The sequence below is a fragment of the Gouania willdenowi genome, chromosome 20 (genome assembly GCF_900634775.1).
Source record: "Gouania willdenowi chromosome 20, fGouWil2.1, whole genome shotgun sequence".
In the NCBI taxonomy this organism is placed as follows: domain Eukaryota; kingdom Metazoa; phylum Chordata; class Actinopteri; order Blenniiformes; family Gobiesocidae; genus Gouania; species Gouania willdenowi.
In genome coordinates, this window is record NC_041063.1 from 3,920,817 (window position 1) to 4,060,925 (window position 140,109).

The window sequence follows — 140,109 nt, forward strand, 5'->3', positions numbered from 1 at the left end:
TGGGCCCACGACACCTTAGAGAAACCTATGCTAGCCTAACTGCCCTAGATGACATTACTCTGGCACGAAGCACAACTGTTAGAAACCTTGGGGTTCTATTTGATCAGGACTTATCCTTCAACTCTCACATAAAACAAACTTCAAGAACTGCCTTCTTTCATCTCTGTAACATTGCTAAAATCAGATCTATCCTGTCTCAGAGCGACGCCGAAAAACGAGTCCATGCTTTTGTTACCTCTAGACTGGATTATTGTAATTCTCTTTTAGCAGGCTGCCCGAGCAAGTCGCTTAAGACACTTCAGCTGGTTCAAAATGCTGCACCACGTGTACTGACTAAAACTAGGAGAAGAGATCACATTACTCCTGTATTAGCCTCTCTGCATTGGCTTCCCATAAAATATGGAATAGAATTCAAGATTCTTCTTCTCACTTATAAAGCCCTAAATGGACAGGCACCAGTCTATCTCAAGGAGCTTGTAGTGCCATACAATCCCCCCAGAACACTACGCTCTCAAAATGCTGGCCTACTCATTGTTCCATTTGTTTTTAAAAGTAGTATAGGAGGAAGAGCTTTCAGTTATCAGGCCCCACTTCTCTGGAACCATCTACCAACCACGGTTCGGGGGGCCGACACCCTCTCTACCTTTAAGGTTAGGCTCAAAACATTCCTCTTTGGTAAAGCTTTCAGTTAGGAACCAGCTCATAGCTCATAGTTAAGATGCAATAGGCATAGACTGCCGGTGGGGGGGGTCTGGCATGCTCGGTTAGAGAGAGGTTGGAGAGGGCGTTAAGAGAGAGGTCATTTAGGTTAGAGAGGGACCAGAGAGGGTCCCATTCCTCTCTCTAACACTCCCTCTATGTCTGCTTCTTCCCTTGTGTGTTTGCTCCTGTACTCCTTCTGGCTTTTGTCTTGCAGGTCCGTGGGATCCTTAGTGTGGAGTTACAGAGTCTCAACAACTCTGTCTCCACCCTTTCCTCTGCACACACCCAACACAGCATAACGTGGATGGCTGTTCATCATAGGAATGGGATCCACACAAGGTTCCTGCTGCTTAACAGAAGGTTTTCCTTGCCGCCATGATGAATTCATGTTGGGTGTGGGATACATATGTATGTGTATATACGTATATATGCATATGTGTGTATCCATAAAATGAAGAGTCCGTCCTTAAGACTGCTCTACTGTAAAGTGCCTTGAGATACCATTGGTTATGATTTGGTGCTATACAAATAAAGATTGATTGATTGATTGACTGTGCACTTCCTTCAAATTTGTAAAATTATATCTTAATAAAAATAATCATGGACCTGGTTAGAGAATGGTGTACCTCGTAAATTTACCTTTTCAAAGTGAGAACTCATACTGTGCTTTTCACACTCAAAAATCTAGCTTTACTATTAATAATAACAATACATTTTATTTATAAGCACATTTCAAAAACACTTTACAAGTAAATAAAATTAAAAAAAATTAACAATAAAAGTGAATAGAGAAAATACAAGAGTAGGAAGCAGAGGAGCTAGCTATAATACTGCTTCTCACATCGGATATGAGTATCATGAACTGTAATTCAGATTTCACTTGTTTGTTGCTCAATTGGCTGACAAAAAGAACACAAAGCACAAAAAGAGGCGTACAAACAGGGGAGTTTTGAGAGGATCGTTCATGTATAACAAGCAGAGGACTCGATTGACCATTTCTAACATTGTCATGTAGGGTCACTGGCCAGATGTGAAATGGTCTGAATTTGCATATTTATAGAAATAGCTTATAGCTTTCTCTCAAATGAGAGTTAATTTCAGCTGGTCAGCAAACCTGGGAAAACCCACGGATCATTGCAACTATGTCCCAAAACTGCTTCCAAGACATCATGCGACACCTATGCTTTGATGACATGTTCACGCACAGTGAGCGAGTGGAGACCGATAAGTTTGCTGCAATTTCCGATGTGTGGGGATTGCTTGTCACCAACTGCATCATATCCTACAACCCTGGTTGACCCATCACTATTGATGAACAGCTTTTCCCGTCAAAGACTTGCTGCTGTTTCCTGCAGTACATTGCAACAAAACCTTGACAAGTTTGGGATCAAATTTTAGGTGGCTTGCGACTTGAAATTCAAGTACATCTGCAATGTCCTCCCATCTCTTGGCGACCCCAGTCGTCCTAGTGGGGAGAGACTGTTAGATAGTGTAGTGATGAGGCTGATGGAACCATTCATGAACAAGGGCCGAACTGTCGCCACCGACAATTTCTTCACATCGCTGTCACTTGCACAGCAACTGCTTAGCCTGAAAACCACCATCCTTTGTACAGTCAACAAGATTCGCAGGGAAAGTCCTCTGTCAACTAGACAAACGGACCGCATTGAATTCATCACTCAGGTATGTTGCAGGTCTTTTTTTCACCAACACCTGTGTGTCATTGTGTCTGCTGTGAAAATGACAATTTATCTTATTTATTAGGTGTTTTCAACCACTGGTGCCACGCTGACAGTGTATGCGCCTAAACGGAAGAAGACCGTCTACGTTCTCAGCAGCATGCACAGCGTGGTTGAGACTGAGGATACCAAAAGGAAGCCAAACACCATCACCCAATACAACACCACAAAGTGTGTTGTAGATGTGATGGACCAGATGGTGCGGGAGTACAGTGTGCGCACAGGAACATGGCGATGGCCAGTCGCAGTGTTCTACAACATGATTGACATGGCAGCACTGAATGCATATGTGCTTTATCAAACATGCACCGGGAGGCAGCTTCTTGTTGGAGCTTGCAACAGAGTTGGCTAACTCTCATGTGGGTGCGAAGTAGGAATGCAAGGAGCAACTTCTTCTTCAACAACCTCACACACTTGGTCCTGGGAAAAGGGCTAAGTGTCAGGTCAACCATCGATGCAAGAAAAATTGTGCCTCTGTACGATGTGTTGACTGCTACAAATACACGTGGCAAATGTAGAAAGAACATACCATGGCAGTGCCAGGTATGTTCAGACCAATGCTGAGTGAGGGAGTGAGAGCTGAAATGACATACACACACACACACACACACACACACACACCACAGACACACCTAATAATGCATACTTTTTTAAAATTGTAAATATTTGTTTCATTACTTGTATTTTGTACTATTTTCCTGTTTTCCTAAACTATGATAAAAGCAAACAAAAAACAAATCTCAGTTGTTCTTTTGTATATTTCTCATGTCACACACTCCTCATCAATAAACCTCAGCAAGAACTGAAAAAAAGCGTCTGTTTGCAGCTTAGTTGAAAGTGTTAGGTAAAAACCTCCAGGTCAAATGACCCTTCTGGAGTCTTTATAGGTATAAAGATCAAATGACCCCTCAATGGGACTTCTAGTGTTAGAGCAGTGCTGAGTCAGCAATAAATCCATGTGAGTTACTGCAGCTCAGTGGTGGGGCAGAGGCAGTGCATGGAGTTTAATAAGCAAAACGAGCTCCAAAAATAATAAAAGGTTTCTCGTAGATTCCTGAGTCTACTCAGCCAAACTGAACAGAGGCACAATGTAGAGCAGAGACGGGCCACAAAAATGTGATTGTGATTATCAACATGTAGCAACATCAGCATTTAGAAAAATGACCATTGACCATCTGAACAATAATACAGGAAAGAACAAAGAATGATGTGCATTTCAGAGTCACTTTGTGTGTTTTCTGTGGGTTTTTTGGTCATTTTTTTAATACATTTTACATGTTTTATTAATAGTTTCTTGTGTTTTTGCTGTGGTTTTTGTGTGTTTGGAGTTATTTCTGTGTATCTTTCTGCTATTTTGTGTGTTTTTGTAGTCACAAACCCAAAGGCCTGCACAAAAAAACCAAAGGGCCACACGTTGCCCCCTGGCCACCAGTTACCAATAATAAATGCATGAATTCTACCTACTTTGTTATTAATATTATGACTTGTAAAACCTCTGAATCTACGTCAAAAACCCACCTGAGGGGAAAGGTATGACGATAAATAATAACCCATAAAGTGAAATAGGACACTTAACCACATGGCACTCCCTGGCAAAATGTTTTGTTAATATTAATAACAATTAATATTATAATTTTAAAACCCTTTGATCCCCGATACGATAAAATAGGAACTTAAATATTTGGTCAGTTATTTTACTACAATTTCAGCCCTTGAACCCGTAGAAAGGAAGGGTAAAGAAAGTTGTACGTAAACATGCAGCCACACCCAGAGAAAGCAAAATGTCTGTTGAATATCAGCTCTCCTATTATTCTTGGGGTCAATTTGACACCCACTCAATGTTTATCTTTCGAAAAATAATAGTTTTTGCTTCATATTTCATGACTTTTCATAATTTGATGGGTACACTTGATTAAGCATAAAAATGTATATGATGATATTTTTTCAATGTGCTGAATGCATATTCCATGTATTGATACATACATTTATAGTGAACAACCCTAAATGTGTTACAAAAAAAGAAGATGAAAAAGTAAATAAATATGTTTATAGGGGGGGGGGGGGGGGGTGTCACCATAATCAATCAATATGGTTCATTCTGTGAGAGTCATAGAAAATATTTTTATAGCGCTGCCGAAAAGGTCATATCATTACTACAACCAATAGGATTCATACTCTTGAGGTCAATTATGTTGTCAGTAACTTTGAGACGATTTAGATGCAAAGTTTTCAAGATAATTTAATTCAACAGATTGACCACAAGAGTAAAATAAGTTAGTAATATTTGAGCAGAAAACAGTACATTGTATATAATAGGTCATACACTCTTATCTCTGACCCTTTAATTCCAAAGAGCTTTACATTATCAGCCAGATTCACACACATCAACATCCCCAGAGCTGATGGACATGTAATGGATCATCAAACACACAAACTCCTGACTGCTGCACCTGATGAGGGGGTGAGGTGAAAGTGGGATGCAGGTTAACATGTGAGGAGGAACCCCAGGAGAGATGTGTGGGTGCTCTATCCCTGTCCCTGCACTCATCCAATGTGGAGAAAGAACCAGAGCCAGAGCTGAAAACTCAGCCCCGGGGAGAGATTAGCGCTGACAGCACAACAAAGAAGAATTATACCACAGGGCCCCAGGCTCTTCCACAAATTTAAATGTAATGTATGGCTTAAAGTGTGCCAGCGGAGGATCAGCATAATATATGATCGACCCACTTTGCAGGGTGCTCCACTGGCAGTGATGTAAAAGCGATTTATGCTCTTAAAAATGTGCAAGCTAATTAAGTAAGACGTTGGCACAGGAGCAAATCCAATGAGCTTAGGAGAGAGCTGCCAACCTGCTGCACCCCCACCCCTAAAGGCCTACCTGCACCCACAGGATCACTCCAGAACTCCAATGGAGATGTCCGTGCATGACCGTGTCGATCCTTTAATTAAATTCTTGTTTGTGATTTGTTTAGCTTGCTCCCTGCAGCACTGAGAGCTGAGGCCTGGTATGTTGTTGTTTTTTTGTCAATCAGAGAGCGTCTGTGATGAGTCCTAATTACAGCTCCACCAGGGAATACATGCACTGTGAGCTAACACACCCCACAGCTAGCCATGTTAATGAGAGATACCCCTCGGCCTCAGCAACAACACACTCCTTCATTGGTCTGACTGCTAGCGCTCATCATGACCAACATCTATGCATGTATCCGTGCACGTGCACAGCTTTTAGTTGTGCTGCTGCCTCCATTCACGGTTGTGCCAACGACTCCAAGAAACAATGAGAGTGTAATCAATACTTGATGGCCCCAAAAAGCCCAAACACGCCTCTAACTAGAAATGTGTCTGCAGGGACTGTGTGTGTGTGTGTGTGTGTGTGTGTGTGTGTGTGTGTGTGTGTGTGTGTGTGTGTGTGTGTGTGTGTCACACACTGATAGTGGCTAACAACCTCCCAATGAAGATGTATTAAATGGATATTTGACCTTAACCTAAAGGACAGGCAGCAGTTTTCAGAGCCAGAACAAGATACAAGCAATGATGCACAATATTATTGGCATGTTATCGGTTTCGGATGATATTGGCTTTAATATCCAGTATCGGACATCAACCTGATATTAATAACTGATTAAATAACAGGCTTTACTATTGATCAACCCATATACATCATATACTGTACGTAGCCGCATCATCACCCATAGAAAGGTCCCTTCACAGCAAACGAGACTCTGGCAACTAGATTACATTTGAAATCAATGTAAATGACAAGCGACTTCCCTTCAAGCGATGTGACTCGCTTGAGTCCAGCGACTCAATCACACAATCTGAGTCTCTGGGAGTCACTCAAAGTTGAAAATATTTAACTTTTCAACGACTTCAAATGACGCTGTGTTTTACGAAATCTAATCAGCAGTGAGTTTTTCTCACTTCCCTGGTCATCGCAGTCTGAGAGGGCTGCACAGAGAGGGCTGTGCACTTCTTCAACTTACAGGGGCCAAAATGAAAGTGGGATACTCCTTGAATAAGCATAGAATTGCGTATGGACCGTATAGATGTGTCCATACCAATCTCAAACGATGTCTGAAATGGTGATTAATTTGTTACTTTGCCAATAGACAGAATAAGCAACATGCACAGCATCCCCATTATGAGATAGTGGTGGAGTGGCAGGGTCACAGCCTCCACCATATCTATATTATACAGGTGCTGGTCATGAAAAGTTGATTTATATCAGTAATTCCATTCAAAAGGTGAAACTTGTGTATTATATTCATTCATTACACACAGACTGATATATTTCAAATGTTTATTTTTTTTAATTTTGAACATTATAACTGACAACTAATAAAAATTGAGTATCTCAGAAAATTAGAATATGACTTAAGACCGATAAAAAAAAAATTCTAGAAATGTTGGCCAACTGAAACATATGAACATGAAAAGTATGAGCATATACAGCACTCAATACTTAGTTAAGGCTCCTTTTGACTGAATTACTGCAGCAATGCGGTGTGGCATGGAGTGGATCAGTCTGTGGTACTGCTCAGGTGTTATGAGAGCCCAGGTTGCTCTGATAGTGGCCTTCAGCTCTTCTGCATTGTTGGGACAACTGTCAGGTCAGCAGTTTTCCCCATGATTGTGTAGCCTACAGAACTAGACTGGAGACCATTTAAAGGCCTTTGCAGGTGCACCAGGTGTCTTCAATCTTGAACCTCTCCACAATATTCTAATTTTCTGAGACACTCAATTTGGGGTTTTCATTAGTTGCCAGTTTTAATCATCAACAATAAAAGAAATAAACACTTGAAATATGTCAGTCTGTGTGAAATGAATTAATATACATTATACAAGTTTCACTTTTTGAATGGAATTACTGAAATAAATCAACTTTTTCATGATATTCTAATTTCATGACCAGCACCTGTATCGTCCATCCCCAGATACAGGACCTTTTGTCTTGAGTTGCATACACATAACATGTTCTGGTCGTTCATTTCCATTGGTCTTCATAAGAGCTGCACTCAGTCAACCAAAGATCTGCTGTGGTAACATGAGAGGTTTGTCAGATGTTCTCCACAACAACAGTTTGTCCACTGGTCCAAGAGAAAAAAGCAATAGAGAGGATTATCTGTCACAGAGCACTGATACTGCCTCAGCTTGTTTTTATTGTCCACTTAATGGACTTGAAAATATTCCTGAAGGTAAGGAGACGGGAAAAGATTCATTGGCAGCAGGAAGGTGCTTTCAGCATCCTGCAATTACCTTATGTAAATCCTGGTGGTGAGTGTTGATCCACTGCTGTTTAAAATGCATTGAATTTCCATGGAAAATGATTCACTCTTTCTGCCTGAAGCTCATTAATAACAACCACTAGATGAAACTGACATTTGGAATACTTACACACTTACACACATCGCAATGTCTACAAGAACATGCACAGACCTAACTGCCCCATGACTCGACACCAAACAGACAAACATCAAGCATGTATTAGTTTTATCATGATGTGCTTCTCCTTTTTCAGCACTAATAGAGCTAAAGGTGTTTGACACATAAAAAAAGCAGACCTGGAAGACCTGGAAGACCTGGAAGAAGACGAAGACGAAGACGAAGACGAAGAAGAAGAAGAAGAAGAAGACGAAGAAGAAGATTACTCAAGGAAGTGCTACATTCAATAACTACGACTCATTTTTTTTTTTATTATCCAATGGTTCCAATGGTAGCGTAGGGTGACCATATTTTGATTTAAAAAAAAAAAAACTCACATATAACTTCTTAAAATCTCAAAAACATTGAAACAATGTGATAAAAATGGGGTCCTAGAAATTATAACAATCACATAAAACTCAAGGTTTACAGAACATTAAATAATCATTATATACTGTATACACTTCAATAAATAAAAAGTGAAAGTTTGCAGTGACTTCATCCCATGCTGACTGAATGCTAAGTTAATGCTAATGCTAAGCTAATGCTTAGTTAATGTTATGCTAGGGTAATGCTAATGCTAGGTTAATGCTAAGACAATGTTAATGCTACCTTAATGCTTGGCAAATGCTAAGTCAATGTTAGGCTAATGCTAAATTAATGTTAATGCTAGGCTAATGCTAATCCTAAGCTAATGTTGATGTTAGGCTAATGACATAGTGTTGACGCTAAGCTATTATTAGCCTAATGCTAGGATAATGCTAATGCTATGATTATGCTAAACTAATGCTCAATTGATGTTTGGCTGACGCTAATGCTAGGTTAATATTAGGTTAATGCTAAGCTAATGTTAGATTAATGCTAAGATAATGCTAATGTAGTGTTCGACGATGCGGGCCAGTACCTGCATCCTCACTTGCATTTTCTTCAGGAAAGGTGTAGATGATGAATATGGTTGATATCACTGATATGAAATGTATTTCCATAATGTGTCACTCTGCAGGTCACGTGGTAATGAGGCTTTCACATGTAACAGACTAAAATGCTGTTCCATGTATTTCATCTTCACACACCGTCCTCTTCAATCAAGCCTTTGCTCATCTTTTTTTTAATTTCCAAAGCTGTGGATAAAGTCCCAGGTGTGTAGCTTGCACCCACTTAGCGGTCGGCCCACCTGTGAGTGCAGCAGCGGTTGAGCTGCACCTCCATAAATCTTTGATGCTTTTTTAATGGCATGTTCACATTACCTGCCCACACCTCGGCCTCCGTGGAGCAGTCTGGGCCAGCAGTGAGCTGATCAGCCAGCATATGGACCTCTTCAAACACTCCCAGCCTGGGCTGCGGTCACACCCATGAATTATAGAGGTGATCTAATTGTTTTCTTATTTGGAAATACTGCGAGCGCTCCTCCCTGTGGTGCAGTCCTAACAGCCTGTGGTTTTCAGCAGGACTAATGACTCACTGCCGACCTCCGACACCTTCTTTGAATGTAGGGTGGTCCCACCCATCAAAACAGCCATTGCTAGAGGAACAAACTGTGCCACCAAATAACACGTGGGCAATGACAGCAGGCGGAGGAGGCCAAGAACACAGAGGGGTACCTACATGATACATCTACAAATAAATATACCTTTACACTGCCATGGAAGGGAGAACCAGAATGAATACTCAAAGTTAATGAGTCAACACTTGGATGCCCTTCTGATAGTCCTCCACTCCACGTGTTAAAAGGAGCTTTTAGGATCATAAAGAGTGATGTGTCAGTTTGCTTTGAGTTGACAGATAAGGTGGTGAGTCAAATGTTTAGATATCAGGCGTAAAGGATTAGGCCCACTGACAGCGTGCATCACCCTCATGGATGTGTTTCACTCTCATCCTGAAGGATGCTGCTCAGAGACCAGAGATAAAACAGAGCATCTCAACTTTTTTTTTTTTTTAATGAGATGAATGTTGTCTTTAATTAACAGTTACACAGGATCAAACAAACAAATGCAGAGCTCGAATACTTTTATTAGTTTAACTTGGGGTTGAGGGTAACTCCAGTTTTTGGCCAACATGCATAAATGACTGGAAATTCATAAAAATGCCTCAATTATGGGCGTGGCTCCTGGAGATGTTAAGACACACCCAATCTTTACTACAAAATCTCCAAAGAACAATCTATTAGAGCTCTATTTGGGCCACAATAGCGCGACACAATATGGGCAGAACCATCCGAAATAATTTTTTGTAGTCTGAACGCTTTACAGCCCAACACTATTTAAAGCTGTGCACGCACACAGCTTAAAGGTGCCTCAGGTTGCTCTCTCCCACTCCCTCCCCGTTGCTCTGCCTCCAAACTTTCCAAAGTCCCTCCTCAGAGGAGCAAACAAGCTAACGTTAGTCCATCAGCAACGTCACAGTAATATAACATGCTCTGTTAAAAGCATATTACTGCAGCGCTTCTCTCTCTCAATGTGCACACACCTCAGCAGCAGCAACAGTGTCACTTACAATACCCACACTGAGGCTGCTGCGTGCACACAAACAACACATGCACCACAGATTTCTAGTGTAACAATTACGAAATGAAACATAATGTAAATCATATACTCCTCCAGACCATACACTGTAAAAAGACTCCAGCACGGGAAAGGGGCGGGGCCTGTGAGCAACAGCTGTCAGACAACCCATCAATCACAATCCTGGCTCTGATTGGTTCTTTTTGCTCGGTCGTGATGTATTCTGGCAATCTGCCAAAGGCTGCAGGAGCAGCAGGCGGCGGGACTCAATGAGTGTTTTTTTCACACAAACTACTAGTTTGATGTAAAGCTATCCTTACATGGTGACAACTTTAGCAAATATGACAGTCACTTTTATAAGAGTTGCAGTGTTACCTTTAAGAACAAGTACTTTACATGTTTTCAAACATAACTTATTCATTTACCAGAAATCATCTCCTCAGTATCCTTTTGTACTTCTTTCTCGCACTATGGAAACACATCACCTGACCTGTCATTTACCGCGCAGAACCCAAGCCAGCTTGAAATATAGTATAGAAAAAGTATTAGCAGATTCCGCCTGCTGCCAACACTTCTGGATAGCGCCCTCTGCTGGTTAAAAAAGTACTGCGATTCATTTTTACAGTATTGATGTGAATCGTGATACCTATGAATCGATTTTTAACTGCCTTATGATTAATCGTTACATCCCTAATCAATATTATCATTTTTAACAAAAAAAATCTGCATTATGAAACTCCCTAGTTTTAATGTATTTGTTTGTTAATCTTACACTTTCACTCTCCCATTGTGCCCCCAACCCCCCCCCCCACCCCCCACAATGAACTACTAATTATATCTCTCTCTATTCACAATTCCCTCAGTCCGACCTACTCACTACAGATTGCAGTTGACAGGTGCTAGTTTTTATAGAAGTATTGGTGATTTGCAATGAAAGGAATCACCACAATGTCAAAAATCACCAATTTCAGAATTAGCTAAATTTGGATTTTAACAGCCTGGTTTCAACCCATAGAAGGTAGTCACTCTTACACTCTACAACAAAATATGAATATGAAATACTTTGACCAAAATGTCAACAGTTGGGCATTAATCAATCAACATTATTTCACACCAAAACATAGTTTGTCAGCTAAAAATGTGGTTTTGCAGTTTAGTTCTAATAACGGTCCGCACTCCGCAGCCACCCTTCCAACTCCACATTTTAAGCAGATTTGTCACAAGTCAGTTAAAGCCTTGCCAGGGTTCCAAGAAGCAGCTTTGCTCAGCACTCGCTGCACCTCCAGCGTCTTAATCAAAAGTGGCATTGTAGCAATTACCTAATTAGACATCAATTAATCCTCAGCCTTCCCGTTTGTCCTGAGGAATAACGACAAACCGACCTCCTCCAACAGAAAGAGCAGATTAATGGCTGCAGAGGCTTTGCTGCATCAGAGGAATCTGCAGTAATTCTGGCCAGTTGATTTCATAATTAACAGCCAGGAATATAAAGGATTGAGAGAGACATAAAGGCTTAATCACTCAGGTCAATAGGCTGGGTATCAGAACTGTGTGAATTCATTGCATTATGTGATTAAAGCTGAGGGAAAGGGAACCCCACAAAGCTCATGAGAGTATAAAGCAGCCTCAGCATCTCATTCACTTTTTTTTTTTATTACAGATAAACTTCACAAACCACATTTAGCTGGAGAATTACATTCAATGTGTGCACAAACAAAGACACCCGCATACTGAAAGAACAAAAACATACTTTTTCCTTTTGTTCAGTCGATCAGTGTGGTCAGATGCACCAAATGTTCATCAGTAGCTGTTACTTCCCTACTGCTCCGTTACAGCTCATTGAAAGCTAACGTGGACCGGTCCCCACACTGACATGTTCGCAGAACTATCAGTCTGAGGGTAAGAGATGAGTTCCTGTATCCCAGTGACGACATATCTGGATGTTTGCCACTGAACGGCCTCCAAAAGCCTCACACAAGTGTTAGCACAAGGACATTACACTGGACAAAACATCGACAGGACAAAGGAAGTTTTTATGCCACAGATGATTCACATACGCGCACACACACACAGATGTACACACATACATACACAGTGCAAGTAAGGAGGATTCACCAAAGTGAGGACACAACTCAAAGTTTGTTGATTCTTTGTTTTCCGATCTGAAGACACTTCGGCCGTGACAGAACAAAACCCCACGACACAGAAAATGATCCAGTGGAACCTGCTTTAACCGTTGCAATGCCCCAGGAGCTCCTGCTGCGATCTGTCATGACTCCAACAGGGAATTAAACCACTGCTTCACAAATACTGGAGATCCTGCGTATGTGGAAACACACCTGAATACACAAATCCACCAAATAACAGACATCCACATGACATTACGGCATCACTGTGACAAAACTCCATCTGTGGGTTTTGTTTTGTTGTAATTCATCCCAAAAACCTGAACAAGTGCAGCTCTGCTGTAAACAAACAGAAGTCAGATGTTCTGTCCTGATTGGTCCGTGGTGATGCTGAGTTCAGTCTCAGAGTTAAAGGAGGAACTTTGTTCTACCTTCCAAAAACACTGTCGTACTCCAGCAGTATGAGCTCCACTATCTGGTTCTGGTAAACCATGTACACGGCCATGTTTCCTGTCTCAGTCTCTGGCCGCAGCAGAGTGGGTCCGAACACAATGGCTACGCTCTGCGTCGTCATACGGTTGGATTCACTGTGGTCGATCACCCTGAAGATGGATGAAGAGGGTTGGGATGACAAAGGTAACAGTTCAAAGGTTAAACATTATGATCAGCTGGAAATCAGTGATCAATATAAACTCTCACTTTAACATACTTCTGTATGTGTTTTTATTAACGGTGGGACTCAATTAATTTGAGACTTTGTAATTAATTAATCTGGACTAGTCTACATTAATGGCCAAAAAATATTTGACACAAGAAGCAACGTTTTTCAATTTAAATGGATTTTGGTTTATGACTGAATCAATGAAAACAAATTAGCTTAAACAAGAAAATCGTATTTATTATTTTCATGATTGAGTGCTAACATAAACGTGCGCAATATGAATAAAGAATATTATGATTGCATTGCAACCACAAGCTATATTCGTGCTTTTCTGGATTTTTGTGAACTTTCTAAAACAAATGTTTTGGATTAAATTAAAAAACATCACTTAGTCCAGAACATTCCAGAGAAGTGGAAACTGAACAGTGTAAATAGTTAGAATATCAGTGGATATCATCAAATAATTTAGTTTGAAATAGCTTTTCTACATAGTAGTTGATAAGTTGGGTGAGACGATGCTATCGGCAGCAGCGATTCTAGCCCCGCCCACATCCTCTACCACAGAGAGGTCGACTGTCCACTACAATCATTTATCCACTGACTTTGTTAATTTTTCACTCATGAATTTATTTATTTTGGCTCTGAACCCTGTCTGAGTGTCCAGTGTGGATTGGAGACACTGTCTGCTCCACTAGGACCATTGTCCCTGCTAGCTGCTACATGTTTAGCAATGAGGTGCTAGCTGCTACATGTTTAGGATTGAGGTGCTAGCTGCTACATGTTTAGCAATGAGGTACTAGCTGCTACATGTTTAGCATTGAGGTGCTAGCTGCTTCATTCTAGCATTGAGGTGCTAGCTGCTACATTTTAGCATTGAGGTGCTAGCTGCTACATGTTAGCATTGAGGTGCTAGCTGCTACATGTTAGCATTGAGGTGCTAGCTGCTACATGTTAACATTGAGGCGGAAAAGCTCCGGTGATCGGCAAACTCTTTCTTGCACAATTTGCACACAGCTGAGCTTTTGTTTTCCATCCGGTTATTTAAAAAAATGAATGAAAAACAACTAAAATAATAAGACAGTCATCAACATCCCCCACCAAAAAAAACGAAACAAGAGAAATAACTCGGGAAAAAATAATTGCGCGCTTCTCACTTTCTAACTCCATCAAGGTATAGATACCCTGAAGCCACACACAGAATTTGGTGATCTATCTTAAACCGTTTCTGATAAAAGCTGTCCCCTTTAACTCGGACAGATGGGCGGACGGAGCTCAAACCTATATCCCCCTTCCACACTTTCATAATTGAGGAGATAAAGTCCCAGCCCTAGTTTTTATTTGTAACTTATCCTCAAACGTCTGTAGTAACGTTTCCATTTTTAAAATTCCCTCAGCTTTGCACACTGTGGCGCTCGGAGCGCCGCAGGCATGATCACAACAGCTTTCTTAAATAGAATTAACATCCCTGTGTGCTAAACAATAACACATTCATGGAGGAAAACACAGGCAGATTAAATCCAACTGCTGATGCACACAAAACTCCATACACTGAATGTCATGCTATAAATTTCATAGGGAATGAATTACAGCAAACATGGCACCATTTAAATGCAAATTAGATAGTGGGGCGAAAGATTCACGCTAGCTTTAGTTTGTGTTTGTGCCCACAGGCCGATGGGAAGAAGTCGCGCTAAACAGCCAGGAGACGAGAGAGCGCACGGATCCACGAGAGGTTCAGAGCTCTACGTTCTTCAGGTGTGTGTGTGTGTGTGTGTGCGCCTGTGTTAAAGACAAAATAAAAACTAGATCATGACCATTAAAGGTCCACAGTGTGATGTGGGAGACTGTGTGGCTGCTCTAAAACCAATGTGTCCCCTTTGTCCCATTACTTCTGCTCTCACTCTCATCCTTTTACTGTAATGTGTTGTTTTATGTGTCTGGCATTGGTCGGCCCAGTGAACGGCGATGGAAACAAGCCTTCTCTAACGTGTTGAATATTTACATATGTGTGTTTACTGAATTTTCCTTCCTACAGATAAAGAAATCTAGTTATACAGTATATCAGAAGAAGTCCCTAAAAGTCAAAGTCAGGGCTCAATGAGTATATATTGTGTGCTATATACTATAAGTATGATTAGGATGATGATTGTTCCCACTGACGTATACTTCTAAGTTTCCCAGATGCATTTGGAACCAACAACAACAAAAATCTGAATCACACTGAGGCTAAATATCTGTTGATTCCCCATCATGGAAAGTTCTGAAAACATTTTAAGTGAGAAAGTGACCAAGTAGAATATCAACATGTGGTCCATAAAACTCACAGAAACACATTTCAAGCTAACATTTTGGAGATTTTTTTTTTTTTTTTTTTTTTACCTTGTTTGCACATGCTGTTGAAGGTTAACACTACAAGAAGTGCAATCTTTTAACAGCAATGCATATTTTATTATTGCAATTAAATAAATGAATTTATTTCATTGCATAATTGTGACCATCACCAGCCCTCCCTAGGGAAGGGTAAATACTTTATTAAAGGGAGGATGTAAAAGAGAGAGGGCAGTGTTACACCAGGGTGAGGGGGGTGGGGGGGGGGAGTTAACAGGGAGGAGGGATACAAGATAGGAAAACGAATGGGTGGGGAATAATCAATAAGTTTCAAGTGATGTGATGTGAAATTGTGGTTGTGTATATTGTGCTTATTGTTGTGTTATCAAGCCAGTCTGGTGACCAGTGTGCGGCTTAGGAATAATGATGGTGGCTGTGAGCAGAGGAGGAAGTGAGTGGAAGTTACATAGAACAGGTATTTGGGAACAACGTGTCTATGGTTGAGCCCAGTATGAGTGTTATCCCACAGCCCGAGGCCAGTGCGTCCATGACAAATGTGATTCCAAGAGCCGCTACTGCAAAACCCATAAGCCGCCCCCGGGCCCGAAGAAGCAGTCGGGCCAGCAGAAAGAGCGAGAGATCTAGGGGCCCCCGGCGACCACCCCACGGCCAAGCAGCCCCCCGAACGCCCCCAAGGTCCCAAGCCGAGAGGCTGCCATTGCCCCCCCCATACACACCCGAAAAGCCCCCAAGGAGCCAAGGACCCAGCGCACCACGCCACCGACTCCAACCCCCAACCCCCAGGCCCCCCAGCCCCCCACCCCCCCACCACCACCCACACCCCCGCGCCCAGCCCCCCGAGGGGAGGGCCCAGAGAGCCCCCCGCCCGAGACCCCAGCGGAGGAGCCAAAGCCCACGCCCAGCAGACGACCAGAGCCACGCCGAACGGGCAGCCGGCGGCCCCCGCCGGTGAGCCCAGAGCCAGCAAGGACCCGACCCCAGGCCAGGAGGACCCGGAATGGATGCAGCACCAGGAGCAGCCCGCCCAGGGCGAACGACCACACCCCAAGCCGCATAAGGTACCAGGGGGCCGCTGGGAGTCCCCCCGCCGGTCCCCAGGCACCCCAACCTAGCCCCCCCGGGCGCCCCAGATGCTGATGCCGCCCGCGCCACGAGCTTCAGTTCTTTAAAGCCAGGGCCCCCTCCAGAGGCCAAGCCAGACCGCCCCGCCGGGATGTGGCCCCCTAATTTAACCCCGACACTCTGCCTCACGGGGGACTGCCCAAGCAGGGGCCGCACCAGAAGGTATGCAAGGGCGCGGCACGCGCCACCCGCCCCAGAAGACCCCCGCCAGGACCGGCCCGGCCAGCCGGCCAAGCACCCCGGGCCCCAGGAGCACCCCCAGGGACCAGGACCCCCCAAGGGCAAGCCCCCGGGCCAAGCCCCCCGGGACGCGCCCCCCACCCCAGCCCAGGTCCCGGCCACAGCCCAGCAGGACCGCACAGCCCCAGACGGCACAAGGCCAGCAGCCCAGGGCCCGCCGCCCCCCGGACAGCGCAAGCCACAGGGCAGCGCCCCCCGCCGGCCCGCGAGCAACCGGCGACCCCCACCGCGGGGACGGAGGCACCCCAACGGCACACATCCAGCGCGGGACAGCAGCCCCCAGCCAAAGATGCCCCGGACCCACCCACCAGTCCGCAGATGGCAGGACATACCCACCAGGCGGCCGAAAGCAACCTCAACCATCGGAACAGCTAACGCCGCCCCCCCAGTAAACAGCATCATCCCGAGGCGCCAAACAACCCTGCCCCAACCCCGGTGAGGACACCAGCACCCCCCCAGCACACCCACCCCCCAAACCGGCGAGGCAGGCCGCCCCGGGCCCGCACACCGCGGGGCCCGCCCCCAAGGCCACCAGGAGACAAAGCAAGCACCAAGCCACACCCAAGGGGGAGAGGCACCCCCGCGCCCCACCCGGCCGACACAGCCCGGAAAGACCCCGCAAGGAGAGACCCCGGCAAAGCCCCCCCGAGACCCACCGCCACGCCCGACCGCACCATCTTGATGTGCTTTTACTCTATGCAGTGGCCCAGCCACCAACAGAGGGGCCAGGCCCCCACCGGAGAGGCCCAAATATGTGTACTAACCCACCACCCTGTTATGGTGCCTCTCCATTCCCCAATGGAGAGGCACTTCCCGATCCCCTGTGTGAATGTGTGTGTTTGGTGAATGTATGGGGTGTAATTAAAAGAAGGGGGATGGAGGGGAGCGGTGCTCCCCCTCCAGCCTCTGTGGATTTATGTGTATGTGGTGTAATAGGCCGGAGGGTGTAAATGATGATACACCCTCCGGGGGGTGACATGTTGAGATGCGATTAAATTGGAGGGATTAGTAGGGCAACTAGAGGTGGGAGGGCCGCCCCCATGCCACTACATAGTAACACAGGTGGCGGCCCCCTCCACCCCCAGCCCCACCATCCAGCCCCCCAAGGGTTGGGTATTGGTGTGTGGTGCATTTTCTGAGTGAGCCAGACCAGCTGGGAGTGGGGTGAAGTGAACATGTAGGAGGCCTGTCCAGTGTGAGCCGGGCCCGTCCGCGTGGCGGGCCACGCGAGAGGGTAGATGGCGCAGACGGGCAAGTGGCACTGCGGGCCCCGGAACAGCACAGCCGGAGACCCCCCCCACGGCACCCCCCCCAGACCGCGCCGGCCCCGCGGAGCACGGCGACACCCCCCACCCCCGGGCACAGCCAGGCACCAACAACATCCCCCGGCGCCCCAGGGGGCGACCCCCGGCGCCCCAGGGGGCGACCCCCGCCGCCCGCCGGCCCGGAGCAACGCCACCCCGCCACCAAGGGGAGCGGCCGAGCAGGGGGGAGGCCCATGCCCGCACCAGGGCCAGCACAGGCCCACCCGGCGCCACAGGCCCATTTTGGAGATTTTTGGAGACCCTCCATTGTGTTACTGACAAAAGACAAGAAGAGATGCTTTTATTTTGAAAAGGGGATATTTGACTTTTAGCCTGAAGCCAGTTCCAGGACGATATTACATTCCGCTCCCAATAAGCTAGGGAGGGTTATCAATTAAAGGGAAAGTTACATTTAAAAATTTTAAGTGTTCCAACAACATTGAAAAGTCAATATCAATTTGTGGAGTAAAACCATGAAACAGAATGAGTGTGGAGCTACATAATGTTCAAACATACAGTAATAAGTTAAAATGTGTCCCAGATTTTCATAGACAATCCAGTTTATATAATAATGCACTAACTGAAATGTTTATTTTTCATATGCAGTGACATTTTCCAGTTTTCATAAAACAAGTTTTTTCTGCTTGTTAAGCAGCACTGATATGTGTCCATGTTTACAGAGAAGTTGATCATACGAGCACTGAAATGACTGTTTTCTGCATTCATTTTGTTTATAATGATGAACAACATTTTGGTAAAGCATTTTTTTGTCTCAGTCTTTCCTTAAAGACTTAAACATAACAAGGACATGTGACTATAGGTTGTGGTCAGAGTGTGTTAAGAAGAGCCACTGTGCAGTATACTCCTCCATGAACCGCCACCTTAACGTGGTGGAGGGGTTTGAGTACCCGAATGATCCTGGGAGCTATGTTGTCGGGGGCTTAATGTCCCTGGTAGGGTCTCCCAAGGCAAACAGGTCCCAGGTGACGGGTCCGACTAAGAGCGGTTCAATAGCCATATATGAAAGATAAAAATCAAAGGCAGTTCACGTCGCCCGGATTGGCGCTACCGGGGCCCCACCTTGGAGCCAGGCCCGGGGTTGGGGCTCGAGTGCGAGCGCCTGGTGGCCGGGGCTTTGCCCACGGGCAGAGCCCGAAAGGATGATGTGGGCCCGCCCTCCCGTAGGCCCACCACCCGCAGGAGGGATCGTATGAGGCCGGTGCAGTGTGGATCGGGCAGTCGTCCAGGGCGGGGGGCCTTGGCGATCTGATCCCCGGCTACAGAAGCTAGCGTTAGGGACGTGGAATGTCACCTCTCTGGCGGGGAAGGAGCCTGAGCTTGTGTGCGAGGTGGAGAAGTTCAGACTAGATATAGTCGGTCTCACCTCGACACATAACAAGGGCTCTGGAACCAGCCTTCTCGACAGGGGTTGGACTCACTTCTACTCTGGAGTCGCCAATGGTGAGAGGCGCCGGGCCGGGGTGGCTATACTTCTTGCCCCCCGACTTACTGCCTGTACGTTGGAGTTTACCCCGGTAGACGAGAGGGTAGCCTCCCTCCGCCTTCGGGTGGGGGGACGGATCCTGACTGTTGTTTGTGCCTATGGGCCAAACAGCAGCTCGGAGTATCCACCCTTCTTGGATTCCTTAGAGGGAGTACTGGAGAGTGCTCCTTCTGGGGATTCCCTCGTTCTGCTGGGGGACTTCAACGCTCACGTTGGCAGCGACAGTGAGACCTGGAGGGGCGTGATTGGGAGGAACGGCCCCCCTGATCGGAACCTGAGCGGTGTTTTGTTGTTGGACTTCTGTGCTCGTCACAGATTGTCCATAACAAACACCATGTTCAAGCATAAGGGTGTCCATATGTGCACTTGGCACCAGGACACCCTAGGCCGCAGTTCGATGATCGACTTCGTAGTCGTGTCATCGGACTTGCGGCCGCATGTCTTGGACACTCGGGTGAAGAGAGGGGCGGAGCTGTCAACTGATCACCACCTGGTGGTGAGTTGGCTCCGATGGCGGGGGAGGATGCCGGTTAGACCTGGCAGACCCATACGTATAGTGAGGGTCTCCTGGGAACGCCTGGCAGAGTCTCCCGTCAGAAGGAGCTTCAACTCCCACCTCTGGGAAAACTTCAACCATGTCTCGGAGGAGGCGGGGGACACTGAGTCCGAGTGGGCCATGTTCCGTGCCTCTGTTGCTGAGGCGGCTGATCGGTGCTGTGGCCGCAAGGTAGTCGGTGCCTGTCGTGGTGACAATACCCGAACCCGTTGGTGGACACCGGGGGTGAGGGATGCCGTCAAGCTGAAGAAGGAGTCCTACCGGGCCTTTTTGGCCTGTGGGACCAAGCGGAGTGCAGCCACGGCGGTCGTCGAGGCAAAAGCCCGGACATGGGAGGAGTTTGGTGAGGCCATGGAGAACGACTTCCGGACGGCTTCGAAGAGATTCTGGACCACCATCCGGCGTCTCAGGAGGGGGAAGCAGTGCACCGTCAACACTATGTATGGTGCGGATGGTGCGCTGCTGACCTCGACTCGAGACGGTGTGGATAGGTGGGGGGAATACTTCGAAGACCTCCTCAATCCCACCGACACGCCTTCCAATCAGGAAGCAGGGCCCGGGGACCCGAGAGTGGGCTCTCCTATCTCTGGGGCTGAGGTTGCCGAGGTGGTTAAAAAGCTCCTCGGTGGCAGGGCCCCGGGGTGGATGAGATCCGCCCGGAGTTCCTCAAGGCCCTGGATGTTGTGGGGCTGTCATGGCTGACACGACTCTGCAACATCGCGTGGACATCAGGGGCAGTGCCTCTGGATTGGCAGAATCGGGGTAGTGGTCCCCCTTTTTAAGAAGGGGGACCGGAGGGTGTGTTCCAATTATAGAGGGATCACACTCCTCAGCCTCCCCGGTAAGGTCTATTCAGGGGTACTGGAGAGGAGGGTCCGCCGGATAGTTGAACCTCGGATTCAGGAGGAGCAGTCCTGGCCGTGGAACTGTGGACCAGCTCTACACCCTCAGCAGGGTCCTTGAGGGGTCATGGGAATTTGCCCAACCAGTCCACATGTGTTTTGTGGACCTGGAAAAGGCATTTGACCGTGTCCCTCGGGGATTCCTGTGGGGGGTCCTCCGGGAGTATGGGGTATCGAACCTCCTGATAGGAGCTGTTCGTTCCCTGTATGACCGGAGTCAGAGTCTGGTCCGCATTGCCGGCAGTAAGTCGAAATCGTTTCCGGTGAGGGTTGGACTCCGCCAGGGCTGCCCTTTGTCACCGATTCTGTTCATAACTTTTATGGACAGAATTTCTAGGCGCAGTCAGGGCGTTGAGGGGGTCCGGTTCGGGGGCCTCAGTATTGCATCACTGCTTTTTGCAGATGATGTGGTCCTGTTGGCTCCAACATACCGTGACCTTCAACTCTCACTGGATCGATTCGCAGCCGAGTGAGAAGCGGCCGGAATGAGAATCAGCTCCTCCAAATCTGAGTCCATGGTTCTCGACCGGAAAAAGGTGGAGAGCCTTCTCCGGGTTGGAGATGAGGTCCTGCCCCAGGTGGAGGAGTTCAAGTACCTCGGGGTCTTGTTCACGAGTGAGGGAAGGATGGAGCGAGAGATCGACAAGCGGATTGGTGTGGCGTCTGCAGTGATGCGGAGTCTGCACCAGTCCGTCATTGTAAAGAGGGAGCTGAGCCAAAAAGCAAAGCTCTCGATTTACAGGTCGGTCTACGTTCCAACCCTCACCTATGGTCATGAGCTTTGGGTCATGACCGAAAGAACAAGATCGTGGGTACAAGCGGCCGAAATGAGTTTCCTCCGTAGGGTGGCTGGGCTCTCCCTTAGAGATAGGGTGAGTAGCTCAGTCATTCGGGAGGGGCTCAGAATAGAGTCGCTGCTCCTCCGCATCGAGAAGAGCCAGATGAGGTGGCTCGGGCACCTAATTAGGATGCCCCATGGACGCCTCCCTTGTGAGGCGTTCAGGGCACGTCCCTCCGGAAGGAGGCCCCGGGGAAGACCCAGGACACGCTGGAGAGACTATGTCTCTCGGCTGGCCTGGGAACTTCTCGGGGTCCCCCGGAAGAGCTGGAGGAAGTGGCCGAGGAGAGGGAAGTCTGGGCCTCCCTACTGAGGATGCTGCCCCCGCGACCCGGAAACGGTTAAGCGGAAGAAGATGGATGGACTGTGCAGTATACACTTGGCTGTCATTCATGTGAAATTGATTGACAATGTTTTGCATTTTTCCAGTTCGATTATTGATTATCTCCCCTTTAAATGATTAAAAGTCATTTACACATGTTGATTTACATATCTAAAATGGAAAAAAAACATGAATTCCGTAACATTGCAATATATGTTTATTGCTCTTTAACTCAAAATTCCAAAATAAAGTTCAAGTAAGAATATAAAAGTACAAAATAATGCATTCAGAGTCAGAAAGTGCTTTTCCAACAAAACAAACTTAAAAACACACCTTATGAAGTGTGTGTGTGTGTGTGTGTGTGTGTTGCTGCTGCTGCTGATGTCAAGGCGGGTGTTTCCTCCTTGTTGCGTCGATGCGCTGCCGTCCGGTCACACAAAGAGACGAGTGTTATGGCTACCTTAGACGAACAAGTGCGTGTCTTCACTGCCTTGCACTTTTAAAACTCGGAGGAGCCACTCACGTTAGTTATTCTCCGGTGCCGCCATCTTTGTTTTGGTCAGACGACGCATCGACGCCCTATTTCAGTGCAGTCAATAAATTCTGAATTTCTTCAGTGACACGGATATCGTAATGTAACGTGGATCAATTTTGTCCGCAATATATTAATTATCGTCATATTGCTGTATCGTGATATCGTTATCGTGGGCAATAATATCGTGGTATATTGTATTGCGAGGTACCTGGCGATACCCAGCCCTACTGCTGTTGTAATTCATCATTATTTTGTTGTAAACTTCTGTTCCGTTATCTTTTTACATGTTCAAAATAAAGACATCAATCAATCAATCAATCAATCAATCAATCAATCAATCAATAGGGTTCTCACACGTTTTTCACAATGATTTTCAAAAGTTTTGCAAAAATTTTTAGCAAATTTCCATGACTTAGTTATGAAGATCTACCATTAAAGCACAAAAATAGGCTGGTCTTCCAAGAGTGTACTAGTTGACATCCAGCACTGCCACAGTTCTCTTCTCTCTTTAGCCAATTTGTGTAAATTTGTGAAATGGGAAATGGACTTTATTTATATATTATATTTTATCCCTACACTGAAGGAGTCCCAAAGTGCTTTACAATATTAGCTCATTCACCCATTCACACACCGATGGGAATGAGCTGCCATGCAACGTGCTGGTCGACCACTGGGAACAAGTGTCTTGCCCAAGGACACTTCAACACATAGACAGGTATAGGTTGGGATCGAACCCCTAACCTCTTGATCAGAAGACCAGCTGAGCCACGGTGGTGATTCCCACTCAATGATGCTGCTAGTATGCACCACTTTCACTTTGACATAACGCCTGCCATGCATACTTCAAGAATGTCCCCATATAGTATACATTAGGGTATTTCTCGCATACTCAATTCATCCATACTATCTAATGTGAAAGCACTACGTATTAATTTTGATGCTAGATTGGGTATGAGTAGTATGTTAGTATGACATGTACATCACAGCCTATTAGTATTGAACTCTGTATGAATAGTAACTAGCTTACCTGCGCAGATGTTTGAAGAGCACCTGCATGGTGTCATGGTTGGCTTTTGGCAGCTTTTTGATGAGTTCTTTGATGGAAGTCACTCGCTGCTTGTAGTCAGAGCACTCTAAGACACAGACATGGAGCAGGTGAACGTACAGTAACGCAGCGACATCTTGTGGCCACATCAGGACAATTGTCATCCTTTGCACAGCCACCGTTTCTGTGCTGGAAAAAAAAAGAATGACTCACTGATGGCATTGATGAAGTCGGTGAAGGACCCATAGGTAAAGAGAGGCTCAGGAAGCTCCCTGAAGAACATCTTAAGAGCTCCAGTGGTGACGTGGATGTCCTCCCACTTATTGTCTGTCAGCTCCACCGTCTCATCTGGAAACGGGTCAGACACACAAGTCAGGACTGGACAATATAGTCCAAAACTCTGAATGCCGATACACAATATAAATTATATTATTTTAATTCAAATTAAGTCTGACCAGAAAGACAATTCATGGTTAAAATTGCTGATGCAAAATGTGACACAGGCACATTTATTAATAAACATCTATATACTGTATACATCTACACCATGAGCCACTTGAGGCTTTTTCACCTCTAAGAGACAGCACGTGTGAGTGAGTTCTGTAGTACAGCTTGTTTAGTGGAAGGTCTGAGTTAGGACACACTCATTAATCCATCTAACTGTACTTTTCATGCTCTTCTGAGAATTAGTGAAAGCAGCATCTAAAACATAATATCAAAAATATTTTGATACAAAAAAAGCTATAAAAATATATATATTAATATAGACCATATTGTAATTTTTTATACTGTCAAAATAAAAAAAACTGAATTGATTCTCAATATATCGCCCAGCCCTAACATGAGTTAATCAGTCCTGCAGCTCAGGAGTTTTAACCCTCCTATTATCCTTAAATATTAAATTTGACTCATGGGGTCAATTTGACCCCAGGGATATTTGCCTCCAGAAAATGATTTTCAGAAACTTGTTTTTCTGTCCCGCACTTTGTTTATTTGTTGAATACATAAATAACCCCTTGATAATGAAACCATGACCTGTTCTCTAGCGCCACCATCAGGCCAAACCTTTAAATTAGAATTAATTTATCTTATTTTAGTTTTCAACCAAATGTTTCCAAATTCACTGACAACATTAATGACCACATGAGTATGAACTTTACTGGTTGTGGTGATGAAATTACTTTTCCTGCAGCGCCACCATCAGGTCAAACTTTCAGTTTTAGAGTTAGCGTATCTTGAAAATATCTTGTAAAGGGTTAAGTGAGACCCACCGTGGTTGACGGCAAAGCGCAGCTTCTGGATCACTGCCAGGTTTCCACTCACTCTGTACAGACCGTCTATGCTCAGGCCTGCAGGAGAAGAAGAAACGTTCTGTACCCAAAGTATCTTCTCCTCACATGATGTTCATGACTGCTGAGGAATTCAGATGCACAAATATATGAACCCAATAGATGCTAAAATGCCTCTCTCTTTTTAAATTTAATCTTATATTTGCAAATAGGGAGCAAGTTATTTCATTGTACTTTTACTTGTATTCATTTTTATTCTGCAATTGAAAAAATATTTTCTTGTATATATTGTATGTTCTTGCACTGAAACGGTTTGAATGTAATTTCCAAAAAAGATTTTGACTATATTTAAACTTTGGCCTTAATTAAAACATTTGGATGTGTTGAAAGGTTTTGATTTAATCCATTCCATATGTTCTAACAATACAAACAAGTATTTTTCATCTCAAAAAAACATTTTCAATGAACTGTTTAGGAATCGATGCCTGCTTATTGCTAGCCTTAGTGCTGAACACTGCCCCCTGTTGGTGAGTGACGGTACTGTCTGCCTAATACTACTTTTTTACTGCACATTTATAGATGATGCAGCCTACCAGAAAGACTAAATATGTCACACACACATTCATTAAATATAATAGAGTGTGGAACATCAGCATGTGCAGTAAACCAGTAATCAAATATGGATATTAGGAATATTAAAAAAAAGAAAGCATCAGGCATGGGCTGACAAACTAATATATAGAGCAGTCAAGTGGAAAAATTAACTTTCTCTTATAATTGTGAGCATTTCACATGCGGTGATGACAGACACGCACCCACACACACTGCCAGTGTTCACAACTTAAACGTACCAGAGTCCTCTACATGTTCGATGCACATTTTAACAAAGCTGGGCACTGACGAGTTCTCTCGCTGACATAAATTGCTCAGACTGCAGCCGAACACCTGATCTGGGAGCGGATACACACGCGCACACACACACGCGCGAGCACACACACACACACACGCACAGTGTAAACAACAGCACAGTCTCACACCAACATTAAAGCTGTAGTTTTGTCCTCTGCTGGTCTTGCTGGTCTACCTTTGATGTATCCTTTGTCCCGTACCGCCTGATATGTAGGTCTGCGTGTCAGGAACTTCCTTAGCTTCATCCTGGTTTTCTTCTGGTCTGAAGAGTCCATGCTAACGGAGGCCTTCATAACTACAGACACACACACGAGTGAGCTGTGGAGATAAACCTCTGTGAGGCAGCAGGACATACCTCTACTCCTTCTGGACTCCTTCTCCTTCAGCTCCTTCTCTTTGTCCTGTTTCTCACCTCCTGGAGACTCAGGCAAATCCTCCTCAATGGCCTCGTCCCACTCTAACGCCTGCTTTGGAGGACACACCAATGTGCACGTGTGTAATATTTTATTTCCAACACATGGTAACGGCATGACTCTAAGACAGGGTTTTTTAACTTTGGGGTCGTGACCCCATGTTGGTCACCTGGAAATAAAATGGGGTCGCCTGAAATGTCAAGTAATAATACCATTTAAAAAAAAAAATAAAATAAAAAAAAAAAAAAATAAGATAAGATTAATTTTTTAATTGCAGCAGTGTTCCTGAGAGCAGGGTTTTAGAGTCGTGACCCCATGCGGGATCTGCTGGGAATAAAATTAAAATGGGGTCGCCTGAAATGCCTAATTACGCATTAAAATGTAATTACATTTTTATTTTTATTGATCTATTTTGCACAGTTAAACAACACAAAATGTCACATAAATAGATATACAGTGCAGGAAGACGAAGAAAGCTCAAATAACTTAAATAATTATTATTCTTTTTCAATGTTAAACACCACATGCAATCTCAAACAATTGTATTTTTATACTCTCACTTTCTCAAATATAAATCTATTTAAAATAAAATGCAGTATAAAAATATCTGAGCTGGCCCATGTTGTCACTATTGTGCACTAATACTGGCTACTTGTGTTCAATTTGGACGTTGTCGGGGGGCTGCGTGACGTTAGATTGACCTTTAAAATATTGTGAAATATCTTAAAAATGAAAGCAGCACAAACAATAATGTTTTCGGGACAAACCAGCGCCAACGCGGCACAAAAGATTGAGACAATTTTCACAGAGTTTTGCGTGGGGTGGGGGGCCAGCTTCACTTAGGTCCCCTGCAGTGCAGTTCACACCTACGCAGGCTAGTTTCACACATGCACAGAGCTGGTTAAGAATGGCTCCAGTTGCCCCCTTTGTACTTTTCATTCGCTCTTCACACTGTAAATGCATAAGAGCGAGCACCACTCCCCGCTCCTCAAACTTCAATTTATTACCGGTATTTGATTCTTATTCAAACAATCAAAAATCTTATTTTATATATATATAAAAACAAACATCCTGCATATGGACCATGACTTATTAAAGCAGTGATAGCTTTACCTTTCCCCACATTATCCGAAGCTCGTTTATGAACGTTCAGTTCACTGTAATGTTCAGTGGCTGTTACAGTTAATTCATTGTGCTGTAGGGGCAGTAATCAGTAATATTCAGCCTCCTGACACCTGTTTTCACTGAACACGTGTGACTGACTGAAACATCCACACATAAAGCGCACCATCACATTGGCCGCACCCTCAACTTTAAATGAATAAAAAAGCGGCGCAAAATAACGTAATCCTTGTGTCACCGTCACAGGACTCCACTGCTCTGTGTCCCAAAAGAAGAACTGAGAACACGACCCCAAAAAAATAAAAATAAAAACCTCAACCAAAACCTGGTCCAGGTGTCCCAATCCGATATCTGTCTTAAATCAGAAGACAAGCATCAAATTATATTGGCCTGCATCGAAAATGTCTGATATAATAAATATATTGTTTTTCAGGGTCTTCACATTTATTTTATTCAAATGTAGAATATTCTTATGTGAAGATTACAATGTATTGGCCAAGACCCAAGGTCATAATATTGCAAGTGAAAAAGTTGCATCAGGAAACTCCTAGTCAGCAACGTTTGATTTAGCAGGTCTGAGTTTGTAGTGACACAGAGAAGCCTGAGCTAATCTGAGACTGCAGATCTGAGAGGCCTGAGCGAATAAAGAAGTCCACTCACATGTGTGTTGATGGTCTCTGTGAGGGTCCGGTACCAGTCATTGATTACGCTGTCAATCTCAGACTGAATCAGCAGCTCCGTTCCCTGGCGAGTCTTCAGCTGGAGGAAGGAATAAGAACCAGATCTGATGAACTTGCTCTGACTGGTTGGAGCAGGAAGTCAAAGATATGCATGCGCCACATGCCGGTGTGGCAGTCTGGCTGGGGCCTTGGGGTTGGAGTCGGTGGCGGGGTGTGCTGGCTCCTTGGGGCTTTCTCGGGTGTGTATACGGGGGGCGGTGGCTGCCCCTCGGCTTGAGATCTTGGGGTCGTCTGGGGGGCTGCTCGGTCGTAGAGTGGTGGCTTGGTTCTCCCTAGCCCCCGCTCTTTCTGCTAGCCTGGCTGCATCTTTGGTTCCGGGGAAGCGCTTGGGTTTGCAGTAGTGGTTTTGCACATACATTGGTCTACGATGCACTGGCCTTGGGCTGTGGGATGAAACTCGTAGTGGGCTTAACTTTAGACACGTTGATCCCAAATACCTGTTTTAGGTACTACCATTCACTCCTTCCCTCTGTCCACAGCCACCACCATTATACTTAAGCTTCACACTGGTCACCAGACTGGCTTGAATACACAACACAATAAGAGCACAATATGTTCTACTACAACTTCACATCTCACTCTCACTTTACAATAATCAACTCTTCCCCACCCTTCCATTTCCTACCTTGAGTCTCTTCTCTCGGTCCCCCCCTCCCCAATTAAACAAATTGTTATTGAAATTTATTTAATTGCAATAACAAAACATGCATTGCTGTCTAAAAAAGATTGCGCTTCTTGCAGTGTTGACCTTTGACAGCATGTGTAAACAAAGAAAAAATAAAAAAGATAGGTGATACCTCAATGACGTGCTTCTTGCTGGACTTGTCCTTCGATGCCCACTCCACCGACCCCCCTCGCAGATCCACTGTGAACTCTGGTTTGGACTGATTACTGCCAAACTTCTGGAGGAAAGAGAAGACGTTAATAATACTGATACATTTAGAAGGAATTTAGGATCAAGTAATGTTAGGAAATATGGAGAGCTTCAGTGCTAAGATATTCAAACAGTGCAAAGTCACCACAAAGTGATCAGAGTGATGCAAGCTTCAGCTGCATTGTGGGAAAAAAACGTCATTTGAAACTCTTCTCACATACAGTTTGTGTTACAGCTAATGTTGCAAGTTTTCACCCAGTGATCAAATTAGATTCAACTGATCTCAGAAGGAAATCATTCTTGTCCTCAGGTTTGATCTCATCCAATGTTTATTCCTAAATACACTATTATCAAGACATGAATACATTTGCATTGTCTATGCCACATGTGTCAAACTCAAGGCCCAGGGGCCAAATTGGGACCTTTAGAGCATCCTATTTGGCCTGCAGGATGAAGTAAAAATGATAGAGAAAATATTAACTATTGTGTAAATTACCAAATAATCCAGTTGTAGATCTTCAATTCACCAATTTAATGAAACTCCACAATAATTTTAGGGGCTTGCATTTTTCCTTTGTTTATATCACACGGATGCAGCGATGACGCGCTGGTGACAACATAATCCAAGATGGCGTCGGCCCGGACTCCAGCCGAGACTATTTAATAAGAGCCTTAAAAGACATGGATATAATGAAAAGAGTGGATGGACGGAGACATAAACACACAGACTTATTAAACACACACGAACCTCGGTAAACGCAGTAAAAGGAACAGGCTTCAACGGACGGCAGGCACGAGGACCCAGAGGCGGAGTAAATGCGTCCCCATTCTGCATTCACAGGCTGTAATATCACCAAGTTGATCATTTTACCTGTTATTACAGCTACTATCTTTACCAGGAAGCAACTATTTATTCCTGGTGATTGTTTTACTGGGCTTCATTTACCGGTGATTAGTTCCTATCTCAAACGGTCCAAACTGAAACCATGTGTTATTGTCGAGTTGCTGCTTTAAAACTACAATCAAAATAAAGGTGAAAACAGTTCTCATGTGTGGTCTTCTGTGTTACAGCCGACAATAAAAGGTTTGTTGTGTGTATTTCCGGATAGACACGATACGTCATGTTCGCCCCCTGTCCAATCAGAACCTTCCTAACCCACAGACCAAAAGCGGAATTATCTAAAGCGGAATAAACCGGTTTTCTATGTAAACCTCAGTTCAGGAATTACTAATTCCATGTAAACACAAAGCAGAACACTTTAATTCCGAATGATTTAATTCGGAATAACTAATTCCGAATTTAAAAAAAAACATCGTACAGTATAACCGTGGCCAATGTTACACCCACATGTTAGCCCACAATTGCTTAAAGAATGACACAGCTGCTGTTACACTTAGCAAAGTGTACACTGTGCTGCTTTGAGGAGGAAAACACATGGAAGAGGTCATTTGGTCTATTATGACCTTTAATAGAATATCAATTGCTATTATATCCACCTTATTCACAAATGTGCTACTGTGGATATGACTTTCTAATATTTTACTATATAATCAAGATCACTTTTTAAAAACTACCGGTAACTTATAACAGTGTGACTGTGTCAACAGCAATAGAGGGAGTTAAAATGCCTGTTTTATTAGAAATATTCTTTCATTAAAAAGCAAAATTAGTTGTGAGGTCAAATCTATTAACATGCTTTAGTCCTGCTCTGTGGAGGAGTGTCGGTTCCCAGAGGAAGGAGATAAAAGATTGATCAACTTCCCCGTTTGACACCGTGCTAATAGAAATAAGTGCAATCTGTGGCACAACCAGCAAAGTTCATAATCATGATGCTGACAAGCTGCAGATCAGGATGAAAGCATTCCATACATTAACATACGGATCCTGAAAGCACTTATTTGACTTATATGTTGTTCATTTTTAAAAGTTACCTAAATACAAAACAAGGCTTTGCAGAAGGGCTGGGGTCCAATTTTAAATTAAATTACGTCTTAATTTATCCATGTTCAATTACAACTCAATTACAAATAAGGTGACCGGTATTTTTTTTTAATTACAATTATAATTACTCCATGATTGTAATCAATTTTCAATTATGCGGTTACAATTACAACCCTGCTTTGCAGTGCCACCCACAGGTTTCTACTGGGCCTTACAGAGAATAGATAATAAAATAGCAGTTAGTAAATTCCAGAACAGAAACACTAAACTGAATGAAACCCTTGTTAAGCATCAGTGATGGTGGGTGTTTCAGAACTTTTCTCCTTTCACATCCAAATCCATGCTGGTTCATTTCACAGTAAGTACAACAATGCAAAGAGTAGACATTGTTACGACACAAAATAACACCATTTGTTATTGCTCTGATTATTCAAGTTAAAAGTCAAGCTTCAGGCAGCTCAGTCAAAGCAGGGATTGAAAGCAGAGCGGATGGGCAGAGATGATGGACATACAGCAGCGTGCACAGGCCTGCAGGTCACAGCAGGGAGTGGCTTTAATGAGCGCCTCCAGGTGCTCAGCAGCGTGAGGAGCAGCATGGACAGAGAGCCTCCACTGTGGCAATGGGACTTCAGGGGGGACAAAAAGTAGGGGATGACAAAGGACAGGACAACAGACTCGAAAAGAAAAGCATGTGAAGAAGACAATAACTATCCCAAGGATCATTTAAAGCCTTTACAAAGCTCAGATACACTCTAATGCCTAAAGTATTTGCTCAGCTACATAAGTGTAGAATTGCGTATGAACCGATGGACGTGGCCATACCAATCTCAAACTCTGAAATGTCCCCACCAATATTAAGGTCCAAGGGAAAAAAGGAAGCTCATGCGGCACACAAAGGGTTAAATCCTTTCCCACTTCAGCAATGTCTCCCAAGTACATCTTTGAGACACAACTTTTGTTTCGTTACAGTTAGCGTGCGACACGTCAGCTAACTGCAGAAATGGCGATTTGTGTGTGTGTCATAAAAAGGTACGAGTGTATTTTATTGGAGGCGTTTTTAAATCTAACGTGATGCTACCTGCTAATGATTCCAGATGAAGTACACTTCTCTCATTTCCCTGTTCAATTAAAATGTGATACCTGGACATGTTATTATTAGAGCTGAACAGTAATTCTGATAACAGATGTATTAATTGTTTGGTTTTTTGTATAGTTGCCATGTTTAATGTAAATTGTTGATCACATTGATTACTGATCAATGGTATTGCTTTTGCCTGTTGGACTGTTTATTGTCCAAATATTTGTAAACTTTAAACTAAAGAAATGTGTGGAACATTGATTCCAGAGCTCATTGGTTTGTTTTCAGTTTGATTGTGTATAGGAGTGTATATTGGGCCCTCTGTGTTATATCTGTAAAATGTTATGGAAATATGAGCAGGCAGACAATGTGTTTCTGTATAAAAGTCTATATTCTTGCGTTTTATTGTTAATGATTATGCTGTATGTATAATGCCAAGTATAGTGCAGTGGTTTGCACTATGACTGACGCAGATGGCTGCCTGGTGTGTTGGTGCACATGTTCTTTGCACCAACTGACAACTTAAATTCCTTGTGCTGTTTTGAACTGTACTTAATGACTGAAAGACGTTTCTGATTCTGAAGTAAAATTAAGACATCGTTATTAGATGACAATATTGTCATAACACCGCTTAACAATTTATCTCCATTAGCAAGGTCCATCAAGACATGGATGAGCAGGTTTGAATTTATTTAATGAGTTCATTTCCAATTTGCAGAAGTTGACTGGCCTGCACAAAATCCAGAACTCAACCCAATAGAAACGTGGCTCTCAAACTGGGGGCATGAGAACATTGAGCATGAAAAATAGAAAATGTTTTTTTTTTTTCTTTGCACTGAACTTTTTTTATTACTCCTCTTCTAAAATATGTGAATGCATGTTTTGTGGAAAACCTTACGGGAAAAGTTGAAGCTGTCTCCATTTTTAAAAATGTATCTTATTAACATTGTCTTATTCTATAAGAAAAAAATAATATTCTGATATCTGTAATAAAATGTTGACATTCCGCTGGGAAGATTTTTTCGGCCTTATCAATATGAATCGTTTGAATGATGAGGCTGTAGGACTAGACAATATAATTATGGTTTCTATTAAAGGCTTAGACTTCAGCTACCGGAGCAGAATTCAATGAGTCATCACCTTGTCGGGCCACAGATTTGGTCACAGCACCTGTCTATCACTACCGCCATCGTTAGGTGTTATGATGGATTCTGTGTCCCACATAATGTTGGCTCCCTGTGAATGAGGAAACTCCATTTCCAGAAATGTTGTTACACTTAGCTGCTACACAGTATAAAGGAAAGGTAATGATGATGCGATCCAACTGTTAGCGTTTTCAATGTGAGCTATCAGTGCTGCAGTGAAGAAGACTGTGCATCACAACACATATATGGTTATTCTCCAAAAAGCAGAACAAGAACAAGCAAAAACAACATCAAAACACTAATTGTAACATTAAGATGGACATATTAATTAAAAATATTTCGTGGATGCCTGGTAAGAGTGTATTGTTGAATTTAGCATTAACTTGAAAAATGGTTTAATAAGTTTATTTGCGTGTGAGGCAGGCGAGCAAATACTTCTGGGCATGTAGTGTACCTAGAAACAGATATTATGGGATACATACCCAGCTAGTGCTCCCCCCTTGGCCTTTTGCAAAAAGCAACGAGAAACCTTGCAACACGGTCCATGACGAGGCCCAGTTTTTCCTGTTAGTCACAACAAACAACAGAATTAGTGAAGAGTAACAAGTGCTAAATAACTGCTGTAGGTCTGAGGGAAACTCCTACCGCACTCTCTTTCCATTCTCTGTGATCTTGGTGACATTAAGGACTCCACATTTCTCTGAGGGCTGCAGAAGGAGACGGAGCAGAGGTCACAACATACACAACTGACACACACAGACACAGACACACAGAGAGCTACTGGCTGACATGTTAAATCCAATAATGCAGATCTATAGAAACTACACCCGGTCAGCCAATCTGCATTGATACATTGTTCCAACATTAATGTGAGAGTTTGCTTCTGTTTCTTTCTTTATTCATTTTTTGTTATTATTATTGCTGCAACCAGGGTTGGGGTTTAATTACATTTTTCAGTAATGATTACATCTTCAATTATCCATGTTCAATGTGCTTTTTGTACATGTGTGTGTATGGTGTCGTTTTAGTGCATTGCTTTTAATATCCAAGAGGAAGAGGTGGAATTTAGCGACAGCTCTATATGTTTGTACAAAACATTAGTGATATTCACAGTATTACTCTGTAAAAATGTATTGTAGTTTAAATAAAATTGTAATATATCCTAACTAACCGCTAACCTTTCTAACCCATACCACCTGTTACTACCAAAAGTTGATATGAAATATTTTAGTAATTGTTAACTACATATGCGTAAGCCATAGAATTGTAACATGGTTCCCCAGTCATTTTTGTATAATTTCATTGCCAATTACAAAGTCAATTATCTGAACTCAATTACAATTCAATAATAATTACAATGGCAACATATGTTTTAAAATTATAATTATAATTGTGGCATAATTGTAAATTATTATCAATTACGCAATTACAATTATAATCAATTTTTTGCACTGATTCAGTTTCGAAAAAAGAAATTAACATATTAGATTTTAAAAAATGCTAAACAAATGTTGAGTTTTTTACAAATATGAGATTTAAAAAAAAAAAAAAAAAACAATGAATGCATCTCCCTGAAATCTGTGCAATTCTTCACATAAAACAACAGCAAAAACATGTAATGTTGCTGCATTTTAGTTTGTTGCAAATTAGATACAATGAAAACTTAAAATTATTTTTATCCATAACAATTACAAAGGAATTGAAGAAGCTGTCATGCCCAGTGGCTGAAAATCACAGCTCCAAAGTGAAAGGAAACATGTTTGAATATCGGTGAAATATTCCAAATCACTGGAAGAGAAAAGGATGATTAAAAAGCTGAATGAGGAAAATGACAAAAATCAGCCAAGTGGATGAATGCTCAGACTGCATTGTATAGGGAAGATGAAGCGGTGTGTGGGAAAAGCAGCAGAATTAAATGTGGGATACTAACAGTAAAAGGGTGCTTAGGAGAAGAGGAGCAGGAGTCAGAGTCTGGAGAGCTCCACTTATTCAATGAAGAACATTCCTACCAACAAGAGAGAGACAGAAAGTGTTGATCAGTTAACGAAAGGAAAAGATATGAGGAAATCAGCGTGCAAGAAAAAAGATGGAAAAGGACTCCTACAGCAGAAAACACGAGATGGTAGTCTCAGTCATTACAGCAGTGAAATGATTACAGTAATGCTTCAAACATCAGACTTTCAGGCATTAATAAAATGATGTAAAGTAAAAAAATCCATAGAAGAATGAAAAGATGGCCCTGAAACAGAAAAATATCTTTAAAGGGTACCTGTAGTGAAAATGTGTCTATCAAAAAATGTGCATGAGTAGGGACAGGGATTCATACATGTAGTTGCTGAGAACGGTTATATCTAATCTTCTCATAACATACAACTTGGATGCTGCACTTTTATCATTGAGGGCGAGCTTACACACAGCCGAGAGCAACTATAACAAAACTACACTTACCACAATGTAAAAAGACATGTTACGCCATTACCTCCCACAATGCACCATTTCTTTAAAGCGACAGGTTGGGCCAATCAATAAACTGTGTCACATCCTGACCAAAATGGTAGCTCCCCATAGTTTATGCCCGAAGGTTTAAAAATCATTCTTAAAAGTTTGTTTTTTGTTTATTGGTAATGCATTAAACACACTTTTTGATGTATACATTTTCACTACAGATTCCCTTTAAAAAGGGTTTTTCCTTCATTTTTACAGTGATTTCTTGTGTTTCTTTGCCAGAGAAGGAAGAGAGTAAATCTTGTCATCGTGTGGGTATGTCCCGTGTCACCATGTGTGCACCGTGCGCCTGAGTTGGGCAAACTTGGTGCGTAACTCTGTCTTCAAGGTGCACGCTATGGAGGGAGGACAGCAGTGAGTGTAGCGTGGGGTGTCGGTGCGAGTGAGTACGAATCTGTGCCCGTCTTTCTGACAGGTTGTGGCTTGGCCATGCACCCCTGGGGCAGATACCTGTTCGAAGCACAGTGGCCGACGGTGCCCAGAATGTTGACTCTCAAACAACATACTTTACATTGTCTTTTTTACTGTCCTTTCTCATTCATGTCCTGCTGAAGCTGTTGTGCATAAATAATGTAATGTGCTATGAGTTTTCGCCCTCCAAACGGCTGCACAAGTCACTATCTGCAGTTGACGACTGGTGAGTTTCTGTTTTGTTTTCATAGTAGCTTAGCGCTCGGTAGATTTACGTTGCAAGTGCTGTTTTCCATATATAACTGGCTGTGTTCGGCCAGTTATACAGCCATGTTTGGCTTGTCCCCAGTTTATGTAGCCGCTTCGGCTTGTGTTTATCGGTGACGTCTCTGCCCAACCAGACCCTGCTGCTAGCGCTAAACTCGTGAGTGGCAATTGTTTAAACACGGGGTCACTAGTGGCATTCTGTGCCCGACCTGACCTTCGCTACCATAGAGTTGCTATCAGAAATGATGATGCTCGAGATGTTTGCCGGTCCTGCCTGGCTCAGCTTCAGTCTGATGATGACCATGACCTTTGCCCTTCTATCCTTGGGAAAGAACATCTACGGGAAGCTCTCTCTGATGGTGCATGCCCCAATTGTGCCACTTTGGCTGCTGTCAAGGAGCCCTCGGGGTGGACGTCCGGAGGGCCTCCTAGTTTATCAACAGCTAACCAGCCGGCGGAGCGCAAGCGCCCATATAACAATAATTAAGGCAGGGCACGTAAGAATAATAGGAAAAGTGGACCTGAGAAACTATCTATCAAGGTGGACACGTTGACGACTGAAATGGCCCAAATGAGGGCTCTCATTCAGACTCTTCAGGCGGATGTTGACCGGGCAGTGGCGGTTGGTCAGTAACATGGTGGGGCTCCTGATGACATTATGTCTTTGGCGGCCTCAGAAACTCAGTTTCGGCATGATTTTGAGAGCATGAGCACTAGGATCTCAGAGCGTGGGTCTTTAGCTTCAACCAGCTCTCAAGCGGAGGGGCATGAGCCTGTCACTACGACAATATGTACGGCCCTGGCACGCTTGAAGTTAGACGTGCCACGGGTGGGAGCAGCTCCGTCTAGTGCCTTCTTTTGGTGGCAGTCTTCTTTCTTGGTTTCTCCCTCAGAGAAGTATATAGCTGCATGCCTGTTGGACAGACACCAAGGTGTTTTTGAAGATCTCTTCAGACGAAAGGGCCTTGGCTGCAATGCACTCATCTACATCACAATAAGGTACAGGGTTCTCGGGTTGTGGATTCCTTGTGACTTTGCTGATATTCGTTATCCAGTGCTTAAAGCACCGCCTCTGGCAGTCAGGAGGGATGAAATAGAACAAAAGTTACCACTGCAACTATTATTCTATGAATCCCTGATGATCGCCAGAGCACAGAAGGTATCTAGGGGCTGGACCTCCGGTATCGGGTACTGATATAGATTTACGTGATTCACCAGAGGGGTCACATGTGACTTTGTTGTTATTAATTTCTCAACCTGCGCATGCGCAAGAATGATCATCCAATGCTTATAGCACCGCCTCTGAAGGTCATCCGGGACTCAGAACCATATTTACAGCCTTAACTTTTGTCCTGTCATCGGCACATTCCAAAACCCAAAGTTTTTTTTAAACACCAACAGGCCTGGTTATTTTCAAGGTAAAATATTTTGGGTGTTTACTTGCCAAGAGAAATAAATTCACTGTATGAAGTAAATTATTCAAAGATTAATGACAAAATCCAAAAAGATTTGGCAAAATGGTCTGCCCTAGTTCTGGAGCTCAGTTCTAGAATAGAGGCCATAAAAATGAAGGTATTACCTCGATTACTTTATCTGTTCATGTCTCTACCAATACAAATACCAGACTCACAATTCGTCAAATGGAACAAATTAGTAAGCAGATTCATTTGGAAAGGCGCCAAACCCAGAGTAAGATTAAAAAAATTACAGCTGGACAAAAAAAGAGGGGGGCTTACTCTTCCTAATTTTAAAGAATATTTTCGAGCTGCCCAGTTGAGAAACATTGTGCAATGGTGTTCACCAGAATATGATTCCAAATGGAAACGTATTGAGCTGAACTATTCAATATGTCAACCGCAAACTAGATTGGGGGATAAAACTAGTAAACCGTGTGATCAAGGTAATTTAATTATTGAAACAACTTTAAAAGTCTGGTGGAAAATAGTGAGTGAACGTAAAATTGAAGGTGACTGTAAATTATTGGTGTGGCCAGCATTTAGTCCAAAATTTATAAGTGCCCAATTGGATAGTACATTTATAAAGTGGACTAACAGAGGAATTATAGCCATGTGTACACTAACAGATGGAAAAGTATTTAAACCCTTCGAAAAACTACAGAGGGAATTTGATCTTGATAAAACAGACTTGTTTAGATATTTCCAATTGAGAGTGAGGAGTCACGTGGTGAGTTGGGTTGTTTTGGGGGGGGTCTGAGCCCATCAGCCATGATGGTGGTAGACGCCCCAGAATTTCACGCATTCGCCAGAGCTTTACTTTTTGCATAGAGGAATATGACAAGGAAAAAAAAGAAAAGCAATGCAAAAAGAGAAGGCGAAAGAAAAGGGACCTTACAGGGACAAACTGATGCCAAGCGCAAAAAAGAGGTATTTGGAGAAGCTAGTGGACATTCACAACATCAACCCGTACGAGCTATCTGCAGCGGAATGGCACAGAGACCTCCGTGCACATACATGGACATCGTAAATTACGTAGTTTTTGGTGTAAGTTACTACTCAATGCAGGAGTTCAAAAGCCACAAGTCTCTGGAAAGTTACGAGACTTTCTGCTGCGGCTGGGTCCAGGACTTGGTCATCTACAAGCCTCCAGCTGGTGAAAACAGCGTTGTACTGGCAAAAGTAAGTTTCTTCACATATGTGTTTTAGTGTGTTGTAATTACATTGCATTTAGCAGACACTTCTTGACCAAAATGACAAAGTAATTAACTGCATGTTTCGTAAACACCACATTGCAATGAGATGTTCAATGTACATAAACGTTTCCAACATGTTTCAATGTAGGCTAAAGCTGTGTATGTTTAGCTATTTAGTTGTAATTTGCTTTTGTTTGGAGCTGTAAAGTGGACAAAGATCTGGGCACAATGGGCAATGGGCAAGGGTACTTAAAAATGTGAATGCAAGATGTAAGTAAGTAAGTAAGTAAAGAATTTATTTCAAACCTGCACACAACACAAAACAACTTACAGGCATACAAACCTGGTTAAAAAGTGACCCTCCGACACTGAATCAATGGAGAGATATTGTGGAGGAAATTTATGTGATGGAAAAAATTACCTTTCATCTGAGATTGAAAGTTAGTAAATTTAAAAAATGATGGCTCAAGTGGACTCATTATAAAGCTAATTTCAAGTTGTAGTTTTATTTTGTAATACCCCACAGACTGTATTTATTTATTTTTGTCTTTGTTTTGATGTATGTTGAACTTCGAAAAATCATAAAATAAAAAGTAAAAAAAAAAAATAAAGCTGCTGGGGACATTGATCAAGACATGGAGGCCTGATAGATCAATAAATCAAAGATATTTCTTCTGAAAGATGGAAGAATTTACTCACAATGGTTAAAAAAAAAAAAAAAAAAAAAAACAGGCCTGGACTTAGGGGAAACATCTGCCTAATTCTCCTCCATGAACCGCCACCTTAACGTGGTGGAGGGGTTTGAGTACTTGAATGATCCTGGGAGCTATGTTGTCGGGGGCTTAATGTCCCTGGTAGGGTCTCCCAAGGCAAACAGGTCCCAGGTGACGGGTCCGACTAAGAGCGGTTCAATAGCCATATATGAAAAATAAGAATCAAAGGCAGTTCACGTCGCCCGGATTGGCGCTACCGGGGCCCCACCTTGCGAGCGAGCGCCTGGTGGCAAAGCCCGAAAGGACGACGTGGGCCCGCCCTCCCGTAGGCCCACCACCCGCAGGAGGGATCATATGGGGCCGGTGCAGTGTTGATCGGGCAGTCGTCCAGGGCGGGCGCCTTGGCGATCTGATCCCCGGCTACAGAAGCTAGCGTTAGGGACGTGGAATGTCACCTCTCTGGCGGGGAAGGAGCCTGAGCTTGTGTGCGAGGTGGAGAAGTTCGGACTAGATATAGTCGGTCTCACCTCGACACATAACAAGGGCTCTGGAACCAGCCTTCTCGACAGGGGTTGGACTCTCTTCTACTCTGGAGTCGCCAATGGTGAGAGGCGCCGGGCCGGGGTGGCTATACTTCTTGCCCCCCGACTTAGTGCCTGTACGTTGGAGTTTACCCCGGTAGACGAGAGGGTAGCCTCCCTCCGCCTTCGGGTGGGGGGACGGATCATGACTGTTGTTTGTGCCTATGGGCCAAACAGCAGCTCGGAGTATCCACCCTTCTTGGATTCCTTAGAGGGAGTACTGGAGAGTGCTCCTTCTGGGGATTCCCTCGTTCTGCTGGGGGACTTCAACGCTCACGTTGGCAGCGACAGTGAGACCTGGAGGGGCGTGATTGGGAGGAACGGCCCCCCTGATCGGAACCCGAGCGGTGATTTGTTGTTGGACTTCTGTGCTCGCCACAGATTGTCCATAACAAACACCATGTTCAAGCATAAGGGTGTCCATATGTGCACTTGGCACCAGGACACCCTAGGCCGCAGTTCGATGATCGACTTCGTAGTCGTGTCATCGGACTTGCGGCCGCATGTATTGGACACTCGGGTAAAGAGAGGGGCGGAGCTGTCAACTGATCACCACCTGGTGGTGAGTTGGCTCCGATGGCGGGGGAGGATGCCGGTTAGACCTGGCAGACCCAAACGTATAGTGAGGGTCTGCTGGGAACGCCTGGCAGAGTCTCCCGTCAGAAGGAGCTTCAACTCCCACCTCCGGGAAAACTTCAACCATGTCTCGGAGGAGGCGGGGGACATTGAGTCCGAGTGGGCCATGTTCCGTGCCTCTGTTGCTGAGGCGGCTGATCGGTGCTGTGGCCGCAAGGTAGTCGGTGCCTGTCGTGGCGGCAATACCTGAACCCTTTGGTGGACACCGGGGGTGAGGGATGCCGTCAAGCTGAAGAAGGAGTCCTACCGGGCCTTTTTGGCCTGTGGGACTCCGGAGGCAGCAGACAGGTACCGACGGGCCAAGCGGAGTGCAGCCACGGCGGTCGCCGAGGCAAAAGCCTGGACATGGGAGGAGTTTGGTGAGGCCATGGAGAACGACTTCCGGACGGCTTCGAAGAGATTCTGGACCACTATCCGGCGTCTCAGGAGGGAGGGGGAAGCAATGGACCGTCAACACTATGTATGGTGCCGATGGTGCGCTGCTGACCTCGACTCGAGACGTTGTGGATCGGTGGGGGGAATACTTCGAAGACCTCCTCAATCCCACCGACACGCCTTCCAATCAGGAAGCAGGGCCCAGGGACCCGAGAGTGGGCTCTCCTATCTCTGGGGCTGAGGTTGCCGAGGTGGTTAAAAAGCTCCTCGGTGGCAGGGCTCCGGGGGTGGATGAGATCCGCCCGGAGTTCCTCAAGGCCCTGGATGTTGTGGGGCTGTCATGGCTGACACGACTCTGCAACATCGCGTGGACATCGGGGGCAGTGCCTCTGGATTGGCAGACCGGGGTGGTGGTCCCCCTTTTTAAGAAGGGGGACCGGAGGGTGTGTTCCAATTATAGAGGGATCACACTCCTCAGCCTCCCCGGTAAGGTCTATTCAGGGGTACTGGAGAGGAGGGTCCGCCGGATAGTTGAACCTCGGATTCAGGAGGAGCAATGTGGTTTTCGTCCTGGCCGTGGAACTGTGGACCAGCTCTACACCCTCAGCAGGGTCCTTGAGGGGTCATGGGAATTTGCCCAACCAGTCCACATGTGTTTTGTGGACCTGGAAAAGGCATTTGACCGTGTCCCTCGGGGATTCCTGTGGGGGGTCCTCCGGGAGTATGGGGTATCGAACCTCCTGATAGGAGCTGTTCGTTCCCTGTATGACCGGAGTCAGAGTCTGGTCCGCATTGCCGGCAGTAAGTCGAAATCGTTTCCGGTGAGGGTTGGACTCCGCCAGGGCTGCCCTTTGTCACCGATTCTGTTCATAACTTTTATGGACAGAATTTCTAGGCGCAGTCAGGGCGTTGAGGGGGTCCGGTTCGGGGGCCTCAGTATTGCATCACTGCTTTTTGCAGATGATGTGGTCCTGTTGGCTCCAACATACCGTGACCTTCAACTCTCACTGGATCGATTCGCAGCCGAGTGTGAAGCGGCCGGAATGAGAATCAGCACCTCCAAATCCGAGTCCATGGTTCTCGGCCGGAAAAAGGTGGAGTGCCTTCTCCGGGTTGGAGATGAGGTTCTGCCCCAGGTGGAGGAGTTCAAGTACCTCGGGGTCTTGTTCACGAGTGAGGGAAGGATGGAGAAAGGATGGAAAATTATCTATTGTTATTAAATACAGGACATTATAATTAAATCAATGTTCAACCCTGGAACAACAGATTGTTAAACTTATTAATATCAGATACATCATCCACTTAATAAAATAAAGCCTGATGAACACGTTTGCCAAATATGAATCATTAAACCTGGGAACTAGAAGGAGTGGCAGCTTTAAACATAACTGCAGCAGCATCATGCAATTTAATAATCAAGACTTTACAAAAGCAATTTTAGTTTTAAAACCATTTATTGCTCCATGATATGATCAGTGAGCGAGAAAAACAAGAAATCAAATTGAATTAGCTACTGATTGGAGAAGTGGTTTCAGACGAGGAACTCTGTGAGGTACCAACTTTGTTAGGATGAAGGCACAGACTGAGTCTTGGAAGAATCAGTCGCAAACCGCCAAATTTTGAAGAACTGCAATGAAACTTCCAGTTAGCCTCTGATGCAATGTTCTAAGTTTAAGTTGATAGATGCTATCAATCTACTAATTAACCTATTAACTACTCATAGCTGAGTCAGACTCCCTCAATACAGAGAACGGATCAAATACTCGTTGTTCTCGTAAAGAACAGGGTGACCTTTAATAATTTCCTAAACTTTTTTGAGCCTTAAAGCAGAACAAAGTAACTTTTTCACCTCAATAAATCCTTCTCCTAGTCCCTCTGAGGGTACTGCAAGTGTTTGTTTCATCTCTCCCTGATGTCTTTGTCCCTAAAAACAACACTTGCAACTTTTCTGCTTCCGACTCGGTGGCAAGATATACTGCTTTACGACAGCCCGATACAAACTAATGCTAGATTATGACCAGCCCCGTGGCTGCACAGGTTTGTCTACAAATACACTTTTCTCAAACTTATATTATGGTGGAGCCAGCAAAAAAGGCAGAAAAGACCTTTGTCTGAGGAACAAAGCAACTCAATCAGTGCCAGCTCAGCAGCAAAACAGTAATCACACACACTGTCGTCACGGCAACAGGGACGCACACACTCTCACAACCCAGCGCTCCATCAGGCAGCACACACACAAATATCCATCTATCCATCCATCCATTTTCAGAGCTGCTTTGTCAGCACACAAACAAACATCACACACACTTCCACGCTCCCTTCCGTATTACTCTCACATCATTCATTTATTTTACTTGTCTCTCTTCCTCATACTGTTCACATGGTCACATGGGACTATATTTGTGAAAGCACCCTTAGTGTCACTGTTGTATTAGGATTTTTCAGTGATCGGTTGATACTGTCTTAGGAGAGCAAAGGTAAGCATGTAGCTGTGGGGTGGGGCGGGCAGCGGGGGGGTGCGGAATTTTTACGACAGTGATAAAACTAAAGGGACCATTAGGGGGAGCGCTAGGCACAAGTTATTGTTCTGCTTTAAACACTTGAAAATGATTAACAACTGTAATAATAATAAACATAAAATAAATCTATCAAAAAATGTTTGAAAATGTCTGATCAGAAAATTCGGTCACATTGTGTACTTCTATAGAAAATTAGCATGCCCTTCAGTCAACTAAGAGCTGTAAATTATATTGATAATCAAAGAGTTTCATGTGCAGTCCACCTGCTCATAGAAATTAACCTGTTCTATGAACAGATGAACAACAGAACTACAGAAACTGGTAATAAACACCTGGTTCAGACAGATTAATTCACAGAGAGCTAAATGATAAGGCCCCTCTGTCCGAGTCCGCTTCCCTTGGTGGTCCTGTCCTACCTTGTCATTAAGGTCTAACACATAGGTGCTGTGCCTCCACTTCGTGAGGACAATGGGATCTGGCTGTTTTCTCTCCAGACTGCGGCTCTTGGGGACCTCACCAGACTGGGGGGAGACGTTGTGCTGCCAACACAGAACACACAAAACATTTCCAACTAAGCCTTTGATGTCTTTCTGCCAACTGGTGTTTTATGCGTTTCATATTTCTTTAAGACTCAACATAACTAGGATTTACAAATTTTGCACTTGAACGCTTGAGAATACAACCTAGCAAACGTGGTTTTACCTTAGGCAGCTCCCATTCTGATCTTGAGCCGTCAGAGCTGTAGTAGTAGGGCCGGCCTTTCTCATCAATGTGCTTTATCCACTGAAAACGCAAACACGGTTAGCATCCACGTACGATATGTCAGTCACACGGTTGGATGGATGACAATAACAGGTACCTTCTCCTGTGTGTATTCAGACACATAAAGTGTGTGTCCATGCTCGTCCAGCTCCTCAGACCAGCCTCTAAGGGGTGACCCGTAGTGGCTGTCTGACAGACTGGAGTGAGTACTGTGGCCGTTTTCCTCTAAAGAAAGCAGCTGATGACAGACACAAAAATGATTGACAGCATTTCAGAAATGCAGTGTACAAACAGCTTTGGAACATATCTTCAATCTAATGGATTGATTATTTATAAGTAAGCAAAGATAAGTAAGGCTCTCCTTGTACTGTAAGTTAGACATTTGACATAACTTAAGCAATCCTTAACTATGCTTAGTTACCCTAGTTAAATTACCACTCCTGATTTAGAAACACTACACTGCATCAAAGTACATTGTATCAGAATTTAGTTTCTTCCTTCTCTCGTTTTGGTCAAACGAAAAGTATTCACACATTAAATGTCATTTATGCTTTTGACTAGTGTCATTGGCAGTAAATACAAAAGCTCCAAGCAATATGCAGTTGAGGCCAAAATGATTAGCCCCCCAGACATTATAGAACATTTTCCTAAAATTCTTCCCAAATGTTTGCAGCTTTGATAAAACTTGATACAATCCAAACATTCACCAGTGCTATTTAGTAGTTTTTTTTCCCACAGTGTCTAGAACTGCTGTATGTTGCATCATTGCAAAGTACAAATTCTGTAAGAAACAAACCTGGGGGTGGTTGTGAGTGCAATATTTCACAAACTCTATAGGAAAATAGTCAGAGCTGTCAGCAAGAATTCCCAGACATCTGCCAAGATGGTTGTTGTGGCTGCCTGGCCTCTTCTGGAGTGGATGTTTCAAGAACACAGTTGTGAGGGCTCTCCATCGCTGTGGGCTTCAGGGCCATCGTCCCAGAAGAACCCCAGTACTCAAAGAGCGGCACAACAACTTAAGGGTGTGCGATCTGACGATATTAGACCATTAAGGACTAAAACATGACAATGATCTGCCAAATCATGAAGACTGTAGAACCGTCTGTAGTGCACATTCTAGCCCTTGCTAGTGCCCCGTCTGTGGCCCATATAAAGCACATCAGTATTTTCATCTGCCAAATCACACCGTTTGCTAGTCAGGCTCATGTCAGCACTACAGACACACCGAATAATTATTAAGCGCTCAAACAGAGCAGTTGTACGCTCCGCTAACATTCCCTCCCCCTCCCTCCCAGTGCACGGATACACAGCTCTGCTGCTTCCTCTGTGTTAGCGGCTGTCTGTTAGAGGCTCAGTGCAGATGTTTGTCTGTCCTGTAAAACTCCATCAGTTCTGAGTGTTGAAGCACTGAGATGTTTGAGGGAACACTGCATGCGTTTCTCTTCTGTAACTAACTCTGTCGCGTCGCAGCAGCAGAGCGTAAGAGCACTGGGCTGTTTACACACTTCTTTAAAGTCCTGAATGTGGTTTAGCAATACTACAGAATTTAATGACACATTTCAGCCTTAATGAAGGAAAAAGTCAAACGTGGCACAAAATGTTGATATTGAGCTGCTAGTGATTAAAAAAATTGACTTTGTGGCATTTTTCTCCATGACCCATTTACATTTTTCGTGTAAAACTATAATGAGTTTATATCGCCTATTGCCATTTTGAGGAAAAATATAGAGATATGAGTATTGGTCCATATCACTCAGGCTTAATGCAACCAAAGCAGTAACGTTTTATCTTGTAAAGGATATTATTGTCCAAACTGTGGGAAATGAGGGTTTCAAACACTGCTTAAAGGGGACATATCATGCTAAATCCACTTTTTTAGCCCTTAAATGCATTTTGATGTATATTTAGATTGTTTAGAAGCACAGAAAAGTTCAAATTAATCTCTTCAGGTGCTCCGTTGATATCTTTACGTATATTCTGTTTTGGTCATATTTTTCAATCTGTTTCGATTTTTCGATTCTCTATTACGTTTTTTGAACAATTACGTCAGCGGAACTGCCAAATTAGGACATCGACTCCAGGCCCAACACTTCGAGCAATCCGCCATTTTTATTTCTCGCTTTTATTTTGTAGTCCAAGCTCCAGGATGCAGAAGTTACGAGAGGATAAGTCAAAATGTTTGGTTGTTGGATGTAGTAACCCACACGCTTCATTACACCGTCTCCCAGCATCAGAACCTTTTCAAAGTGCCTGGTTGAGTTTTATTTTTCACAGAAATGTACCCACATCTGTGGGTAAGGTCATTTTTGTGTGAGCGAAGCACTTCAAGGATGACTGCTTCAGCAACCTCTGCCAGTATAGAGAAGGATTTGCCAAAAGACTTTGTCTGATAGAGGGTTCAATTCCTTCTATCTTTGGAGACGACGAACAGAGCACTTCAGTAAGCTGTAAATAACGCTAAAAAGTGTGATAAGACGTCCCTGTCATTGTTTTGTTAGCATTAGCAGTTGCACCGTCTTCATATGTTAGCGCTGTGTGCTCGTTTTAGATCCTTGATGATATGGCCTACGTGATTTAATTTAAGTCTAAAGTTTTCATTAGTCATTTCATTTTGCCGTTTTTGTCTCCGAAAAGAATATTAAAATGCATTTCGTGACGTTAGCTTGGCGCTAGCGTTAGCTCGGTGCTTGTGTTAGCTCACTTGTTAGAGTTTTGCAGGTTCATCATCTTCATTTTCATCTCGCTCCGCAGGGTCAGACTCTGGCTGGAACATGTAAAGCTGGATGGACAAGTCTTCCGTTGTTGACATTGTGTAAATAACGTGTGAATAAACTTTTTCTGCACCGCTACATAGCCATATCTCTTCTATCAAACTACAAAAATGGCCGAGCAGGGTGGAGTTGAACCTGGAGAGGGGGCGGGGTATGAAGTGTCTCATTTGCATTTAAAGAGACCGCACCAAAACGAGTTGCTCTCAGAAGAATGGGGTAGAAAAGGGGTCTGTGTAGCTATAATAATGAGGAATTCAGACCCAAGCAGTGCAGTTCCGCTTTATATAGACCACAACTGTATGATTTATATCTAAAAAGGAAGGATTTAAAACCATGATATGTCTCCTTTAAAGTAGGATTTTATTTACATGTGTGTTACCTCAATAACAAATGAAAATCACTAGACTGATCAATAAACTGATGATGTGTTTCTAATGCTACACTACTTTAGTTAAAAATACTGTGACTAAAATAACATGTCAGCCTTTTTGTTTATGTTAATTGTACTTGAAACCAGTTTGATGAATCACTTACATACATTTTTTTAAAAGTCTGAAAATTACCCTGACAAATGATCTTTTATCCCTTTTTTCCATTTAGGGTGTTGATTTTAGGTAGAACAATTGATTTGTTTTATTAGTAAATAACTTTAAAATAGTCTAAATGTTCAGAATAAAAAAAATTGTGATAAAATCGCCCAACCCTACCTCAACTGTATACAGATTGAGGTACAAATACTCAAAACACTTGCAGATACATATTCAATGCATATTTTAGATGCAACATGATCAAAGTGATAAAACAGTTAAGTTTGGAGATATTATGTATAGCATATTAATTTGCCTTTTTTTCAGCAGAGTAACATCTATAAATAATTTACATTTTATTATTTAAATCTGAGATCCAGGAGGAACCTGGTGCCTCATAGCTAAACAATAAAAGTGAATACAGCATCAAACTTTTGTCTCACTGAAACTTTTCATAATTACACAATGGGGGCTGGTGAAGTGTATTTCTTCAGTTGAAGCACAAAATATGCTACATGTCACTCAAACATATGTAAGCTCAAACAGAATTTACTGAAGCAGTGCAAACTGTGTGGCTCTGTGTGTAGGAATGGATTCTAAGTAGTAAGTTTGTCCACATGTTAAGGGTGAAACGATTAGTCAAAGTTTGAAGTGTTTGTATAAATTAAAATGAGACCTTATGAAGTAGGAAAAAGACGATTACTGACACAAACACTATAACCAACCTGAATTATTTACTCAGATGATAAAATATGGGAAAACAGTCTGCAGTTTTTATCCCATTTTAAAACTCCGTGTTAATGCAAACAAAGCCACACAAACACAAAGCCAGTGGACTTTCTACAGGCAGTTATCCCGTATGTTGCAACTCCAAAGCAGCCTTGTAGCTTGGAAAGGAAAGGAATGGGTCCTGTACCAGTCAGGCGCGCTGCTGCCATGGCGATGAAGCACACTGAGTCTTGAATGCAGTTTGGGTGATTTAACAAAACAGTTTCTTTTACAGCTAACACACACTGGATGGATTCTTGTACACAGTACTGGAAATCAAGACCAGGCAAAGTGAAGCTCAGCAGTCAACATAAAATCCAGCTACCCAGCTCTCCTACACGCCTTTTGAAATAGCCGCCCTCTACCACCTGTCATGTGACCCCACCTCCCGTGTGTTATCACAGCAACCAATCACAGTATCACACACACACAAATATCCTACATTATGGCTTCTACACCATAAGATGTCATCAGTCCCATGATCCTTTGCAGAATTCAAGGTGGCTGAACACAGAGTATTAAAGTGCTTGTAAAGCTCAACATTAAAAGGAAATAAATTGAAAATGATGCATAATACAGCACTTTCTTCAGCACAGACCTGCTATACGTACATTTAAAAGCTTTGGCGGCAAAACTGTATAAACAGTGGAGGACCTTTAAAGGAAAGTTTTCAAAAGTTTTCTTCTTGTCCATTCTAAAAGATTAATCAGTACAAATGTCACAAGGCACACACACGCACACACAATTTTTTGAATTATTATTTTTGAAATACACATCACAACACAAATATCAAATAACTATATCCTACACTTAAACTTGCTGAAATATAAATCTAGTTCAAATAAAATGCAGTATATAAATATCTAAGGTGGATCACTAGTCACTTTGTCACTAATCCTGGCTACTCTGTATTAATTACACACTTTAATAAACATGATCACAATCTAATTCTAGAAATAAAAATGTCTCTGGGGTCGCTGGACAAATAAAACATGACCCGCCGTATGGTAAAAACGCACTACGCTGCAAACTTTCCTAGTTATGACTGCTGTTGTTTATATAGCAGTTAAATTATTTGATCCTTTTATTTTATTTAAAGTATTTTGACCCATACTGTGAAGCTAATTGCCACTACAAAAGGGTCCATTATCAGACTAAATCTGCCTAATGAAGTTTTTGCTGATACTGCAGTTAGTTAAAGCAGTCACGTGAGGGCAGTGTTAGGCTGAAAGGTGTCCACCTCTCTAAGTGCAGTGCAGTGATTTGGGCTTGACATTGATCCCAGTGGATGAACTACAGGGGTTTAGAGGAGTGATCCATAACAATAACTAACTGACTGAAGTGTTTGAAGGTTAAACTTTCAACTGAAAACAAAGTCTATCATTTGATATGAATAAGCACAGTGAGTTAGAACAGATGAAAATCTTTAAATGTCACAATGGATGCAGGACCAGTAGATCAAACCAGGGATCTGTTGCCTACCTTGTTGTCTGCATTTTCCTCACAGTGTCTTGATTAGTGTGTGTTAAAAAACTTGGTTCTCTTACCTCACTGTCAGTGGTGGCCTGGCTCTCTCCTCGCACAGTGCTGGTGCTAATGGTGTCTCTGCTCCGTGGAGGCTTCCAGGTACGTTCCCCACTGGCTCGATTGTAGTAGAAATGCCTCCCACTAAGGTCTTTGTGGGTCTCCCAGTCACCCAGGATGTGGAGCGGAGAGCCTGAGGGCACAGGCGGTAGACTAGACTGGGAGATCTTCAGCTCCTGTAGGTTGGTATAGACTGGTGAGTCTGAGTGGCCCAGCCCCATAGGTGAGGTTGTCTGATGGACGAGAAGAGATAAGGTTCAAAGATTACAAAGTCTGTTTTTTATCATCACTGTAAATGTGTAAATGTATTCCTCTTGGTGTCACTGTAGCACATTAGTCATTTAACTCACTCTCTAGATGTACCTGCCTGAGAAAAGTGTGAAATTAATTTTGGGATATGGACTAAAATGGCAATGTACGATGTAAATCTTGATATTTTTTACTCAAAGTCCTATCATTAAAGACAATGCTGGGTTACATTTGCTGAAGCAAAATGTCACACAGGCGCATTTATTAATAAACAGCTGCACAATGTGTGTCACTTTTGGCTTTTTCTCCTATTAAGGGATATCACGTGTGAGTGAGATCTGTAGTGTAGCTTGTTTAGAGGAAAGTGTAGGTTAGGACCCACTCAGAAATACATCCGACTGTTATTTTTTATGCCATTCTGAGAAGTAACAAAAGCAGCACTGCTAAAAATAAAAAAATAAAATAAAAAAAAGGTGTAAAATAAAAATATATCAATATAGGCAATATTGTAATATTCGATATCGCCAAAATAGAAAACTTGATGTATCTTGAATCTCAAAATATTGCCCGAGCCAGGCCTAGTTGGAAAAGTCATTGGTATTGACTGGGGATGTTACCAACCAACTATTTTCCATATCGACCAGTCGATTACACAGGCCCAGCACGCCCAGCAGAAAGCATTGTACCCACCCACTTGTGACAGAGGTAAACACCAGATTTTTTATGAAAAACAGTTTAATAGCTATTTTTTTGTTATTGTAAGTTTGCATTTATTATTTTTTATCATTAAAAACATAAAGAAACAATGGTGTTTATGTGTATGATTTTTATTTCACACAGCAACAGCTGAGTGAAAAGGAAGTGACGTCAATTTATTTAGCGCGTTAATTTTGAAGTCATCTACCTACCGGCATTAATTTCACCTAACAAGCTGAAAATATAGACTTGTACACAACAGTGACGCTAGTGAACATCAAACTGTATTAAAGACACTGTGCACAGAAAAAAAAGGCTTTGACACACTGAGATCTCAGCGCTCCTCCAGATACGGATGCTGCCAGTGACCGGAAACGCACAGTGTGCAAGAACCTCTGTGACTTCACAGTCGAGGAAACAGTTGGGCAGCCACAAGGTGAACTAGACAAAAAGCTTGAGTTTAAGAGGTTGTATTACAATGGTATTAATGCAGTGCAAGGTGAGATGGATGCACGTTTTGGAGAGCGCAGCACCTGCTGCTCTGAACCCAGACGTTGAGGATACTTTTCTGGATCCATCAAAGCTAACCCCTCCACTCATATTAGCTGGAAACAATGTGGTTGAAACTGAATATAAAGTGGCTGGTGAACTCCTGATGAGGAAGATGAGTGACATCCCAGTTCCCCACAAAGACGACAAATGGACAATCACCAACGTCCTCAGCACATTTACTTGTGCACTGAGTGTTTTAACAACTACTGCTGTTAAAACACTCAGTGTGAAAACTCGTTTTCACTCGTTTTCATGCAACACTTAAAAACGTGTTTTTGGAGCCCAGAAGCTGATTCAGCTTGCTTTTGAAAAAGAGTTAACTCTAGTTTAATTCTGAGTGGAAGGAAATGTTGATGAGGAGGTTCAATACTGAGAAATGTGGTCTCCTGATTTACTGACACGGGATGAACTAACTGGAGGGACGACGCCACAGTGTGTTGTGTAAGTTCCAATTAACAAATCAGTGTACCTCTGTAGTTCAGTTCAGTTTATTAGCCATTTGCTGTATGAAAACCACATTGGAAAAAAAATGTGCAAGGAGCAAAAAAATGCAGTCAACATTTAAAAAGACATTTCACAATAAAAACAAACAACCAACAATCATTCAATGCCACTAAAAATACTATAATGTAAAATACTGTTGTGGTGCTCATGTTTTCAGGTTCATAATCCACCCAATAACTGAGGAGTTCCGGGGGGGAACTTATTGTATTGAGAAGGGTGTTTCCACGGGGAAGTATTTTGGTGTTACACATGCTCACCCCTGTGTGTTAGTGTGGTGAATAAGAGCTGTTCTCATGGAAAATAAAGATCGTTCTATGTTCTATGCTGAACACTCCACCTCCGACTCCCTTTCTTCGGCTCCACACTGGTGACCCCGACATTCCAGGTCCTGAAGAAGTTTCCAGGACCGTAGCAAACATGAATAACAATGATAGTTTCGTGAGATTACCGGAGTTCTGGGAGTGCAACGTTAGAGCGTGGTTCGCCCACGTGGAAGCTCACTTTGCCTGCCGTGGCATCGCGGAGGATGAAAGAAGATACTACCATGTGGTGGCGGCGCTCGGAAGCTCCACAACCTCCAGGTTGGTGGATTTCATCTCTAATCCTCCCGTCCAAGACAAGTACGTGACGTTCAAAGCCCATCTCATTAAGACTTTTGAACTGTCCCTCAAAGAGAGAGCATGTCAGTTGTTCGCCATTTAAGGCCTGGGGGACAGCAAACCGTCACAATTAATGGAAAGGATGTTAAATCTGCTTGGAGGGGAGCAACCCAATTTCTTTTTATAGAAATGTTCCTACGCCACATGCCTCCTCGTGTTCAGACTGCCTTAGCCAATACCAGCATTACAGAGCCACGTGCACTGGCTACCGTTTTTTCCTGGCCACGCAGCAGCCTTTCCCTGACACACTGGCCCCGGCATTCAGCCTGTCCACCCCCAACAGAGCTACACGGACAGCTCATGCCGCAGCGGAGCCCGATCGCCGTGGGATTTCGGGGCTGTGCATCTACCATGCAAAGTTCGGAGACAAAGCCAAGAAGTGCCGCCCCCCATGCAGCTTCAAGCCGGGGGGAAACGAAAGGGCTGGCGCTCAGTAGTGGCCCTGAACGTCAGCAGCTCCAGCAGGCTACTCTTCATCAAAGACATTGTCTCTGGTTGCAAGTTCCTCTGCGACACAGGCGCCCAGAGGAGCATCGTTCCTGCATCGAGGACAGATCTTGGCGGGGGGTCGTGGGCCACCGTTAGCATCCGCTAATGGTAGCCCCATCCGCTCTTATGGCACGCGGAGCGTTGAGCTGTGTTTCGGAGGACAGAGGTTCAAGTGGTGTTTCGTAGCTGCTGATGTTGCTTTTCCCCTCTTGGGGGCAGACTTCCTCTGCGCCGGCGGTCTCCTGGTGGATGTAAAAAACAACCGGTTAGTCGACGCATTAACTTTCTCCTCTCTCCCATGCTCCCGAGGTGTTGCTGCCTATGACGGGTTTTCAGCCTCCTTGTCAGAGGAGGATGTACATCTCCGCCAACTCGCCGAGTTCCCAGAGTTAACATCGCCCACATTCTCGGTGCCTGCAGTCAGACATGGGGTGGAGCACCATGTCGTTACCAAAGGCCCACCGACTTACGCCAGGGCGCGGCGTCTCAATCCGGTCAAACTCGCAGCGGCGAAGGCTGAATTTGCTCACATGGAGCAGCTGGGCATCATCCGCCGCTCTGACAGCCCGTGGGCGGCCCCTCTGCACATCGTCCCTAAACCCAATGGCGGTTGGCGCCCATGTGGGGACTACCGCCGCCTCAATGACAAGACTGTGCCCGACCACTACCCGGTCCCCCACATACAGGATTTTTCGGCACCCCTGTCTGGCAAGTGGGTTTTCTCTAAGGTGGACCTAGTTTGTGGATATCATCAGGTTCCGGTGCACCCAGCGGACATTCCCAAGACGGCACTCATCACCCCCTTCGGGTTGTTCGAGTACCTGCGCATGCCGTTCGGGCTTAAGAATGCTGCTCAATCCTTCCAACGGTTGATGAACTCTGTTCTCCGGGACATGCCATGGATTTTCATGTACTTGGATGACATTCTGATTGCCAGCGCCTCTGAGGTTGAACATCTCACCCACCGGCGGGCCCTCTTCATGAGGCTCAGCGAGCACGGGCTGATCGTCAATCCGGCAAAGTGTGTTTTCGGTCGCTCTGCCGTGGACTTTCTCGGGCACCGCGTCACAGAGGATGGGGCGGTCCCCCTCGCGTCGAAAGTGGAGGCGGTTGTAGCTTTTCCACGTCCGCAGTCTGCACGGTCACTTAGAGAGTTCCTCGGTATGGTGACCTTTTACCACCACTTCATACCGTGGGCTGCCCACATCATGCGACTATTGTATGAGGCTCTTAAGGGTAAATCCCCTGGTCAGGCAATCGACTGGACTGAGGAAAAGGATCTAGCGTTCAGAGACGTCAAGACGGCACTAGCACAGGCGACGCTGTTGGCTCACCCGTCCCCGTCGGCCCCGATCGCCATCACTACGGACGCGTCGGACTACGCAGTCGGCGCCGTTCACGAGCAGTGGGTGGGGGGCGCCTGGCAACCGCTTGCCTTTTTTAGCAGACAACTGACTGCCAGGGAACGCAAGTACAGCGCGTTTGACAGGGAGCTCCTCGCGCTTTGGCTCGCGGTACGGCACTTCCGTTTTTTGCTTGAGGGTCGGGAGTTTACAGCGTTTGTGGATCACAAACCCCTGACATTCGCTATGTCCAAGGTGGCGGAGCCGTGGTCCGCACGCCAGCAGGCGTACATCTCGGAGTTTACCACTGACGTACGTCACGTTGCCGGCAAGTCGAACGTGGTAGCAGACTGCCTCTCCAGGGTCATGCTAGGGACGGTTCAGTTGGGGCTCAATTACGTCCACATGGCAAAAGACCAGATCTCTGACTCCAGTGTGTTGGCCCTTAAAGACTCAGGCTCCGGGCTACACCTGGCGGAGGAACCCTTCGGCGACGCGGGCGCGGTGCTCCTGTGTGACACGTCCACTGGCAGGCGTGGGTAGCTCGGTTTGCCACCCCGGCTGACATTTCCTCTGACCGCGGTTCGCAGTTCACTTCCGAGCTATGGAATGTTGTGGCGGAGAGTTTGGGGGTCAAGCTCCATCGTACCACCACGTATCACCCCCAGGCCAACGGCCTCTGCGAAAGGTTTCATCGCTCCGTGAAAGCTGCTCTCCGGGCCTCCCTCACGGACTGTGGGTGGGTTGATAGGCTTCCGTGGGTCATGCTGGGCCTCAGAACAGCGCACAAGGAAGATCTCCAGTCCTCGTCGGCTGAGTTGGTGTACAGGCAGCCGTTGCGGGTTCCGGGGGATTTCTTGCCTAGCGCTACCGCTCCCTGGTCGGCGTCGGTCCAACGTGCCTCTCTGCAGGGTAAATGGTAAATGGTAAATGGACTTGATTTTATATAGCGCTTTATCACCACACTGAAACAGTCTCAAAGCGCTTTACATATCAGCTCATTCACCCATTCACTCTCACATTCACACACCAGTGGGACAGGACTGCCATGCAAGGCGCTAGTCGACCACTGGGAGCAACTTAGGGTTCAGTGTCTTGCCCAAGGACACTTCGACACATAGTCAGGTACTGGGATCGAACCCCCAACCTCTCGATCAGAAGACGACCCACTACCACCTGAGCCACGGTCGCCCTAGGGTATTGCTAAGACTTTCGCCCCGGTGCCTACTTCTCAGCACTGCACGCCTGTGTCTAGGGTCCCGGCGGAGCTGCATTCGGCGAGTCATGTGTTCATTCGATATGAAGTGCATTGTGCTCCGTTTCAGCCCCCGTACGACGGCCCCTTCCGGGTCCTGGATCACGGGGTTAAGCATTTGGTGGTGAATATAGGTGGCAGGCCGAAGCGTGTTTCGGTGGACCGCGTTAAGGCTGCTCACCTGGACTTAAGCCTCCCGGTGGAGTTGGCGCAGCCCCCGCGGCGGGGACGCCCTCCCGCGGTGTCTCGTTCGTATGATCGCCCTGCAGTGTTCCCTGACGCGCCCCCCCTCAACCCTGTGGCTGCTGAGTTGGACTCGCCGGCGTCACTTCCCCTTTCCTTCGGTGTGCGGAGTCGTAGAGGCCGGCTCGTTGTGCCTCCTCGACACAGTGATTTCGTGTATGGGTGAATTCTGGAGGGGCTCATGTGGTGCTCCAATAAAGATTGGAGTTCTATGCTGAACACTCCACCTCCGACTCCCTTTCTTCGGCTCCACACTGTACAATAAAGAATGACAAAAATACTATAGGGTATATATCTGAGCCCATTTTATTGAGTATGGAATTGTGACCACTGACCAGTGATGCTAAAAAAAATGTAAAAAGTAGACTAATAATAATTGTGCCCATCTATGCTTTTCACATTCTGATGGGTCTGCAATTACATATGGTTTTATACGTTTAAACAAACTATTCTACAAATTCAACACATAATGTCTATCTGGACTTTTGTCATTTAAAAATGTTTTTTCAAATATTGCACGTACATTTATTCACATGCTGCTGTTGGTTTCATTAAGTCACTGAAAAAAAACACAGTATGTGATGTGAATGAATGGCTTCCCTCATGAAAAGGTATAAAATAGTTATAAATTAGGAACCTTTGTAATGTTTAAAATCTAATTTCCACCGGGTCCGGTGCGGTGCGTATCTGCTCCTTTCCAGATGCGGTAGTCCGGTGTCCTCCACCAGATATACGCAGGGCTTCTATTTCTGACGGACACTGGAGCACGACAAATGAAGCTAAACAGGAAATTATGCACGTATTCCGCAATAAAATATCGGGTTACTTTTCAAAATAAAACACTTCAGATTATATTTCAAGTAAATACATCACCAAGATGTCATAATGTGTAAAAACAAAATCACATTCACTATATTCCTCTCATAGTGTAACTGCACTGATATATATAGATATAGATTTAGTTCATGTTTTATTGGTGCAGTTTTATCTCTGCCCTGTTGGCTGTTGCTAAAAAATGTGGCTATGACAAATCCAGAGTCCAACCTTCTTGTTCTCCTTCGTTAGGAACACTGACTTGTTTATCTGTTTATTGTTGCGTTTATAACACATACATTTAACTGCGTTCTCACGCGATTATATAAATATCGTGAGAACTGCTCTGTCTCATGACGTCACAGTCAGTCAACCGGAGCGCACCGTGGCACACTCAAAACGCAAACGGTGTGGATTACCGGACGGTGGACAGCGAGGAAAAATTGTGCAGGACTGTTTGGCTAAACACACTCTAGTGCTACCAGTCTAGACTGGGAAATGAATAAAGGTACAAATAAAGCACCACATGTATCTGACTAAACCATTTGGATCCCACAGCCAAGTATTCATTTCCTTATACAGTATATTGACAATAATACAGCATTAATTTTAAAGGATTTTTTTTGGGTGTTGCATGCATAGTTCTTATTTTTCCATGTGTGACCATCACCAACCCTTCATGTGGAAGAAAAGTCAACTTTATTAGCAGAGAACATGTAGTCAAAGAGGGCAGTGTAACGGCACAGTTAAAGGCAAAGAATAAGGAGACGGATAGTCCTGTTAAAGTAATTTTCAAGCTGTTGCAAAATGTTTTACATTTCAAAAGGTTTCACAATTCATGTAATTGGAAAGCTACATGCACCCCCGTGTTACATATGTAGAGGTGGGAGAAAAAAATTGATTCTTAGATGTATCGAGATTCGGAGGACGACGATTCTGAATCGATTCTTTAATTTCCAGTAATCAAAAATCTAAATTTTAGAGGCCGTTTTAAAGTCTGAACAAAAAGGCGAAACAAAAAGGCCGCAGAACTGTGGCGTGCAGCGCGTTTCCAGAGGGACACTTTAAAGAACACACACAACAAGGAAGCATGGACGTGCGAGAGTTAAGACCAGCCCCATGCAGCTTAAAATCTGATGTTTCTTTAATGTTCATGGTGGAAGTGAACTGGACAAGAGCCACGCTGTATGTAAGCTCTGTTATACTAAAATTAAGTACTTTGGGAACACAACGAACATGAGAAGCCCTATAGCACCCGGAGTGGGAGTACCTCTGCTAACCAGAGAACAATCGAACAAGTCACAACAAAGCTTCCACCCTCTTCGGAAAAGGTAAAGTGGATTAACAAGTCGACTGCAACATTTATTGCTCAGGATTTACGTCCTTACTCGGTTGTGGAAAACAAGGGCTTTCGTACGCTGCTGCATACTTGGAGCCGAGATATACCATCTCTTCTTGATGGTACTTTACTGATACGGCCATCCCAAGCTTTACAACCAACCAAAACTGCTATCCGACCCGCTTTCTGCAGCGATGCTATGACTTCTGTGACATGTGATGCGTGGACATCTTATAACCGCGCACTTTATCTCTAATGACTGGAAGCTTATGTCATACGTCATTTTTATTTTTTTTTCAATTGAAGTTATGTTACAAGGAAGGCTGCTACTCCCTTTGTTTCAAAAACTTGCACATTTTCAGTTCACATACTTCTTCCATTAGTGTAATAAAGGAAAATGAATGGTAATGTACTGTATCTCTTTTTTTCTAACTACAAATATATATTTTTATACAGTGCGTGGACACAGTGACTACAACAGATATTTTGTGAATAAAACATGCATCAAAATACATTAATAATCAATTTAGAATCGAATCGAAGCCCCTTAAATCGTCATCGAAACGTGAGATGCCTAAAGATTCCCACCCTTATATCACTGTATACACAGAATGGTATACTTACATACTCCGTGTTAATAATGTTATTATGGTGGATATCAAGTTGAACTCTTACATGCGTATTAGAGGCTCCAACAGCATACGTGTCACATCACTGATCCCAACAACTGATTTAATTTAATTTGACAAGTTTTGCTCTCTGACCCTGAAATAGCATAAAGCCTGTCTGAAAATGGATGGATGGATGAATGGATGGAGATTTTGCTGTCTACCACATAGACGTGAATGTGTCAGTATTGTGCTTCACCAGGATAGGGTTGCATAACAGGCTTGTGTAATTGGATTAGATGATAGGATGTTTGAGACTCTGGCAGCAGAGCAGATGAGAGTGACGGGAGCAGCAGCATTTGTTGCTATGGTGACACACAGCCAATAAGGTGGCTCAGCACAGTTGAGGGGAGGTCAAATGTTGTGTTTAGTGACGGAGGTGACACATCAATCTCCCTCTGTCACACACTCCACCGCACCTCCTGTCCCTCTGCTCCAGGAGGAACGATGGGGAGGCTGTTTCTGCTGAGGTTTGGGCTCCATATGACCAGATTAACCTACATTTCTGCATGGCTGGACAACTGGAGGACGGTTGGCCCACTTCATTTACGCCAGAAACCATCATCACTGCAAAGTTGAGGCATTTCACCTACTACCCAATATATTTTTTTCTTTCTCTCTCTCTGTGTAAAATTATCAGACATAGGAAGGCCTCCAGTAATCTTTACGCTCATGTACATATTTGCTGAGCGGGCACTGAACCAATGTGCTGCTCTTTATTCAAAGTGCTTAAACATCAGCTGAAAACAACTTTTTCAGTATACCAATTTTGCATACTTTCTAAATTATTATTCCCCGCCACAAAATGTGGAAAGGGGATATAGGTTTGAGCTCCGTCCGTCCGTCCAAGTCAAAGGGGACCGCTTTTCTTAGAAACCGTTTAAGATAGGATAACCAAATTTGGTATGTGGCTTCAGGGTATCGATAATGAGAACTAATCTGACGAGGGACGTTGATGACTATCTTAGTAATAAAATAGATACAACAAGAAGACAGACTTCCTGTTTAACTATATGCAAGTTCAACAAATAAAATACTGACACACTGGGTATTTCATAATACTTCGACACTTAGATACTCTGTGTTATCGAAACGTATCGGGAGTTGAGTGAATTGTTACAATTCACTCAACTCCCGATACGTTTCGATTCACGATACTGGGTTCACGATACAATTCTCTCACAATGTATTTTACAAAATGGGAATATAGACAATTTTTTGGGGAAAAAAACTAAAAAATACTGTACTATTTTCCTTTTATGTTTAATTGTCAAAATAATCCCTTGATAAACTATTCAAAACAATGCAATTTAACTAACAATAAATCTTGAATGAAATAAATAAAGGAATAATATCAATCAATCAATCAATCAATCAATCAATCTTTTATTTGTATAGCGCCAAATCATAACCAATGGTATCTCAAGACACTTTACAGTAGAGCAGTCTTAAGGACGGACTCTTCATTTTATGGATACACACATATGCATATATATACGTATATACACATACATATGTATCCCACACCCAACATGAATTCATCATGGCGGCAAGGAAAACCTTCTGTTAAGCAGCAGGAACCTTGTGTGGATCCCATTGCTTTGATGAACAGCCATCCACGTTATGCTGTGTTGGGTGTGTGCAGAGGAAAGGGTGGAGACAGAGTTGTTGAGACTCTGTAACTCCACACTGAAGATCCCACGGACCTGCAAGACAAAAGCCAGAAGGAGTACAGGAGCAAAAACACAAGGGAAGAAGCAGACATAGAGGGAGTGTTAGAGAGAGGAATGGGTCCCTCTCCGGTCCCTCTCTAACCTAAATGACCTCTCTCTTAACGCCCTCTCCAACCTCTCTCCAACCGAGCATGCCAGACCCCCCCACCGGCAGTCTATGCCTATTGCATCCTAACTATGAGCTATGAGCTGGTTCCTAACTGAAAGCTTTACCAAAGAAGAATGTTTTGAGCCTAACCTTAAAGGTAGAGAGGGTGTCTGCCCCCCGAACCGTGGTTGGTGGTTGGTTAATACAAATGAAGAAGACTATTAATTTAAATTCTAGTTAAATTCTGGTTCTGTAGTAAACAATGCAAAACTACATAATAGTTCCTTTGCTTTTTAAAAGTGCAACTGAAAATGTATTTTGTGCCTTAACAATTGGACAAAACAGTCAATGCATTGTATTTACATCAGATATTTGTTTGGACCAGCAGAGGGCGCTGGTAACCTAGATATCCTTGCAGTGAAGTAGAGAAGCTATGCTAGCAGAAAGAGCTAATAGAAAAACGTGACTTTTACAGATATTCACGTAATATTACAGATATTCTTTCGGTGCTAAAGGGGTAAAGACTCATTTCTGAACATGTTTAAGAGTAGATGGCGGCCAGAAAGAAAGTAGTAGCAGATTCCGCCCGCCACCTACACTTTTAGACGAGAAGGACATATAGCGCCCTCGGTTGTTTAAAAAAGTACTGTGACTCAATTTTCAGAGTATCTATGTGAACTGTGATACCTATGAATCGATTTTTAACTGCCTTACGATTAATTGTTACATCCCTAGTTATTAATAATGTTATTATGGTGCTTGACCAAAATCAAGTTGAACACTTTAAACCTATCCAGCAACAGATTTCACAAAAAGAGTATTTCTAGTTCCAACATATGCACAGTCACTAGAACTTGAGCGAGTAACTGTCGGGCTGATTTTGTCATGTCACAGATGAATAAACATCGGTTAATATATGACCGATGTTGAACCAATTCTGTCGCGCAAAACTTCTCCGTGCATCACAGCAGTTCTGACATTGCTGAAGTCATTCACTGTTATTTAAAGCATTCCGTGTTTTAAAAAGCAGTATTGAAGATTTTAAAACGGTAAATTTTGTGATCAATATACTGGCTTTCTTTAACTATTCACACCTAATTCACACTTCTTTGTTATTGATTTGGGTCAATCAGCTGCACGTTGAAGTAAAACACATACAGGACCAATTGTTTCACTGTAGTGACACTCGTCATCATCAACTCATCTGATGAAGGAAATACGAGCACAGTGCGGCTACTAAAAATGAAACTGTAAATAGACGCTGCAGCTGATCTATGATCAACTCTACTGAAGCCAAATGTGTAACTATGAATGTGAGTGAAATTAAAGCAGGCCGTTAGGAGGATGTTAAAGAGTTAACTATATCTATGAATAACTCAAAACGCTCTCGTCACATAAGCAACTATTAGTCCCATGGTCACCATTAATATAAGATAACATCCCACCTCACTTCGTAGTTAACTGTTACCAGGGCTCATAAATTCACAAGGTCTATGTTACAATAATTTAGAATTTTATTTATTTATTATCTTTACAGTTTGACTACTGTTATTATATTATATTTACAGACTCGTGTGCCTGTTCTTAATATTGTTTACACTCATGTAGACAACTTAACATTTATTTGTTACTAATTAAAGTTTTTATATTTAATTTAGCAGTGTTCTGCAGCTTTGTCTTTGTATCATATTTAAGTATTATAAGAACATGTGTATATCAATGTTCTTCTTTCATATATAGATTTATCCATTATCAGCCAGTTATCAAACAATCAACAATCAGCATCAGCCCCAAAAATCATGATATGGTCGGGATCGATACAATATATATCTATGATATACATCGCAATATCAATAATTACACAATTCACCTTTACAAGTACAAAAAGGTAAGAAATACAATGTATTTATTTTTTAAAACCTGCGAGATCAAGAAATTCAAGTACCAATATCAAAAACAAGTGCTATGTTTATTAAAACTATCAAATTCTATTTTTCAAAAGTTTTTTTTTACATTTGCTTCTACAACAGATTCTGATAAGTTCTTAAATTATTTTAAAAAGGAACTCCATGCATCTATTTAAGTGCCCAGTATGTTGTATGAAAATAAAGTGCAATAAACTTCCAAGCTAAAATGCATTAAGGAGTGAGATAGTTTAACATGGTTTATGTGATTCACTGACACCTAGTGACTGGGTGTTAACGTGCTATGCATATGTCAATGCAATAAAACGTGTTTTTTTTGGTTAAAACAAAAATCACAATTTGAAAAATTGATTTTGAAATGTTTTTTGAATGATACGACTATCACGCCGTAAAATATCGCAATATCTCACCGGATCCATTTTTACTTACGACCTTACTTTTAGACATGTACATTAGGATTCATTAAAGAACCTTTCTGCTTGCAAAGCCTAACTTTGTAAATGTATCGGAGCCAATATAATGTCAAACAGACCAGTTCATAAACTGGTTAGCTAAAAGTGTCAGTCATACAGCTTACTATTGAACACCATTGGTTTGACTTCTCCAGCGCAAGATGATGTGGACAATAGATTGAAGAACACAATGAGAAAGAGCAAAGGTTATAGAGCTGTACAGCACCAGTGGTTCACTCTTTAACGTAGAAACCATTCTCCCACGCCACCCCCCATCCCCACTCCAAACTGACCTCTAACAGATGGTTAGCTAAGCTTTGTGGTCCTTCAGGTATCCCCCCAGCAATGACTAAACAAAATAAGGGTTTTTCCTGTGCTGACAACAGTAAACATCCTTCATCCAGTCGTGTCACATTGCTTCAAAAAAAATCATTGTAGCAGCAAAGCTTTTAAAAATGGTTTTCTGTGTTTAGTTTTTGGCAGACACAAGGCTTAGCAGCATTCCTCCCTGGCTGCAGCTGACAGCTAAGCCCACAGTTAATGACTAATCCTGCCATAATACCTTCAGCATGATTGGTTTAAACTAATTACACAACAAACGATCCTGGCTTCTGAATGGCTGGCTGAATATGGAGGGGTGGAAGTAAAAGTTGACAGAATAGTCAACAAAAAGCCTGGATGACTTAAGTAATATGGTCACTCAGTTTCAGCATTAAGGGTTCTGACATGCTGTTCAGGAGCAAAACACATACTTTAAATGTAGGGCAGGGGTGTCAAACTCATTCTGGTTCAGGGGCCAAATACGGACCAATTTAATTTCTAATGGGCTGCAAATTATAGGCAGTAAAATGAGCAAATATATCATTCATGTGCCCTAGTTTGCAATTCCACGTATAATAGTATTTAAAGTATAGAAGGAAACAACAATAACAAGCAACAAATTACAGATTTTAGTCCCTGCAGGATCTTAACTTAAATTTCCTTGATATTGTGACCAATTTTTATTTAAATCGGGGAAGTGTTGGTGAATAATTTGATGAACATTTTGAGGAATAATGAGAAAATTCTAGGATTTTTGAAACATTTTGAGTACTTGCAATAATGAGATTAAAAATAACCATCATGTGATATAGGTGTGGGAATTGTGAGCCCTGGAGAAAAAATGGTGGTTTCATTAAATGTGTGTATTTGTAGGAACTGAGATGATCTACAACTGAATTAGCTGTACACAATGCGTCACTTTTACTTTCTCCTGTGGGTCGAATGGAGAGCTTTAAAAGAGGCGTTGGGTGTGACATGTGAACTAGGGTGACTAAACTTTGGATTTTGCCTGGACACGTTAACTTTTCACATCCGGTGTCTTTCGGTAGGTTTAAGAATTTATGGAAAAGTCTGTGTTTCCAACCAAACGTGAACTTTTGACTGCCAGCAACACAGTTAGGCACGCAAATTTTAAATTACTGTAACTCTGCCAGTATTCGCCCTATCAAAAAAATATTTACAGTATCTGAAAAGTGATTGGCTGAGCTGCGTTGTATAGCCCATCATAGGCCAGTGCCGGGTTATGTGTCTGAAAATGAGTATTTGTCTGATTGGCTGCAGCTCAACCAATCAGATAATACTATGACTCCAGCCAATTACAATTGTATGACTTAGTGTCATTACAGAGGAAAGCTGGTGCTGACATAGCCCCCTTCCACAAAGTCAGATTCTTAGTACCATACTCTGGCCTGCTTTACAAGAAAGTTTACCTTGCTTAACCTTTGGTATTATATATGATCTTTTGATAGATCTTGGAAATAAAATTTACTATAGGGACCTTTTAAAAAGAGCCAGGGTGATAATCATGATATCTTAAAGTAATGGGTCATTACAGCAGATAAATATATAAATATGTGCATTATCTTTGATACATGTCTGACCCACCATGGAGAGTAGAAAACTGCAGCGATGGCATCATCCTGTATGAGATTTGAAATGTGTTGCTCCTGCATATTCTAACCATATATCTAACCAAAAAATAAGATTATTGGGAGGAGTTTAGGAAAATAGTTGCTACCACGAGTTCCACAATGGATTAGTTGGGCTTAGAATATAAAAATTTAAGAAGCAAAAGTTGAATGAATGTACATAAAAAGATTGACAATTACAGCAAACATAGGAACGTGTTTCATGATCAAAGAAAAAGTGTGCGTTGGACTGTTGAGCGTCCTGCTGTCACAGTTAAAGATTGCTCCCCTTAGAGACATGAGCAAGTTAAACTGGGACTGTGACGAAACCAGATCCAGTTACAGCCTACACATTACGTGTGCCAAATATATCAGCAGTTAGCAGCAGTCAGAGCTGATGGATCAACATGTTCCGTAAAGATGTCTCACTAAATCCTCTGTACTGCTTCAAGCTAATGTTTCAGAAACTGATTTTACATGTTCCCAACACAGAACCTGGGCTCTGGCAGGGATTACTGGCAACTAGATGACTAAACTATGCAAATACTCAACATTATAGTATTTGAGTTTGTGTGAAGTTCTATTCCATATATTTGTCTTTTCCTTAACTGCGGACATTGTTGTTCACTGAAACGGCATCAGCCATGCCCTAGCATTTTTGGGCAGATAAAGAGACATCGGTAGTGGTAAAAGAAACATTTTAGTGTACAGAACAATATATATAGTTAGGAGTTTAACATTACTGATATAAAACAAAAAAAGCCCAAGTTGAGCCCTGAAAGTATGTGATACTAGAGCAAAACTGTATCTACAATACAGTTCTGTTTCTTTCATGTGTTATCAGACAAAGAGCAACACAGTTAATAGAGATAATATTTCATTTCATTACATCATAACTAATTGCACATTTGAGATAACTATACAATTCCAACCCATCATATACTGTATATGCATTATATTCATACCAGTCAAGTATCCCGTTTTGGCCGGGAAACTCCCATATTTTACCCCTCTTTCCCGCCATCTTCCCATATTAGTATTTTCCCATAAATATCCCGTGATTTAATGTAATAAATAAAAGATGCCTTACTAAACTGAATGCCGTCACTAGCCTCATGAGAACTGACACCTGAAATGGCCTGAGTGACAGTTCTCGCAAGATTAGTGACGACAGCGTCAACAAACCCGGAAACAACTCAGAACAGAGATGATGAATGAAGACGTCCTGGTGATTAAAACTAAGAACTGGTGTAAATACGTTGTGAATGGGACACAGAGTTTATCTTCATAAAGACCATCAGGATGTGACACAGTTACACGTTCTGTTAGATTAATAACTGAGATTTTAACGTCTACCACAGAGGAAGTCACTATAAAAAAATCAGCCAATCACAAGCGCCACAAATATACACTCCTTTATAAAGTGTTAAAGAATGTAAAGTCTGTAATAAATGTGTCTAATAAGTCATTAGTGAATACCAGAGAACCACATGAGTGAAAATGAGAAATTATAATAAAATATATAATTAAAATAAAATGTTAATGTCTAACTTAAAGACAAGCAATGTGAAATTAATAATAAATATGCAATGTGTTGACTTGTATATGAACTGTAAGTATATTAATATATATAATATATATATAATTTAGGAATTAGGGCTGGGCAATATATTGAGATTCAAGATGTATCAAGTTTTTTATTTTGGCGATATAGAAAACTATATTATTTCATATATATATATTATAGCTTAATATGTATCAAAATACTAGTGTTAGGAGTCGCTGCTTTTACTTCTCAGAACAACATGTAAAGCATTTTGCATCAGCAAATTTAACCCAGAATTGTCTTTCTGGTCAGACTTTAATAAAATTATCTAGATTTATATCATTTATCACCATTTTGAGAAAATATATTGAGATATAAGTTTTGGTCCATATTGTCCAGCCCTGGTAGGAATGTTCACAGCATTTTAATGTTAATAAAGGTCAATCTACCAGATTATAATCACATAATTGTATTTAGTAAGTGGTTGACAAGTGGGTATTTTAGATTTCTTGTACATCTATCTTAAAATATAAGGGATACTGGAGCTTGGTTGAGCGGGTGGGACGGCTCGTAGTGGGCACTTGAAAATTTCCCTTATTTTCAAATTCAAAACTTGACAGGTATGATTATATTTAGTTAGTTTGTCTTTTTAACATGGCAATTAAAGATACTATACTTTTTGTGAAGTGCTGCCTGATTTTCATAATACCAAGGAATTTCATCATTAAGTAATGTCTTGTCCAAAGTGTGCAAAGAAAATACTGGCAGTAAAAATATCCTCACAAAATATTGGTGTATGATCATTTCCTCTGGTTACACTGTTTTGCAGTGTTATATTAAAGCACTACAGATGTGTTTTTGAGTGTTTTAGATGAAGCAACAGAAAAAAACGTTGATCGACAACAAAGAACCATGTTGAGTGATGCTGACCCCAAGTTTAATGTGATGCTGAGGAAAAAACTGCTTCTGGCAGCAACCATGGAGTGAATCTATCCTGGAGCATATCTGTGATGAAGAATGTTTCACATTCTCTCCTAAATGTTGTGTAGGTTTGAAAGGCCACGACTGAAAAGAACACTCACAGCTGCTGATGCAAAATAAGGCTTGGAAAATGATCAAATCTGAAAAACTGGTTTACTCCATTCTTCATGTAGCACTCAATGTACAACTTGAGCATCAGAGAATATACGAATGTGGATAAATTAAATGCTTTTGCTAGTCTCTCTTTAAATGAGACTTTAAGAAAAAGGGTATGACAGAACAGTATGTTGCTCTGTATTTATATTAGTATACTAATGGCCTGCACTGCATGTAGAAGCTGCTGACTAAATAGTCTATACTGAGCTGGTTGTGTTCCATATTGTCTGTGAAGTAAGATATTTTACATCAAAGGGGTACTTTTTTTATTACATTTATTAATTTATTATTAATTGCAATTTTAGAGTAAATTAAATTGTAGTTAAACAGATTTTTTGCTAAATAATTGTAATTTAATTATAATTAAGTCCTGATAATTGACTTTGTAATTTTGATTGACAAACATTCAAATAAAATTGTCAATTACATGCAAAATTGGGGAAAATCTTAAGTTATTGAGTTAAATTATTACGCATACAATTAAAATGCAAAAAAAGCATTATTTTTACAGTCCCTTGTATTGTAAATTCAACGCTTTCATTTATTTTAAAGAGCACTTTTAAAATAGATTTGTTTTTAGCTTTAAAATTTTTATTAGTTTCAGAAGTAAATAATAGTTTATGTATCAGTTTAAAAAATCCGTGTCAGTTCCAGGTTACAATGTGTCACCAGCCAATGATTAACATTTTGTGCATCATAAGCGAAAATGTAAAGACTTACTTGTCATTTAATAAGTTATTCACATAAGGTCCATGAGACACCAGAATGTTTTTATAAAATCTAATGTCTATAATTAACAAAAATGTCAGGAAACACCAATAAAAGGATTCATTTCTTAGTTGCTGCAGACACACAATAAAGTAGAAATGAGTGTACTGAGATTATGAGAAGCAGTGCAAAGCATTAACAAAAACAGTGGCTGAGTATCATTTGTTTTATGAATGCAGGGGAACAACAGGAACATTGTAGACTGACATCACAGTGGTTCCAGAGAGAAAGGAAAAGAAGAACGGTGAGCTGCAGTGAGTTTTCTCTGCAGCCCCTCCTCTTTTTAGAGTCAAGTGCAGCATTTGTGCCAAAGGGAAACATGGTCTTCAAGGTAAAAGCTGCAAGCACAGACGTGTCACATCGGCCAAAATCAGCCTGCTCACTCACTGTTATCGTCTGCATGCACGCTCTACTGGACATGCTGTACTCAGCCTGTAGCTAGGTGAAGGTCACATGCTCTGTGATGCTGAGAGAAAACCCAACACAAGCAACAGCTGCACGTCACCCATATGTTATTCATCTAGAATTCTTTGCAGCAGTTGATGCTGTTGCTAAAATGCAAGTGATGATGGTACTACAAAAGCCACAACATGCATGATTTTTATTTGGCCCCTGAACTAAAATGAGTTTGAAACCCATGGAATAGACATAAATGCCTTCGGAAAGTGATCTTAACCCGTCAGAAGACTGGTCTATACATAGACCATCTACCACCAGACAACTAAGAAAGAAAAAATAATCTGATTTATTTAAATTTCTATGTTTTTGTAATTTTATTTTGAAAACTGCCCACTTCAGCTTTTGTGTTCACAACTCCTTATCTTAACTGCACTTGAATAAACACAATGAGGAAGAGAGGAGCATAAATTCCACAGGGGAGCATCGTACATGAGACATGACCCATAAAACAATATTTTTGTCAAAATAAAATCAAACCTCAAGCAGAAGCTTTACGTTTCATTGCAGTCTGCTTGGATTGTTACAGTTTTGATTGATTGGTTGATAATAATTGAATATAAGGCTGTTTGAAAGACACAATGACTTATTTTTAATAAATACTCAATTGGTTGAATGGATATGATTAAATATTGGAAGAAGCCAACAAACTTTCTTTAAGTACAGTAATGTGAGCAGTTATATATTTTAAAAAGGTCAAAGTCAAATGAACCCACAATTATATTCTAAAAATAATCAGATCTGCTCTCATTCACAGGCTTTACAATGTGGCATGTGATGCTTTACAAGGATGTTATTTATTTTAGAGTTGTTGAAACCAAGAAACCAAAGTATATCCATCTTTATAGTTTCATCTACAACACATCTACAAATTTGGAAGGTCTGTCAATTTTTTTGTTTTAGTCAGAAATGAAAAATAAGAAAATTAAAAACGTGTGTTTCTTTAATGCCATTCTTGAGAGGCCAGATAAACTTTCACTTGTCACATGATGAAACTGACAGTAGAAAAAAATTAAGAGTAAAGTACAAAATGAAATGCAAATGGTGCCTGTTGTCTTTGGGGATCCATTGTCAGAGACCATGCAAAGAACTGAATCACTCACATCAAAGGATGCTGTACTAGTTTGTCTATGCTAAGTAGTCTATGACTTTCACCTGTAGACACACTTATTACAGCTTTATATAGAAAATTCTCGTAACAGCTACTCACAATATAATGTGGGCTCCTTAGGTACGAAAACATGGTCCACCAAACAAAAGCAGCACCGGGACCACTCTTCATCTAAACTGTGGTCAGACGGTGGATATGAGCCATCAGCTGCTAATTAAAGGATCTTAACAGATCTATTTAGAGCACTGGAGTTAGCCTTAAATAACAGCACTCATTAGCCGATTGACCTGGACGCCTCAGATACTACTTAAAAAAAAAAAAAAAAAACATTTATTTGGAATATAAAATATGAACAAGATTTCCCTTTACAAATATACATCAAGAAATGCTGCATGTTGAAATCCCCACCCTCTAAAGAGTTTGACTACTTTGGAGGTACACATGGAGGACAGAGATAAGAAATGACACAAAAAACATAGCGGAATCAATAATAAAAAAAATTATATTTATTAAATGATAAGGATACTTTACATGATACTTTAAGAATAACCACATTGAAATAGTCATAAAAAGGTGTCCAAAAGAAACATTTAGTGATTGTGTAAACAAACATTCTAAAAAACCTTGTGTCAACAACAATCTTGCAATGTTATTATGTCAGCCCCGCTGTTCATTTGAAACAGTCCCTTACTGTACGTACTTCCACTAAGTAACTAACGATTAACCTAAATATAGTCATAGTATTGTAATATCTTACATGTGATCTCACAGGCTCTGGTTTCAACACAACAGCAAAAGTCTGGCGTCTTCACTCAGTAATTTCCTGTAGGAATCATAACATCAGATGTTTAACAAACTTTTTTAACAAGTTAAATCTGGTGGTCTCAGCCTTACACAACAATGTTGCTTGATTAAGTTGTTTTTTGAAGAGAAAAGCTACAATTTTGTTCAAACATCCAGAATTGTAGCCACCTAATAACATTTGTAAGTTCGTAAATCCATCAAGATTTCAGCGAGATAAGAGTATTTAAGTTTGTGCAGTACGACATCTAGATTTTATTATATGATATTTATGGTTCATATGCCCAAACCACAGAGACAGACACTGGACTCCAGTCAATTCAGCCCTGAAATGTTAAAAATTATTCCGTGATATCTTGCAATATTTCAGAGCACAATTATCTTAACGATCCCAAAAATTTTTAATCGAAATTTGTAATTCTTGATATTGTGATAAATCACGATGTATATCGTATTGTTTTTTTTTTGTTTTTTTCCAAAATATGTTTATCAGTTTTTTATATTAAAATACAATTAAATACACCCAGCGGCCTGTGAAGCAGCGGAGCCGCGGTGTCCGCCAGCGGAGGAGACATAAGCGGTGTTATCGGAAGCAGAAGCGGGAATGCCGAGCGGGGCTAGCAACCAAACTAAGTCTAAGTATTTTGTTTTCCTTGTCTTTCGCCTCCAAACAGGCTGGATAACAAGGGGGTGCACTTATTGCAAGTGCAATTTTGTTTGTTGAGAGAGACTTGATTAACCATTTCATTTATTGCTTTGGTTGTGTGTGGTTTTGCATTTGAAGAGCATTTTTTTGCTAACTGAGACTGAGTCCATTTTATTTTAATTGTTTGTTTTATTTGTTTAAAATATTTAAAAGTTCTTGACATTCCAATTAAAATGGTAAAAAATACTATTGAGAAATACAAGTTGATTGCATTTGAAAGGGTGTACTTGCATTTTTATGATGTTATCATTAATTAGTGGTTAATTTGGTCTAAAAAAAACATCAACAATAATATCGTTTATCAGCAATAATTTGTGGGACAATATATTATCCAGCAAAATCTGTTATCGGCCCAGGCCAACCGTAGCCTAACTCTAACCCTAAAAATTGTTGCAATATTGGGTTATAACCTAACCCTAAGACGCTACGCACCGGTGGTTGTCCGTACGGCAACCGTACAAATAGACACTTTCTAAAAAGAACCACCTCTCATAAACACTTGCACTCTTCTCTCTGTCCAGGAAATATCAAAGTAATAACCCAATTCAGATACTGGCACCCAATTGGCTGCCTCTGAGAGAATCCAATTGTGTGCACAACATAGGTTAAAATGTTAAAATCCTTAATAATTGCTTAATAGAATATGAACAATATTTATTCTATTTCTGTGGCTTTATCTCTCCAAAGTACGACATGCTGACATTCTCTACCCTCAACGACTGGTTTTCATCGACGAGACTAGATGCAGGAGGCCATAAAATCATAAACGATCAATGGTGTGGACCAGAGATGGGCAACTATCACAGCGAGCTGCAAAAACCAGATGATCTGATCTGAGGGTCATATTATCAAAATGAATGTCAGCATTTAGCATAATGAGCAATTTTACCTATTAATAAAGCAAAGTACAAATGTCTTTTTTTTAATTTTTTTTTTAAAGATGTTGTAAGATGACCATATATTAGCTGAGTGATTCTAGACTGGCAGTAATACTTTGAGTTTTTTTTTTTTTTTTTACCTTTTTTATCCTTTTGTAAACAGTTGAAAACCTTATTCACAGTTTACAGTCATATATTTTACTTTATTAAATATGATAAATTAAATTATATTTTCTCCCTTTTCTAAATATCATATCCTATCAATCCTGTGATACCAATGTATTGTATTGGATTTTGAAATCAGTGCGTCAGCCCACCCCTAACTTTCAATAATGCTGTGTGTCGTCTTGTGATATGAACATCTTAAGTCCAGCTTAACACTCAAGAGGAAGCTAAAGCTGATCAGCCAGCACGTTGCTGATTCCACCCACCCCCACTCCCAATTAATATTCACCCCTTTAACCTCCCTTCATCTGCACTGAAGGACTTTTCTTTTATCATTATAACAAAGATCTAATCGGAATAGAGCTTTTAAAGGTTTCATAGGCTATTTTAAGACAATATAACAGTTTTAATCATTAATGTTTATTGATTTAACTATGAAATTGTGGTGCAGAAATTTGGTTAAAAGCATTTTTTCAGTCTTTATCTACCTGACAAATAAATTATCTCCTCAGAGCAGTGCATACAGTAATATGCAACTATTGTCTTGTAGCTGTCCATGGATTGAAATCGTCACTTGCATTTTTGTGAAATTTGTCTGACTCATTTTTTACAATAAATAGTTTTTTTTCCACAAAGGATGTCCATTTTTAATTTTGTTTTTGACTCATGACAAACGCTACTAAGATTTGGATCAACCTGATTTTAGCCCATAGAATTAAACCAGAGAAATCGCACACGCTGTATTTAATAATAAACCCCTTTATAACACTACAGAGCACAGAGTATGTACACCTCTGTACATCCAACCTTTAAACACATACTCATTTGGCCATAATTAACTCTACTTAAGCTCCCACATGAATGCATACTTCCGACGGGCACTGTACTAGAATACTCATTTGGCCAGAAGTGCATCTGTTATTTTGGAGCAATTTTGTGTAGCAAAACGGTCAAAACGTTAATTTTATAATTACGGCTCCCTCCGTAAGAGCGCGGTATTGAGCGCGCTACTTCTGGTTCCGGGTTCAGGACATCACCATGTCGCAGTTTGTTTGGGTAAAAAAAAAAAAAAAAGGTCAATATTAAAAACGTTTTTGTACCGCTAAAAGTAATTTAAGTTAATATTTCATTGTTATTCTCGTGATTCCAAACTTCCTTTAAATCTCCGGTCACGGACTTCACTTCCTCCTTCGTCTCATGACTGAGCAGTGGCTGTGCTGACGGTCGTTAGTCGACCTTATCACAAACTATCTGGTTATTCAGACAGAGGAATGTAACGTTTTTGTGAGTCCACAACACGTCTCTACTTTGATTATTGTTTGTTCTGCGCAATGTTAAGTGTTCTTATATTATTCTATGTGCTAAGAAAGATGCTAGCAGCTACAATGTAAACACGCACGCACACGACTGATGCAGATCACACAGAGCCGTTTAAGAGAGAGTTGCTACTTTGATGTTGCAAAACGCACGCATGTGTGTGAAGATAACGCACGAAGCAGATGGATGTAGACACGCACGCACGTAGACAAATTATACAAAAAATGCACAAAAAGACAACTGAATACACATAATGACTTCAAAAACATACATTACAGAAAAATACAACAAAAATATGAAAATGGCTCAAAATACACAAAATAGAATATTTATACAAAAAATATGCAAAACTAAATATTCACACAAAATACACAAAATGACTCCTGAATCACACTACAATGGCAACAAAAACAATAATTATACAAAAAATGCACAAAAACACAACAGAAAGATACAAAAATACACGACTCAAAAAAAAAAAACATACATTACTGAAAAATACACCAAACACAAAAATATAAAAGTGAGTAAAAAAAAAAAGAACAAACATTTATCGTGCACATGTCCCATAAAATTAAACCAGGAAAATTGCACCCACATTTTGCACCCGCAATTATACCCCTTAGGCTCCCACGTGAATGCATACTTCTGACGGGCACTGTACTGGTCTATCTATACTACAATGACGGAAAGGTCTGTGTGTGTGTGTGTGTGTGTGTGTGTGTGTGTGTGTGTGTGTGTGTGTGTGTGTAGCGAATATCTCCCCGACGCAGTGCCCGAAGCTGTGTGACCACATGGAGCTGTATGACACAGCCTTTATAACCAGGACCGGACTAGGAAGAATTTGGCGTGGAGGAGGAGAATCAGCGAGAAGGTGGTAGTAGCAGGTAAAAGTTCTCTATGTAGTTTACATCTTTGAAAGTCGGCACTGAGCTAGGATAGCATTAGCCGCTAATCATACCGGCTTTTTTCGGCAACTCCTCGCTTCAGCAGGCAGTGAAACTCACAGAGTTGGATGTGTCACTGGTAGGGATGGGAACTTCTGGCACGATACGATACGCGATACAAAGTTCACGATAACGATTATCTCACAATATGACAATACTGCGATTATTGATATAATGGTCAGAAGTCAATCTGCGATAATCTATGACATAACAAGAAAAAAAAAGATAAAGTGAAAAAATACAATTTTTATTTTATATCTCTGAAAGACAATAAATTGAAAAAGTGTCCTATGAACAGTGACACTATTTTAGTGCAACATTTCTGTAAATAATGTACCAATGTAAATGAATAAGTATCTCCAACAGTGCTTTCTGTAAACAATAAAGAGGGTCTTTCTCACCAATGACACCATTATAGTGCAATATTCCAGTAAACAATATATTGGTTCCTTCAACAAACAGTGACAAAATCTATGTGAAGACCTACCTGCATATTTTAGTGAAAAAGCAGAAAAGGTTTTGGAAAACAAAAAAATAAATAAAAAATTTTAAAAATCTAGCATATCGATAATTGATGGTTCAAAAAAATATCGTGATATATCGCCGTATCGAGATAGTCACACTCCTAGTAACTGGTGGGCGGTGCGTCGCATGAAACGTGCATATGAAGTGAATGGGGACATTTTTTTAACATTTCGTGCGGCAGACGCGTCCGGTGCCGCAGAAGACCTGTCTGGCGTGAACGCAGCATACAGTGCACACGGAAAGCATTCACAGCGCTTATTCCAAAAGGGATTCAGGTCATTTTTTTCCTCAAAATTCTACACACTATACCCCATAATGACAACATGAAAAACATTTTTTTTAAATGTTTGCAAATTTATTAGAAATAAAGAATGAAAATATAACATGTATTCACAGTCTTTGCTCAGTACTTTGTTGTGGCACCTTTGGCAGCAATTACGGCCTCAAGTCTTTTGGAATATGAAGCCACAAGCTTGGCACATCAATCTGTGGCCACTTTGGCCCATTCCTCTTTACAGAACCTCTCGAGCTCCATCAGGTTGGATGGGGAGCGTCAGTGCACAGCCATTTTCAGATCCCTCCAGAGATGTTCAATGGGATTCAAGTCTGGGCTCTGGCTGGGCCACTCTAGGACATTCACAGAGTTGTCCTGAAGCCACTCCTTCGATATCTTGGCTGTGTGCTTAGGGTCGTTGTCCTGTTGAAAGATAAACCGTCGCCCCAGTCTGAGGTCAAGAGCGCTCTGGACCATCCCCACAGCATGATGCTGCCACCACCATGCTTCACTGTAAGGATGGTATTGGCCAGGTGATGAGCGGTACCTGGTGTCCTCCAAACATAACGCTTGGCATTCACAGCAAAGAGTTCAATCTTTGTCTCATCAGACCAGAGAATTTTGTTTCTCATGGTCTGAGAGTCTTTCAGGTGCCTTTTGGCAAACTCCAGGCGGGCTGCCATGTGCCTTTTACTAAGGAGTGGCTTCCGTCTGGCCACTCTACCAGACTGATTGGTGGAGTGCTGTAGCGATGGTCGTCCTGCTGGAAGGTTCTCCTCTCTCCACAGAGGAACCCTGGAGCTCTGTCAGAGTGACCATCGGGTTGTTAGTCACCTCCCTCACTAAAGCCCTTCTTCCCCGATCACTCAGTTTAGAGAGACGGCCAGCTCTAGCTAGAGTCCTGGTGGTTCCAAACTTCTTCCATTTACGGATGATGGAGGCCACTGTGCTCATTGGGACCTTTAAAGCAGCAGAATTTTTTCTGTACCCTTCCCCAGACCTGTGCCTTGAGACAATCCTGTCTCTGAGGTCTACAGACAATTCCTTCGACTTCATGCTTGTTCTGTGGTCTGACATACATTGTTAACTGTGGGACCTTATATACAGTTGTGTGCGAAAGTCAGGGCACCCCTTTAAAAACAGCATATTTTATATATTTAAAAAGTTATATTCATATTTACTGTCTCTCTGGTATATGGGAAAAAAAACAATATTGTCAGGAAACATTAATGCATAGTTACATTTTATTTTATAAATTGAACAAAATTACAAAAATGAAAAACATAATTTTGGCATGTGCAAAAGTCGGGGCACCCTACAGCATCAGTACCTTCAGTACTTAGTAACACCCCCTCTGGCAGATATCACAGCTTGTAAACGCTTCTTATAGCCAACAACAAGTCTCTGGACGCGCACGCACACACACAGTATTTATAATAAAAATATACTAAATGAGTAAAATAAAGCAAAAACTAAACAATATTTATACAAAAAATACACAAAGTGATTCCAGAATCACTACAATGGCAACAAAAACAATAATTATACAAATAATGCAAAAAAACACAACAGAAAGATACAAAAATACACATAATGACTCCAAAAAACATATAATACAGAAAAAACACCAAACAAAAAATATAAAAGTGAGTAAAAACAAACACATTTATCATGCTCATATCCCAAATGACTCCAGAGGGGTATTCCATAAAGGAGGGTTAACAAACTCTGTCTATCCATAAACTCTGGGTCAACATACCCCGCGATGGGAAACTCTGGGTATCGGATTCCATTACAGCTGGTATGAAGTGGGTTAATCAACCCTCAGTATGTAAACCTTGGGTTACTTACGTGCACGCGCGCGATAAAAAGCCATCATCAATGGATCAAAGATGACTTGAGCTGCCATGACAACTACCCAGAAAATAGTGATTTATTCACCCTGATGGGTGAAATAAGTCGGAGTTTGAGGAATATGAGCCTGTTCTAAAGGTGTGTTCAGTCTTCAGTGATTATAGTGGCTTACATCACCCGTAATTAGTCACACTTTTTGGTCGCTTCATCACTTTATCGCTTCAGTGACGTGACGAGCGGTGAATAATATGAATAAAATGTGTCTGAGGAGACGTGTCAGCAGCATAGGACGTCTGCATAGAGAGCCCTCCTGTTACACTGGATATTAAGACACTGACTGCCGCTTGATATTGCATCATTTATATTGATTTTTAATGTAATATTATCGCCAGAGTCATTCAACGTCCTAAAAAATGTCATGAAAGAACACTGATGCGGGACACGAACCCGCGACCCGTCACTTTCAAGAGCAGCGTCACACTGTGCCATCATACCTTCAAGGAGACGCAAGTTACAGATTTAACTGTAGAACAATATAAAAAAACAATCGAGCCTTAAAAATGTATTAATTTAAATTGTCATCTCCTTTATAATATCTACAGGTTTGTATTCAGAGAACTTTACTACAGACGTCAGTAGATGTTTTAATGCAGATCAACCTCTCAGTGTCTTTAACTTAATGATCTGTATCCACAATGTTATAAAGAAAACTACCGTTTGCACAAAACAAAAACAAAAAAAACGTAAAGCAACACAACATTAGTAATGATGTGAACACGTCTGTGGTGTGTGATGTTATTAATGTGTTTCAGAGAAGAGTATTAAGGTTCATTAAAGTGTTCAGAAACGATGTTCAGGTGGGCGGAGCCAGGTAGAAACCCAGGGTTTCTTTGATAAAACCTGCCAGCGACCAGGTTTAGTTCACAGACAATGTTGCCATGGTAACATATTCAGAGAAGAACATACCTCGCGTTTAGGAATGGGATACTCAGAGTTTCCCTCATTTGAGCCTGAACATACTCAGAGTTAACAAAACATGATTTTTGTTTTTTAAAAAAAGGCAGCCGAATTGTAGACAATACTTTAATTTATTTACTCACTCATGTAGTTTGGAGCTTTACGTTTTGTTTTGCGCAGTTTTGTTAAATTAGTATAATAAAACACAACAAATGCACAAAAAGACAACTGAAAGAATAAAAAATACACATGACTCCAAAAAACATACATTACAGAAAAATACAACAAAAATATGAAAATGACTCAAATACACAAAACTAAATATTTATACTAAAAATACACAAAATAACAACAGAAATATACACAAATACACATATTGACTCCCAAAAACATACATTACAGAAAAATACACCAAACAAAAAAATATAAAAGTGAGTTAAAAAAAAACAACAAACACATTTATCATGTTCATGTCCCATAGAATTAAACCGGGGAAATCGCACACGCTGTTTTATTTTGCACCCGCAAATAAACCCTTTAATAACACTACAGAGCACAGAGTATGTACACCTCTTTGTACATCCAACCTTCAACACATACTCATTTGGCCATAATTAACTCTACTTATGCTCCCACATGAATGCATACTTCTGACGGGAACTGTATCTATTTCACTGCACAGCTCTCTTCCGGTGCATGCCAGCTGAGTTTGACCCTAATCTTGCTCCTGTGGACTTCTCTTTTGAGGAAAAATATTTTTTTTACTGTTCCTTATTTGGCGATGATGTCGTTTCAAAACGTTAGTTTGACCGTACGCTATTTAGACCGGACGGACCTCACCCGGAAGTGATTGACGGCAATAGCTGCTGTGTTGAAAGTTACAAATTTCTCTTCAGCGGGTGTGTGAGAATGAAAAAACATATTACAGAAAAATACACCAAACGACAACAAAAACATGAAAATGTCTCATAATACACTACCTTCAGCCTAGTGTTTTATGAGTCATTTTCTGGCTAACACAGAGCTAACAAGATGGCGCCAGCATGTACCGGCTGCCGTCTGCCCGCTCTGCTAGAACTTTTGTTTGTAGCTGCACTGATCAGTTTCCTGTGCAAAAACATCACTGCGCTGATAGTTTACGACTGTCAGGCACTTATTCTTCTTAATCGTTCACATGATGTACAGTATGTCTGGGCTTCAACTCTAAGGATCAAACTTCCAGACTTCCTCCTTACTTGGCATCAGTACCTGACTTCCTGCTGCGCTCACCTGTCCTCCGGAGGAAGCGTGCCAAAAAACGGGGTAAACGTGGTGGAGTCCTGTTGAGGATAAAGGCGTTATGGAGGTCAAACCCCGGGACTGATCCTGGACGCTAGTTAACATATGGATTACGATGGATTCAGCCCGTGGCTCCAGTGCATCTGGTCTCCGGCTTGCGTCACCTGCCGCTCCGCAGATGCCGTCACCGGCATCAGGGTGTGGATCACGGGTGGCTTCGTCCGCTGCTCCACAGCTCTACACAGGCCAACAAGGAAGTGACTCTACGCCTCGGCTTGCAGAATGCTAGATCGCTAGCCAACAAATCTCACCTCCCGAAGGACCTTTTTATGTCCCGCGGGTTGGATCTGATGTACATAACGGAAACATGGCAACGGGAAGATGACTACGTTCATCTTAATGAGCTGTGCCCTACGGACTGCTCCGTGTTTGGAACTCCACGGCTTACACGACGTGGAGGAGGATTAGCGCTCGTATACTGAGACGCTTTCAGCTGCAGACTGTTGGACATGAACACGTTCAACTCCTTCGAGCTCCAGATGTGTAAGGTTGGAAATGAACACTCTTTACTGTGTTTTATTCTACCGACCTCCTGGTCCTGCTCGTTTATTCAAAGATGAATTCTCTGAGTTTATGTGATCTATTGTTAAGCTGGAGAGTGTATTAATCCTTGGTGATTTAATGTTGATAATTCGTCCTGTCCTATGGCAGCTGAACTGACGTCTCTAATGGACTCTTTTCACTTTGTGCAACATGTGTCAGGTCCAACACGCACTAAAGGTCATACTTTAGATTTGGTCTTTTCTTTTGGTGTAATGATTGACCATCTAGGTATTGAAGACTTACAAATAAGCGACCATTGCTGTATCATATTTAATCTGTCAATCACACTGGTACAGACTACTTCTAATGTGAAAAAGCGGAGACGTATTCTTAATGAAGCAGCAATCAGTGGATTTTCTGCCTCTTTCGATCCAACTACATTTGCTAATTGTGATGATGATGACACTTTTATGACAAACCTCAATAGCCATTGTCTGTCTGTTTTGGACACAGTAGCACCAGCTAAAAATACTCCAGGCTCTAATAAGAAACCTTGTCCGTGGATGAATGAAGCTATTTTTAGCTTTAGGAGAAGCTGGCGGAAAGTGGAACGGTTGTGGAAAACTACTAAACTAGAGGTGCACAGACTCTAGAAAAGATAATGGAGCTAAATGAATTAATAAAGTGTGCCCGCTCTGCTTATTTCACTAATCTTGTTTTGCAAAATAAGACAAACCCCAAGGTTTTGTTCAATACTATTGAAAATCTTGTTGCACCCTCACCGTCCCATGTGCCTGTACACACACAGGAGGACTGCAACATTTTTTTTTAATGTCTTTGTAAATAAAGTACAAGACATCAGGGCTAGCATCACTCCTGGCTTGGTTAGCTTGTGCACTACAGTAGCCCCTGTGAGCTCATGGTCCTCCTTCACTCCTGTCAGCCTACAGGATGTTCAAGTTTTAGTAGGAAAGATGAAACCCTCATCGAGCACTGTAGACATTGTTCCTACTTCTCTGCTTTTAAATGTTTTTGATGTTGTTGGTCCTTGGGTGGTGAAATTGATAAACCTCTCACTTTTATCTGGCTCTGTCCCCAGCTTCTTTAAACATGCGATAATAAACCCCATTCTTAAAAAACCCAATCTTGATCCGGGGGAGCCTATAAACTACCGGCTCATATCTAAGCTTCCCTTCATGTCTAAAATCATGGAGAAAATGGTTGCTAAGCAGCTACCCTCATACATGGAACAGCATGATATTTATGACAAATATCAATCTGGTTTTAGATCAATCCACTCCACTGAAACTGCTCTTCTGAAAGTTTGTAGTGACGTGATGATGGCCGCTGACTCTGGTCGTTACACAGTTTTAGTTTTACTTGATCCGACAGCTGCCTTTGATACAGTAGATCACAGTATACTGGTTGATCGACTCAAATCTGAGATGGGGTTTTCTGGTACTGTTCTCCAGTGGTTTACCTCTTACATTAATGGAAGAACCTTTAATGTTGCTATTAACGATGTTATGTCTAATATGTCCAACCTTTCATGTGGAGTAGCCCAGGGCTCTGTTCTGGGGCCTGTTTTGTTTTTATTGTATCTGATGCCTCTTGGTCAGTTGATCCGTGGTTTTAAAAATGTGTCTTATCATTTTTATGCTGATGATATCCAGTTGTACTGCTCCTTTAATGACTCAGTTTCACTTTTTTATCAGAGTTCTTAGATTGTATATCCTGTATCAAAAACTGGTTGTCATCAAATTATCTCCAGATAAATTCAAACAAAACAAACTCTGATCATTGCTCCTGATAAAAAAGATCCCTCTCATTAAAAACTCTCTTGGTGATCTGGGCTCATCTGTTAAAACCAGCCTCAGAAACCTCGGGGTTGTTTTTGATCAGTCCATGTCTTTGGAGGGACATTGTCGTCAATTGACTAAAAACTGTTTTTACCACCTGAGAAATAGCTCTAATGTGAGGCATCTATTATCAAAATCAGATCTGGAACTGGTCATACACGCATTTATATCATCTCGTATTGACTTTTGTAATTCTGTTTTTACTTGTTTTAATAAGTCGACCCTAAACAAATAAAATAAATAATACATTTTATTTGTAATGCACTTTACATTTGATTCCAAATCTCAAAGTGCTAAACAGACTCCAGATCGTTCAGAACGCTGCTGCCAGACTTTTAACTGGTGCTTCTAGAACATCCCACATCACCCCATTCTTGCTACTCTGCACTGGCTTCCAGTTAAGTTTTGCATAGAATATAAAATTTTAGTTCTCACGTTCCGAGCATTACATGGTCAGGCCCCTAAATACATCTCGGACTTGTTGTGCCCCTACTCATCAGGGCGATGCCTTCGGTCTTCAGGTCAGGGTCTCCTAAAGACCCCAAAAACTAAATTTAAAACCAGAGGAGACCTGGCGTTCCAGGCTGTAGCTCCCAGACTCTGGAATAACCTGCACCAGTCTCTCAGGGAGCTCAACTGTGTGGACACTTTTAAAAAACTGCTGAAGACTTCACTTTACACAAAAGCTTTTAGTTACTGGATTTTAATTTTAATTTTTCCTTTAATGTTGCTGTTCTTATGATGTTTGCACTCTTGTTTTATTATTCTATTGTGTTGCACTTGTACCACAACTCTGTACAGCACTTTCTGATTTTATCTGCAAAAAGAGCTTTATAAATAAACTTATACTTACTTATACAAAAAACACACTAAAATGACATATTACAGAAAAATACACCAAACGACAATAAAAATATGAAAGTGACTCAAAATACACTAAACTAATACACTAAAATGACAACAGAAATGCACAAAACTACACCAAAAAAACAAACTAAAATACACAAAATTACTCCAGAATCACACTAAAATGGCAACAAAAAACAAAAATGATACAAAAAATTCACAGAGACAACAGAAAGATAAAAAAATACACATAATGATGACTTAAACAAACATTACAGAAAAATACAACAAAAATATGAAAATGGCTCACAATACACAAAACTAAATATTTATACTAAAAATACATAAAACTAAATATTTTCACAAAAAATACACAAAATGACTCCTGAATCACACTACAATGGCAACAAAACAATAATTATACAAAAAATGCACAAAAACACAACAGAAAGATACAAAAATACACATGACCCGAAAAACATACATTTAAAAAAAAAAAAACAGCAAACATTTATGCACAAAAAGGCAACAAAAAGATACATAAATACACATGACTCCAAAAAACATGTTACAGGAAAATACACCAAACAAAAAAAAGTGATGATGAAGTCATGCACATGTCCCATAGAATTAAACCAGGAAAATTGGACCTGCAAATATACCCCCATGCTCCCACATGAATGCATACTTCCGACGGGCACTGTACTAGTTTTTAATAAATATGCCAAAAATCTCAAACAAGCGTTTTTAAGTTGTCATTATGGGGTATTATGTGTAGAATTTTTGAGGAAAAAAGTGAATTTAATCCCTTTTGGAATGAGGCTGTAACATGATGAAATGTGGGAAAAGCGAAGCTGTGAATACTTTCCATATGCACTGTAAGCCATCATATCTGCCCTTATTGAGGAAAATGTGTTCAAGTCATTTTTTTTTTTTTTTAGACAAAATACATTAAAGCTCAATAAAACTGAAAATAATAAACCTGATAACGCCTGATAAGTACAAACTGTTGATAATGTTACAGCTTTGATTGTGCTTGCTGCAATATGATTTATAGTTATTAATAAATGCATTTTTTCTTTATTATTGTTTTTATTGCTTGAGAATCCTTTTTCAATTGTAAAATATTTTACCTTTTGTAGAGTAATTTAGTCGTGGTTTGCACCATTACTGTTAAATTCTGTTTATACATTTATTGTTTTGTTTTAATTAAAAAAAATCTATAAAAAGAACATCTGATTAACATAATATAAGCCAAAAACAATTTTAAGTTTTATATTTCTCCTTCCTACTGACAATGTACAGAACTATATACAACCCAATTACAATTCAGTGAGATTTTGGTACTTTCATCGTGAAACACTATGTGTCCAGGTAAAACAAGATGAGTAATGATACTGATTAACGTTCCCCCAGATAAGCATTATTATTGTGAAGATGTTTATTAATATCCTTATTGCACTTTCTTCAAGATTCAGCCTTGCTTAAAGAAGTGAAAAAACTTTAAACCATGTGTGAGTAGACTTGGGAGTGAAAATGGAGTCAATTTAAGACTGAAAAATGAGGAAGGTTAACTGGGAAAGAAAGAGACAGAGAAGGGAGAGATGAAGGAGAGAGCAGACCATATGAACAAAAATAATTTTAAGAACATGTCTTAAGGAGGCCCACCTCCTCCATGTTAGCACATCAAGAGTGTGCCACTATGTGTGTGTGTCTACAAAGGAATGTGAAGTATGCAGTGGAACCAAGCGGGGGCCTCCTTTTTAGTCAGCCGCTGCTGGTGTTCAGTGAACAAGAGATGATGCAAAGTAGATGTTACCAGCTCCCATCTGGTATACCTTCTTGTATAGAAGGCAGGTATGGTAAAAAGCAAACAAAAGCCTCTGCTACACAGCAGAGAGGCCAGAAAGCCCTCGCATGATTGTTGCAAAGAACACGTTGGAACAATTGTCTGAATACTGTAGAAGTAGGAGCCTCCCAGGACAGAGAAGTGAGTGTGACACTCCCAGCTCCCACCTCACCAAGAACAATGCTAGCATTCTGTTTCCTGTGGGAGCGTAGTCCTGTCTCTGTACAATAAAGACACAATTCACTGCAGAAAATCGGCACAGTGCACTACAAGTGTAAGAAAGCCATTTCATGAGTGCCATAACTGAACATCAAGTTCTTCTCTGGACTTTGGTTTAATGATCTTTACAAATCTAAAAAGAAAAGAAAAGAGGGGCTCTGGATGAAATTATATTGCTTTCCAGCCATTTGATGGTCAATGGAATAACTCGTCGTAATTTTCCAGAAAGGCATAGAAGCCACAAAAGCTGAAACAAAAACCACCTTATCTGGGACCCTAAGTTCAAGAGCTGGTCATGGTGTAGCTTTGTACCTCCATTAGAGATTGTCCAGGGCCATAATCCCTATACCTGAACCATTACAAAGTTTGTCTACCCTCTGCCAGGTTTTCTTATTATTTAAAGTAGATGTGAGTGTCAGTAATAATTTGTCAGTGGTGTAAGGAACTTCTTTTATTGGATTAATTTGCCAATCTGTCGACAGACCAGTCACGTGAATCAGACGTCATGGCCCGGTCAGCTATGGCGGTAAGCTTAGCATTAGCAGCTAATGACTCTCAGCCCAGCCCTTGAGAATACTGGGTTTTAAGTCATGATTCTGCTCTAGGCTGCCCTTTGGCAGCAGATTAAGGTGCTTAAATCTATGCATGCAACAAGACTACATATTTGTTTTGAAAATAAGAATTTGTGTTCAAGAGGAGTAGCTGTTGTTTATAACGTGGAAATGATCGCATAACCATTGGATAGCCTCATCCCCATGTGTCCATTGGCACAATGTTTTAGCAACCTTTCCAGGAAATTAAACTTTGAGGGTTGTCACCACAGTGGAGCATGCATTTCCTCCTTCACTGCATCCATGAACCTCCTCACTGGTCCTTTCTCTTCTCCTCTTGCCATGCAGTTACAGCCTTAGCATTCTTTTTCATGTTTTTGGATGAGCAGTGGAGGCCAAAAATCACACCAGGCAGGAAAAGTCATTTTGTGGGTGGTTTAATTACTAAGACATTGACGGCGAGAGGTTTCATCTACACATGATGACTGATGCTTCATTGCTGAGTCACAGTTTTTATGAAGTTACATGTCAAGATACTTATTAAACGGTAAAATGCGTGTGAAACATTTTCCAAATATCACTCACAGCTTTTCTGCCGTGGTCAATCACCTGTCTATAGGACAGAAGGTCTAAGTACCCTCTGATGTGCTGATTCATTAGGTCTCAGTGCAACCATCTCCAAACAATACAACATGGGTGCTCTTGTTACATTCTAGTAGACGTTCGCCTTCAAACTAGCTGGGACTTTTCAGCCACAGATCACTCCTGACACTCATCAAACATCCAGTCTGCACTGCCTGTACTCTTCTTTAGCTCTATATCACTCCTTTCCTTTTACAGCTTTGGAGAACTAAACCAAATACTCAAAGTCATCCCTAATTACAGTATTACTGTCTACCTTCACATTCTCAAACATATACCCTGTTTCACTCATGCTCACCTTCATTACTCTAATGCAAACCTCCACCTTTAGGATCTCTTCAACCTGTAACCCCTCAATAAAAATAACTTAGCCAACTGCAATGAATGCAAAAGAAAGTTTAGTTGTTGTCAGAGATGCTTGGCTTCAAATGCAAGAAATTGTGAGCTACACTTTGTCAAACTGTTGAATGAAACATGACTTGTTTTGGCTTGCTAGGTAATAGCTTTAGTTAAGCAAGCTCTTCCCCTAGAGGAAGACCAGTGTCTGAGTCCCCACTGTGTTTTACTCATCCGAGGAAAAGAAAAAACTAGCTGTCACACTACAGCAACCCTGCACGCTGAACCTCAGCGGGGATATGGGCACCTGTCACACTATCCCAGGTTAAAGAATGTAACAAACCTTTGCCTAAGCCTGTACCTCTGATAAAGAAATGGTGACACTATCATGTAAGAGAAGTTATCACTGAAGACCTGGAACCCGACAATGTAAACATTATATGAAAAGGATGCTTGGCAGCACCAAGTACCACCACCCACTCAGACATTTAAGACATGGAGCTTTAATGATGATCTTGTGTTACTTATCATCATAGTCCTGTGGACAGAGCGGTCTGAGAGCTACAACTGACCTTTGGATTCACTCAGAAAGAAGAAGACAGCTTCTGTATCTGGCCTGCTGTCCTGGACACCAGAAAATACACTTAGTAGAACATATACAGTACTTTATATGCCTACCGTTCATGTTTTGTCCCTGCCTCCTTCCTCCCTCTTTTTTCCAAGCTCATACACTGCCTGTGTGTTGGAGGGCCAATCTGGTATAGTGACACATAGAGCTGCAACTAACAATTACTTTTGTAGTCGACTAATCTATCAATCATTTTTTTGATTAGTCGATTAGTCACGGTTGTTTTTCTGTTTTGAAGCACATATTTTAGACTGTTTTTTAGTGCACCTGCTTAAATCCTTCCACGAGATAGTAACTCAGGGCCCAAGATAATTAACTCGGGGCCCGAGATATTCAGCAGTTTAAAGTAGAATGCTCGTTTACATTGCGTATTACGGTAAAGCCGTCAGAAGCCGACGGGAGCTTCATGGTGCTTTTAAGTACACCTCAAATCACACCAACAGTACTGCTTCAAAACAAACAAAAGCTAAAGTTCTGTCTCGCCTGGACGCGTGCACGGCATACAGTCACAAACATGAGACAACAAATGGCAGAAGCAGTGGGCCCGAGCAACAAGTCTGCTGCGGTGGCGTTGTCTGTGGCATCACTAATTTTGCTCAAAAAAAACAAACTCCAAAAGTCCCATTTGGAACTATTTTGGCTTTAAACAAGGCAGAGACGATAAAGCAATAGGAGATCTACTGTGCAGGCGCTGTCACCAAGCTATAGGAGCCAAAGGAGGGAACACTTTTTTTTTTTTCCCCGCACGGACTCATAGCAATCTTTTTTTATTTACAGAGATATTTACAATGTTAAAACAATATTTACAAATGATATACATACAAAGGAGGGATCACATCCAATCTCATTAAACACCAGTGACGTCACCCATAAAATACATACAAATAGTTTTTTTTTTCGAGAATCAGTTCCTGTTTATTGTATTTCATCTTCTATGGTTTATTATGTTGGAGAAGAAGAATTAAGTTTTTTTTGTTTTTTTTAAAGACTGGATTTGTTGATTATTTATTATTAGTTAAACAAAAATGACGTGCAAAGGAAACTGAATGATAATTTTTTTTAATTTACACCATCTAATTTCTAACGTCATTTATTCGTTTTTTTTTATTGCTTATATGCTTTTGTTCATTTGTTTACTCTTATCATGCACCAAAGAACACTATAAGTAATTAATAAGTATTTCTAACTTGTACAAATACATTGCAGTTCATAAAAATAATAATAAAAAAAGGCTTCAGTATCGCGATATTACACGGAACCGTGATACTTTGTCTGGTATAGTATCGTGGTTACTCATTTCAGTATCGTGACAACTCAATGAGATACAATTAAAAGATCTATATAAGTTGTACTGACATGGATTATTCTGACTGCTACTTCTTGATTTATTTATGTCATATAAAGATGTATGAAAGCAGCATTAATGTCTTTCATAGATTCATTCGGTTGTATGAATATACAACAAAAAAAAGTTACAATAATAATAGCATGTGCATGGGAGAGGTAGAAGCCAATAGGCTTACAAATAAAAAGCAGATATAATAGGATAAGGTTATAATATATTAGTTCCTGATCAAATATCCTTAAGCCTTGTAGTTATATTGATGTATTTAGTTTAATTTATAATATATACATTTATATCATATGATATAATATAGATTTCAACTGTTCTTCATAAGCAATGTGCTTTAAAAAAAAAAGTTGGTCCCAAATATTAGCTTCCAAAATCGGCTTTAGATATCGACCATTGGCTGAATTTATTTTATTTTGGTATCCGCATTGGCCTTTTAAAATCCCATATCGGTCAACCTCTATTAATTGCACCCAATTTTCCCTCAGGAATCAATGGCTTATTGAATTTGAGTAAAACCACATTCAATGGAAACAAGTTCAAAACGCAAATATACTTTGTCGACATTTAGAAACATCACTTTTATTGCAAAAATCTGTAATGGAAACCCAGCTACAGACATGGTCAAGGCAATGACATAACGGTCCCCGCGGCAGGCTGACTGGGGGTTCCAGACTGATCCTGAGCAGATATGACCTACTTTCAGTGACGTGCCGTGACCACTAGGGTTGGGTAGGCACGTTGCAAATCGAGACCACCAATGACAATTTCATGTTTCTGCTGGCAAGTGTTAATTCAATTAAAATCAATTTTATTTGTATAAAGCAATTTCCAACAAAGTCATCTCAATGCACTTATCAAAATATAAAATTCATAATAAGAAAGAAAAAACCCAACAAGATCCACATGAATAAGCATATAGCCATCTTACAAAATCAACATCATAAACACCATTAAAGAAACAAACAATTATTTATAATTATTTACAATTATTTTTAATTATCACTGTAGAAAGTACCAACAATGTTCTGATCTTACCTTTGCTGAAGCTCTGGTAGCTGAGGTGTTGATCTCCCATCTTTTAAAAGCTGTCGTTTTTCCTCAAAAAAAAGTTTCTCTATCAACTCTGGCACTGTCATCCTGACTGTAGTGTTATCCCGCCCACGAGCTAGAGAACGTAGCAGCAGCGGTCACGTGGCATCTATTCACTAATGTACTGTGAACTTACATATAGCATTTAGCATTGCGCGGTTACGTGCAAAGGCAGGTCTCTATGCTGCCTTTGCACATAAATGGTTGTCATCTTGGGGACCTGACTGCGCATGCGCAAACATGTAAAAACACGCAATGAGAATGGAGGCAAACGCGTGGCCTCCCTCTGCCTTACAGTGTTCCAGGAAAGAGCTATGAAACGCACAAAATGCGGACACTTTCAAACTTATAATATCAATTCACCCTTGGGTAGGCACTGCCTACTTTCTATTCAAGCCTGTCTCTCTTTGTTGGCTCCACAGTGCGGGAGGCTGCAGTAGAACAAAGTGGCTGCTTTAGCTTCCACTGGTTTCATCTCTTTGAATGTTTTCTACTTTAATCTAAGGGCACGGCATCCGTTTCCTGTCGTAATACAGAAGACACACTGCTGCTTACACAGATGTAGCAGATACTGTGGAGGTGGAAGGAACAAAACTGAATCTTATTTAAAAGTCTGGTTTTCTTTTGAAGACAACAAAAGCCTTCTTAAAAATCAGTGTAATAATGACATCTTTCTCACGACTACACCTGTGAAAAAGCAGCCAACAAAGCACAAGCACAATGGAAAGCCGTCATGGCTAAGCAGCTGTTGAGTAGAATTCATTATAACAGGGTTCTCATACTTTTTTCACAATGATTTTTCAAAACTTTTCCAAAATATTTTACAACAAATTTCATCATTGATTTGTTGCAACGTGCACTGACTGTGACTCAGAACCATTTGCTTCACCTGCAGAGCTGTGTCAATAAAGTCAATTATTCTTTTGCCGAGTAAGTCAACAGAGCAAGTTGAAAGCAGAGCAGAGGCGGAGAACGAAGTTCGGCTGAAGTTCTCAAATGTGCTCCCACACGTTTTTGAATAAAGGAGCTCAACAGCAGGTAAGTCACTACATTTGTTCTGTTTGGAAGAGACAAAACATATCGTTAGTCCCTCTGGTAGCTAGTCTGATGCTAACGTGTGTGCACAAATGTTTGTCTGACTTGCATGTGCTTGTTTGTGTGTCCGATATTTTTTTTTTAATTTTAGTTTAATCAGTTTTTAAATGTGCTTTATATATAAACTTAAATTGTACACAATGGTGGTTATAGTTTCAAGATTATTTTTTTTTACCTTAAGTGTGAGTGATAAACACTGGTCTGTACTGGAATGAGGCTGGATTAATTGCATTTAGACAGGAGTCTAAGGGACCATATTCTTTTAAGGTACTTGTACTCTCTCTATATATATATACAGTATATATATTTGACAGTGTATGTGTGCTCTTTGGGCAACAGTTTTAACTTGACTTAACCAATACTGCAAATAAAACTTTAATTATTAAGGGTGGGGGAAAAAAATGATTTATCACGATTTTTTGAGTGCCGATTTTAATAATTGATTCTGTTTTCCGGTAATGATTTTATTTTATTTTTATTGTATTTTTTATATTTTTGTGGGCGACCACTGGGTGGCGGTAATGCACCAACAAGTGAGTACAAACACGAGCGAGATTTGCAGCACGAAGAAGAGTTGTAGCAGACAAACCACCAAACCGTGATTAAACCTGCACCAGTACGATTTAATTTAAAAGTATGGACATACTTTTGATCGATTCCATGGCAAACAGATTTAGACACATGACAAAAGCTGTAATAAACTCTGCTCCTGACAAGTAGTGCATTGTGTAACAAAACAAACATTACTGCTCATCATGTCCATCACCATCTGGACATAAAGCTAGAGCGAGATAAGATAAGACACCCAGCAGCAGACCAACAAACCCTGGATGGGATATTGAATAAACTTATCCAGGTAGCATAGCCAAGCATGCTGATGAATAATTGACTAGTTTTGTATGAAGTAAAGATTGACAGTGACTTGAGATATTTGCAAAATGTTTTCAGGTCTTAGTGTCAATAATAAGTGTTTCTGCAACAAGCAGTGACTGAAATAACAGGTCATTTATTTTATATATTTAAAAAAAAAAAAAAAGACGTAACAGCAAAGGATAACAAAAGGTTACATGTATTGTTTTTTTATTTTGCATTAAGGCTGTACTTGAATTAACTTAACAGTAGCATAACCACCTTAGCATCTGCATTGCTTCACAGGTGCAGGAAAGTTGATGGTCTGTAGATGTTGCAGGAGGTGAAGTAGGAAGGTGCTGAGTCATTGCACAGCGTGATTTATTTTAGGCTAACAAATTGTTATAACTTGATTTTATTTGTCATTAATCATTAATAGTCTCTGTAAAAAATAACTTTATTTCAATTGTTTTTTTTTTAAAGCTATAGAGAGCCATTGCAAAAGAGTCAAAGGGCCACATTAGGCCCCAGAGCCGCAGGTTGCAGACCCCTGCCCTGGGAGAACCACAGCTGAACATCTGTCCTGGTGTCATAGTCCATCAGTTCTGGTCCCTCCATGCTGATTCTGATGAGCGTGTACGTTCTATTGCTGAGCTCAGCACTTTCTTCATTTTTACTGCTGCTCTCAATGTGAGCAGACTCAGTGAACGACTCGTTATGTCTGGCTCTGTTCATAGCGGACCGTGCGCACTCCAAAGGAGCACATTGGTGTTTATACTCGGCACATTCACAGTTGCAGGAGCATTAACCGCAGCCAAGGTGCATGAGTGTGCACGGTCTCCTCACCCGCAGTGCGGAGAGAGAGAAGTGCACTCTGTAGGACGTGACGAGGTGCTGAGCCGATCCGTCCAAAATAAGGTCGCCCATACGCACTCGCAAGGATGCGACCAGATAAAATTTTCACTCACACACCCTGAAAAAATACTCGCATATGTGACCACTTTGGTCGCAGTCTCGAGCCCTGCATTCAATTATATTTTATCCTTGCTGTCCAATCCTTTTCCTTGGAGGGCGGTGTGTGTTGCATCGTGGAGCTGATCAGCTGTGTGCTGCAGTGCGCACGTCAGCTGAAGCTTGTTAAATGAAACTCTGATAGACGTCAGACTTCTGTCCACACTGGTCAACTATTCTAACACCATGTCCAATGTAAAGCCACAGTTCGATCAAACTACAGAGTAAATAACAAGTGTTACTTGTTAATTCGCACGATCGTAAAGTTTGATCTTTGCAGTTATTGGCCAGGGAGACTCTGCTTCGTGGATGTACGCTCGAGTATGTTTGAGCCTGAGGTCTGCATAGGTGTGTGTGAGTGTGAATATTATGATGATCCACTGTCTTTTGTCTCATTTTCAATTCTATTCAAAAAAGCTTTATGGCATGACAAAAATATTTACATTGCCAAAGCAAGTGTGACATTGAACAATGTTTGTCACTGTGCTTCTGTTCTGTTCTGTTCTTCTGTCTTAAAGCTGTTGTATGTAGAATTGTGAGATTTTTTTTCATCTGTAAATTCAAAAATCAGATAACTCTTTTACATTTAGGAGTTAATGAAGACTAACACAAAATAGACAAGATCCACGCTGTATGTAAAGCCTGTTGAGCTTTACATACAGCGTGCTAAAGCGCGATAGAACAAAGTAATAGTAAACAAAGAGTGTAAATAAGTCATTTTAAAAAACTAGAGCTAACCTGCCTGTAGGTTGTGGAGGTAATGAGGTTTAAACCAATCAGAGTTCCTTTTAAAGGGGAAATATCATGCTAAATCCACTTTTTTAGCCCTTAAATGCATTTTGTTGTATATTTAGATTGTTTAGAAGTACAGAAAAGTTTAAATTAGTCTCTTCAGGTGCTCCGTTGATATCTTTATATTCTGTTTTGGTCATATGTTTCAATCTGTTTCGATTTTTCTATTCTCTATTACGTTTTTTGAACTATTACATCACAGTATTTGCAGCGGAACTGCCAAATTAGTACATCGACTCCAGGCCCAACACTTCGAGCAATCCGCCATTTTTATTTCTCGCTTTTATTTTGTAGTCCACGCTCAAGGATGTCGAAGTTACGAGAGGATAAGTCAAAATGTTCAGTTGCTGGATGTATAACCCACACGCTTCATTACAACGTCTCCCAGCATCAGAACCTTTTCAAAGTGCCTGGTGGAGTTTTATTTTTCACAGAAATGTACCCACATCTGTGGGTAAGATCATTTTTGTGTGCACGAAGCACTTCAAGGATGACTGCTTCATCAACCTCCACCAGTATAAAGAAGGATTTGCCGAAAGACTTTGTCTGATTGAGGGTTCAATTCCTTCTATCTTTGGAGACGACGAACAGAGCACTTCAGTAAGCTGTAAATAACGCTAAAAAGTGTGATGATAAGACATCCCTGTCATTGTTTTGTTAGCATTAGCAGTTGCACCGTCTTCATATGTTAGCGTTGTGTGCTCGTTTTAGATCCTTGATGATATGGCCTACGTGGTTTAATTTAAGTCTAAAGTTTTCATTAGTCAATTCATTTTGCCGTTTTTGTCTTTGAAAAGACTATTAAAATGCATTTCATGACGTTAGCTTGGCGCTATCGTTAGCTCGGTGCTTGTGTTAGCTCACTTGTTAGAGTTCTGCAGGTTCATCATCTTCATTTTCATCTCGCTCCGCTGGGTCAGACTCTGGTTCGAACATATAAAGCTGGATGGACAAGTCTTCCGTTGTTGACATTTTGTAAATAACGTGTGAATAAACTTTTTCTACGCCGCTAGATAATCGTATCTCTTCTATCAAACTACAAAAATGGCCAAACAGGGTGGAGTTGAACCAAGTGTCACCTCTGCAACCTGGAGAGGGAGAAGGGTATGAAGTGTCTCATTTGCATTTAAAGAGACCGCACCAAAACGAGTTGCTCTTAGAAGCACATCAGAAAAGGGGTAGAAAAGGGGCCTGTGGAGCTATAATAATGAGGAATTCAGACCCAAGCATTGCAGTTCTGCTTTATATAGACCACAACTGTATGATTTATATGTAAAAAGGAAGGATTTAAAAGCATGATATGTCTCCTTTAAATTAAGTCGATAAAATAATAAATAATATCTTGTTTGAAAGAATCCTTACAAGTTAAGATATGCCTAAATAAAGCTATCCAAATCACATAGTTGATAATGAATTAAAGAGGTTTACTGTTCAGAATAAACACTATCAGCAGAAAAAACTATTTCAAAGCAGGTATGTCACTAACTCACTGATGAGTGCAGTGATAAACATGCTTTCAGATGTACACAGACCTAATACCTATTATTAATTCATGCATAATTGCTAACAAACACATTTGCATGTGATTAGAAATTAAAGATTCGTTAAATATCAAAGGTACAGTGATGGCACTCCTCTCTGGGTCCATGTACTAACCAGGGCTCCGCTATGTTTCTATTTGGGGGGGTCCCTCCCTCCCTCGGTGTATCTGCTTCGTGCTTGACTGAGAGCAGAACTTTAGAGTGTACACTTAAACTGTTACACTCGTTTGTTTTCAGTGAAAAGTCCTGAAGCTTTTGAAACTTTAGGTCACGTTAAGCTGCTGTTTTTTTTTTTTTTCTGCCATTATTTTTCTTCGCAGTTTACTTGCACAAAGTTGGTGGTGCAACACTACTCCTAGCCCTCAATGTAAGAAACTGCAGCAGAAAGAAAGCAGGAAGCGGCCGCAAGCTGGATTTCATCATTAATTTACAAGATTAAATGATGCGTCGACACAAAATCCGCGTCGACGAATTTTTGTATTTGAAATTGTAGATTATGTCAACTAATCATTGCAGCAATCAAATCAACACTAACTAATTAATAATTGATTGGCTGTCATCACAAACAGGTGATATTATTAGAGGTTTAATTCTAAACAATATATGTTGAATGAATATGTTTTAACTGCATAATGCTACTATTGTTGCTTTTGATTGGCCCTGCATTAAATGAGGAAAACAATTAAAGGAAGAAAAACTGATGGAAAGAGGCAGTGTGGGTATCATTTAAACCAGATGTTCTCAACATGAGAGACATTAAGCATTTATTTATTTTTTACCAGCTGTCCGCGACCCACTTTTGGGTCCCGACTCACCAGTTGAGAACATCTGATTTAAAGAAACTGTGTAGCAAAACTAATGTAATGGATCAGAGCAACGGACCACAGCGAATGTTTGAGGAACTTTGAATTACTCCTAAAGATGACTAAACCAACCAAGTACAGCACACCTACATGTAGGTAACAAGAAACTATGAAAAAGCTCGGAAACACATCCAACTCTCTATTTGATGCTTTGCTGTGCACATAAGTCCATCGTTTCCCTTCACATACAGAAAAGTGGTTGAAATTATCTGAACACAGTTTGCACATAGAAAAAAAAAAACTTTAGTCTCTTGCATTTACCCCAAACCTGCAAAAAAATTCTAAGGCCTTTCAGATAGGCTTGCCTGTGTGTAGATGCCAGCAGAGTTGAAAGCAAGTTCAATATTCACGGTCTTTGATGACCAAACAACTCAATTACTAAATGCATTTCTTTATGTATTCTTTACACTCAAAAAAGCTCAGAAAAAAATAAGCGAGCAGATCCTACAGCCACCGACTAAAGTTATCACTGACCTGCATATGCTCTGTAGAGCTACTGCTCATCTCGTCTCCAGATTCCGAGTCATTGCGGAGCTTGTTCAGCATCTCTGCCTGGAGCGCACTCGGAGGACAGATCTTATTAACTTCCAGGCTCTTGTGGTTGTCCCCCATGTTGAGCTGTGGTGAGTCAGCCCGTGTGTGAGTGAACGTAGAATCACTGCTGTGGTGATGGTTGTTGTTGTTGTGGAGGAGTACCAATTCAGCCAGCAACTTGCAATGATGAGGGCTCCCCATATTCTGGTTAGTATCCTTGCACAACGCAGGTGGTGTGACCCTTTCAGAGGATGGCGAGGGTGTAGATGATGGTGATGGATGGCCAAAACTGGACATCTCCAAATGAGGCCTGCTAAAGTTCTCGTTTGATGCTTGGCAGATATCCAAAACTGTGGGTTTGGCTTTAAGAGCAGGTTTCTGTGGAGGCATGAGGGCATGGCGCACTTCCCTAACATACTGTGCTGGGACATAAAAGGCCTTTGTACATTCCTCCTTCCTAACTTGCCACCAGTCCTCGTTTGTCTTCTTCACCAACAGGTAACACTCTCCCTGACGGATAGTGACCATCTTGTCTTTGGCTTTGTACTCGTAATCATACTCCACTTCGATGTAGACCTGGCCCGGAGTCGTGGACAGTCCCTCTTTGTCAGCCATGACTGTCGAAACACACACGTGAACTCTGTCCTTAGCTGATTAGCGACTTGGACCTGGAGGGTTTCTCATGTCTGATTAGAAGTGCTGACCTGTAGAAGAGAAAACTGGAATTTCAGCCAAACAACCCACGCAGACAACCCACATGCTCAAACAAAAGACTCCAATTACACTTGATATTTTAATGGCACAAACGATTAACTGTGACATACGACATTTAACATAGATTGTCTGGAGTTCACTATTAAAAGTGTTACACGCACTGCATGAAAAGTGGGATTTCTGGCAGTTTTCATCACTGAAAATTGCCGTTAACTCGGAGTTAACTGGAAGTTCCAGTCAGCTCCAGATAACTGCCAAGAATTGCCGTAAACTCAGAGAACAAGGTGAGAAGGTCTCCCCCCAGCTTCTAGGACTGGGTAAGGTTTTCACATGTAAATGACCATGCTGTGATCTCTACAAATGCAAATCAGGACTGTCTCCACTAAAAACACACACAAGTCTCTGGGAGCCAACATGTTTACATGGGAGCTTTAATTCCTCTTTAAAGCAGAATAAAAGTTAATTCCGCTTTAAACTGACCTTGTAAACACTTAATTCCTTATGCACATTTAATTCTGAATTAAACTTAAATCCGAATTAGGTAACTAGTTTATTCCAATTAAAAATGTGGCTTCCAGTCTAAATTTAGAATAATTACTAATCTGAGCATTAACACAGGAAAAAACAAATAGTTTTTTATAGTAATTTTGTGTGTTTTTCTGTCATTCTGTCTTTGTTTGTGGTTGCCCTGCTCCTTATGAGAGCATTATGTGCATTTATATTGTCGTTTTGTGTGGTTTTCGTGTATGTTTTTGGAGTCATAATATGTACTTATGTTGTCATTTCGCATTTTTTAAGTCACTTTTGTGTATTTCTGTTGTCATTTTGCTTGTTTGTTAGTACTATGGGTTTGCAATAATTTTTTTTTGTGTTTGTTTATTTTTTGTTATTTTTTATTGTGTTATTTTGTGCATTACTGTTGTCGTTTTGTTCATTTTTGTCATAGTTTTGTGTTTTTCTGTCATTCTGTGTATAGCTGTTGTCCTGCTCCTTATGAGGCATTTAGTGCATTTATTTTGTCCTTTTGTGTACATTTCCTGTAAAAGTTATGTTTTTTGGAGTCATATTGCGCATTTGTGTCGTCATTTTGCTTGTATGTTAGTACTGTGTGTTTGCAGAGTCATTTTTCTTTGTTTTTCTTGTCTTTTTGTGTGTTCATGTTGTCGTTTGGTTCATTTTTGTAGTAGTTTTGTACAGCTTTTGGAGTATTTTCTGTGTTTTTCTTGTCTTTTACTGTATTTTCCTGCAATGTTGTAACTTTTTTTTTCTGTATTCTTGCTTTTGTTTTGTGTGTTTTTCTGCCATTTTGTACGTTTACTTTGGAAAATTAGACCGAGGGCTGCATGTGGAAAGAACAAAAGAGTTTATATAGTAATTTTGTATGTTTCTCTGTCATTCTGTGTATGTTTCTTGTTGTCTTATGTTATGAGACATTTTGTGCATTTTTTTGTCTTTTTGTGTACCGTATTTTTCCTATAAAATGTATGATTTCTGAAGTTATTGTGTATTATTATCTGTTGAAAAGCAATGCACTAATAGTTTAGATTAAAACACTGAGTTCATGAGTTTAAATACTTAAATACCAGTTAAATGTTAAAAGACAGTTAAAAGTGTAAAGAGTGTTAAATAGACATGATTTACTTGACTCTTTATTGTTAAAATTGATATTGGAGTGATGTTTATCTGTGATCCACTGAGTGTTCTGAGTTAGACTATCTGGGATCGATTGGTCTCCACCCCCACACTTGCTGTTTTCCTCATTCTTCTAACGCTTCTGATGGAGGAAGCAGATCTGAATGACATTTGTGATAATTTCACCTCTTTTAAGGTATGTTTATGGTCAGAAACACAGCTTATATGTCATAAATAAGTTAAAAACAAGTAAAGAGTTTCATAACGTTGTAGTTTTGATATTTGAGTTCGATAAGAGTTACGTTTTATGAACAGTAGTAAGTTAGCAGACTGTGCCATGTGTAGCGTGTTCTGTTGTCAGCTTCTGTTTCATATGAGCAGAGATGTGTTTAAAATATGTTTTACTGTTCAATGTAGTTTGACTTATGCACTTTGATTAGCTCAATACGAATTTAAGACTTACATATTTGATGCTTGAAAGAAAAGTGAGAAAATTATTTATTACAGTTAAATATTGTTTTTCATTATTTAAAGGAAATGTGTCCTACCTCCACCACTATTCGTTTTAATGAAAGTGCAGTAAATGTGTACTTTTGTACATTGTTGTATTTTGTTTACAAAATACCTTTTGTGTATGTGTGAAAAATATTTACACCGGTAAAAACCATTTTGCTTTAGTGTGCGTGTGATCACTTTTCTCTTACAAGTACAGAACCAAATACACAGATGAATTGTGACCCTGGTAAATAATAATAGATTTAAAGTGAATGTCTATCCCTGCTGCTTCAACAAAGTGAACTTTTATTTGTTTTTTTATAGATACCGGTGCGGCTTTTACATAAGCACCAGCTCAGATATTTTCATGCCGCATTTTATTTTAGATTTATATTTGAGAAAGTGAAAGTATAGAATACAGTTGTTTAAGATTGTTGTGTGTGTGGTGTTTTTTTTTATTTTAATCAATGTTTTTATTAATCTAAATTAGACATTTCAGGGGACCCAATTTGAATTCCAGGCGACCCCACATTGGGTCACGACCCCAAGGTTGAAAAACTCTGCATTACATTATTCTGTTTTTGAAGTATGCAGGAGTAGGGGGTACATAGCTTCAAGTTAAATGTCTTAAGGGGTACGGGACTGTGAAAAGTTTGGGAACCGCTGCCATAGAACATCACTAATTCTACTGCTTGTGTTTCCAGCTGCTGGGAGCGAGGACAGCTTAAAACAGCTCACAGCCAAGGAAGAGAAGGACTTCTGGACATGATGTCTGATGATGAGGATGGCAAAGCTGATGGGGAAACTGGGTGGATAGTTTGGCCTGTGTTCAACATTACAGAAAAGACTGGAAAATGACCCCAAATATCAGCAACCCACCACAAAAGGCTGCATTATGGGCCACCCTCCAAAAGACCTGCTCCATCTTTTTATGACCCTGAAGCAGCCAAGAGGCACAAGAGTTAAAGTTTTAGTGTGTAACCCAGACAAGGGGAACACAGTGTAAAGTTTGTTTTTATTTTTTTTTAAATGAAGCTTTCAATATGTTCCTCCTGTCTCTCTTACTGTCAATGAACTGATATTGTGATGTGTATTTCTCACTAAATAATAATAGCAATAATAATAATTAGTATTATTAATATTTGTGTTGTTATAAAAATGGGGGGCAAATGTGTCCATATGACCCAACGGTAACCAATGAGTGAGGGACTTTCTGTCCAATCGCAGGTGATTTTACTTCTGAAATGTCTGTGGTTTCATCCAATGGTTTGTTAGGTTCAGTCAGGCAGGCTAGACCTTGAAATGCTAATCAATTACAGCCATTCACTCAGTCAGGGAGGACAGACATTGAAATGCTAATTAATGAGAGCCATTCACAGCTGGGGGTGCGCGGCCCCCGTCCCGCCCCCCCAGTACGTTTCTGACAAATACCGGCACAGGCGAACTTCTCAGTAAACTGCTGATAACTGCTGATAAGCACAGGCGTTTGCGGAAATTATCAGGCATTCACAGGGTTGATAATCTCAGTTTTCATGCAATGTCACCTCATTCGCTTTACAACACAAACGGCTTTGTGCCGTTTACACTGCAGACACGTCAGCTTGCCTTGCGGTGATTGCTGGCCCACATTGCAATGTAAAACATACAAGGTGAAGTTGAGCCAAGTAGGTACTCATGCAAAAACGCTCAAAGCTCTAGGAGGAAGATTAACAATATCCCCCCCTTAAAAACCTCAAGTGTGGTAACCAAAAGAGAACACCTTCATGCAGACCTGGACAAACATGAAAGTATGACATCAGAAAAAAAGAACTACCAAAACCAAACTTTTAGAATGAATGGACAATGTTTGTAGGCTTCAGAATGAGAGAAAGTGAGGCTTATAAACAGGACAATGTTAGCACCTTATAAACAGACATACAAGTAGTTCTGAGGTTGTAGATGTTATCTTAGAACAGGGGTCGGCAACCTTTTTAACTCATTCAGTGACAGCCATTTTCAGATTTTCTACCCCCCTCAGTGCCAGCCGTTTTTGAGCATTTTGACTGATTTTAAAGACCCACAGAATATTATCTACTATCTGAAATCTGACACCAGATTCTGAAAGATTGAAGCCTCTACTTTCATCAAAAAAAAAACATTTGTTTCTGGCTCGTTTCGTTCTTTTGTAATCAGCTGTTGAATAGAGCAAGTTTTGCACAAATCTTCAGTTCCATCCATCCATCTTCTCCCGCTTAGCCGTTTCCGGGTCGCGGGGGCAGCATCCTCAGTAGGGAGGCCCAGACTTCCCTCTCCCCGGCCACTTCCTCCAGCTCTTCCGGGGGGACCCCGAGACGTTCCCAGGCCAGCCGAGAGACATAGTCTCTCCAGCGTGTCCTGGGTCTTCCCCGGGGCCTCCTTCCGGAGGGACGTGCCCTGAACGCCTCACTAGGGAGGCGTTCAGGGGGCATCCTACGGGAGGGCTCAAATCTTCAGTTTCAGAGCAAAAAGCTGAGAAAAAAGCCTTTTTGTAAAAAAAAAACCCTGTCAGTGACTTTAAAGCTTTTTTTTTCCTTTAGTGACAACTCTAACATCTGAACATTGTTTCCTTATATAAAACAAAAAAAAAAAAAACACTGAGACTGGGCTTTTGATGGCAAAATTATTATTAATTTTCTATCTGGTTCAGAGTTGAATGCATTTCTTACTGTATTTTGGCGTTCCTCCAACTTTCTCTCCCGTCAGTCTGCACGCATGCAACTTCCTCTTCCTCCCCGACATACTGAGTGTCACCACGTTCCCCGTTTTTTTTTTTTTATTATTGTTTTATTTCACCATCGCCACATTATCCATGAGTTGCACACATGCTCTGGTCGAGTGTGCGCTGCTGGGAACGTCAACCCTGTACGTAGCGCCATTTTCTGTCTCATAAATGCCTTTCTTTTCTTCCTCTGAGCTCTGCTGAGAATGGATGATCTCTCAAGGTGCGCTGCTATCTCCCACAAGTCACCTATTTTTTTGCTATCTGGCTCACAGGCTGAGGGAATTTTGACAAGTTATCTCGTCAATGGCACTGAGCGTTTGGATTTGAAATGACGAGTTATCTCGTCAATGGCACTGAGTCAGTTAACATAGAGTGCCAGTTTGAAATGTTCTTCTTAACGAGTGTGCCATTATCAAAAATACCCAGGTTTCTCACCAGGAATTTTTTACAGCATAGGGGGATCACGCGGTGTGGGAGCGAGTGTTGTAGGGGGTCCGGGTGCAATAGTTAGTTTAACAAGTAATTAAATAAAAAGGGGTGACAAAGGAAGTGGTAAAAGAATATACATAATTCAAGACCTGACAAAACATAATTTTAGACCTAGTTTAAAAAATATGGAAGTATTCAAGATTTGAAATCATCAAATTTAGTTTGTTCCTAGTTTGTTCATGTTTCTTTGCCTTTTCTGAAAAGTGCTTTAAATGGGTCATTCCTGGTCATTCCAGGGAAAGCAGAATTATTTAATCTCTCTTTCTCCATTATGCTTCTCTTTTTATCGTCCTTAAGGTTTAATAAGAACAAACACTTGTTTATTTTGTGTTTGGGACTTTCATTTACCTAGAAAATGTGTGATTTGTTTAAGAACATATTAGCTCTCCTTACTTTTCCTGTAGTTTAGTTTTTAATTCTGTTTGGCAGAATTTTGTTACGTTGTGGCGGTGGATACTTACAAGAGTCAAAGTATTTAAGTTTACAACTGTATTGTAATTCATGCTTCATTTTCCTTTATTTTAAAGTAAACCTAGCCTATGAGAAAGAATTCTATGTATAATTCATTTTATATTGTTTATTAAAACACATTGCATTGAATTATTGATTGTTTGTTGAAAAATAAATGATAAGAGCTTGAAAAAAATCGGCAATTAAATCGCAATCACAATACTGAGGGAAAGAAATGTTCAGCCCTACCTAGGGGTATACTTACCCCTGTTTGGGAACCACTGCTCTAGAGCCTTTGATGTTAAAATTGCAAAAATACATGGAACTTAATCCTGATCTGCATTGCATACAATACAAGTGATAGAGCCTTAGCACTCACTCACAGCTAAACATTTTCCTACCATTTATTCAACCACAGAGTGCTCCTATTGTACCACTCCCACCATTATCCTCTGCCACACGTCATTACACACATAAGTTGATCCCAATACACTCCATTCTCTAAAACTCACAAACTACAACACTCATGAGTGTAAGCCACGCAACTGCATAGGACACCAGGCCTAGCAACGCAATCACTAGGGGTGTGAAAAAAAAAATTGATTTCACGGTATATCATGATTTTTTGGGGACCAACTTTAAACGAATATATATATATATATATATATATATATATATATATATATATATATATATTCTTCTTCTGATATTTAATCAATAATTTTCTTATTGTATTTTTCACATTTTTGTGGATGTGTGTTTTCTACTGCTGGAGACATTGTCACTTTTCAGCAGGGCAGCCTAACCACTGGGCATGTTGATCAGCTCCTGTTCCTGCATAAAAATCTTGAAAATTGTGCCACTTATGCACCTCCACTCTGGTAGATGACATCGTAGATATAATAATAATAAAATAGGATGTTTTGAAGCAAACGGTTTTGACTTAATTTGTCCTCTGAATGATCAATATCTTCTGATGAACAAATACAGCAACTTGATTTTTCATCTCTACATTTAATTTTGATATTAACTGGGTAGAATATCGCAAGATATTGTGATAATATTGTATTGTGATACGTATCGTATTGCAACATCCTTGCCACTACTCACCTCTACCAATCGCCCTCAGAAAACCGAAAGCTGAAATTACCTTTGGCAAGTCCCCAAACCCAAATTAGCATATTATTTTGTGTGCAGCATCAATACTGCTGAATATACTATAGTTAGGGTCCGATGTCCCAGAATGGGACAGAGGAACCTATTGTTTTCGCTTTTATTTCCTATTATTATTATTATTATTATTATACCCTGCCTACCTTTGATCGCTAATTCGACCCCCTAAAAATGCCCGAAAACTCACCGAAATTTGCACGCACCTCAGGCCTGGCGAAAAATTTGATAATTTGGTGGCGTGAAAAAAAGACGCCAAACAAACGATGGAACCACACGACCGCCAGGTCTGACCGATTTGCACGAAAATCGCCACATGTAGTCTTCGCCCCAAAATGAGCAAAAAGTAACATTGTGACCCCGCCCAAAACCAAACAGGAAGTCAGCCATCTTGGGTCAAAGGTCAAAAATGGCGTTTCGCCCTCGAAATGCATCTGCGCGAACTAGTCTGAGGGGATTCATCCGATTCGCATAAAACTTGGCAACACCACATAGGACCCATTGAAGTTATCGAAAGAATTTTCGTATCTGTCACGGTTTGGTCGTGGCGCCGCCACAAAAATGCAATGCTAATTTTCGTTAGCACGCAAAAAATTCCAAATCTCCATAACTCTGACACACAAACTTTGATCAGCTTCAAATTTCACACAAAGGACATGTGCCCAAGCTTGGTCATGACTGCTTTGAAACATTTCCCATCATGTCTTGTGTTTTCGACCGGTGTCATTTAAGGTCATGTACACGGTTAGCATTTACAGGACGCCGTTCTAGGAAAAAGCTTATAACTCTAGAATGCAAATTTCAAACTGCTTCATATTTGATACACATGATGACCGTACAGCCATTAACAAAACTCGAGAACCAATTTACCCATAATGCCTTGCGTTCTCAGAGGGCGCCGCTTCTGTGGTCGTCCAACACGAGCAGCTGTAGCGGACAGACGATATGTCGTGTTGACTTCAAAACACTGTAGGATGAACCTACACAGAGGGTAGCAAATTGCTATGGAAGAAAAAACAGGCTGTGATCAGTGGGAGGGGCCTATAATGACACGGGAGAATCCTTCGCCATCAGCACGCTATAATAGGAAAATGCGTATAACGCTTCAATTCAAAGTTCAAACTGCTTCATATTTGATACACACGATGATTGTCCATCCATAAACAACGCTCGATGACCAAATTACCCATCATGGCCAGTGGGAGGGGCCTATAATGACACACGAAAATCCCTCGCCATAACTAAGCCGTTATACGAAAACGCTTATAACTCTAGAGTGCAAAGTTCAAACTGCTTCATGTTTGATACACACGATCATTGTCCAGAGCTAAACAACAAACAATAACCAATTTACCCACAATGCCTTGCGTTCTCAGAGGGCGCCGCTTCTGTGGTCGTCCTACACGAGCAGCTGTAGCGGACAGACGATATGTCGTGTTGACTTCAAAACACTGTAGGATGAACCTACACAGAGGGGAGCAAATTCCTATTGAAGAAACAACAGACTGTGGTCAGTGGGAGGGGCCTAAAATATCACTGGAAAATCCTTCGTCATCAGCACGCCGTAATAGGAAAATGCTTATACCACTCCAATGCAAAGTTCAAACTGCTTCATATTTGATACGCACGATGATTGTCCATCCATAAACAACGCTCGATGACCAAATTACCCATCATGGTCAGTGGGAGGGGCCTATAATCACACAGGAAAATCCTTCGCCATAACTACGCCGTTATACAAAAACGCTTACAACTCCAGAATGAAAAGTTCAAAGTGCTTCATATTTGATACACATGATGACCGTACAGCCCCAAACAACAAACGATAACCAAAAACACCCACAATGCCTTGCGCTCTCAGAGGGCACCGCTTCTTGGGCCGTCCTACGCCAGCAGCTCTAGCGGCAAGACGACATGTCGTGTTGACTTCAAAACACTGTAGGATGAATCTTATTAGATGGAAGCACATTGCTATGGCAAATAGAGCAGGCTGTGAAAAGTGGGAGGGGCCTATCATGACACAGGAAAATCCTTCGCCATAACTACGCCGTTATACGAAAACGCTTACAACTCCAGGCCAATTCCCAAATCCCCAACAGTGGTATACGTGACCGTGGGTTACCGCCCCCGGCCGCTTCATCGGACCCTATGACGCCGCTCGCGGCTTTAATTTGGATTGTACCCGTTAATTATATTAAGTTGAGAACGGTCAAATAATTGCAATGTTTAAACCACCCCTGATTCTTCTTCCTCTCTAGAAAGGAAAGCTTTACTAGTCATGTATATAACAAAATATGTTCTTTTATTTTTTCAAATATTTTTATTGTACATTTATTTTAAGTACTTTGCTACACAATTTTATACCTTAAAATACAATCAACCATATTTGGCTGTATGTGACATCCAGTCGTTGATTCCAGTGCAGTGTCCTATCCGATTGAATTGATAGTGGTGATTTTCTCCACATTTTCTTGAATAATGTTTTATTTATTGCTACGGACAACATAAAGGTTTTTGTTGGAGCTTCTTTGGATACGTTTGAAGTTGGTATTGCGAGCTTTTGTTGCACATTGGAGCTGCCACAGCTGGCAGTCGCCGCCGGGAATCGCGCTGCACAACTCGAGTGAGTGGACTTACTGAGGCATGAGTCTTAGAGGACAATGAAGCGATTTTGAGGAGGAAAATCAGCTAGAAAAGTAACCGTCAGCGTAGCCTCAGGCAGCACTGATGCCACGTCATGTCACTACAAGCGTCAGAGGTGAAAATGACAGGGACTGTCTTTGCCTGGGAATTTTTACTCCTGGCTGCTCAACAAGGACTTTTAAAGAAGTTACCCGACTAAACCTCTAGTCTAGTATTATATGTAGGATTTTTGTAAAGAGCTTGCAGGTAGGGGATGTAACGATTAATCGTAGGGCAGTTAAAAATCGATTCATAGGTATCACGGTTCACATTGATACTGTGAAAATTGAATCGCAGTACTTTTTTGAACAGCAGAGGGCAGTGTGTGTATATATATATATCCTTCTCTTGTCCAGAAGTGTTGGCGGCGGACTGAATCTGCTACTATTCTCTTTCTGGCCGCCTTCTACTCTTAAACATGTTCATAAATGATTCCTTACCCCTTTAGCACCGAAAGAATATCTGTGATATTACGTGAATATCTGTAAAGTCACGTTTTTCTGTCTGCTAGCGCATAGCATCTCTCTTCACTGCTAGAATAGCTGCATGCCAACCGACCACTGGGTTACCTACCAGCACCCTCTGCTGGTCCAAACAAATATCAGACGTAGATACAGTGCAATGTATGTTTTTTTTAAAGTCCAATTGTTAAGGCACAAAATACATTTTCAGTTGCACTTTTAAAAAGAAAAATAACTATTATGCAGTTTTGCTACAGAACCAGAATTTAAATTAATAGGCTTCTTCTTCATTTGTATTGTTCCTTTATTTATTTCATTCAAGATTTATTTTTAGTTAAATTGCATGGTTTATCAAGGGATTCTTTTGACAATGAAAAATAAAAGGAAAATAGTACAGTCATTTCTAGTTTTTTTTCCCAAAAAAAATAGAGTATTTTTCAGTCATCATTTGTCTGCAGTCCCATTGTGTAAAATAAATTGTGAGAGAATCGTATCGTGAACCCAGTATCATGAATCGAATCGTATCGGGAGTTGAGTGAATCGTTACATCCCTACTTGCAGGTATTATTAACTACAGGTAACCTTTGAATAGCAAAAACCATTATCTTAAGGGGTGCACAACACATACGATAAGATTTGGAGATGAATTGTGGTGAAAGACATGAGTCACCACACGCGAGGCTCCATCTGGCTGCATCTCGGAGTGGAGAGGGTCAGGGCTACAGACTGCACGGTGAGCTCAGCAGCCGACTGAACGGGAAGAAAGACGCGAAAGGCCAGAGATATTTATTCAGACACAAAAACTAAGCAGTGGATGTGAGAGTTATAAATTAAAAGAAAAGTAAAGTTTGGACACATTTCAAAGTGATGGGCAGTTCCAGAGTAGAGTGTAGACAGAGCGATCTGAACTTTTCATATCACACAATCTGTCCATCAGTGACTTTAACTGGACCTTTTGTAATGTAGCACTCCAATGTTAAGTATTCAAATGAACCCTTGTGAAAAAGAAAAAAATGATATTTGACAAGGGTTGGGAAAATGATTGCTTTTGCAATAAATCTCAATGTACTTATTTCTTTTTTCCCCCACACTTTAATGTGCAGTTGAAATAAACATCAGACTGACTGACTTGTGATGTGCATTGTTTTTGGAACTATGACTCGTGTATTGTTTCGAGAAGTGTATGATTCAACTTTTGTTAATGGTTAAGGAAAATGAGGACACTAACATTTCAATAATAGATACTATTAAATCACAATACTAAAATTGCAATAAATCAAAACCTCAATACATATCAAATTGGTAGCCTAGTGTCATGATAAAACCAAATTGTCCCAGCTACCTTTATTTTATGAGGAATTCCCTTTTTTTGAAATACAATCTATTTCTTAATACAGATAATTTAGTGATAATTAATTAATGCAAGCTACAAAAAATATGAGAAGCCACTTGGGAGCAAAAATCTTCAAGTCGCTTTGAAATAGAGGAAGATGATGAGAAGGAGAATGAGGAGGATGAAGAAATTCTGTAGGATAACAGAACATTCAAATACCGGTAGTAACTAGGGATGTAACGATTAACTGTAAGGCAGTTAAAAATCGATTCATAGGTATCACGATTCACATCGATACTGTGAAAATTGAATCGCAGTACTTTTTTTAACCAGCAGAAGTGTTGGCAGCGGGCGGAATCTGTTAATACTTTCTTTCTGGCCGCCTTCTACTTTTAAACATGTTCATAAATGATTCCTTACCCCTTTAGCATAAAAAAATATCTGTGTCTGTGTACATGAATTTCTGTAAAAGTCACGTTTTTCTATTAGCTCTGTCTGCTAGCATAGCATCTCTTCTTCACTGCAAGATATCTGCATGCCAACCGACCACTGGGTTACCAGGGGCCTCTGCTGGTCCAAACAAATATCTGACCTAAATACAGTGAAATCACTGTTTTTTGTTTTTTGTTTTTTTAAGTCCAATTGTTAAGAAACAAAATACATTTTCAGTTGCACTTTTAAAAAGAACTATTATGCAATTTTGCATTGTTTACTATAGAACCAGAATTTAAATCAATAGGCATCTTCTTCATTTGTATTATTCCTTTATTTATTTCATTCAAGATTTATTTTTAGTTAAATTGCCTTGTTTTGAATAGTTTATCAAGGGATTCATTTGACAATGAAAAATAAAAGTATGCTTACATACGCGGTTCCCTAGCCCCGCGGGCTTGGCCCCCTAATAATAATAATAACAACAAATAGAATTGCAAGCAGTTATGAAAGGGGGCCAAGCCTTCCCGTGCGACTCTGCCCCCAGGTTTCGCGGAGCCCGTGGAAGTACGTCACGAAGGATGACGGGCTCGGGGCGAGCGTCAGGACACAGGCCAACGTGCCATTTGCTGTGAACAGGTGGATATAAAGTTTTGGAAGATGTTATTTAAAGTGTGAAAGTGAAAAGCCAAAATGCGTTTGCACCCATTATAGCGCCACCTAGTGGTGCACCTTTTGGTATGGGTGATCTGTGTGCTCTTCTATAGTTAACCTGTAAATTTCACAGCCCTCAAAATATTACTTAAGCTGAAATAAGGGTTTGTTTGTCTATATGTTATGATGTAATAAGCCATGCCACCAAATTTGGTAAAAATTGGTGTTGCCATTTAAGAGATACAAATATTCCATTATTGCAGCGCCCCCTAGTGGCGCAAGTTATTAAAATTTTGCTAATACCCTTACAGTCACATGCCAACCAAGGATCTCAGATTTGTTGTTGTTAGCATTTATTTTGATCGAGATACGTATGCAACATGTGCATTTTTATAGCTAGCTAGAAAAATTTACTCAGTAATTATTCACGCATATTTTGAGCCAACAAAGTTATTTTATCATCTTAAAATCAGGTCCAAATGAAGACTCTACGTGCCAAGTTTCACACTTGAAAAAGTAGGTTTTTGATATGTCGTGACTTCCAAAGAGCAATGTGCTGTGGGAGTGGGCGTGGCCTATGTCAGTAGATGCGACACTATGTAGGGAACATGTGGATATGAATTTTTTGAAGATGTGAATTAAACTGTGAAAGTTAAAGGCCAAAATGTTTGTCCAATTATAGCGCCACCTGGTGGCGCAATTTTTGGTATGGGTGGTCTGTGCGGTCTATATCTACCCTGTAAATTTCACTGCCCTCAACATAATAATTCAGCTGAAATAAATGTTTGTTTATTTATGTGTTATGATGTAATAAGCCACGCCCACTTTGACCAATCGCGAATAACTTTGAGATATCGCCTCAGGAGGGACCCAAGATCATACCCTCCAAATTTGGTAAAAATTGGTCGTGCCATTTAAGAGTTATAAATATTTGTTATTTGTATCACCCCCTAGTGGCCTACATCATTGTTACCAGGAGCTCAGCGCTCTTGCCGGGAGCTCACACACTTAGCTCTGCTTGTCTCATTCTACCTGAAGCTGTGATGACCAGCGATACATCACGGACCGCTACTTGGTTAAGACCAGACAACCATCCAACAAAGTGAACCAGTCTAAGTTCCATCAGATCCATCCAAAGTTCCCACAAACACGGTGACGGTGCTCTACTAAAGTATGCTAAGCTAACCCAACGACACATAAGACTGGGCTAAGAGCTAATGCTAACCATTTCAGGAAAGGAATAGACCAAGTAAAAAGTACACAACTTACTGTCATCAAACCACAAAGGGCCACATAATTATTAATGGTCAGATTTTTAATTATATTTCACGTGTTCACAGACAAAGCGGGCGACCGTGGCTCAGGTGGGAGTGGGTCGTCTTCTGATCGAGAGGTTGGGGGTTCGATCCCAGTACCTGACTATGTGTCGAAGTGTCCTTGGGCAAGACACTGAACCCTAAGTTGCTTCCAGTGGTCGACTAGCGCCTTGCATGGCAGTCCTGTCCCACTGGTGTGTGAATGTGAGAGTGAATGGGTGAATGAGCTGATATGTAAAGCGCTTTGAGACTGCTTCAGTGTGGTGATAAAGCGCTATATAAAATCAAGTCCATTTACCATTTACCAAAGCTGGTCCCATTAGAAAATAATGCAACTATTGTGATTATTACACCAGAATATCCTGAATGATTAAATCACCAAGCTTGATCTGGTTAAATTATAGTAACCAGAGAGATATTTATCAATCATAACTTTATGTAACTATCAGATATAAAATAAACTAGATTCAGCAGTGGTTTGTATTAAACAGTAAAAACACTTTTGCTTTTCATGTGCTTTTTATTTCTTTTTTAGAAAATATTTTCATTATAAATGAGGAAGGAATTGAGGAAGGAATGAGGAGGAATTAATTCTATACAATAACAGGAGGGACCCATATGCACTTTTTTTTTTTTTTATGTGTAAATACTATTACTAAAGCAGATTCTGGTGATGATGTATTAAATGTATTTTGTGTTTGTGAGGAACCTGTTTACATCTTAAGTTGGCAATTGTTTTGAACATTTATTTATTGTTTTTATTTGTTGTAATTTGTCCCAAGCTGAATTTAAAAGATTGTAATAACAGAGCAAATAATTGTACAATTTATCATCTGATTAGTCAATTAATCTTTTGAATAATCGATGACTAGTCAACTATTAAAATAGTGGTTAATTGATGCCCTACTCTCAATCAGTAAAAAATGCTGTGAACACCTGATTATGCATGAAACAAAAAAATACTGTCATATATATATATATATATATATATATATATATATATATATATATATATATGATGTAATTTTCTACATTACCAAAATAGAAAACTCTTGAATCTCAATATATTGCCCAGCCCTAACAAACACTAAAAAAATGTCCCCAAACCACAGAAAACAAGCCCAGACAAGGTCACTGTCAGCCAAGACATAACTGAGTTACTCTGCTGATGTATCACTGAAACACAATCTACACACCTCATGTCAGTGATCCATCAGTGTGTGGGATTGAAATCCTGCACAGCCTCAGTAGAGCCCAAATCTTTCATTCTGAGGGTTTGAAAAAGTGAGTTGACTGATAGGATTCTCTGAACATAAGTTTGCCATTTATCAAAAATAACCAAAAATAGCAGATGTAGATAGAAAGAGATACTTTGATGAACCTGCTGTTGGAGCATCTTGTGTGCACAACTGCCTTTGTCGCAGTCATCAGTCAGAGACACTTCCACCCACAGCAACCCCAAAACAGGGGTACGTACGGGGGGAGGGGTGTCCCAACACAAAGGACTTTGATTTATCTGCATAACTAAGACAATCCCCTTGATTCCAAAGCACAGAGCGCTCCGGATAGAGCCGCTGCTCTCCCAGTATAAAGCAACCAGTATGGGAGCCATCAGACCCGGTGTGCACGTGGGTGATTAAATCCTGAAGCAGCTCCACAGTCACGCTGCTGTGCCCGTGCGCGCGCACAGGGCTGTGGAGGGACTCCCAGGTGCTTCGTGCTGCGGACAAAAGGCGCTACAGGGTCACGGGGACAGAATGCGGCACAAAAACACGGTGTCGGTGTCTCGACCACCGGCCCCGGTAAGAGCGTTCACACCGAGCAGCAAGACACTTACTGCAAAGGTTCTCTGAGGTCCGCCCCAGGACAGCTCCTCCGTGTCAGTCCGCCGCAGTCACCGGCACTGGGTTCTCAGTCAAACCCCCGCCTCTACTCCCACCATCACAGCCCATTTTCCCAATGTAAGGAATTTCCGGTCAGGGTTTTCACAGTAAAACAAAGTCATTTAATTAGTTAAGGGGTTTGTTGGCTGCAGGCAGCAATAATATTTTACTGGCACCAAAATAACATTATGATGAAGAAAAGTTTGCTGTACAAATACTTTTTTATATTCTCATGTTTGTTAGAGGCTACTACTGATACTACAATTCTATTATTCCTATTATCATCATCATTAACGCTACAGCTGTTAAAGCTAAAACTAGCATTTAATCTGCTGTAAACTGGAATATATACAGCTGGATCACACTCCAGTTAAAGAGGAAAGAACCCCATACAGTTTGCTGTCTTAAAAATCTTAAATAACTAGACCAGGGGTTCTCAACTGGTCTCACCTGGGACCCACATTTTATCAGTCATTAATTCGCGACCCACTTTTTTTTTTAGAATTCAGTGAACCAAACTTAGTTTTTCAAAAATAGCTGTTGGAAACATGCATATAGATTTTTTTTATTTTTTAAATAAATCTATTAATTTTCCTGTGCAACATGCATTTCACAACATGCGTGTCAAAAGAAAAGTTTATTTCAAAATAAGACAAGTCCAACATGAAAGACATTAAGGGTTTATTTATTTATGACTAGCTGTCCACGACTCATCCAGGCCAGGTTCGCGACCCGCTTTTGGGTGCCGACCCACCAGTTTAGAATCGCTGAACTAGACAATCCTAATTCCTCTCTTTCACAGTGCTAAAATAACTTAATTAATCTTTAGGGTACAGCAATGTATTATATATATATATATATATATATATATATATATATATATATATATATATATATATATATATATATATATATATATAGACCACCAATGACAATTTCATATGTTTCTGCTGGGAAGTGTTAATTCAATTCAAATCAACTTTATTTGTATAAAGCAATTAAAACAAAGTCATCTCAATGCGCTTATCAAAATATAAAATTCACAAAAAAAAAAAAAATCCAACAGATCCACATGAACAAGTATTTAGCCATCTAACAAAATCAACATCATAAACACCATTAAAGAAACATAAACAATTATTTAATATAACCTCCATACTCTCCCAACAAGACATATCTCATGACATGGCAGCGCATCCGTTGTTTGTGTTGGAAACACAGAAACATGGAGAAAATGACAACAGCAACTCGGAACAGCCTCAGTGAGGATCATCCACAAAGTCAATCCTTAATTTTGTACCATTCACTGTGAAAAGTATGGAACATTTTCTGACCTTACCTTTGCTGAAGATCTGGTAACTCAGGTGTTGGTCTTCCAACTTTTAAAAGCTGTTGTTTTTCCTAAAAAAAAAAAAAGTTTCACTATCGCTGTCATCCTGACTGTAGTGTTATCCCGCCCACTCGCTAGAGCGAGAGAGAACGTAGCAGCAGCGGTCACATGGGATCAATTCACTAATGCACTGTGAACTTACGTATAGCATTTAGCATCGCGCGGTTACGTCCAAAGGCAGCGTAGAGAGCTTTCACGATGTGTCGTCAACCGCGTCATCAACCCAGAAGTCACCATGTTGGCGATATGCAGCAGATAAACAAACCCATAGACATAACAAATCGCACGCACACAAGCAAATCCCGAATTTTGAGTGGAAATGGTGAACTATTGCTGTGTTTTTGGTTGTATCAATTGGTCAGACCGTGAAAAACATTTGGAGTTTTATAGACTGCCAAAAGTTATCACAAATCAGGGAGAACTATGTCAACAGTTATCAGAGGAAAGGAGGCAATTGTGGCTAGCGATGCTAAACCAGGATCTACGAGGCAAAAATCTGAAAAACATCTGAATTAATTCGGCCAATTTCTTGTCAGGTAAGTGAATTGTTGATAGCAGCAGCTCTTAACTAATTTTCTAATGTGATGATAATAGTATAATTCATATCAGGCTACTTCATGTGGCATTATTGACTTAATATAATCACATTTAATAGCCTGCTACAGTATCAACACAGTTCTTAAAATGTAGAGCTAAAATCTGCTGTATTTCTCATTGTATATGGTAAAAGGTCTGAACTTTTACCGTTATTGCATGACTTACTTTGGTCTTCACAACACTAATGTCGTTGATGACTTGATACTCCATCTCCCATACAACCTCACCCATCCACACTCCATCTGATTATGGTTATAGGCCTCCAAACTTTTATAAGATTTAAGGTCTTTTTCTGTGTATGGGCTTGGCGAGAAAACCAGGTAGTTGACGATATCAGGATACATAATAGACTGAAGACTCTCCGGGTCATCGTTGATCCAAGACGAGGGAGACGGCTCGTATGGATCTGCACCACCAATAAACTTTTCCAAATATGATGCCCTTTCCTGCGGACCAAGTTCTTCCCTGTATGGCTTTGCATCTATAATGCATTTTTAGGCGCTTTTCTGTGGTTTATCAATCGCAGAGTTTACCTCCGAGTGCCTCCAACATGTAGTGTTGACATCCACATACCGCCAACATGGTCGCGCATTCGGGTTACTGCCCAGAACGTGACGTCAGTGAAAACCCTCTATATTGATTAATACTTATGTCAGGAGGACTATATTACTTTAACGTTACATATCAAATGTGTAGCCTTAATGTAAATTACTCATAAATAATGAGGTTGCCAGACAGTCTGCTTTCATAAAGCAATATTTGCAGAATTTTAGTGTTATTATATTTGAAGTTAAAGGACTAGTTCAATCTTTCACCAGTGAATTTTGACAAACAACTGCACGTCTCACTGGACAGAAGATATGAATTTGCTAAGCACTTCTTTGATATGAATTCATAGTCGTTAACACTGTCCAGAATGTTAAGTGTGTTTTCTTTATCATTATATATTATTAGATAATGTTTTTTGTTTTTTTTTTACTTTTGATGAAAATAAACTTTTTTGGGATTCTCAAAATAGGAAACATGGATCAATGTATTGGTTAGAAATCTGTGCCACTACTCATGGGGTATGAGATCAATAATTTGAATGAGTCTGTTGGGGCAATGAAAAGGCTGCAGTAAAAGAGGCTCTAAATGAGAAAAGATAACAAATGTGCCATTTCAAACTGAATGTAGGCAAGCACAGATATAACCAAAAAGGAAAGCGAAAAAAAAGCATCTTCTTTTCTGTGATGTTTTACCCCATACCTAAATCCAGTTTAACCAAATCAAATAGGATTCGCCATAAACTTTTTGCATCATCCATCCATCCATTTTCTGACCCACTTGTTCCTGTTTTGAGGGTCATGGGGGTCTGCTGGTGCCTATCTCCAGCTCACACTGGGCGTTTGGTCCATTTAAAAGTAGTGCCAAAATCAAATTGTTAGAAATTGTTAAAATTGTAACTAAACGCCAAAGCTTTTTTCTGCTGAATACATAGGTATTTGGGTATTAAGGTTGCAGTATTATGAAAAATTCACTTTATAATGGTTTTGCTACAGTGATATACATTTAACCTCATTCAGAGGGCCAAATGTGAAAAAGTTCTGTTTCCTCCCTCCTTTGTTATTCCACATTTTGTGAAAAGTCAGCTCAAAACGGGCGAGTTGGATTTTTCTCGCCACGTCACGTTACAGGGTGGAAACTCCTCCTGACAATCCTGGCTCCTCGTACCCTATAAGAATGTGAGCTCCTCCCTCTCAAACTACCTCACAGGTAAAACAAACACTGCGGTTTATTATAGAATATACATTATACTTTCTCATATATGTAAAGCTACATACACTAAACATGTCTTCTCTGCATTTAACCCCTCCCTGAGGAGCAGTGGGCAGTGCACCTACAGAGTAGTGCCCAGGGAGCAGTTACATTCAGTTCCATTTTTAGTGCCCAATATATTGCCTCATATCTCCTTTGAGATGATCATGTTTTTGACTCAATGCGACGCAGTGGTTGGACAAAACAGTGGACTGTCATCTTGAATGGACTATTAAAGTAATCAGTAGAGGAGAGGACGACAAGAAAGCGACGTAGCAGCTCCGGTGTGTGTTTGAAACAGCTGACTAACTCTGCTGCTGATGTGATAAACACACACCGTGGAGCAGCTTTTGTCAGACTCACCATCACAATAACCCCTTAAATATCCATGTGTTTTACTGTAATGTGCAGTTTTTTGGCTGAAAACAATAACAAGAGTGTGTGCATAGCAAAATAAATTTGCTATGATCAGCTGGTGTGTGTCAGCGTCTACAGACACGCCTACTTATGCATATGCAATGAAGGCCCCAAAACAGCCGGTTATTAGAAGCGTCATTAAACTGGCTCTTCAGAGGCTAAAACTCTGGAAAACAGGTGAGTGTGGGAAAATAAACATCAACTACTATGTTTTTGGGGTTCTTAGAACAAATGGAGATGGGTGAAAAATAGCATAATACATCAATACATTGATCAGGGCAAAATATCCTACTAATTTTTACATACAAATGCCTGATTATGCTGAAGCTTTTTAAAAGAAATTGTGGCAAAAATTGTGATAATTTTAGAGTTCTCTTTCTAAAACCACATGATCCAGGACGTTCGAAAATTATCTAGAACAGTTATTTGTTAGTTTTTAGATACAATCATTTAAGCAAAACTATTATTATTATTTGCAAAAAGCCATGAACATTTCAAGTGACAGAACAAAAAAAAATGTCAGTAACACTGTCAAACATGTGCCTTAGGTTTTAATAAAATTATATAAATATATCAAATAAGTACATCTGTAAGTTTTGTGTAAGATGCTATTTCAGGCCAATGTCCTCTCAGAATCATCTTTTTCCAGGGGGGAACGAGGATATCACAGCAACATGCTTTTGTGCAAGATGGGTTTTAACAGCTTCTTTTTCTTTCTGGTAAACTACGCAAAGGTATTTGTCTTAAAGCTGATGAGGGACAGAACACCTGGCACATATATTACCAGGTGTTCTGGTAATATATGTGATAATATATTATAGGTAATATATATAACATCGGTTACGATGTTATGTTTTTAAACAGTTTACAACAGTATTAACAAATTTGTATACTCGGCTAGCTTAAAGTATGGGAGAGAGCATTACACGACATGTCTTACCAATACCCCACGTGTGCCACTAGAACGGTGCGTCTACAGGGCAGCCATCTTGGAGCTGTGGCAATCACTCATACAGTGCAATACATCTATAGAGGAATGATGTGCTTTTACAATTAAAGTCGTCAGAAATCGCTCAATCCTCAAGCAATTTTCACAGGGTTTATTTGTAACAAATGGCAAACATGAAATATTGATAGATAGACATAAATACAACAAAAGGAACCCAGAAAACATTCAGATGTGCTCAGGTTTTTATTGACAACATTGCTTAAGGCTATACATTGCATTTGACGATTATTGTTATTGTATGATTGTACTACTACTGTATTATTGTTATTGCTATTCTTAGAACTATAATTAATAGTACAGTGCCCATCAGAAGTATGTGTTCATATAGTGGGAGGAGCTTAAGTAGACTTGTCAATTATGGCCAAATGAGTATGTGTTTGTAGGTTGGATGTACAAAGAGGTGTACATACTCTGTAGTGTTATAAAGGGATTTAATTGTGGGTGCAAAGTAAAATAGTGTGTGCGATTTCCCTTTATAATTTTTGTTTGGTGTATTTTTCTGTAATGTATGTTTTTTGGAGTCATTTTGTGTATTTGTGGAGCCTTTTTGTATATTTTGCATTTTTGGTTGCGGTTTTGTGTACTTTTTGTATACATATTGTATATTTTTTTGACCCATTTAGTATTTTTTTATTATAAATACACTGAGAAAAAAACTGTCAAATTTACGGTAAAATACCGGCGGCTGTGGTTGCCAGGAATGTACCGTGAAAAGAATGGGGAATCCGTAAAAAACAAAACGGTATACTGGTTTTGCAACCCTAAATTTTACAGTAGAGAACATGTTTTTTCACTGAAATCATGGTAGAAAAAATACAACTTTCCACAGCTTTTTACAGTTAGTTGCTGTTAAAACAACAGTTGTAATATAATTTTTACAGTAATTTGTTGTTAATTTAACAGTAATAGGATATACCCCATTATGGTAAATAACTGTTAAAATTACAGAAATATGGTAAACCTTAATAAAAACCTTTGACAGTAAAAAACACAGTGAAATTGTATAACAAATTACAAAATTTTATTTTGACCAGATACATTTTACGGTAAATTCCTGGCAACCACAGCTGCCGGTATTTTACCGTTAAAAATTCAGTATACATGAGGAACATAAATAGTTTACTGTACATTTTACATTAGCAACCACTAAATCTAGAACAATCTAAAGATTCTCATATATAACCATGGTAGTGAATATTACTAATAAACAATAAGAAAATTGACATTTTATCTATAAAACAGATAAAAAAACTGTACATCTATAAAACTGTACAGATCATGTGTTGTGTTTTTATAATCACAAAGCAGTATAGATGTTGAGATTACAGCATGTGTCCATATTTATATGGCTGGTAATCCATGAAGGAATGAATAAACATAAAACAAAAAGTCACTTGCCCCTGACCGATCAAGAGTAATGAGTCACTGGGTCCTGCCGTGGTTAAGGAAAACACTCAAACGTGTAGTGGAGTTTCTAATGCACATGATGAGATAGAAGATAGAAGCTCTGCTGGAGGACTGAGATGTCCATTAGGAGTTCACTTTGGACTGGCAGGATCCCCTCTACAGCAAAACATAGACAAAGTTTCAGTTTGATCAATGCTTTAGCAAAATGTACAGTAATGAACAAAACCTGTTGTCAAAAACAGGTCGAATGATAAATGATTGAAGTAGTGAGTTTGCAGTTCTTAAATCTATTTATATAAAAATGATACATACACAACACAGCCCTAATTATAATCATTATTTGTGTTAGTGTATTAAAGTTTCCCATTGATTTATCATAAAACTTGAAGTCAATAACTCAATGTGACGGTGATAAGACTTATCATTTTATAGTGTCAGTTTCCTTCATTGTATGAAACTACTCACCTGGACAATGAACCTGAGCTTGACTGACTAAGATTTGCATTTTCTGGACTTCCGCTTCCGGTCATGCCTTGCCCGGGTGCCTAGTAAAGTGCTCGGCCCGATATAAAGTTTAAATTGCCTTTTTAGCTCCACTAAACCTTACATTGATCACCGTAGCGCAGGGCCGGATGATTACAAACATGAGTTCTAACTCGAGAACGACAAAAAAGGACACTAAGGCTGGTAAAAATGAGGACCCGAAGGCGAGTCAAAAACAGCTAACGTTGGAGGCTAGCTTGGCTAGCACAGATAACAGCAGTGAGTCGCCGATGCTAGCTGAACTCCGACAGTTTCGAAAAGAATCCCGGGATGCTCAGAAGGACATAAAAGAGTCCCAAACACGGATGGAGACATCAATGGGTGCTATTGCCCAAAGAATGGATGATCTGGAGCAGAGGATGTCTACCGCAGAATCCTGAGTGGGTAATGTGGAAGACAGAGGCCTTCGACAGAAAAGGGCACTAGCTTATCTGCTAAACAAAGATGCTAAGCTAACGGCACGACAAGAGGATTTGGAAAACAGGCTCCGCAGAAACAAAATTCGAGTCTACGGTATACCTGAGGGAACAGAAGGTATGGACATGCTTCAATTTATCACAAACCTGTTCAAAACATGTCTAACGTTGCAAGGAAATCTGAATATTCAGCTTGAGAGAGCTCATAGAGCCACAACACCTAAACCAGCCGTGACGGCGCCACCGAGGTCCATAATTGCTCGTTTTTTGGACTTTAGTGTGAAACAAATAGTGTTCCAACAAGCGTGGAAGCAGGAAGAGGTGCAGTTTCAAGGGAAAAGAATCTACTTCGACCAAGACTACTCGCCCGAACTGCAAAGGAAGAGGAAGCAAGTTCGAGAAATCATCAAAAAGCTAAAGGAGACAAACATCCGGGCACAATCACCGTATCCGGCGCAACTACGTATGTTTCTGGACTCTGGTGTTAAGATTTTCCCGTCGCCGTGGGAGGCTTAATTAACTCTGAAGTCACTGGGAGTGAACGTACAGATAGAGGACCGAGATGTATTGGAGAGAGAGTTTCACAACAGATGGAGGGTCCAGGGCAGGCGCGGGAGGGAGGAGCCAGTCCTGTCTCCAGGAGAAATAAGAGCCATCCTCAGCGGCAGAGATCAAGAAAGTGAGAGGGAGGACTAGAAGATCCTCCCTTAGTCACTATGGACATGATGAAACGGTGGGTGCATTGAAAGTTTAAATCAGACATTAAATACTACAGGCAATTATAGACATGAGTTCACAAGAATATGGGCAAGCACAGAAGTGTATTCCGTGCTCTCTTTTTGTTTTTTCTTTTCTTCTTCTTTGGAAGTGGCATCAGGGCATCTACTGCAGCAGAGACTGGGACAGAATGCAGACTGCTGCATACACCTTCGGTGTACTCGCTCCAGGGAGACAGTTCTCCCCGCCCTCTTTACATCTGGGGAGGGTCACTCATAGAGTTGTGCTGATCATCAGTTTACACAGTACCAGGAACCCTCGGCATTGTTGGAAGTTATACACTGTTATTGTTTCTTTTCAGGTTCTACCTATTGGCAGATGGTCTGTAATTTGTATTTACTCTTTAAAGATTATCAAGGCATTTGGGTGGTGTTATGGTTAATATTATTTCATGATGGCAACTTTAAATATAGTGAGTTATAACATAAATGGTCTAAATCACCCTATCAAAAGGAAAAAAGCATTGGCCCAATTAAAAAGATTAAAATGTACAATTGGGCTAGTACAAGGAACTCATCTGAATGATAAAGAACATAATAAGTTAAAACGAGAGTGGGTGGGACAAGTATATAGCGCTTCATATGAGAATTATAAAAAAAAAGGGGAGTAGCTATTCTCTGTCACAAGTCCTTATGTTTTGTACCAGAGAAGATTCTTAAGGATAAAGGCGGACGATGGGTCATGGTTATTGGCTCGGTTGGAGAAAGTATTCTAACAATTATGAATCTCTACGCTCCAAATGAAGACAACCCAGGTTTTTTTAAAGAGGTCGCTCAAGTTTTGGCAGGAAACGCCAAAGGAATGGTAATTATAGTGGGGGATTTTAATTGCGTATTGAACAGTCATATGGATAAATTCCCCTCTGATCAGAGATATCAAACCTCTAAATCACAAGTGTTATGTAATGTAATGGAAGAACTAGGGCTCATTGATATTTGGCGTGCAAAGAACCCAAAGACTAGAGATTACACACATTTTTCAAAAGTTCACAAAAGCCACTCAAGAATTGATTTTTTCTGTATTTCTAATCAGGAGGCCTATAGGGTAAAACATTGCCATATTGAGCTTCAAACACTGTCTGACCATGGACCTGTGGTTATGTCCATGAGTTTGGATCAGGACAGACAGCCAAAATTATGGAGAATGAATGTCTCAATCTTGAACAAGCCTGAGGTGGTCCAATCTATTAAAAATTAGATTAAAATATATTTAGATACAAATGACAATGAATACATTTCTCCCTCCATTTTATGGGACGCTGCTAAGGCGGTACTGAGAGGCAAAATTATATCAATCTCTCCTCACATTTAAAAAAAGAGTGTGAGAAGACTTTGAAAAACTTAGAAGAACAGATCAAACAGCTGGAGATGGATCACAAAAGAACGAATAATGAGAACACACTAACAGAACTTAACAAACATAGACAGACACTAAATCAAATACTAACATATAAAGCAGAAGGCGCTTTACGTTTCTCTAATCAAAAGTATTATGAATATGGAAACAAAGCAAGCAGATTGCTTGCCTTTCAACTAAAGAAATCCCAAGCTTTTGAATAGTTCTTTTTGAATTGTTCAAAAAGTTACATGTCCCACTTCCAAAAACATGGTGTCCCATCCCAAGGCCATAGCAAATGCATTCTCAAAGTACTACGCTCAGTTATATAGTTCAACAACTTCTCTGGATAAATCAGAACAAATTAAGCTGTTTCTTCAACAAATTAATCTTTCAAAACTTGATGAAGATCAATCTAAGTCACGAGTGGAGAATATGACTAAAGAAGAAATAAGGTTTATTATAAGAAAGCTAAAAAATAATAAGTCGCCCGGACCGGACGGTTTCCCAGGTGAATTTTATAAATGCTTTGAAACCGAGCTCACTCCCATTTTACAAAGAGTGTTTAACTACGCGTTGAGTTCAAAAGACCCCCCAAAAACTTGGGCGGAAGCATTAATTTCAGTCATATATGAAGATGGAAAGATCCTACACAGTGCGCCTCCTATAGGCCAATTAGTTTACTGTGTAACGATGTAAAAATTTTAAGTGCTTTACCAGCTAGAAGACTCCAGGGAGTAATCAATAAACTCATTAATCCAGACCAGACGGGCTTTATACCTGGAAGGCTTGGATCAAATAACATTAGGCGCACTCTTAATATTATATCAGCCGCCCGAGAGCAGCCCCACCAGTCATGAGGTGCTTGAAAGCCTACAGCAATGTTTCGGGCTATAAAATAAATGAAACGATGATGATTAAGGGCTGCTGGCCTCCAAAGCTATCCAACACAGTTCAATTCAATTGGTCACAGGGTTTTCGATACTTGGGTATTTTGATCACGGCTGACAGCTCTCGGCTGTATAAAGCAAATTTTGAAAATTTAATAGACAAAATTTGTGAGGATTTAGATAGATGGGAGATATTGCCGCTCTCTCTTCTTGGGAGAGTTGGTACTATACGAATGAATATTCTCCCCAGGCTGTTATATTTGTTTTTGTCACTTCCTATCTGGATCCCAGCAACTGTTTTTAAGAAATTACAAAAAATGATTTCTAATTTTATTTGGCAAAAAAACAAAAACAAGAATCAAATTCACACAACTGACCAACTCTAAAACACTCAACTTACCTAATTTAAAACTATATTACTGGGCAGCACAGCTGCGCGGGGTAGTGGAGTGGCAGAGACAAAATGAACATGGTTGACACTGGAGCAGAGTTCATGCACTGAAATTCCTCTTCAGGCTCTGCCGTGGTACTCCAAGGAGAATAAGAATAAACTCTCAAATGTTTGGATGAAATGTACACTTAAAATTTTGACCAACATATGGAAAAAAATCAAGGCTTATTTTTCCATATCTAGGGCAATGAGGATCACAGATATTGTAGATTTTAAACCAGGAAAAATGGATTTTAGATTCAGAGAATGGGCAAATAAAGGGCTTTTACTGATAAATGATCTGTTTGAGGGGGAAATTCTATCTTTTAACCAGTTACAAGAAAGATTTGGGCTGAATTCAACAGATTTTTATAGGTTTCTTCAGTTGAGAAGTTACTTGATGTCACACATAGAGTGGTTCTCCCTCAAAATGCAGCCTTCTGAACTAGAAGGATTTCTAATTAATCTTCATAAGAAACCAAAATGTGAAGGGGTGGTGTCAAATCTATATAAATGTTTGCATGCGGGTGGGGGGGGTGGATCTCTGGAGGCAAAGGGAAGGTGGGAGCTGGAGATGAACATTGTGATTGAAGATCAAATCTGGGAACAAGTATGTGAAAGTGGGCACAAACTGACCAACAGTCCAACTTGGAAAGAATTTGCTTGGAAAGTAAATACTAGATATTTTAAAACTCCTTTTTTAATTTCCAAGTTTGATAAGAAAACAACAGACCAAGGCTGGAGACTCTGTGGTCAGGTTGGAGACCACACACACATTTTCTGGGATTGCCCTAAATTAAAAAAATTCTGGGAGGAAATTAGGAATGAAATTTCAAATCTTTTACACACTCACTTTGAAAGTGACCCACTGGCTTTTGTCTTCGGGGTGCTCCCCCCTGACTACTTAAATAAACCAAATATGTACTTGTTTAAAATACTGGTGAAGATGATTACAGTGTCTTGGTTGAAACCATTGCCCCCTACAGTGGATCAATGGAAACAGAGACTCATGAAAGTGTACACAATGGAAAAAATAACAGCAAGCCTCAATTTGACTATGGACTTATTCAAGAAAAGGTGGAATCCAGCTATTACTCATTTTGGACTGACATAAATGTTTCGAATCCATCATACCAATGCTTGACTCTTGTATAAGTGCAATGACCATACTTCATCACTACAACTATGATTATTGTTATCTTTTGTATTACCGCATATTTTGCATTGCCTAAACGACCGTCTGCCGTAGAGTTTGTTTTGTTTGTTCGTTAAAAGGATACTACACTACAGCTTTATAAATGTTATGACATGAGTGACGATAATTTGTAATGCGTGAAATATGAATAAAAAGATTTGCATTTTCTGTCCATCTTTTGCTAAACTGAACAATACCTTGCTTACCTCTTATTGAATCTTTAAGTGCAGACTTGATTGAAGACGGTGAGAGCCACGTACAGACAGGGTGCAATGTTTAGGGAAACCAAATAATTCGTACAGGCGTTATCATTTCTGCCAGAAGACTCACAGTGACGTTGACAATGAAGCTTTCATTGTGGACTGGTTAGATCCTTTCTGCATTCAGAAAGAAAACAACAAAAAGGGCATATACCATAAATAATAAACATGACAAAAATAAGACAAGAAATTAAAAGAAAATAAGTACAAAACAAGTTTCCCAATATTGACAATGTGCAGGTTTGTGCTGCTTTCTATACTAGTGATGACCGATACATCAGCCGGCTGATATTATTGGCCGATGTGGGCTGGTGCGTTCACCGATCTGCATTATATACAAAGCAGAAACATTTGTTCTACATCACCTGTTTTTAATATTTGTTAAATATTTTTTACTCGTCGTTCTACCTCACCTTTGTTAATTTCAATAAATGTTTGTTCTTTTAAAATTGAGACTCGTACCATTTGCTATCATCATTGTGTAATTTTCATGATGTAAATATCTATTCCATACTAGGGATTGACCGATATGGGTTTTTTAGGGCCGATGCCGATACAGATTTTTTTCCCTTAGCTGATGACCAATACAGACGGCCAATTTTCTTGAGCCGATATTTGGAGTCGATACTACTTTTGCTCCCTCAATTTACATCATAAAAATTACACAACGATGATAACAAATGGTACGAGTCTCAATTAAAAAATTATAGAAATAATTTAAGGAACAATAACATCAACAATCCTCACAGAAAACTATCTAAAAGAGTATTTAGGATTTGACTCCCTGTCTCAGCCGGACAAACTGTCCTGTTAAAGTCATCTGTGTTGAAGTGCCACAAAACCTTCCCGTTTCAACAAACACAGTCAGATGAAATCACTATAATACCTTAACAAAAGCAACAATAAAGTCAAGAAACTTGTCTGTTCTTTTATTTAGCAATTTCAAACACGAGACGACTTACCAACCACAGAGGGCCCCAATTACAAATGAACATGGAATAAAATAAACCATCCAAATATTGCTTTAATGGTACATGGTATGTATAATGGTCTAATGATGTCAATGTCAACTCTAACCACATATAATTACAAAAAAATTAAAAGTTAAAGAGAATTACAAATAATTATTTAATGTTAAAAATGGGGCACACAGTGACTTAGCGGTTAGCACGTTTGCCTCACAGCTATAAAGTCCTAAGTTGAAGCCCTGGGGTGAACACTTAGGTCCTTTCTGTGCAGAGTTTGCATGTTCTCCTAGTGTTTGCCTGGGTTACCTCCACATACTCCAGTTTCTTCCCACAATTTAAAAACATGGCCATTCGCTTCATTAGAATTTTGAGATTGCGCCATTGGAGTGAATGTGAGTGTTTAGTTCACAAACAATGTTACCATGGTGACATACTCAGAGAAGAACATTGCGTTTAGGAATGGAATACTCAGAGTTTCCCTCATTTGAGCCCGAACATACTCAGAGTTTCAACATACCCCGCTTTATGAAATACCCCTCGGTTCCGTTAAGCTGGGTTCTAACTGGAACAGCGGTTTCATCAAAAAGAAAACACTTTAGTTACCATAGTAACAGTCCGTGGAGCAAACCTGCTCCTGCAGCAGGCTTGGCTTAAGATGCAGACTCACTCTCATGAAACCATGTCATCATTATTAAAAAAGTGATTTAGTGATGCTTTAAAACACTCACTAAAGATCTACAAAAGAAAAAAGGAGTCAAAAAAACTTCTGTTAAACTTTTTTTTAATGTTAATACTGCTTTAATGTGGTATTTTAAAAGAAAATTAAACAGAATAATAGTAAATGTTTAAATATGATTTTAAATCAATACAAATGACAATGAAATCATTGTCTTATTATGTGTTTAATGCGTCCCGTACTTTTTAATGAGATGGTCACAGTCTCCATGTGTTAAAACCATCCGTAATGATAATATGTTTATATAAGGATACGTGCGTATCCATCGCCTCCGTTTACCACACGGTATAAATGTCCATTTATTGAGGATCCAGAGATGAATAATGACAGTCACAGGGCAGAGCACTAAAGCTCCCCAATGACTAAAATACGCTGTGCCCTGTGCGTTGTGCACCTGCACCGGAAGCGTCAGCAGTGTTGGGCGTGACATCGAGCGTCACACAGCACCGCTGAGCTGCTCCCTCTGTTTTTGAATTTAATGTTTAAAGGTGCAGTCCGCAACTCTCAGGTCCCTCTCCCCCTGCCTCCCCGTTGCCCTGTCTCCAAAAGTCCTTCCCTCAGAGGAGCTAACAAACTAACGTTAGACCGACAGCAACATCACAGTAACATAACATGCTCTGTTAAAAGCATATTACTGCAACGCATCTCTCTCTCTATTTGCACAAACCTCAGCAGAAGCAACAACTCAGTGACATTTACAGCAGCCACGTGCACATGAACACACGCACTACAGATTTCTAGTGTAACAATTATAAATCAAACATAACGTAAATCAAGCAGCAGTAATTAACTTTCAAGCAGAAAAGTCGCTAATTCCATCTTCTACTCCTCCAGACCATAAAAAAGACAGCACTCTAGCTCCGGGAAAGGGGCAGGGCCTGTGAGCAACAGCTGTCAGACAGCCCATCAAACACAATCTTGGCTCTGATTGGTTCTTTTTGCTCAGGCGTGGTGCATTCATTCGACTCTGTCTTAATATTGTTGCTGTGGCTGCTGAGGTGAGTGAGTGGAGGAGGGGGGTTTGGTAAGCGTGTGTGTGTTGACTTTCACACAGAGGGACATCCACAGTGTCTTCTTGTTCTGCTGCTGCAGCTGCCCGAACGTTAAACCACAAACCGTAAACCTTTTTAGTATTATCTGCCTTCTTTTTTGTACTGTATACTTTTCGTTTTACCTCTCTCCGTTTTTGGCAACCCAATTTTAATCTATTTATCGACGTGTTGGCAAGTCATGGTCTGAATGTCAAGCGTTGACTTAAGTCTCTCTTGCGCATGCGGCATACCTGTCAAGTATCCCATTTTGGCCGGGAAACTCCCGTATTTTGCCCCTCTTTCCCGCCATCTTCCCGTATTAGTTTTTTTCCGTAAATATCCTGTATTTTAATGTAATAATAATTAAAAGATGCCTTACTAAACTGAATGCCGTCACTAGCCTCGCGAGAACTTCCACCTGAAATGGCCTGAGTGACAGTTCTCGCGAGATTAGTGACGACAGCGGCAACAAACCCGGAAACAACTCAGAACAGAGATGATGAATGAAGACGTTCTGGTGAAAAAAACAAAGAACTGGTGTAAATATGTTGTGAAATGAGACACAGAGTTTATCTTCATAAAGACCATCAGGATGTGACACAGTTACACGTTCTGTGAGATTAATAACTGAGATTTTAACGTCTACCACAGAGGAAGTCACTATAAAAAAATCAGCCATTCACAAGCTCCACAAATATACACTGCTTTAAAAAAGTGTTAAAGAATGTAAAGTCTGTAATAAATGTGTCTAATAAGTCATTAGTGAATACCAGAGAACCACATGAGTGATTATGAGAAATTAAAATAAAATATATAATGAAAATAAAATGTTAATGTCTAACTTAAAGACAAGCAATGTGAAATTAACAGTAAATATACAATGTGTTGACTTGTATACAAACTGTAAGTATATTAAATAAACATATGTGCTTCATATACACATTTATGTTTTTATTTAGGCTGTTTTATAATTTAGGAATTAGGGCTGGGCAATATATTGAGATTCAAGATGTATCGAGTTTTCTATTTTTGTCAATATAGAAAACTATAATATTTCATATATATATATATATATATATATATATATATATAATAGCTTATAATGTATCAAAATACTAGTTTTAGGAGTTGCTGCTTTAACTTCTCAGAACAACATGTAAAGCTCAGTTAGATGATTAATGAGTGTCACATATTGATCAGCTGTTTGTTAATAAATGTCCCTTTGTAGCATTTTGCATCAGCAAATTTAACCCAAAATTGTCTTTCTGGTCAGACTTTATTTGATCAAATTATTGAGATTTATATCATATATCACCATTTTGAGAAAAAATATTGAGATATGAGTTTTGGCCCATATTGTTCAGCCCTAGTAGGAATGTTATCAGCATTTCAATGCTCATAAAGGTCGACCTACCAGGTTCTAATCACATAATTGTATTTGTAGGAAGATGAGTTATTATTAATGGGTTATATAACTAAGAATATTAATTATGATTATAAATATTACTTCAAATTTATTTGCGGGGTGCCACTCCTTTTAACAGGAGAAATATGTCTAAGTTTTTAGACTAAACTCATCAATGTGAAACCAGGGGAAAGTGAATTCTAACAGCAAGTCTACACCATAGTCACAGCTTTAATGAATCAGAGGAATCAAAGATTATGTTTAACCTTTTTTTCAAAAGTTAACAATTAACACAGTCAAAATATCAATTGAAATGGGATAATTAAATCATGATAAAATGCATTTCTAGGCTAATGAAAGTGAGGATTATATGTAATAAAGTGAAATCACTATGCTAGGAGAAAGCTAGTCTACTAAATATTGAATAAAGATGCAGGATACATATTCGAATAATAAGATCATAAAATCAAAGAATAAAATAAAGAGAGCTCATAACAAAGAGAGGGAGACGAACAGGGGAGACGAACAAACATGAATGAGATGAACTGTGTGCGGATCATGTTGTGAGTGTGTGTGTGTTTGTAGTTATGGCAGTATGTGTGTGATCTATTGTGGATAAAGTTGCTAATGAAAGTTCATTCTTGTACCTTGAAGATGTCAGGGTTGGACCTGGAGGTGCTGTTTGAGCAATACAGCCGGACGTGCCACCGTTGGTTCTGTTTCGGTTCAACAGAATGTAGCCCCTTCAGCCGATCCAAGCGGTTCTGGCTTTCGCAGCTGGGTTATAGAATGGCTCTTGGCTTACCACAGGGGGTCACAGGCCGGGCTTCCTTTCGGCTGTTACGCACGTCACTAGAGGCTGTATTTGTCCGAATCAAGCAGCTGTTGATTACAAAATCTAACTGTTTCAACTAAAAATAAAATGAAATAAATGAAAAGACTGGAAACATGAGGGAACACGTGTGAGCATGAACGCCCGCGTCCAAAACTGAAGTTTCTGGTCGCGCGTCTTTTTTTAAAGGGGATTTGGAGACGCCTTGGTTGATCATTCTGTGATCATGTCGGTGATTGGTCACTGCCTCTGCTTTCAGCTTGTGGATGTGTCTTGGGTGTGTGTGTGTGAATGGGGTGACAGACAACAAAGGGATGATTCTAAACATAAAAGAATGCCTAATAATTAATTCCACATACTTCTAAACATCTTTTCAACATCATATCTTGAAATATCATCTATAATGAAAGAGTTTGATACCAAACATGACTAGAAAATATCCTATGAACACTTTACGAACCAGTTAATGAATTTTACTTGTAATTACTCATAAACATAAATGTCAAAAATCAAATATATGCTTCCTCTTAACTATATGGTCGCAGTAGGTACCTCAAACTAACTTTTGTGATGTTTTCTGGTATTTTTAAGCATTTTTTTAAATGATTAAACATTTAACATAGCATTCTGTGGGTATTAAATTACATGAAACGAGTGTGATCGAACAGACAATATTTGCAATTTAAATTTCTGTATGAATCATTCCAATAATGTTTTCATTTGTAACTTTTCAGTCAAGCACATGTCCTTTGTTCTCATTTGAGCGGGAGAACTGGGGTTATTCCATCGTCCTGTGTAACCATTGGTGTGGGTTCGAGAGGTGGCAGCATCTGCAGGGGGTCGGAGCCCAGAGTTTGAAAACTTAGCATGTAAACATTGGCTGGCTGCTTCCTTTTGATCGTAATGTAGCAGAGAGATGATAACAGGAGACAAACTGTTCTGGGATTCTTCTGTCCCTTTGTTCGGACAGAAAGGGGGAGAAGACCCCCGTGGGGCACGTTTACATTTCACAGTAGGCACCAGACTCCCCGACTTCACTGACTGGTGAAGCCAAATGTTCTAAGTCCAGATCAACTTGAGGGTTTAGTTCCCTACATATTTAGTAAGTGGTTGACAAGTGGGTATTTTAGATTTCTTGTCCACCTCTGGATACTGGAGCTTGGTTGGGTTGGTGGGACGGCTCGTAGTGGGCGCCAGAAAATTCCCCTTATTTTCAAATCCAAAACTTGACAGGTATGGCATGCTGCATGGGCAAAAATAACTAAAGGTGGAGGGAGGGGCATGACGACACACATTTTGACACATTTTTAAAAACAACTTGTCATAGGGGGAAAAAAAGGCAAGAGCAACATAAAGGGCCTCTTGTACTGAGTGACCAAAAATAATAAAAATAAATAATAATAATCAGAATTTAATTTTTTGGGAGGATTGCCCCCCCCCCCCCCACAGGCCTGGGCCCGGTGCAATTGCACCTGTTGCTACCACCGTAGAACCGGCCCTGGTTAGAGCAACCCAAAGCAGCACAAGCTGCTAAATGATCCTGATTGCTTCACCTCCTATAGAACTCAATGGGCTAACAGGGGCTAACCATGTCATTTCAATGTGGCGGTGCACAGTTACCCTGTTACAAGTAGTCCCAGTTTTAAAAGTTGATCAAAATGAATATGGTGCAAAATAATGCGTTTTGTAAGTAAGTAAAATGTATTTGTATAGTGCTTTTCACAGACCGAGGGTCACAAAGTGCTTCACATCTTACAGTTAAAAAACAATAACAATAACAGAGTTGTAAATAACCACAGGTATATTTCTGTTTAGAAACAAGGTTTAAAGTGTTTTATTTTGGTGCTTATCATCATTTTTTGCAGTTAGTTTTAGTTAACTTCCGGTTTAAAAATGTAATGCTTTTATTTTGAAATCATCACTTCCTGTTTGCCGTTTTATGCTTGAGGTAGCTTGATGGTGATGGAAACACACGGAGAAGTGTGAGAAAACGACACGGAGCGGTTTTAAAAGTGTTTTTATGTTTAGTTACCCCCTTGAAGAGGCACAAGGTACGTTTAAAATGTTTGATAATGTTGCATCAATGTTTGGTGTGTCCAGAGTTGTACTTTTGTTGGGTTCTGTGATGTTTGTTTGAACTTATGCACGTGTAGGATTTTATGCAGAGATGTAAGAGCTTAGCGTTTAGCTTATACTTTGTTTTTATATATTTCAGCTCTTACGGTGAATTTGAGGTTTCCTGTCAATAAACCTGTTTCATCAGTAAAGTCTCAACCTTCATTCGGGGGGGTATGCTACAAGAGTACACATGCCAGTACAGTGCAATGTCAGTAGAACGCAAAAAATAAATGTGTCCATACAAAGCCTACACTGGACAGATACAAAAGTGTGGCTAGAAAACCTCCCTAAAAAAGAATGTCTTTAGTTGATTTTTAAAATCACTCACTGAGTCCAGCATGCGCAGAATGTATGGCAGATCGTTCCAGAGGCGAGGAGCTACCCCCTTAAACAATCAACCTCCTCGGGTTTTAAAGCGAGTGCGGGGAATCGGCAACAGGTTCTGAGAAGAGGACCTTAAGGTCCTATTAGAAACATAGGACTGGATCAGTCCCTTAATGCAGTGTTTCCCAAACTTTTTTTCTGGGGACCCACATTTTAAAGTCGATAAATCCTTGTGACCCAATAAACATTAGGCCCATATAGTTCATATATCACAAAGAGAATTTATTCATTAACAAAATATTTATGACTATTTTTAAGGTCAGTTAAGCTATTTAAAAGAAATACAGATATTTGACAAAGCACAATTCTTTTTATTTACCTATTGTTGACAATAAGTAAAATGCAGGTCAAATGAGAAAGGAAGAGTTGACAGGGCATCTCATTGTTTTCATATTCTCATCATTACAGTGTACACAATTTATACTTAATGAGACAAAGTGCAAAATAGGGCAGTTAATAATTTATTTTTTTTCTTATCATCAATAAAACCAGACAGAATCAATGCATGCCTTTCATATAACATTCAATGCTTTGCACAACTACCAGAATAATATGAACATTAAGTTAAATCAAAAACATGTTTCTTACTGAAATATTTTTTGAGAACTTTTTTATGCACCCACTGTAACCATATTTACTCAAGTAAGATCATTTGAGGCAAAATACATGCATTCAGGAATGGTTAACAGGGCATCTCACTGTGTTTATAATATACACATTTTATAAAGTGCACAATATGACAGGCTATCATTTTTTCCCCTCAAAACAAAAATATCTATGTAACAATAGTAATATGACCCTTCAGAGCCATCAAAAACATGCCTTTTTAATTTTTTTTAAAATGTTGGTCAGGCAGAAGAAGAGTAATGTGTAAGTGCACCAGTCCTTATCATCATTGTTTCATCAAATCAAGGCAGTTTACCTGGATAATGGGAGAGATGGGCCTGCTTGTTTTTTAGAATTACATCCCAGTTTGGCGTACATGAGGAGAGTGCAACACGCATATCAGGTGCAGCATTCAGTCTATTCCTGTATTTTGTCTTTATTTTTGTGAGAACAGAGAACCCAGCCTCACATTTGTATGTAGTTGTAAAAGGAATAAGCAACAGTATGCTTGCCTTACTTAAGACAGGGTATTCAGATGAAATGCTTACCCAAAATGATGATAATGTCATGGATTCATGTCTTCTTTTAAGTGTCTGGCCACTGCTCAGCTGTAACAGCTCGGTTTCTTCAGAAGCAGTTAGTCCAAGCTCCAGCAATGACTCTGGACTTTCAAAATCAAAGGGATGTTGGATCCACCTTTTATCATGCAAAATGTCATATCTGTCCTTAGGGAAATAGTGCTCAAAGTTATCAATGAGTGCAACTAGGTGTGCCACTATAAGCCCAGTCAGATGTTTCACTTGTGTGTCAGTGACATCATTATCCTCTATGTGCTTTAACACAGTAGGGAACATGTAGTGGCTGGGTTTTGGACTTCTGAATTGTGCAAGCCACAGCTTCAGAGACTTTTGAAAGGTGAGAATGTGTTTCCAGTTTTGAAAAACATCATCATTCTGTCCTTGCAGTTTCAAACATAGCTCATTGAGAGATGAAAAGATATCCGCCAGATATGACACTGTAAAAAGCCATTCTTCAGTGAACATCTCTGCAAGTGAAGACTTTTTCTCAAGGAGAAAAGCATGAATTTCATTTCTCAGTTCATATATTCTTGTGAGGCCTCTACCTTTGGAGAGCCAGCGCACTTCAGCATGAAACAGTAAATGGGTGTGGTCCGCCCCCATGCCGGCGCACAGCTGATCAAAAAGCCGACTGTTGAGCGCGCTTGCCTTTAATAAAGTTCACAACACGAATTACTTCTTTCAATGATTTGTCAAGCTCGGGGGGTATTCCTTTGCATGCCAAAGCCTGGCGGTGAATGAAACAGTGATTCCACACGATGTCTTCACCAGCTGCCTCCTTGATTCGCTGTTTCTGCCCGTCATGTTTGCAGCCCCGTCACTCGTTATACCTTTACAGTTGGCCCAGCTCAGCCCGCACTCTGTAACCACGTAGTTGCTCAGTACAGAAAATATCTGTTCACCTTTCGTTCCGTTAGGAATATTCAAGCAACATAATAAATCCTCCACAAATTCGGTTTCCCACACACACCTTACGTATACCAACAAAGTTGCGCAGTCCGAGACGTCGGTGCTTTCATCCAGATGGATTGAGCTGCCTTCAATCTTGTTATGAGCTGTTCCTCAAGGTTGTTTGAAATGTCATTTATCCTTCGGGAAACAGTGTTGTTACTCAGGGGGATGCATTTTAATCTTTGTGCGGTTTTTTCATCAGTAACTGTGCTAACCTATTGCGGCAGGCAGAATTATTTTTTCTGCAGCAGTATGGGGCTGCTTCTCTTTGGCCACGGTCAGAAACCATGTATGATGCTAGCTGGGCTTTGTCATTTAAAGTCACGTTTCTACGGAGAAGCTCAGCTGATGATTCAATCTCCTGTGCTTTCCTTTGAAAGAAATCCAGAGGTTTCTTTGCCAAGTCGAAGTGAAGTGTTTCCAAATGTCTTTTTAGTTTAGTTGGTTTTAAACTCTCATTTGCGAGTTTTTTGCTGCACATAACACAAATGGGTGGAGCTTCTTGGTTTGTTTTGGAATAATTAACAAAACCATATTTCAGGAAGTAGTCTTTATATGGCCTTGGTCTTGTTTTTCTTTTTTTATTTGGAGGCTGTTCTCCCAAATCCTCAAAAGTACTACCTGCTCCGGTGTCAGGTCGAAAGCAGCCACTGGTTCCGCTTTCCTCACATTCTTCATCATTATGGCGTCTTTCACTTGAAGTAGCTTTGCTAACATTAGCTACGATATGTTCTTTGGCTAAACCTGTCTTTGATTGCCATTGAAGGGTCGGTTTGGGTTTATTTTCAAGCTGGCTTTCCTCGGGGACGGTATTTTGGCTGTTGGCAGTGTTAGCCTGGTCTTTAGCTGGCTATTTCTTCTTAATTAGCCAAGCATCCATTTTTATGGCTGGTTGCTGACTCTTCAGGTGCAGTGCAGAGCGCAGAGCTCTGTCGCAGCTAAAGAACAAAAAAAAAAAAAAAAAGCAGAAGAAGAAAATGACGAGCTCCCTCGTGTGGCTAATAGATGAATAACACATATAAATTTTAATCAACAATGAAAAATAGTGCTCGACTTGGCGACCCATACAAAATCTCCCGCAACCCACTTGTGGGTCGGGACCCCGCCGTTGGGAATGACTGCCTTAATGTATTCACACCCAACACAGCATAACGTGGATGGCTGTTCATCATAGGAATGGGATCCACACAAGGTTCCTGCTGCTTAACAGAAGGTTTTCCTTGCCGCCATGATGAATTCATGTTGGGTGTGGGATACATATGTATGTGTATATACGTATATATGCATATGTCTATCCATAAAATGAAGAGTCTGTCCTTAAGACTGCTCTACTGTAAAGTGTCTCGAGATACCATTGGTTATGATTTGGCGCTATACAAAAAAAAGATTGATTGATTGATTGATTGATTGATTGATTGATTCAGGCGCCTGACCATGAAGAGCCCTGAACGTCAGTACCAGGATTTTAAAGTTAATCCTGTATATGACAGGGAGCCAATGTAAAGATTTTAAAATAGGAGTAATATGGGCTCTCCTGTGGGTGCGGGTCAGGAGCCGCGCAGCAGAGTTTTGGACTACTTGTAGACGAAGCCAGTCTCTGAGGTTCAGAGGACTTAAAAGAGCAGTACAACTGGAGGTCATCTGCATACAAGTGATAGGAGACCTCACTGAACTGCTGGATCAGCTCGCCAAGAGGGAGTAAATAAATTAAGAACAAAAGCAGCCCAAGGACCAAACCCTGGGGTACACTCCACTTAAAGTCTGCAGTTTCCGACATCATAGTGTTAGACGACAGAGAACGTTCTACCAGTCAGGTATGATCTGAATGGTAAATGGTAAATGGACTTGATTTTACATAGTGCTTTATCACCACACTGAAGCAGTCTCAAAGCGCTTTACATATCAGCGCATTCACCCATTCACTCTCACATTCACACACCAGTGGGAACCACTCTAACACAGAGCCTGACATACCAACCACATCGCGATTGACCATGTCAAACGCAAATGAAAACAGAATATTTACCAGAGTCGGCAGCCATCATGATGTCACTGGACACTTTCAGCAGGGCTGTTTCAGTGGAATGGAACTTTCTGAAACCAGACTGGAAAGTGTTGAAAATGTTGTTAGCCTCCAAAAACGATGTAAGTTCTGAAGTTCTGTTTGGTCCAAGCTAGGTTTTTTCAATTGAGGTTCCACAACAGCATGTTTAAGAGAACACGGGAACACACCAGCTGAAAGATAAATGTTAAACATTTTAGTGATCAATGGGTCGATTGATTCCGAAACATTAATAAAAAGTCTAGCTGGGATGACATCTAGACGACAGGATGATACTTTCATGCTTTTTATGGTAAATAGGACATCCACTTGAGAGACTGACTTAAAGGATGACCAACTATGAGGAGGAGGGTCAACACAGGCTTGATTGCAGGAAGGAGGAGAAGCAATATTCTCTTTTATTTTCCTAACCTTGTCAATAAAAAAGTTCAGAAACTCATAACAACCAGCCCTGTACTGTGCCGAAACAGCGGTAACAGCGGGTGAGACAATAGAACTGATTGTGTCAAAGAGCACTTTAGGATTTCTCTTATTTGATCAGCTGATAAAAGTAACTTGATCTAGCCTCCTCTAGTAGATTATTTAAGGAGGCAACAAGTTCCCTTAGAATAAGTCTATGGACCTCAAGCCTGGAGGAGTACCACAGGCACTCGATTTAACATGATCTCCCTAGGTTCACAATCTTGTCATTAATCCAAGGACAAAACTGTTGACGGGACACAGTATTAGATTTAAAAGGCACCACTTGATTCAGGATAGTAGTACAGTGCCTATTAAAACAACAACAATTCATCAGTTTCAGTGGAGCCATTAAAAACAGTGGTCAAAACTGTCACAGAATCTATCTGCTGTTGTCTCTGAAATGATCCTACTCTCTACTTTAACGGGTAGAGGGCGGGGCTCAGGATGAACCCCCATGTCAAAGAACACACCACTACGATCGCATAGGTGAACGTACTCAACACTCACGTTTTCCACCTTCAAATCAAGTTAGGTCCAAAGTATGACCTTTCAAGTGAGTGGGGCCTGAGACATGAATGAAGTTTAAAGATTCTGTCATAAACAAAAGGTCTGCTGCTGGGGTAGAAACATCATTATCAATGTGCAGGTTAAAATCCCCCAGAAATAAAACCTTTTCCAATCTTATGATAGATGTGAAAAAGTCAGTGAAATCAGATAAGAATGCAACAGCAGGGCCAGGGGGACGACAAATTAAAACACAATAAAACTAATTTGCAGAACCGAATTGCATCATGACTCAGAAGTTCTAAAGTTCTCTGTGCTCATCACTCTGCATGTGAACGCATCACTGTATACAGTGGCCCGACCACCGCCGTGGCGAGGGGGCGGAGCAGCCGCCTGGACACAATGCGTTCAGAAGAATGAATTCTCCATCCAAGGAAAAGGACCTGCAGGTTTTTCCTGGACAATAGTTCATTTAACAAAAATGCCTTATTTGCAATGGAGCGTGCGTTTAATAATCCAAAGTGCCTGGGCAAAGGAGAAGCAGGTTTTCTATCTGCGTGCTCTGAGATTGACCGCAGGTATCTTGTACGGTCACGTGACATCCAGCTGTAGCGACTGCTCAGATGATGCTCCGCCGAAGTAAACACAGAAGGCCAGAGCAGCGTTGTGGTCCAGGGATCACTTCCAACTTGGAACTGGACTGTTCCCTCGTAGGATGGAGACCCGCAGGGCGGAGGCAGGGCAGCACTGTTACTCACGTCCTGCTTCTGGAGCTACCTGTAGACTCGCACAGCCCGCGTGAAGCCAGACCGTCTCCATGCGGCTCGTCGGATTTGGACCTGAACACCAGCCCTGCAGCCTGTGGGTCTCGCCCTTTTTTTTGGGGTTGCCCGGGGGTTTCCCCGGCAACAAGTAATTCTGGGAATTGGGGGTGCACACGAACGGGGGCGGAAAAATGTTCCTGTAGCTGTCCCAGTCATTGAAGTCATCGCCGCATTGATATTGAAAAGAGAGCTGCAATCATATGTCCGTACAGCGACAGCACAATCGCTGGCCATCAGAAAAGATATGATGGTAGAGATTATTAGAAATGATGCAGGAAACGGACACTGTAGACATTGTAGCAGAGAGGCAGCGGCACAGCCAAACACAGGCACCCAGATCATCGGCATAGTCATAGATCTTCTAATAAGGACATTTCAAATGTTTTAGGCCACATCTGTAAAAACAGTGGAGGATCCCTTTAAGACACTTTGATGAAATACCCCTCTGGACTGGATTCCTCAACAGAAACACTAATGTTATGCAAACATCATTTCTGATTTAGTTTGGAAGTTAGAGCCATTAGAGCGCAATCAATAGCGATTATAGCCTTAAATGGATTTTCACAAATTAAATACTGTTGTCACATATCAGAAACCATGTTTATGTGAAAGTATGACATCTGTGGAACAAATTGCTCCCCCTTCAATGACCTCTTTAGGAGGTTATAATCAGAGACTTAACCTCATCGTTGTTTAATCATCCTCTTACTTATCTCTTTTGTCTCGAACGATTTCAAGTAAATGAGCGAAAGTTGTAGACAGAGGCTGCTCGGGGACTTTCTTGAGAAGTGGCAGGCATATTTGCAAACGCAATACCGGCTTTGCTCACGGCACAAGGTCCACGATTAAATATTGCATTGACTTCTTCCTCAGTAAGGCGATGTTTGACACGGTTAATTCCATGATTCTGACCAGCACACACATTGGCCAGCGAGTTAATGACATCTGCATTTTTAGAAAAATTGCAGACACAAGGTTTTGTGCAGCTTCACTCATTGTTAAAGAAGA

General features: G+C 40.8%; 1 protein-coding gene across 13 annotated transcripts; it reads right to left on the reverse strand.

The window, feature by feature from the left end:
* Window positions 1-11,861: 11,861 nt before the first annotated feature.
* Window positions 11,862-113,248, reverse strand: arhgap12b (Rho GTPase activating protein 12b). Of its 13 annotated transcripts, XM_028433899.1 has the most exons (19): window positions 113,132-113,248; window positions 96,667-97,430; window positions 50,412-50,681; window positions 44,896-45,036; window positions 44,739-44,819; window positions 44,453-44,575; window positions 35,310-35,384; window positions 34,025-34,086; window positions 33,862-33,943; window positions 31,669-31,782; window positions 29,138-29,242; window positions 28,261-28,359; window positions 26,421-26,529; window positions 26,241-26,360; window positions 26,008-26,106; window positions 25,139-25,216; window positions 24,081-24,215; window positions 23,850-23,955; window positions 11,871-13,091 (listed from the first exon to the last, which is right to left on the reverse strand). In XM_028433899.1, the coding sequence occupies exons 2-19, from the start codon at window positions 97,339-97,341 to the stop codon at window positions 12,917-12,919; spliced, it is 2,649 nt and encodes an 882-aa protein (XP_028289700.1). In that variant the 5' UTR covers window positions 97,342-97,430; window positions 113,132-113,248; the 3' UTR covers window positions 11,871-12,916. The 13 variants fall into 13 exon arrangements, with proteins under 13 accessions (XP_028289702.1, XP_028289711.1, XP_028289701.1 ...); XM_028433898.1 differs by having other exon boundaries at window positions 11,867-13,091; window positions 26,241-26,529; window positions 29,138-29,239; XM_028433897.1 differs by having other exon boundaries at window positions 11,867-13,091; window positions 26,241-26,529.
* Between the last annotated feature and the right edge of the window lie 26,861 nt (window positions 113,249-140,109).

Excerpts from the sequence above, each read along its gene's own strand:
- arhgap12b (XM_028433897.1), bottom strand. The coding sequence starts at position 97,341 with ATGGCTGACAAAGAGGGACTGTCCACGACTCCGGGCCAGGTCTACATC. Across the intron at positions 31,783-33,861 it reads AAGGGGGGAGCACTAGCTGG|TCCCATTGCCACAGTGGAGG; the intron begins GTATGTATCCCA and ends TCCCCCCTGAAG. Across the intron at positions 23,956-24,080 it reads CGACTTCATCAATGCCATCA|AGTGCTCTGACTACAAGCAG; the intron begins GTGAGTCATTCT and ends TCTGTGTCTTAG.